This window comes from Ursus arctos, unplaced genomic scaffold (assembly GCF_023065955.2).
Source record: "Ursus arctos isolate Adak ecotype North America unplaced genomic scaffold, UrsArc2.0 scaffold_5, whole genome shotgun sequence".
NCBI lineage: Eukaryota > Metazoa > Chordata > Mammalia > Carnivora > Ursidae > Ursus > Ursus arctos.
This window is the reverse complement of record NW_026623067.1, coordinates 77,834,812-77,978,990: the sequence shown is the minus strand read 5'-3', so window position 1 is coordinate 77,978,990 and position 144,179 is coordinate 77,834,812. Positions and strand designations below refer to the sequence as shown.

General features: G+C 36.4%; 1 long non-coding RNA gene across 1 annotated transcript; it reads right to left on the bottom strand.

Moving 5' to 3' along the window:
* Positions 1–24,376: 24,376 nt before the first annotated feature.
* On the bottom strand, positions 24,377–143,465 carry LOC130542806 (uncharacterized). The gene is made up of 3 exons (XR_008957650.1): positions 143,302–143,465; positions 28,333–28,515; positions 24,377–24,623 (listed from the first exon to the last, which is right to left on the bottom strand). It is a non-coding gene; the product is annotated as an uncharacterized LOC130542806 (long non-coding RNA).
* Positions 143,466–144,179: the final 714 nt, after the last annotated feature.

Below are 144,179 nucleotides of genomic sequence, written 5' to 3'. Positions count from 1 at the left end.
CACCTAATGCAATACATCCTTTTAACAGAATAAAAATCCCAAATCATATGGTCATTTCAATACATGCAGAAAAACATTTGACAAAATCCATCACACTTTCTTGATAAAAATGCTTAACAAAATAGGACTAGAATGAAACTCCCTCAACCTGAAAAAAGGCAACTACAAAAAACAAATAATAAAATAAAAATCTATAGCTTACATTAAAATCAATAGCAAGACACTAAATGCTTTCCTCCCAAGGTATGACAAAGATAACCCTTTTGTCATTTCTATTCAACATTGTACTAGAGGATCTATACAGGGAAATTGGACGATGAAAGGAAATAAATGTTCTTCTTCCCCTGAGCGGCCTGAGGTGACCTCCGAAAATGGTTCGCTATTCACTTGACCCAGAAAATCCTACAAAATCATGCAAATCAAGAGGTTCAAATCTTCATGCTCACTTTAAGAATACGTGTAAAACTGCCCAGGCCATCAAGAGTATGCATATCCAAAAGCCACCACGTATAAGAAAATGTCACTTAAGGGTTTAGATGTAGATTCTCCGGTCATTGGGCATATGCAGGTGGAAAAAGCCCCCAAGTAGCAGCACAGAATTTACAGGGCTCATGGTCAGATTAACCCCTATGTGTGCTCTCCATGACACATCGAGATGATCCTTACTGAAAAAGAGCAGATTGTTCCTAAACCAGGAGGTTTCACAGAAGAAAAAGATATTCCAGAAGCAACTGAAGAAACAAAAACTTACGGCCCCAGTAAATTCTGCATAGAATAAATGCAAAAAAAAAAAAAGAGAGAGAGAGAGAGAGAGAGAGAAAGAGAGAGAGAGATAAAATTATCTGGATTAGAAGGAAGAAAAAATATCTCTATCTGTAGATGACATATTCTAGCATATAGAAAACTCCAAAGAGGAACGCCTGGGTAGTACAGTGGGTTAAGCATCTGACTTTTGGTTTCAGCTCAGGTCATGATTTCAGGGAAGTGAGATCAAGCTTCACATCTGGCTCCTGCGCTCAATATGGAGTATGCTTTATATTCTCCCTTCCTCTCTCCCTGTCCCTCCCACTCATGCTCTCTCTAAAATAAATAAATAAGTCTTAAAAAAAAAAAAAAAAAGCTCGGAAGAATGCACTAAAATACCTACTAAAATTAATGAATTAATTCAAGCAAGATTGTAGGATATAAGATCAATATGCAAAAATCAATTTCATTTCTATATCCTAGCTATAAACAACTCCAAAATGAAATGTAATCCCATTCATAATAGCATCAAAAAGAATAAAACTTAGGAATAAATTTAACAAAATAAGTATGTTTACCTGAGAACTACAAACTAAGCTGAAAAAATTAAAGAAGATCTAAATGAATGGAAAGAAATGCCATACTCATGAATTTAAAGAATTATTCTTGTAAAAAAAAAAAAAAGAAAATGACAATATTCTCCAAATTTATTTACAGATTCAATCCAATCTCTATCAAAATCCAAAATGGCTTTTATGTAAATTGACAAGCTGATACTAAAATTTATATGAAAATGTAAGAGACCCAGAATAATTTAAGCAATCTTGAAAAAGAATAAAGTTGGAGCACACATACTTCCTCATTTCAAAACTTTCTACAAAGTTACCATAATCAACACAGTGTGAAACATAAAGATAACCATATACATCAATGGATTACAATTGAGAATCCAGGAGGAAATCCTAACACTTACACTCCATTTTTGCCAAAGAGGACAGGCAATCCAATAGGGAAAGAATAGTCTTTTCATCAATGAATAGTGAGATAACTGGATATCCACTTTCAAAATTATGAATTTGGACCCCTGTTCACATTATACCCTAAAATTAACCCAAGACATATCATGGATTTAAAAATAAGAGGTAAAACTATAAAACTCTTCAGAGAAAACATAGGAGCAAATCATTGCAACCTGGGTTTGGGAAGGAGTTCCTAGATATGATATGAAAAGCACATGGGATTAAAGTTTGAAAGTTGGATTTCAACAAAATTAAAAACTTACATGCAAAGTAACCATCAAGAGAGTAAAGAGAGAAACCACAGACTGGGAAATAGTATTTTTGAGTTATGTATCTGATAGGTACTTGTATGCAAAATATATAAAGAACCCTTATTATTCATTAATAAAAAAATCCAATTTTAAAATGGGCAAAGTATGTGAATAGAGAGTTATCCAAAACTTTCTTGCCCTCTGGTTTCTGGTTAGGTTTATCCAATGGGAGATATAAATAAGAGAATAAAGGATGGGGGAAAAGAGAGGTTGGAATATTTGTCCCCCTGGCTACCTCCCTGTGGTATTTTGTGTTGAAAATACATTTCTCTAGCAATGGCACAGTTCTTGTTAGGTGACCCTTACCAAGGGTTACAGCTACAGACAGGTCCTGATAAGCATTTCCTCTACTTGTCACGTCAAGCTTCCTTCCCCAAAATGTTTCAGTATTCCTTGTTAGCCTTTCTTAACCTCGCTCACATCTGTGTAAATGATCCCTTCATAAGCCTCTTTTGAATCACTCCTTCTGAGGGGGCCATATGTTTTAGAGAAGCTGGGATTCATGTAGTCACTCCCCATTGAAGATTGCCATTTTTACCAAATAACTGCTAAGTAACAGGACACAAATTCACTGCTCCATAATCCCATGGACCTCTGTCCTTCCTTCCTGCCTTTAGAAAGCTTTTCTGAGCTAGGGAAAATCCTTTTCTGTTTAGGATTTTCCTCACAAGTCCTTCTCTTCTCTGTCTCAAGAACATACAACATAATTTCCTCAATGACTCAATTTTGAAAAGAAAATTGAGAAAAGAAACTTGTCTCATAGTTTCTTACATTTCCAAAACCTCCCTATGAGGTAAGAAAGCCCAGAGAATGATCCAATGTGTAGGAAGAGTAGGGAAAAAAGAAAGTTAACTTCAAAATTGCTTTAAAATGGCCCTGCCATAGTATCACCTATGTCAGCGTTTCTCCACCAGGGGCAAATTTTTCCTCCTGAAGAACATCTGGCAAAGTCTAAAGATATTTTGGGCTGTTACACAACAGGGGCACTCCTGTTATCTAGTGGATAGAGGACAGAGATGCTGTTAAACACCACATAATGCACAAAATGGTCCCTTGTCAATAAAGCATTAGCTGACCCAAAGGTTGATAATGCTGAGGTTGAGAAGTCTAATCTACCCTGATCTACATGGTTCTATGAGAAGGGGAGAGGTTGCAGCTGCTGCTGTGCTGACTGCTACACTTTATCTACTGGCTGAGCCAAATCCAAATTCCAGGCTGCCATTAAGAACCCTTTAATAAAGTGTGCCTCTCATTCATCTTGTCAGAATATGCCTAACCTGTGCTGCAGTTATATGGAACGCCTTTTTGTTTCTTCCACCCAGCCTCCTGCCTTGGACTGTTCCATTTTTGTTTGGTGGACTTGTAAGCTCTCCTCGCCATCTTCAGATGTCTAAACCAGGCCAATTTTCCATCACTATCTGTCCTCCCACTGTTTAGCATTTCCCTGTCACTGTCATAGGGACAAGATCTCTCTCCTAAAATGTGCTAGAATTTTAACTGGCAGTTATTATCACTTGCTTTTTATTATGGTCCTTTGGAAAATGTCTGCTCTCTAACACTACACTATATACTCCTTTATATGAATGCAATTCATCTTTACATAATAGTGATAATAACAAAAATTAATTCTTACTGAACACTTACTCTGGGCCAGATACCATGCTACATCCTTTTCATGGATTATTCCATTAAATATTTTACCTCCAAAGATAACATTCAGATAGTTAACTGTTACATCACAGGTACTGCTCAGCTCAATAAAGCGCCAGCTGCAATCAGTACCTCCGAACAATGATGTGCTAATGAACATCAGCCCAGCTGGTACAGTACCTTGTTTCTTCTCTATTACCTCACATACAATTGCAAGTCAACGAAAATTTATAGAATATGCTAATAAACCATTGCAGATATAACTAAACCTTAGCAGGAAATCATATCTATCTTTCTCAGCTCTGTTTTGCCAGAAATTAGACAAGTACTAAACATACAGAAGGTACATGCAAATATTTATAAAATAAACCCAAAAAATTATGCATTGCATATTTGCTCTGTGCCACATATCATATGTTTATTGTATTACTTCAGTCCATAAAATAATGTCACCAAGAAAAAATCACCACAATATTACAGTTGAAGGAACTAAATGCATAGGGATAAACCATCAGAGTTAATATGTTGTTAGAAAGAGATTCAGACTAGTTCTGTATAGCTACTTAGATGTATGTTGCTCATAAGAAACTCTACCAGGTGGCCAGTGGTGGCAAGCATTCACCCCAAGTAAAGCAGAGAAACAGGTGGAGACAATAGCATTCAGGTAGAAAGTTATTCAAGGAGAGTGTGAGGAAATGGTTCTAATTCTTTAACACTGAATTTGTCTTTTTCTTTTTGAAATAGCTAGTGAATAAAAGGTAATGGTGATTGTGGTCCCATGTTGTTTCTAGTGGTAATAAAAAGATTCATACATGAAGCTAAAGTAAGAAATTTAGTTCACACATATAACAGAACAAAATCCATAACTTTTAAACAGTTAGTGGGGGAAAAAAAAGTAACCATAAAAATGTTCACTCCAAAATCTTCTACAACTTTCTGTGGTGTTTTTGTGCTGACTAGGAAACCACCATGGACTAACACTGGTCAACTTCCACTGCCAGTGATTCCCTAACACATCACAAGTACACACTGGGACTACGGACTCAAATGGTTCCATGTTATTTCAACATTTTATCTGAGAATTTAAGAACATAGAACTTCAAAAGGTAAGTGAGCCCTCACATAACACAGCAATTGAGTTCAACTGTGGTTAGTTGTTCTAGTTGACTATTGCTATTAAGACCACAATATTCCTCTGTTTTGTTTTGTTTTTTCCACTTGATCCTTTTATAGATATTGTAGGATGGCTGCATTACATGAAATTATATCAAGCAAATACTTTTGGGTCATTAAATCAAAATCCAAGCTGCTTTGTTGGTGACCTTTGACCAACTCTGGCTTACTGCAGTTAGGCATACAGAAAGGGTAAAATTTTTGTTTAAGCTAAGTAGTTATGAGTGTTCAAGCTACACTCTTTGCTACTTGGACATCAAGCCCCAGCTCATTTCCTACTACAAATTGGGCAAATCCCCTTCCAAATTATTTTTTTATCTTTCCCGTAAGTCAAAAGTCCAATTGTGAATGGTATATATGCATGTTCCTAAGCATAGATAGATCCATTCTTAGCCTATCTGATTTCTAGTCTTTAGCTTTACTTTGGAAAATTCTTAACTTTATTTTTGAGAGTACATTCCCAAAGATCAACCTAAACTGTTGTTTTCAGAGTCAGTGGCACTGGACTGTCTGAATCTATTTCACAAAGAGAATGAAACTCCTTGATTCTACAAGTTGCCCATCTTTGGGAAGTTGTGCTGATTGTCCTGCTTTGGCTCTCTACACTTGTTCCTTTAGTTCACTGGTGTATTAGTTGGGTCTCTGAAGACACAAAACCAATAGGATACATAAAGATATATAGAGATAATACAGAGATAGAGAGAGGTAGACATGAAGAGAGATTCTTATAATTAGCTGCATGATAATGAAGGATGAGAAGGACAACCAACTGCTGTCTGCAAGCTGGAGACCCAGAAGAGCCAGTGGTACATCTCCAGCCCAAGTCTGGAAGCCTGAGAACAAGGCAAACTGATGGTCCAAGTTTCAGTCCAGATGTAGGACAAGACTGATGTCCCCAATCTGAAAACACAGGCAGAGAAAGAAAATTCTCCCTTACCCCAACTTCTGTTTTATTTAGGCCTCTAATGGACTACATGATGCTCACCCCAATCTGCTTTACTTAGTCTACTTATTTGAATGTTGATGTCATCCCAAAACACAGACACGCTCAGGACAATCTTTAAGCAAATTCTGAGCACCCCATGTCCCAATCAAGTTGACACATAAAAGTAACCATCAAATTACATAGTTCTTGCCTCTAAAATACAAGAAAATACAGGAGCTAGAGGAGCATTGACCCAGTCAGATTTGAGTGTTAGAGCTGAAGGCTAGAGACTGCATTCCTTGAGAAGGTTGTTCATATCTCACTGATCTTAATATCCATGACACAGCATAATTTCTGGCACACAGTAGGTACCCAGTAAATGTTGAATTAATGTCTCTGTGCTGTTTTAAGTTCAAGTGAGCATTTGATGATATTGTTTTATGTTAAGAAGGTAAGATAATCTACACTATCTTCTCTTACCTTTGTAGCTCCCAAAACCCAGCATTCATAGCAAATGGAGGACTTACTATATGAGATTCTATACAAAAAGAACTCAAATACCAGCAATCTCTCCAATCTTTTTCTTTTTTTTCTTGCAGCACCTGGTTAGCTATGTTCAGAGCAAAGGAAATTTCACATCGAGCCTTCAACAAGGCTCAGCTACACATGACCTCCTGCATTTCCTGCTTGCCAATTTGCTCGTTAGTTTAATAGAAAGTCAATATTACAGAATCATGTGGTTTTGTTTCCTTACTTTTCTCCTTTGGCATGAAAACTGCTCTCTCGTTAAGGATTCAGAGATGCAATAAGAATATTTCTAGCCAGTCGTTTCCTGAGGTCTTATCAAGAAAGAAAAGAAAATACAAATGAACACATAATTGGCATCAGGGCACAAATTCAAATCTATTTATCTGAAACTGCTTTTCCAATAATCTCTAGAGAATAATCATATTCACTGTGTTAATAAATGAACGCAGAAATGATCACTGAGTTTATCTTGGCTCCAGACTGGATTTCTTGGTCTGTCAGAGCCAAGTGAGTTATTTGCAGAATGCCTTCCACCAAAGCTTTCTCAAGCACCAAGGCTAAGGAGAAGACCCCATGGAATTGCACAAGATAGAGAAGCAATATAATTGGCCCAAACTGGACAAGTTAAATCTTACTAATGCTGCCCCCAGGAACTCTAAAGTAGCTGTTGATTTTTTTACAGCCCAGTGGGGAAGCCATGTGGTTAGTCTAGCCCACAAAGGGTTATATTATCAACTGCAGGGATATTAGCAAAATATACTGACTTGATATAAAAGCCATAAAATTTTGGTAGGAAATAATGTATCCTCTACATGGTCATATGTGTGTAGGACCTCATGCATACACACAAACACTCAACTCATAATTTTATAAATTACCATCATTTGGGGATAAGATTTCTTTTAACTGAAAAATGGATGCTATCCTGTAACATGAATGTTCATCCTTCATCTCCAAGTTTTCAAAACTATTGTATTAAAGAAATGTGAATATTTTCCCAGTTTAGTTCTTTTTCTGGTTGACCTCATATGGCTGTTTGGCTTAGAACACCTGATAAGACAATTAAGCAAAAGGCAGCCAAAACAAAGAACATAGAAGGAAATTTTAATGACTTGAATAAAAAGTAATCTTTCTGGCTCAGTGTTGCTAAGCTGCCCCAAATGCTTTCTCATAGGCTCAGCAGTCCATTGATTACCTAAGCACAAGCCTCAGCATCAGCCCCCAACGGGAAGCTCTGACACCACAATGGTAACAGAGAAGCTACTGTCAGTGAACTACATTACCATGTCAATTGCTCAGTAAAAATTGTGAAAATATTGTCTTGTCTATGGCCATCATAAAGAGTAACATTAAATTCAAGAAAAATGGAATTCAACATGATAAAAATAACAGACTACTATCGAGCTTAAAGAAATACCAAGTCGAAAAAATATGACTTCAGGCATCTCTTTTTTCATCTCTCTTTTCTCATTTAGGTCATTTTATCCACTCCCAGGGCTTTACATATCTCTATGCAGATAGTGCCCAAATTTAAATCTCAAGCCTAATCCCTTCCCCCCTGAGCTCCAGACTTCTTTATCACTCTGCTTTCTTAGAATCTTCACTTTTATATATAATGGGAATCCTAGAGTTTTAATATAGTCCAAACAGACAACTTAATTCCTCAGTTTTTTTAATACTGCTTCTCCCCAGTTTTCTCAATTTCAGTTATTTTACATCCACTGGAATGAGTAGGGAAAAACCCAGAAGTCATCCTTGATTCCTCTCTTTTATATGAAATCCAACAAGAAATCCTAAGAACTTCACCTTCAAACTAGATCTCAAAACTAATATTGCACCTTATCTATGCCTACTACCCTAGTCTGCTGAAACAGTATCTTTCTCCTAGACTCCTTTAATGTCCTTCTAACTAAAACCCATTTTCTGGGCACTTGGGTAGCTTACTCAGTTAAGCATCAGACTCTTGATTTCAGCTCAGGTTATGATCTCAGAGTCATGAGATCAAGCCCTGTGTTGGGCTCCATGCTGGGCATGGAGGCTACTTAAGATTCTCTCTCTGCCCATCCTCCCCCCCCAGCCCCCACTCACTCACTCTCAAAACACACACACACAGACACACACACAGACAGACACACACACACACATTTCCACGCTGCTCTTCACGGTGCAATGTTCACATAAAAATTATGATGATATTTTCCACAGGAAAGTAAGTTCCATGATCCTGTTCACTGAAAAATAATTATATCAACTGGCAAGTAACACTTGGTAGTAGTATAGGAACTCACCTCCATTACTGACCTAAAACAAATCGCTAAGCTGCTGAACTTAAAGATATACAAAGCAAGGGTTTAGTTCACTTAAAATTAACGTAATATGAAAAAGCACAAAGCACTTTTGTTTCCTACCTTCACCAGTCATCAGTGTCTGCATCTAGCATCATGATCTTTTTCTGCATGTGGCCTACTCTTCTGAACATCTCTTGCATGCCATTCTCCCATGGCCCACTAGCTGCTAAATGTTACCTGTGGAAGTCATACTAAACTGTGGTTAAGGACCTGAATGGACCCTGCTACAGCCAATGTATCTGGGAAGTGCAACTGTATCACTCACTTTGCTTGATCTGTATTCACCTCCCTCTGCTTCCTCTCAACTCTTCTCTATCTCTACCACTCCTCTACTGCAGAATTATGTAACCCAGGTATATAAGGAATGGGTCAATAATGAACATTTCTGACAGAATGGAATCATAAGGGTAAGTATTCAAATGGTTAAATGAAAATGTCTCAGTTATCTAAGTCTTGTGAAAGATGGCGTTGTCAGGGCCAATTGGAAGAACACTGAAAACACATAAGCAAATATGGAAAATATCTCTAGTCCACGGTTTTCAAATTTGAGTATGTTTCAGAATCACCTGGTGGCCTAAGACACAAATTGCTGTACACTATCCCAGAGTATTTAAGTCAAAAGATCTGCGTGGGGAGTGGGTGGAGGTTCCAAAATTTTGCATTTCTAACAAGTTCCCAAGTGACAGTGACGCTGATGCGGATTCTCATAAATGTCACTTAAGAACTCCTGTTCTAGTCTACGTGCCAAAGAGTAGCTGCAATGAAATGAATTGTCTTAAAGTTATTCTTGTCCATCAGAGACTCTCTATAGAGCTTAATCTGTGTCATCCTTGTAGCCCCACTGCACCACAGGAGACTCATGAAGCAACTGTGGACTCTGAAAAAAGTTAAGTTAAAAAGATGAGGTACCCTGGGGCGCCTGGGTGGCACAGCGGTTAAGCGTCTGCCTTCGGCTCAGGGCGTGATCCTGGCGTTATGGGATCGAGCCCCACATCAGGCTCCTCCGCTATGAGCCTGCTTCTTCCTCTCCCGCTCCCCCTGCTTGTGTTCCCTCTCTCGCTGGCTGTCTCTATCCTGTCGAATAAATAAATAAAATCTTTAAAAAAAAAAAAAAAAAAAAAAAAAAAAAAAAAAAAAAAAGATGAGGTACCCTGAAAAAAGGAGATCTTCTATGCTTGTCCCCAAAGGAAGCATATAAAATTTATAGGGCAACCTATTTCAGTCAACTTTAGCATTGGATAATTCATGGATCTTTATTCAACTGATCTGGGGTGAGTCTGGGTTTGTTTGTTTGTTTGTTTTTTTAATCTCTCCCTGGTGATTGGAATGCATATCCATGACCAAGAACCACTGTAGTCTGGTGTGGTCTGATTTCTAAGGGCCTCCATCCAAGGATATTTTGCCACTATTTTGAGATATTTTTTATAATCACAATTCAGTAGTGCTACTGCCATCTGGTAAATGCAGGCCAAGGATGCTGCTAAACACCCTACAATGTATGAGAGTTCCCCGCAACAAAGAGGTACCCATTCCAAAATACCAAAAGTGCCAAAGTTAAAAATTCCTGCCGTAATCATAGAATGTGAGGTCCCAACATTTCACTGAAAGGATATTCAGCAACACATAAGGCATCAGCAAACTGATAGAAGCAACCCTAGGTCTTTTGATTTATGTTGGGGAAAGAGAGAAGAAATTTGCATTAAGCCAAGTATAAGTTTGATAATTTAAAACAATCAACAATAAATTTATATATTTACATATAACCTTTCTTATATTCTGTCTGCCCCAAGAACTGAGTGTGCAATGTTATTAAAAATTTTTTAAATTAAAAATTTTCAATATTTCTCTTCATTCTTAGTTTTCTGCAATTTTTAGGCTTCATTTGTTTCATTTGATGAAACAACTGTAGTAGTTAAGGGGAATACATTACTGGTAACAAAACCTTATAGTATACTCTAGGGAAATTGGAAAAGCTTGACATAGTCTAAGAAGGTCAAAATGGTTTACAATCTATTTATGGCACACTGTTTGGGATTAAGAATGTCATTTCTCAATCATTTGGTTAAGTCAATGTGTAAAGACCTAATATGAAAAACAGAAGCCTCGTTTGAGCTTTACTGTATTGATGTTTGTCATTGATTCTTTCATCACTGTTTCTCATCAAGCTGTTCTTGCTAATTACTACTGGCACAAAAATCACATTCTACATTTTCTCTCAACATTGAATTCTTCCCCCAAGTGAATAACGAGGAAAGGGGATATTTAAGTAATAATGCATTTTATTACCTTCCTGCTTGTTTTTTTAAATAACATTGACACTAGAACCATTTTGCTATTCCTACTGTTTTTACATCAATAAAATTAAATTAAAAATAAAGTCAAGATATGTAATTTACTTAATCTAGGAGCTGATCTCAGACATGCAATAAGGGAACAATTGACATCATTTTCACTGAATTAGACTAGGAGAAAATGTTTTTTATGCAAACAAAATTGAATGTAGTAAACATGAGAATGACAAGCAGCATGTATCCTGAATACACAAACTCTCTGCTGCGTATTTGGAAAGAAAGAGCCTTGACAATATTGCCTAATCAGGTATTTCCAAAGAGTACACAGTTGAGGAACTGGGAGAAGAGACAAAAGCAAGAACTAGTACTTTCTGGGTAGGTAATATGCACAGAAAAATGTAAGGTACACTTGGCATATGAAATCTCATTTGAGAAAAAAAAATGGCATGGACACTGTCAACAACACAAAAAATAGGTCAAGGGAGATTAATTAGAAACTTCAACTCTCCCTCAGGGCTGACAGGTGATTGACAAGGCAACATATTTTATTTTCCTAAGATTTTTACAGTTTACGAATTCCAAATCCCATCCCATCTCATATCATAATTACCACATGAGCTAGCAAGAAAGACATTATTATTTCAATTAGAGAGATGGGGAGAATAAATCCCATTGGTATTGAGTGACAATGTCAGGATCAACCCACTAGTAAGTAGCATAAACTGGAGACAGAAGTATCTTCTCTCTACCATTTCATGCTACCTTTGCCAATACTGCTCTGGCCTGAATTAAGATTGCTACACTATGCTATACTATGTGGAAAGAGTTCTAAAATGATTACTTAAGTCTAGCTCTCACTAATCCTTTCAGGGCTAGAATCCAAGAGTAACCAGTTATCAAATATATTGCTCACTGAAAGAAGTGGGCAGGGATGAATCATATTTATTTGTGCTGGAGGGTGGCTCAACATGGGTTTATCTGATTTATAAAATCTTCTAACTCAGAGTGCCTGGGTGGCTCAGTAGGTTAAGTGTCTGACTCTTGATATCGGCTCAGGTCATGGGCTCAGGTCATGATCTCCAGGTCATGAGATCAAACCCCAAGCTGGGCTCCATGCTTAGCACAGAGTCTGTTTGGGATTCTCTCTCTCCCTCTTCCCCTCTGCCCCCCACTGATGCACTCTCTCCTCTCTCTCAAATAAATACAAATATTAAAAAACAAAAAGCAAAAAACTTCTACCTCATCCTCCGTCAAACCATTCTCATGTCTTCTTATGTCCCTACTGTTCCTCTCTTCTCAGGTCCTTGCTTTTTTCTCTTCTGTTCTCATTTGCCCTATTTTTCTTCTTTCAGTATTATGTGGTAAGGATGAGACTATGAATCAATATGATATTTTTATTTGGGGAGGTGAAACTTCACTAGCATGTGTCAAGAGTCATAAAATGGTAATATTCTTAGATGGTGAAATCTACTTCATATAATGTATCCTAAGGGAACAACTTTAACTGGATGTAAAAACAGACTCCACACCAGTTTTTGAGGCCCAAATGCAACAGGTGTCAACCATCCCCATCTTACAAAGAGAAGGGCTAGGGTACCCAAATGAGTATGGCAAATAGGGCATGGGAGAATTGGTTTTGTGACCCTTACCTACAAAATAGGGTTAGGAAGGCTGAGTGTGGAAAGGGAGGCTGGCCAAAAAATTTATCTGAAGCAGGTTGCCAAGGGGTTATGGCCTTTTCCCATGGTGAAGAGAAGGGTTAAGACATCCCCCTTTATCACCAGTCAAGTGGAAAGGCCTCAAAACAACCATTTGGAGAGCTTGGGCATGGGAGCACAGGTAGGGCAGACTGTTTTCTCCTAATGTGTGAAATTATATTTCTAAGGGGAGTGGTTGATAATGGAGAGGACAGATGGAACGTGTGGCAGGGAAGGAACAGAGGAGAAACCAACCAGCCTCTTTTTCTTGCCCTTAGCCAGAAGCCAGCTCCAAGTAAATTTGTAATTTCTTATTATTACACTATACTGGACACATTTATTACTGAGGGGAGTTTCTTATTTGTAATTATAAATGACTGGGGGACTTTTTGTTATCTGAGAGTGAGAGGATCATCTATCTATATAAGCTACCCTAGATTTCAACAGATAGTAACATAAATTTTCTTTACTATCCTCTCCTATGTTCTCTATATTTTCCACCTAAATGTTTGTTTTATAAGTAGAAGAGACAGAAAAAAATAAGAAAATGGTCTGTGTGTTAATATTAAACTGGAGAAAATATTTTAGTTGTGTATTCCACTTTTTCTTTTCTAGATTTAATACATTGCTTACATAAATATATAAAAAATATACTTATCAAAATTTGCTAATATACAATACCATATTATTAACTATAGTCACCTTGCTTTTCATTAGACCCTCAGAACTTTTTCTTCTTAGAACTGAAAGTTTAGGGGCGCCTGGGTGGCACAGCGGTTAAGCGTCTGCCTTCAGCTCAGGGCGTGATCCCGGCGATCTGGGATCGAGCCCCATATCAGGCTCTTCTGCTATGAGCCTGCTTCTTCCTCTCCCACTCCCCCTGCTTGTGTTCCCTCTCTCGCTGGCTGTCTCTATCTCTATCGAATAAATAAATAAAATCTTTAAAAAAAAAGAAAAAAAAAAGAACTGAAAGTTTATAGTGTTTGATCTACATCTCCTCATTACCCTCTCCCTGAGCTATTTGCAGAGTAGATCCTAAGCATTCTTAATACACACACTCTCTCTCATACACACACACACACACACACACACACACACACACACACACATTAACTCTGTGAAGTGATGGTTGTATTAATTATATTGATTTTGATAATCATTCCACAATGTATATGTATGTCAAATCATCATGTGTACACCTCTCAAATAGATACAACCATATTTGTCAGTTTGGAAATTTTATCTAACATCAACCCTCCTCCAAAAAAATTCTGCTGCTTATATTAAAATGGAAGCAACTGCAAAGCAAATTACTCTACCATACCAACTCTATGAGGTCAATGTAATCATACACATTTTATAGATGAGATAATTGCATTTCCATAACCCATGAGTGCCCAAAGTTAGATAGCCACTGAGTATCAAAGTTCCAAATCTTTTTTATGATGTGGGGTCTGTTTCAAGGATTCACATCTTAGGTGAACAGAACTAGCTGACTTGAAGGTCCTTTCTAAATTAGGCATATTGTCAGTCTTTCATCACATTAAAAAAAAAAAAAAAAAAAAAAAAAAGCAAACTTATTTCCGTAAAGGAGAGAAAGCATAGCAGAAAATAAAATGCTTACCTTGTTGTATTTATATGGTTTGCCTAATGCAATTAACCTAAACAATGAATAAAAATCTAAGTATCTACAGGACAGAATTTGCTGTGAAAATAAGTAACAATAAGGAATAGATTGAGAACTATGAAATCTAAAGATATGTTGTCTAAAAAGAAAGGACAGAGGAAATGAATGTCAATTTTGTGTTAGATGTGAAATTTATTTTTTTAAATATTTTATTTATTTATTTGAGAGAGAGAAAGTAGGAGAGAGCACGAGTGGGGGGAGGAGCAGACTCCTCACTGAGCAGGGAGCCCAGTGTGGGGCTGGATCCCAGGACCCTGATCAGGATCATGACCTGAGCTGAAGGCAGACACTTAACTGACTGAGCCACCCAGGTGCCCCTAAATGTGAAATTTAATTATGTACTGATAACAGTAGTATGCTAGTTCTCTCATTTGATGTAAACTATTTCCCAGCCATTAAAGGCACAGCTTTTTGCCAAATTTTCACTGAATAGGAGCTGCCAAAAAGAAATTGGAAATCATTTTCATTTCACACAACCAACTTGAGAACATGGAGCTAATTTGAAATCTCTAATATATTCACAATATCTCTAAAGACCACCCCAGGAGCAAATTTAGTTTGAATGCAAATCCTCTGCTTGCCAGGCCACTTAAATTGAATCCAAACAACATACTCTTTTTAACTGTAACCCCTTCATAGTTCTGGTGAGTTCAGAACATTATGGTTTTGGAGAAAGAATATATTGATGGGGAGAGAAATGCAGAATTTATCCCTAATCAGAAACCTGCAGATGAATCTTTCCTCCTCTTGAATAATGCAGCTGGCTTGAAGGGTTAGCACACTTCTCTGTAAGAAACAGCATTTTATTAGGAAGTTGCTACAATCTCAAAATAAAGTGAGATGACAGGACAGATGTGTTACATTTAGCATTTGGGTTCCAGAGAACACTTGCAATTTACAAAATGCTGCCTAAAATTACTGTATGTACTTACTCAACAAATATATACTACTGATAGCAGTATGGACAGAGTTTCTTACACATTTTTCTAACTTGGGACTTAAATCCTCGTTCCCATTAGGTCTTCTGTCTTTGGTCTATGTTGCTCACAGGCCTCCTTCTCAACCCATCTTAGGGTTCTCCTGTTCTTGGGGGCATGTTTTTTTCCATTCTCAGCTACGTAAGAACATTCTCCACCCTCTTAGATACACAAAAATATTGTGTCCTATTTATATCCATCAACCTAGATAACGATTACAAGACTATTTTTTAGCAATATATTTTATTGTGGCAAAAACATGTAACATAGAATTTGTCATTTAAACCATTTCTAAATATGTCTTTCAGTGGCATTAAGTACATTCATTGTTGTGCAGCCATCACCACCATCTACCTCCATAGCTTCTTCATCATCACAAATGAAACTTTGTGTCCATTAAGTATTAATTTTCCATTTCCTCCTGCTTCCAGTCCCTAGTAACCACTATTGCACCTTCTTTTTTTTAAGATTAATTTATTTGAGAGAGAGAGGAGAGATAATGTGAGCAGGGGGAGGGGCAGAGGGAGAATCTCGAACAGACTCCATGCTGAGTGTGGAGTCCAACATGGAGCTTGATCTCACGACCCTGAGATCATGACCTGAGCTGAAACCAAGAGTCAGACTCTTAACTGGCTGAGCCACCTAGGTGCCCCATCACTACTGCACTTTCTGTCTACGTTAAAGATAATTTTCATGCTACCTCATAGTAGTAGCAGATTACCTTAAGCTCTGCTTGACATCTATTGCCCAGGTATTCCACTGGATTTACCTGCCCAGATCACTTTCACCATTACAAATGTCCTGGTTTTGAGGATTAAATGATACAGTCCTCCTACTAGGGGACAATGGGTTCTGTTTGGCTAATGGATTCTACCTAGTTGGGCAAAGACACAGATCCCTTCTGGTCTCAAGTGTCCATAATTCTCGAGGGCTTCAATCTTCCCAAAGAAGATAGTGGTGAGAAGTATGTGAGAGACCAGGGCTCAGAAGCCCTCTTAGGTCAATTCTTTTCTTTTATACTTTTCTCCCACTCTCAGTTCATAGAGTCTTTATTTAATCTGAAAGCAGGGCACCTTGATTTTTTATTCATTCTTCAGAATAGAATGCTTAGCTGCTGATTCCTAGGCTTTTGAAATTCAAGTGTTTATCTCTGCCATGAACCACAAAATATCTATTTTGGAACTCAAAAGCCAAAAATTGACTCTTTTCTTCCTGAAGTACTACTCTTTCAAGAACACTGGTTCTGATAGTCTACCTACCCAAATGCAGAAATTATCATAAACAGGAAATACTAAGAAAAAAAAATGTAACCTGAACATCAAAATACTACCCCAACATATTTAAAATTTCATTCTTGTACCTTCTTTTTGAACAGAGTAAACCTGTGTGTGTTATTTATCTATTGTGTATGGACGTTTGGTTGCGGTCATTATCCACTGGGTGTTTTCTATGGTGAAGGAAGAAGTTTCTATCAGGAAAGAGACACCAGCAACTGCTGCTGACATGCTGTCAGGGTCATGCCAAGCTAGGGAACAATCTACAGGCAGTTTACCAGCTCTTATGAGAATACCAATGCAGGAAGCAAGGTTTGGAAGATCTAGGAACACTGCACATCAGAATCTAGATGCTCAGTCTAAGTTGGACAGAAGATAAATGCAGTTGCTAAATTAAAGTGAAAACACAGAGCCAAGAGAGTTGAGGATGTACAAAATAGGGTAAAGGGAGAATGAAAGATGGAATTTGAAAGGATGCAGTCAAATATAGTTGAAAGAGGGTGCTGGGTAAAGGATGATGTACTGAAAAAGAAGAAGGGGATGGGACAGAGTGCAGTTGACAAAAATTCTACCATTTACATTCATAAAATGGAAACTGATACATCTAGAACAATTGACGTTGGTAAGGCCATTGTGATTTCCAGTAGTGGTTTCTCCTGTAACTGTAAAATAATTTAGAAAAATTTTAAGTTTGGTGATTGCACCTGGTCATTTCTCAGATCCACTGGACCTTGACTCCTCACTACCGCACCCTCAAACACAGCTCCATTACAGTTCCTCATGATTGAAAAATAAATGTTATAAAACAGTAACTTATAAAAAAAAAAAAGAAAAGAAAAAAACAGCTTGAAGTTCATATTCCACTGAGTGTTTTAATTTGAGACTACATCACCTTACATTAAAGTGCTTGGCTTGCTATACCCATGTTTGTGCTCTCTGTTATGTTAAAAAGGAAGAATCTCCCAGAAATGCAAGTGAATCCATTAAATTAACATTTAGTTGTTATTCCATTCCATAAATCCAAAGGGCAGAAGCGTACATCTTGCATGAAAAATAACTGAGCTCTCTGAATGAAGACATCTCAGAAAATCATTAGAAGTATTATTGATAGACTGGACTTTCAATAAAAAAAAAAAAAGAGAGATCCAAAACCATATCTTGCTCAGTGATATTCTGTATCATTTGGATTTGTGCTAGTCTATTTTTTTTTTTAAAGCCTACAATACTGACTCTGTTCGCCGCTCAAAAAAACCTCAAATCTGCCTTTGAAAATGCTATATGCATTCTACCATGTAAAGTTTTTGGAATGGTCTTTTCTCCAACCATAGTATTTGTCTTCTGGTAAAAAATATTAACCAACTTAAACAAGTTTTATATCATGTTTGGTGCCTCTTTCCTGGAAAGGTCTCAGATCAGAGTTGACAGGGCAGATTTTAACAGCATGGAGGTATTTCTGTCTCATCCTCCCTCACTTCAATTTGAAGAACTAGGTGGACCTTAACTGACCTAGCCAAGTGCTTAAATTATAATTATGTCCCATACATTGGAAAGGCACATTTATAGAGGATGGCAAATATATTCTGAAGGCGGTAACTTCTACCCCCAGTTACACAAGTGATATAAATCGGAGAAAAAGTAACATAAAATCATAATTTATAATAAAAAACATTTAACACTGCTTCAGCCAAACAAAGCAAAAACCTTAATATTCTTTGCATTTCTAAGTCTGCAAAGTTTTATTTCTAGATAATTTTTATATTACTGTTCTCTTCTTCTATTTAAAAATGCTTAAAGAAAAAAATCTACTGGAAATGGCCAGAAAATTAGACCTTGATAGAAAGAGATAATTATGTCAATTTGTTGAAACAAACTTTTCACCTGATGAAGAGCACAATGACCTATGCCTTAGGAGACTGTCTCTTCTCTGAGGTGGGTGTGAGCTGGCAAACAGTCTGAGACTTCCCAGAAGGGAGCAGTGAACCTGACAGGCACTTGACCTGGAGCAGCACATACTGATCTAAATCATTATCATCATAGAAATGAGATTTGATGGTTGCGTGTCCAGGTTTCCTGAGCCATTCCTCTAGTTGTTGTTATAGGAAAAAATTATGTTAACAGCTTGCCAATATTCCGGAAGAGTGACCTATTGTATTTTTTAAGTTTTCATTTTAATTCCAGTTAGTTAACATATAGTATTATATTAGTTTCAGGAGTACCATATAGTGATTCAACAATTCTATACATCACCCAGTGCTCATCATGACAATGAACTATTGTATTTTAACTATCATTTCCATAATTTCATCCTTGGATTCCCTTAAAACTCTTGGGAGAATGCCAACCTGTCACACAGATTTATGAACAGTCAACTCATTAATTTTTTCTATCCTATTAAAAATGTAGAGCCTCTAATACTGGCCATTTTAATTTCTACTCTCACATAATTTATTTTATAATATGCCCATAATTATTCAGATTTTCCCATAAGTTATGAAATCTGAGATAATACCCACAAATATTTGTGGAAAATCTATCTCCAGTTGGTGAATGCTAGCTAAAAACCTATAACATCAGTCTACAGAGGCTCTGAGAAGAAACATGAGCTTTATGGCACCTGGTGAAACCTATCTACTCTCATGATGCCTGGTTAAATGCTGCAACATTGAGTATCCTAAGATCAAGGTGTAGGTGCCTGTGAGGGGATATTCTGAATGCCTGGCCCAAGGAGACAAACACGGTGTAATACAAGCATATTGCATTTAGTGCAGTGTGTGCCATGCCTCGTGGGAACAAATTCCTGCTCATCCACTTGCTGTGTAACTGGGCAAAGTATTTAATCTCATGCTAGTTCAACATCTTCATCTATCAATTTATCATTTATCAAAAAAAGATTTGCATAAATATTGCAAACCTCATAGGAGAGTTTTAAGGATTAAAGAGATGAATCATGTACAGTGCCTGGCCTGGTGACAATACCCAACATACATTTATAAATATTAACTGTCAATATTATTATTAAAGGAGACGTCAACCTGAGATTAACTGCAGCATGCCAGGTTATTAGTTTTCTAGTTTTCAGCTTGACCAAATCATAGTTTGCTATCAACACTGGGAAAACAAGTTTGAATGATCTGATAATCAAAGTACTAGGTAAATAATCATATTCATCTTTGTCATATTTATCCCTAAATAAGAAGGATTATGATTGTGACATGAAGGCTGGACCTCTGCATTTTGTTCTGAGGTTTATTTTCTTAACTGAGTCTGAACTCTAAAAACTAATGCTTATTTCATAAACAAATTAGAGACTTTTATTTTAAATGATATGACTAGGACAGCTAGAAAATAATCCTAAGCAAGAAAGAACTTTAAAATCTGAAAAACAATATTTAAATAGAGAACTGTCTGGGCACCTGGGTGGCTCAGATGATCTGCCTTCAGCTCAGGTCATGATTTCCAGGTCCTGGGATTGAGCCCCGCATCGGGGTCCTGGCTCAGCGGGGAGTTTGCTTCTCCTTCTCCCTCTGCCCCTCTCCCCTGCTCATGCTCTCTCTTTCTCTCTCTCTCTCTGTCTCAAATAAATAAATAAAATCTTTTAAAAAATAAGTAAATAAAAATAAATAGAGGACTAAGATGTATAGCAAACATTTCAAGCCTAGAACAAGATGGTACATAATTTGTGAAATCCAGTCATACTCACAAATGCAATATGTATTTCATTGAGTAACAGCTTCAATACTTCCTGTTTCTCCTCCCACCTCTTTAGCCATTCTACCTCAAGTCCTTCAATGTCTTCTCTGAACACCTCGACATTAAAACATTGTGTTTTCTAGAGTTTGGTCCATGATTGACTTTTATTTTTTTCTACCCAGTCATATTGGGAAATGTCATAGATGTCATAGTATTAAATACCATTCCTATACTTTGAATCATCAATTAAGGTCCAGATAATTTCTTACTTGTAGTATTGCAATATACTCCCAACTAGTCATGGCCACCTTCCTTTTCAATGCCAGTTCTGCCACCCGAATGACCTTACTTGTATGTAAATCGAATTCTATCACTTCATTTCTTATAAATGTTTCCAATGCTAGATATTCTAGTATTTGTGATTTTTTTTAAGTTTTAAAAAATTTGCAAACATATGCAAATGTAGAGGAAATAGTATAACAAATCTTCATGTGCCCATTACAGTTCTGTAATATAATCAACTTTTTGTTACATTTTCTATGGCCTTTTTTAAAAAATTTATTGATGAAGTATTCTTAAACAAATTCTTAGGAACTCCAATATGTATTTTGTAAAAAAATCAAAGAACATGTCCTCTTGTATTTGGGGTTGTTTAAAGTGAGTTTGTGAAATATATGTCCATGTGGATTGAATCAAGTTTGTCTAGTTGAAACTATGTGATGACTCAATTTAAAATTATAGAAGTCCTCTCATCTTTTCAAAAGAATCCAACATAAATTATAACTGTTCTCAAAATATGGCTTCTACCTAAATGCATGTCATCCCCTCCTATTACTCCTTCTTTATTTTATATCATGCCCCCAACTACTAAGCACCATGTTCTCTTTCACCCATGAAACTTCTCACAAAAACTTTCTCTACCTGAAATGCCCCTGGCTTTTCTTCCTCCCACTATTTCATTCTTCAATATCCATCTGGCAAATTCTTCCTAACTCTTCAAGGTATGCCTTTACTATAACACATCACACCATAATATTTAGTGAGAAGATACCAATCAAAACCAAATGCATTAAAACAATGAGATAGCACCATACACTTATTAGAATGTCTAAAAATCCAAAACAACACTAAATGCTGACAAGGATATGAAGCAATAGGAACTTTGATTCACTGTTGGTGGGAATCCAAAATGGTACAGTCACATTGGAAGACAGTTTGTCTATTTTTTACAAAACTAAACATACTCTTACCACACAATTGAGCAATCATCTAAGTGAGTTGAAAACTTAACATCCGCACTATAACCTGTACACGGATATTTACAACAGTTTATTCATAATTGTCAAAACTTGGAAACATCAGAGATACCTTTCAGTAGGTAAATGGATAAATTATGGTACGTACTACTTAACAATAAAAATAAATGAGCTGAGGTACCTGGGTGACTCAGTTGGTTAAGCTTCTGAGTTCTCAGGTCATGATCTCAGGGTCCTGGGATGGAGCCCTATATCGGGCTCCATGTTCAGCATGGAGTCTGCTTGTCCCTCTGCCCTTCCCCTGACTTGGGCATGAGCACATTCTCTCGCTCTCAAATAAATAAAATCTTTATTTTTTTTTTAAATGAGCTATCTCGAGTGCCTGGGTGGCTCAGTCAGTTAAGCTAAGCATCCAACTCCTTTTTTTTTTTTTTTAAAGATTTTATTTATTTATTCGACAGAGATAGAGACAGCCAGCGAGAGAGGGAACACAAGCAGGGGGAGCGGGAGAGGAAGAAGCAGGCTCATAGCGGAGGAGCCTGATGTGGGGCTCGATCCCATAACGCCGGGATCACGCCCTGAGACAAAGGCAGACCCTTAACCGCTGTGCCACCCAGGCGCCCCTAAGCATCCAACTCCTGATTTCAACTCATGTTGTGATCTCAGGGTTGTGAGATGAGCCCCATGTGGGGCTCCCAGCTCAGGAGGGAGTCTGCTTGAGATTCTGTCTTTCCCTCTCCTCCTCCCCCCTGCTTGCATGCTCTCTCTCAAAAACTAAATAAATAAAATGAAATAAAAATAAATAAATGAGCTATCAAGCCATGAAAAGACATAGAGGAATCTTAAATGTGTATTACTAAAAGAAGCCAATATGAAAGGGCTATTTACTGTACAATTCCAACTACACAACATTATGGAAAAGGCAAACTATGAAGAGTAAAATTATCAGTGGTTGCCAAGAGTTTAGAGGGAGAAAGGGATAAATAGGTGGTACACAGAGGATTTCTAAGACAGTAAAACTATTCTGTATGGTACTATAGTGGTAGATACATGCCATTATACAACTGTGAAAAACCATAGAAGGTACCATGCCAAGAGTGAACCCTAATGTAAATTGTGGACTTTGGATGATGACATGTCAATGTTGGCTCATGGACTGTAGTAAAGGTACTACTCTTATACCAGATGTTGATGGTGGAGGAGGCTACATATGTATGGGTGTAGGAAGTATATGGGAATTCTATTTTCCATTCAATTTTGCTGTGAACCTAAAACTTCTCTAAAAAAATAAAGCTTATCACTTTAAAAAAAAGTCAAAAAGGTCTCCACCTTGCTAGAACACATAAAATATATTTCATAATATTTCATTAACATTTCATAATATTCATATCAAAATACGTGGAATCTGTAACTAATGTGACTAGACAATGAACTTATGGAGATCAGGGACCATATCATTCTATTATCTTCGTTTCTTCAGGGCCTAGCCCATCCCCAGGTGCATGGATTATACTTAGTAGTTATTAGGCAAATATAAAATCCTAGTTCAGACAAACTCTTTAACATAAGCAAATTCCTCTGAAAATAGCTGTGTAAATAGAAACAAGTACTATTTGTTTGCAATTGATTTATCATATGTCTAGATTTTAATCATCTTATATAATCAAATACTTGAAACAGGGTACAAACTGTAGTAAAATTACAAGGGAGAATGATGGATTCAGTTTCCACATTGATGCTTTTTGCTCACTACCTTATGCATCAATGCATTCCTTGGAAACATGTTGGCCACCATGTAGACATAGTCCAAATACCCTACAGATATTATTACATACTTTAAAACTTTACCATTTTCTTGAAAGAGTAAGAGTGATTGCTGTTTTCTCAGAAAGAAACTGAGTCTTTGTGAGTGTAACCAACTTTTTCAAAGTTATTAATGTCCATGATAGGCTAACTTTCAAGCACTTCTCTTCATTCTCCTTTGATATTCTATTTTCGAAGCAATGTATCTTCACACATATAGCTGGCAAAATTGAAATGCAAAGTAATTAAGTGATTTATTCCAGGTCAGAGCAGAAGGATATGAGATTGTTATGTAAGCTTGGGGACTGACATGAGTGATTCTCTGTAAGCATCAACCATTGTGTAAGTTAGTAATTACAGACAAAATCACTTTCGTATTAACCATGGCATGGTTTCCAAATGAAACAGCAATAAGCAAATTTTTAAAAAAAAAGATTTATTTATTTTAGAGAGACAGAGAGAGAGAGAGAGAGCAACAGTGGGGGGAAGGGCAGAGAGAGAAAGAGGGAGCAAGACAATCTCAAGCAGACTCCCTGCTGAGTGTTGGGCTCCATCCCAGGACTCTGAGATCATAACCTGAGCAAAAATTAAGAGCCTGCCGCTTAATCAACTGAGCCACCCAGGTTCCCCAGCAAGCAACTTCTTAGTAAGAAAGATGTCTAATACCAATCAACAATTTCTGTCAAAAACTTTTTAAACTTACATTTTCCACTATAATGTATCATCTCCTATGTAAATGAATATTAATAGAAAGAAGAATTTCAAAAACCGATTCACATAGCCAAGGATAAATGGAATCAAGAAACAATAGGAAATGGAATACAGACATTTCCTTCCTCCCAAAATTATACTTAATTAAAACCAATAGGTTAGGCAACCTACAGAATGAGAAAAGATATTTTCAAAAGATGTATCTGATAAAGGGTTAGTATTCAAAATATATAAAGAACTTACAAAACTCAACACCAAAAACACAAATCATCCAATTAAAAAAGGGACCAAATATATCAATGGACATTCTCCAAGAAGACCTACAGATGGCCAACAGACATGAAAAGATGCTCATCATCACTTACTATCAGGGAAATGCAAATCATAACAATGAGATATCACTTCATACCTGTCAGAACAGCTAAAATCAACAGCACAAGAAACAAGTGTTGACGAGGATGTGGAGAAAAACAAACCCTCTCACGCTGTTGATGGGAATGCAAACTGGTGCAGCCATTGTGGAAAACAGTATGGAGGTTCTGCAAAGGGTTAAAAAGAGAACTACCTTATGATCCATCAATTACACTACTGGGTTCTTACCCTAAAAATACAAAAATACTAATTCAAAGGAATACATGTATTCCTACGTTTATAACATCATTATGTATAATAGGCAAATTAGGGAAACAGCCCAAGTGTCCATCAACTGATGAACGATAAAGAAGATGTGGTGTATTTTTAGATGGAGTATTATTCAGCCATGAAAAACAATGAAGTCTTGCCATTTGCAACAACACAGAGCTAGAGAATATAATGCTCAGTGAAATAAGTCAGAGAAAGACAAATACCATATGATTTCACATATACATGGAATTTAAGAAACAAAACAAATGAAAGGTAAAAAGAGAGAGAGAGAGACAAATCAACAGACAAACCCAACAGACTCTTAATTATAAAGAACAAACTGATGGTTACTAGAGGGGAGGTAGGTGGGGTGATGGGTTAAATAGGTGATGGGGATTAAGGAGTACACTTTCATGATGAGTACCAGCTGCTGTATGGAAGTGCTGAATCACTATATAATGTACCTGAAAACAATATAACATTGTATGTTAACTAACTGGAATTAAAATAAAAACTTAAAAAGATTAAAAAAAGGAAAAAAAAAACACAATAGGTTGACATCAGTTTTGGAGATTCTAAGTCCAAGATTCAAATACAGCTTGTTATTCCTATAACTAGTCTTCAATATAGCTCCACCCCACTTCTGTTTTCACTGTGCTAGACATCCTTATGCTTCTCCTACTATACATTCTAATTTCAACTCCTTCTACTGTATCTGTGGAATTCCTTTCAATTGTTACAGTCCTATCTTCTGAATGTTCTTTCTACCTTCTTTATTTCTCTAAAATTGTCTTCTATACCCATTCCTCCTCACAAATTCTTGACCTCTTCAAATCCACTTCAGCTACTCCTTACCGGAAATATACCAAGGATTATGTAATAATCAAGTTCTACTCAACATTTTCTCAAATACCCCCAACTCTAGACCATTTAGTTTCTTATCCCTTTCCTTGTCAGCACACCACACTGCTTTTAGTCTCATTAAATTTACAATCCCCCTTTCCCTTCCATTTCCCTACCTAGTACCCTAACTCTGGATCAATTTTATAAATAGCTCTCTATCTGTTCTTGTATCCAAGAGGCTCAACACCTATGGGGAAGATCATGCAACAGTGCAGATTGGTGCCACTACAAATTCACAGTTCGCAATCTTAGTAAGATTAATTTCCTCCTCTAATACCTTCAGTCATTATCCCAAACTGCTTCCATTCTCATTAAGCTCCACAATCAATCTTTGCTACACACATTTGCAAAAGACAATCCTGCATCCTATTAAAACCATCTGGTAAGATCTCCGTTAAGTTACCATTACTACCTATTATGTCCATAGTCACAGCCATTCCTATCAGCTTTCCCATAACCTCAAAGAGAAAGACCTTCTTCTTTTGCAAGGACAACCCTGTGTCTATGTCTTGAACTGTTCCCCTCTTGCCTTTTTATTCCTTTTGTCCCAAGATCCTAATCTCTGAATTCTCTGAATTCATTTCCTCATTGGCTCTTTCCCTTCAGCCTAAAAACATACTCAATTTACATACTCTCATTTTACAAGGAGCTGCTATTGACACTGTCTCTCTCCTTGCTAAATACCCAAACTTCACAGAGGGGTACACTGTATATGCTAAATACCCAAACTTCACAGAGGGGCACACTGTATTTGCTTACTTCACCTCCTCAGAGACCACTCAACATACAGTAATCTGGCTTCCTCCACTATCATTCTACTGAAATTGCTCTTGCGCAAGGCACCAAATGACCTCATTTAACCAAATAAACACTTAGCTTTTTTGGATCCCTTAGATGCCTTCAACTGTTCATCACACCTTCTTTCTCGAAACTCTCTTCAATGTTTTTTCTTTGATACTGTTCACTGGTGTTTTCTGATTCCTCTTTCCCACTCTCCCTTCCTCCCCCCTCTCTCCCTCTAAGTTAAAGTATTTGTTAGGAAATGAAATTGTACACAGAATTAAAATTTGTGTATCATTAAATAAAATTAATCTTTCAATATAGGAGCTTAGAGTATAGAAAAGCATAGGTTATCCTTGTAGGTTAGGGCAGCAGCCAAGTTCAGAACTAATATCCGTGATTTCTAACCAAAAAGTTATTTCATCTTAGTTCTACCTAGCTGAGTGGATAAAACTTAGAACAAGCTGCCAAGATAGGCATCTATGCAAATAACTTCAACATGAAGTTTTGTAAAGTCTAAACCATTACCCCACTATTCAACTGGGCCTCAGCTGCTGAATATATTTTAACTCCCTCATGAGACTTCTGCCCACATAGGCGAGCACCTATCAGAGTGATTCCCTGCCCCTCTCCTCTCCCTTCTTTGTTTCTACTGTCTGTATTTAAGGAGTACCTGGAATAAAAAGTTGCTATAAGACTCATTAGATACCCACAAGTTGTTGGCTCCCTTTTTACCCATGGTTCTATTTCTACCTGGCATTTTAGTAAAATGGCCAGCTCATACTTTTCTTTTTATAAGCTAGATTAAAAAAGAAAACTCCAACTGTTGAAAACAAAATGGAATAACAAGCAGAGGAATTGATGGAAGGGGGTGTTAGGCAATAAACTGCAAGTACACTCCAAGTACTCCACAATCAATTAATTTAGCAAGTGACTATTTTAAAATGCAAACACTCCCCAGAGTTGTAAAATATATCAATTATTTTTCATAGCACTTACAACTCTGAAATATCTTCTTTGTTAATTTGTTCCTGTTTCTCCTCACTGAAACTCAAGTTCCATGGATTCAGAAACTTCATTGGTCTTTTTGACAGCTGTACCCACAATACAGATACTCAATACACATTTTTTGAGTAACTGAATGAATTCTTAACTTCTATTTAGTATTTTAAGGAGTGAATTTTAACTTCTTATATAAAAGTCTTGGTATTAATCAAGAGGTGTGTGTATGTGTACTTGTATGTGCCACAAAATTTGTCTACTTCACAATATTCCCTAAGATCTTATTGGCACTTGTGCATAACCAAAAATCACCTTGGTTCCAAGGTCCTGGACTTTTAATGCTTGGAAGAGCAAGTAAACATATTAAAGGATAATACAGAATAATAATAAAAATGGAAACTCTGGACATACGCTAACATCTTGGTCCAGGACACTCAGTACATTTCCAATACCTACATGTCAAAGTCCAAAAAACAAGTGAAATTCACTTAGACGGTCTGTGTCTTAAAGTCTTAAATTGCTTGAAAATAACCTTTGGTTGGGAAGAATCTCAATTCAAAAGGGAATAAAGACTTAGTGTAAAATTTTGCACCTGGAGTTGGTTGTAAAGCCAAACATTGCAGGGCTTAAATCATGTGGTGATGCTGCAGCCAAGCAAATAGGAGTCCAAGAAATTAAATGACAATACTGTGTTGGATCTGGAAAGTGATAACTAATGTAACAGCTGTTTCTTCTTCAAGATTGTTAATACGAAGATAGAATGTTTACATTTTCTCATTTTAAATATTGACTTTTGTTCACCTCACTAGTCAGGCTTACCAGAGTCATTTGCTGTTAAATGTATTTTGCACCATTGTAAATATATCTACTTCAATAAATTATATGACTTTTGATTAACTCTCCCAGGTACCACAAAATGGAACTGTTTGAAAAGCTTACCAGCTTTGTCCACTCTCTTCTCATTAAATGTATGATATTACAACAGGAAGCAAACAGCACCAGCCCCCATAATGTCCTTCTGTTTTTAACATTCAGGATGACTGCACCATAGCGTTGGTGGTATAGTGGTGAGCATAGCTGCCTTCCAGAATGACTACACCATGTGTTTAAGTTCTCTTTTCACTGTGGCCAAAATAGAAAAGACATTTCTCAGGGATATTTTCAGGTACAAAAGTTAACAGATGTATTATTTAATGTAAGGTGAATAAAATACATTAAGATTATTAGTTACAAAATAAGAGTTTTTTCTCCTCTGTGATTTATTCATTTTAAAAACATACTCAAGAATAATAAAGAAAAAGCTGACAAATTTAGATTTTATTAAAAAGTTTAAGTAAATTACCTATAACTGTATATAATATTATTAGGATTTATTTAAGTATTCTGTGATTGCTATCTGATTATTTAGTGCTGCTTCTTCCTCCTTCTAAAAATGGAATCCATTTCCCTGGCCATAGAGTAAGCAACTGGCCCAGGCTTGGTAAAACCTTTATAATCACAGTGTCCCACCCTAGCAATTGGATAGGATCTGTCATGTGACCTAAGGCAGGCCAATTAGAGTCCTTCCCTAGGGTTATCTGGCAAAACTTCACATAAGACATTCTTCTCTACCAGAGGCTATAAGGCTATATCCCCAAAGATATCAGCAGTCTTATTCTTCACTACATGGAGAATCAAAACAAAACAAAACAAAACAAAAATGGCCTCAACCTAGAGACCAGTCAAGGTAAGTAAATGATAGTAAGTGTAAATGTTATCCAGGTCTTTCTTCCTCAACCTTGACCAAAGACCTACAGGTATCTGGCCATGCAGCTACTCCATTTGCCATCTGATAATTCTTCCTATTTGTCTTAACTGGTTGAATTGGATTTCAATCACTTTCCACAAAAGAAAACCTAACTAAAATATTGCCTCTTAAATAATTTCATTAAGAATGCATTACATCAAAGTTATTTTTTTTTCTTATAAAGAGTTATTTAGGGGGTGCCTAAGTGGCTTAGTGGTTAAACAACCAGTTCTTGATTTCAGCTCAGGTCCTGAGATGAGCCCTGAGTGGGACTCCATGCTCAAAGGGGCACCTGCTTGAGATTCTCTCTCCCTCTCCTTCTGCCTCTGTCCCTCCCCCACCATGTGCTCTAAATAGATAAATAAATAAGTCTTTAAAAAAAGTTATTTCATCTGTAAAGCATAGTCAAGGCAACAGCTTTAGAGAGAGACAAAATTGAAAACTTAGTTCTTCATTTACAATCTGTGTGACTAGACAAGTTACTTATGTTCCCTTGGCCCCTGTTTTCTCCTCCACAAAGTAGAGATCATGATAGCACAGACCTCAAAATTTCTGTGAGGTTAAAATTATATATATGTGTGTTCACAGCCCACAAAAGCTAAATTACTCTGTTTCCTAACTTACCGATGAAGATTCAGGGGTTCAGAAAGGTTCAGTAACTTATTTGACAAAAAAAAAAAAAAAAAAAAAAGAAAGAGAAAGAAAAGAGAAAATAAAAGAACGAAAGGGCAGTGTCAGAATTATAATCTAGTCCTATTTGTCTACAAAACCTCTATTCCTTCAGTAGGCTGCTACAGGGGATAATGAAGAGAGAGGAAGAAGAGGATATGAATAGATTTCTAGATGCTATGCCTAATTCAATCCTTTAGAATTTAGCCACATCTGGTACACATGTCTTATGAATTAAGGAACTTATACTGAAAAGCATCTCCCATTTGGGTAAAGGCTTTAAGTAAGATGAGTTTTATCCATAACACAAAAGTTTGAGCCACAGCCTCAAAAAAGCCAAGGACAAACAAATGCATGCAACTCATCCATGCTTAACTACTGGTGTAAACAGTCTGATTTCTATGCACATCTGCTTCGGCAGTGTATACAATACCTCTTCTTTATTTTAATATCTAAATGTGGTAACGTATAGTTCATTACATTATTGAAGACTTCGAAAGAACTCCCTAGCATGACTCCCTAAATGGAGAAAGTATGGCTGCAGCAGGACCTTACCCAACCTCACCCCCTAATCCTTTATCTTTTTGTGTGTGAATTTTAACACATAATGTTAAAAGTTAAAAATCATTTCCAAAAATCATTTATAAAGCTAAATGCTATTTGAATTGTTGAATTCAACTACATTTACTCTCTCAGCCCTCTCCTTGTCTTCTTCATTGTCTCCTACTGTACTTATCACAAGCCCAGATGTCATTCTACCTCACAGACACTCAGAAACTAGCTAGCTAGAGACATTCTCATCAGTTGCTTAATAAATCCATCAGGAAGACAGTGAAACAGAGATGTCCAAATTAGAACTGCCAGTTGATGAAGACAACATGGCTGCTGATCATCCCTTTACCACCAGCAAATTTACAGATTACTAAGGGGTCAAATTGCTGCCCTATTCTGATACCTATTGCTGCCCTATTCTGATACCAGAATGTGAAAAGTCCTTATTATGTTAATAATTTATAAAATACAACAATAAAGAGGGCTTTCAATATTTGGATTTCACATAGATCCTAGGATTAGAGTAGACAGATCTGGCAAAACGGTTTTAAGATACACAATATGGAAATTACCTACCGGCATTATAAGTGAGTGTTTTCCAGGTAAGGACCTCCTTTGATAAAACAGGGTCCAGTCCTTCAATAAAAGAGCCTGGGCACAACTTTCTAATGAGAAAGGATGGTTGCAAGTGTAGCTCAATCCAACACCCTCAAGTGCCCCACTCCTTCTGAGTTATCACTTTGATTAATATTGCTTTTATTACTGTTGGCTCCCAGCAAGATATTGCCCTACTTTTTATAAATGCAGTATTTCATTAGCTCCCACTATCCCAGCAAGCTAGGCTAGAATTGTCAAGGTGAACATTATGTAATACTAAGAAAAAAAACACACTAGGAAAATACAAAAAAAAAAAATTGTCACAGAATGTAAAATAAAACTTTTTCCTTGTTTGTCACAGTTTTAACCAAGGCTTCATAATTGAGGGTAACTTTCTGAAAAACTCTTAAAAGCTACCAGATACTCCCCAACTCTTCAACCAAAAATGCTATGAGGTGGGAGATCTAGTCCTTCCACTTTTATTTTCATCCAGGGGATTCTTTTAAAACAAAGTGCCATCCTTTTCTCCCTCAGCTTGCTACAGACTTGTTGCTTCTTACACCCATATATCCACCACATAGAAGGAGAGCCTTCAAGAAAAATACCATAGATGATGGACATTAGCTCAACTGTGACAATCTCAAGACTCAATATGGTGGCTCCTCCAGAGTAGTATAGGAAAAACTGTCATGTTTCCTCTGGGGTTAGGGGTATATTTGAATCAAGAGACCAGACCACATTTCTTTCAAGAATAATTCTGAATGCTGAAGAATACCTGAATTGTCCCGTGATTACAGAGCAGGGACAAAGGCCAACAGTAGAACAAGTCTCCTTGGTGTAATAAAGATGCACAAGTTTCCTAATGACAAAGTAGATGCCACAGGAATAACAAATTCAAGCCACTTTGAAGGTATCCCATCCAAGAAAGATATCTGCTAAATGAAGGTAGCCAGCAGTGGGAGACTGAGAAAAATTCACAGAATATCCCACTGAGAGCAGGTCACCTATGTTAGAGACTGTGCATTGGGGTGGTCTGTGCAGAGGCTCTGAAGAATGCACATCTGGGTCCACAGAAAACCTAGAGATTTAGTATCATCATCAGAGATGGGGTGAAGAAAAAAATCTTAATAGCTTAGTGACTTATTTTTGTACTTTTCTTCTAACTCCTCCCAGGGCTAAAACTTTAGAGAATCCAGGAACACACATTGAAGATGAAGAAGAAAGGAGAAGAAGGAGGAAGAAAAACAAAGAAGGAAGAAGAAGAAAGAAAAAAAGAGGAGGAGGAAGAGGAGGAAGAAGGAGAAAAAGGAGAAGGGGGAGGGGGAGTAGAAAGGAGAAGAGGAAAAGGAGGAGGGGGAGGAGGAGGGGAAGGAGTAGGAGTTGGGGAAAGGGGAAGAGGTGAGGAAAGGGAAGGAAGAGGGGGAGGAGAGGAAGGGGAAGGAGGGGGAGGAGAAGAAGAAAGAAGAGAAAAGAAGAAGACGACAGAAGAAGAAAGAAGGGAGAAGAGGAGGAGAAGGAAGGGGGAGAAAGAAGAGTAAAAACACAGTCCACACTTCTTTTTCCCACGGAAGGTTTCCAATTCATGGGTCAGGTTTATTGAGGATAACGGAAGATGTTTTGGGGTTTGAATGAGGGGACTAAAGTTTTCATTAAGATTGGAATGGACCTTTATTACTTTAAAAATGGCCTTCATTATCAGAATCAGATTGTCCTTATAGTTGAATGTGACTGAAAGTTTTGACATCTGTATGGATCACAGGCTTTCAAGGAAAGACAAACGGGGAATTTAAGAGAATATTTTTAAAGGTTGAGAGGCTAAAGAAAAGTGAATTCACTCAGTGCTTATATCCCATCTAACTCATCTTAATTAACTAATTATGCATATAAATGAACAAGCTTGCCTGTCCCTCTAGTACTTCATGTCATTTTTGTATAAACAAAATATGCAATATATTTAGAATACTTAAGTATTGTACATTGAGGCTAGCACTGAAAACTCATCAGACAAATTAATATTATTGACCTGGACCCAGAAAAACCTTCAGTTCAAGCTTCTTGTCTTATTGATGAAAGTTAAAATTTACTAATAAACCATATAAGGTTCTTCACTAACTAATCTCAGTTTTTTTCTCTTTTCTTACCTCCCCTCACTCACCTTGGATGCTGAGCCCTTAAAAGAATATATTCCCTCTGTCATTCACAACACAATGCCTTTTCACATCTCCGAATCTTTGTGTTCAGTCTTCTCTGTTCTTGAAAGTTCCTCTCCAGCCTGTTCTGCCTTTTCAGCCCCTCGTGACCAAGGATAAATGTTTCCTCCACTACAAGCCCTAACTAAATCCCATAGGCAGAACCACTTGTGATCTGGTTTGTCTCCTGCTGCACCTTGCTCAGATTGCTAGGAAGTATAACATTTACCCCACTGGCATTCAGCTAGTTACTTCAATGAAAGGTCTCCTAAGCCAAACCATGAGGAAAACAATTTGTCTCATTCACCTGAATCCCTAATTCACAGTTTCTGCACACACAGAAGACAAGCATTACACACTTATTCAATGTAGGAATGAATAAATGACCACAGACAAAATTACTACAGTAATAAAGCCCATGTTTTCCTTTACGCTGAGGATGCCTAGTGCTACCAGATGCATAACAAAGATACTGGTGTAAAACAAAAACAAACAAAAAACAACAAAATACTTGCAACCGGCCTACAGAATGACATGTTTTCTGACTCTTTCACTTTATGAACAAGAAAAATGAAGCCCACAGAAGTCTGGGAATAATCCAAGACCACTTAATAATGCAGTGTAAGTATCAACGCTGGAACCTAGTCCTTCTGATCACTAACTATAATCAGACTTTTTAGACTTCTCTACAGCTTCCCTCTAGATGGAAGCACATGAGAAAAGAAATTTTTGTCAATATTGTTAATGGATGAACCTCCAGTGTCTAGAAAGTACCTGACATACAGGCATCCAGTAAATATTTATTTCCTAGATGAATAAATGAATGCAAAAGTTGTATCTAGTAGATCTTGAAGCTAAGAATCCAAGTTTAAACAAATGGAGAGAAAGCAGAGGTAGCATTTCAATTCCAACTGCAAGGTGTTGAAGCCTCAGCTATGTTTAAAGATTAATTTCTTCTTTTCTTTTCAAGCAGTATTTTATTTCTTATTTTGGGGTGTATGTGTGTGCGTGTGTGTGTGTGTGTGTGTAATTTTGAGAGTAATTAACCCTAAGAAATTTGTATTTCAACAACTTAAGATGATCAAGAGGAGCTTATATTTAAACGGCAATGCTAGTAATTCATTACTTTGGAAATGGTTTTCTTAAGTATCACTGTAAAAAGTATAAGGGATGACTGACTGAAGAAAAAAAAAAGGAAGTACAAGTTTGCAAGCTTTCATTCTTAAGTATGGAATTAATGTTAACACTTAAATCCAAAATGTCTGTGGGCCTCTAGAGCGGGTCCTTGTGACAGCATCAGACCTGGAGCAACTGGCAACATTATGTGCTCTGGGCCTGAGCCACCTGCCCTGCCCTTTGGAGAAGCAGGAAATTATGAGAAATAGTCATGGGTTAGAAGAATTTGTGGAGGTGGCATCCTTGGAAGGATCTGATGACAGCACCAGCTGCCATAGCACTGTGATCTGGCATTTCCAGTGAGGACAAAACTGAAATCTGTCAGCCATGCCAGAAAGTGGGGGCGGCAAGAAAATAGGTACAATTCATGAAGTGAAAAATTTGGAAAGCATTAAATCAGGCTTTAAAGAGTAAGGAAGGGATATTTTTTAATACTACAAATAAATTATCTTCTTGACATGTGATCTGATGTCTATCAACTTTCAAAGGGAAAGCTGAGTGTCAGGTAAGCAGTGAACCTTCTCCAGGCATGTGCTAGAATAACGCATTGCTATTGTTTTTGTTTGATTTCTTTATATCCCAATTTATCTTGCAAGCCATGTACAGTATTCCTTCACTCAAAAGATGCACGTCCTGTTCACTTTAAACCAAAAAGACAGGGGGCAGTGAGAGGATGTCAGAGGACTTCTCACTTAGAAAACTATTATTAAATTCTTAATCTGCTTGTGGAACAAAGTCCCAGGACCATGTTTTCCCTGAATATATTTCAGTAGAGATAAAGTGGTTTCTGTGTTGCCTCCCTGCTGAATATCTCATGTCAAAATAGACAAATTTTTCCGTGTAGTAATTGCTGGTCTCAGTCCCCAGAGAATCCGAGGACAGAGCTAGCTTGGAGATTTAATAACCTATAATTATACACACCTCCAGCATAGTATCTGGGATCTCTCTGTTTACATAAAATGAAGTCTGTGTCTTCTCATTGTGATTCTGGGATTTATTAAACCCTTTTATGCTGTATTCATGAATAGTCTAGTCTCAATTTCACTTATGACAAACCTCCCCATATCTTCCACCAGTCAGATGTATATTATTATAGAATATATAGAGCGACGAGTTACACTTTGCACATTGCATCGTACCTTATTGTTTCTTTAACACTGTGAACTCTGAGTGCCCCCAAAATAAAAGTCTAAATAATCACGGTGTGGGTGGAACACAGGCAACAAACATGATAATTTGGTATAGGAGGAAGTGAAAGAAAACAGTTATATAAAGGGTGGGGAAATAGGAGGATTAGGATTGAGATGATTTAACCTATTGCAGTAAGATAGTAGAATTAATTTAGTGAGCAAGAGCAATTGCTTGAATTTTTCTCTTTTTTCTTCTGACATTCCTTGTTCCTATGAAGTAAGTGACAGGGGACAACATCTGGAAAGGAAGAGAGCTGGGTTATGGGTAATGTGGCAGCAGCCTACTGGCTGCCTTTCAGATATGTGCCGGATGAATGAGCGTTGCAGACTTGTCTGATATGACATTTGGATATTCACTTAACAGGATTACAAAGAGTACTCCAAAACGTACATTTTTGTAATTAGTTCTTTCAAATGAGTTTGCTTTATGTTGTTTCCCTGATTTCTAATCAACTGGAAGTGAATATTTCCATAGAGACTTCCTGATGTTGAGTAAAATGAAGCATAAAAATCTTCCAATCAAATAAGCATGTAACTCTTGGAGACTGACAAACTCATTTTTAAAGACAGATTGAATCTAATGATTTCTCTCTTAAACTGGCAGTTAAGGGTAACAACCAAAGTGAAAGAGCTTCTATTAAATATAATTACTTCTTACAGAACCTACAAGTCAAGTTAAAGTATGGATTCTATGCTTGGACTTGCCAAGACTTAAGTTTGTATTTATCTTTAGCTATCCTCCCAAAGCCTTTGTGATTTGGGTTATAAAACTTGAGTTTGGCATGTAAGAACCCTCAATATCTAGTCCCTACTCACCTTTCCAGATTTATTCCTTCATAACCTCGGGTCTTCCTAACCTCCTTTCTCATGCCTTTAAAAGTTTTGAGTTGCTTTTGGAAGATTTATATACATCTTCAGTGTGGCGATCCTAGGTCTTTATTTTACTGTTCTTAGGACTGTTCTATTAGTTCTGTGAATTCCGATCTTGGCATAGAGGAGAAGTCCTGTTTGGCACTATTTATAAATAAAGTCATTAGTTTTTAAAGGAAAAAGCATGTTATAAGTTTTGTTTTTGTTTGGGTATTTCTTTTCCATTACTTTTACCTATGTGAGCATTATTCACAGGACTGTAAGAAGGTAGTATCTTCCCATCTGGAGGAATACTCATGGGTATTCTAAAGATAACCTTTTTAATGGGATGAAATAAATCTCTGTAAAGAGTCTTAGTCCCATTTACTTCGATGTGGTATGCTTTTATCTTTAAACTACTGAAAAGATTACTTCATCTTTAAAACAGTATTTTCTAATTCAGGAGTACAATAAAAAATAAAGCATTGCCAGTGTGGAGGAATCATGCTGTATACCAAGGATGGAAAACACTAAACAATGTCAATGAATTCCCCCAAATGTCCAACAGCTATTTCCCATAACTAACTTGAAACAAGTTTGTCAACTAAATGAAGATTAATTGAACTTTACTACCTGCACCCAAATTACTTCACTTGGTTTAAGCCTCTAAGATCTTGGGTGTTCTAAAATCCTTCTGTATACAATAATAGACTAATTCTTCGCTGGAAAAAAAAAAAACTATCTGTGGTGGTCAGCTTTATAGAAAACCAATACAATCCAATTTACTGGCAATATTACACATAAATAATTTCTCAGTTTAAGCAAGCATGAGGATTAGATGGGCGTTTATCCAGGGATTCTAAGCATTGTTTAGTCCTTCTTCCAAGTTATTCAATGAAGAGAGAGAGAAAGCTTTGCTGTTCCACCTGGCTTTATCTTCTCTACTTTTAAATCAGCAAAATAAAATGCTTTTCAAAAATCTAACACTGTTACTGAAAATGGCCCCCATGGCCCTATAAATGCTCCACTGTTCATACTGAGATTGTTCCCTCATAGCTTAATCTCAGAAGAGCTATAATGACGCAACCTCAGATAAATAAATACTAGCACGACAATAAAAAGGCTGTGAAAAATTTTGAGAAACATCTCCTTAAGATAGCCACAGAGCAGAAGTGTTTCCAAGGTTTACACATTTGTAGAATCGATTTTTACTGGTTTTGATTTGGGGGTTACTTTGTGTTTGCTTTGATGCTATGTTTTATTTATCATTTTTGTTTTGTAGATTAGAAAATAAATAATTAGTTTCCAGGAAGTCTCTGTTAAGAATTGTATCAATCATTTCGGGGCTCCTGGGTGGCTCAGTTGGTTAAGCGTCTGCCTCTTGCTCAGGTCATGATTCCAGAATCCTGGGATCATGGACAGGTGTTAGATGCCCCCGTTCCGTAGGGAGCCTACTTCTCCCTCTCCTTCTCCCCTTCCCTCACCCATGCTTGCTCTTTCTCCCTCACATGCACTCTCTCTCTCAAAGATAAAATCTTTTAAAAAAAGAATCATATCAATCATTTCATTACACACATTTGTCCGGCATCAATTTGAACCCTCAATAGAGTCAACTATCCTGTTAAATTTCTAGGTTAGTTCACAAAGAGTTGAAAGAGGGAGGTCTCGAAGTTGCCATAATCTGAAATGGACATAATGAGATATTACTGGACATTTTATACATCATTAAGCCACAGTCTACTTCTAGGAAGTTGCTCATATAAGTAAGGAAGTTCTCCATTGCCATATGCAATAGAAAGGTAAATCCAGCACCACAATTATCTTCCCTTCCTACACAGAAACTCTTGTTTGCACATGTGTTTACTTTGGAAGGAAAGAGTAAGATTTAATGAATAGTCAAAATGCTTAGCTCTATTTCTGTAAAGAAGTAATGATCAACAGCACACATCATCTTCAAGCTGTCTGCCAAAAGCTGGAGGAATTTCAAAGAGGAGTGAAATATACAGGTTTGTTGGAGTTTTTTTAGTTGCCTGTACAAACCCATGCTCTCGTTTCCTTAAGTGATGGAGTTCAATTATTAAATGCAACTGAGGAGGCCCTAAGTCTTAGCAAAGAGCCTCAACAGTGGTACCATCAGACCTCATGGAGCTGCACTGAATGCTACTGAAACTCTAGAGAACTGGTGGAAACACTGATAGACCTCTCTGTTTTCATGGCCCAGCTTCTTCAAATGTTTTTGTGGGGTTTTTTTGTTTTTTTGGTTTTTTAGTGCCTTATGGCTTCTGCTTAGTCTCTTGGTTCTGACTCTTATTAATCTCCATCTTTTTATGGGATTCGTATTCTCAAAAATCATTTCTGAACAGTTCTGATTTGTTCAAACAGTCATTATTCATTTGTATCTTTGGAAAGGGAAAATTTTAAAAATATCTGCATTACATTTTGTGGTCTAAGTGGAACCACCAAATAGGAGACAATGTCACAGGAAAAGCAGGAATCTAAGGAGCTATGAAAAAAATTCTTTATTATAATTCTCCTCCATTATCACCAAACTGCTGATTCTTTCCTTATGTTCTGGTACATGAATCTGTCACTGTGTGACTTTGTTTAAGGCCCTTACTTTCAATCTGCTATTTATTTATTTGATCAAATTATGCTTTAAGAAAAAAACTCTGTCACAAAAAAATTTTTTTTTCCTCCAGATTCCACAATTGGTCAACTAACTATTGTACAAGATTCACCCCTCTCTAATTTGAACACCCAGTCTCTTGTCTCTTTCCATTTAGTATATTCTTTTCTGGTTACGACAAAGGCAAGGGTATGTTTTTACACACTGAATAGAATCTGAGTTCATACAGATTTTCCCCTTATCAGATAGAAACATGAACATAATTGTACTTTCTGGAGGCCAACATCAAGTATTGTCTTAATTGACATCAAGACAGTTCCTGGGTAGTAGTTTCAAATTCACTATACTTGAGCTATATTTTATTACAGGAAGGAGCATATCCTACTTTCTAAATCTCCCATTTATTCATTTTTTCAGGTCCTTATTACCATTATGCCTTCCTACTTTATTAGCATACTTTTCCATTCCAACATTTATTCTGCACCTGACACTTCTCCCCTTTCAGGAAAAAAAAAATACATCGTTTCCCACTTTATTCTTAAATTAGGGGAAATCTGTCATTTTTATTTCTTTTAAATCTGAAGCTTCCAGAAGAGAAAATTTCAGTTTACTTAATTGCTCTAGCAATACTTGGAAATTTACCATTTTTGTAAACTGCCTATATATTTATTTTATAACAGAACCTATAGGACAGAGAATCTTGCAGTATGCAATTTGCCATCAACATGTAATTCACCTATCTTCAATTTATCTACTATTCATGCTACAAATGGCATTTTCTCCCATTTTTTTAGCATAGTAATTTAATCATCAGTATAGGAAAAGTAGAAAATAAAAATGAAATAATAATTTTTGAAGACTACAGACCAATTGTTCTTGTAGAATACCTCTCTAGAATTTTTATAATACTTCCTCATAATTAGATTCAACTTTTGCATTTTTCTCAGGAATATCACCTAACTGATATGTGTCCTTCTGAGTGCAGCATATCTAGAGGTACATGAGTTCAATTTGTTTGATGTGACAGGTTTGATTCCCTAAAAAGCAAGTTCTGATATGGAGGCTAGTACGAAGTCATTTTATCAAGAAGCATTCTTGGGACCACCAGTGGAGGGAGGGAGGGAGGGAGGGAAGGAGGGAAGGAGGGAAGGAGGGAAGGAGGGAGGGAGGGAGGGAGGGAAGGAAGGAAGGAAGGAAGGAAGGAAGGAAGGAAGGAAGGAAGGAAGAAAGAAAGAAAGAAAGAAAGAAAGAAAGAAAGAAAGAAAGAAAGAAAGAAAGAAAGAAAGAAAGATGGATTCAGTACAGAGAGAAGTTAGGCTGTGATGCAAACTCAACAAAAGGCTCAGCCACCCTATGGGGCAATGTCAGACTATGACGGCACTTCAGAATTGTCCAGCACTGGAGCAAGAGGACCAGGTCTGTAGGCACCTGCCTCAACCAGTCATTGGATGAGGACCACACTAGGAAGGGGGTGTGCCTGTGTGTGAAATGACCTCCTCAGCCAATACAACTCCAGAGAGCTGACAGCTGGAGCTGCCTGACTTAAGTACTCTAGCTGTGGGAATGCATTCTTCAGTCCTGAAGAGAGATTTGCTGGCACACCACAGTACCCACTGCATCCCTTTAGTGGTAGTGGTAACTCTGATCACTATTTAGCTATAATATTTCTCCACTGTAAAGGTACCTTATTCCTCTTTGCAATTAATAAGTAATAATATGGGGGGGGAGGCTTTGGCATTATACGAATTTTGTGTACCCCCCCACACACACAAACTTTCACCAAATGATTTTAGGGTCCATCAAGGATTACTGCCTCAATCTGTCTCAAAGCTATGATAGACTAAAATGTGGTTTTCTACTTGATCATTGTTTTATATTAATTGGAATTCCACTATAAAGATCATTCCTTTCCTTTTCATTTTATTAATTCACTTAACCTTTATTAGTACTATATCAAACTATATTTTAATATAATGAGATATAATCCAATAATATCATTATTTATTTTGATACTAAAAGGATCCTATATTGGGCCAATGGGGTATTCATTAGTCTGGCTTTGTGTCCACTTGCAACAGTTAACTATTTTCCAAGAAGCTTTATATAGCCTCCACTACAAATAAAATACTTTTAACTCAGTATTTTCAAGAGATAACACGTGTCAATATAAGAATTCAAGCTAGATGAGACTTATTTGGAAAGAACCCATAAAATTATACTTAAGCCTCCTATTTTTCAGTATATAATTATAATTGAAAATTGTTTAACTAATATTCAGTTATGAGTATATTAAATAAAGAGAAAAAATAAAATTTCTAATTTGCATATCTTAATATTTTACATTTTTGTTATATCATATTAATTTCATTATGCATAATTTATACATTTTGTATATCTCATTAAAAAATTATAACTAAATTTAATCTTTAATTATTTTAAAAGTACCTGATGAGATGTCTTGAAAGTGACACTGATACAGATTTGAAGAACTTTAGGATTTTCTGTTGCAATTCCTTATGTCACTTAGGTATTTTAGATCTTACTTTATCAGTAAAATGGAAATGTTTCCAGTTAGGGTCAAACATAATACCAACATGAAAGTGTTTTGCATATTATAAACACACATAAGCTTGAGACCTTTGGAATGACTACAGATACCTTGAGGAATCATATTTATGGGGGAAAAATGCTATGGTACACTGAGATTTCTTTTGATATTAACTGTGGGTAGAAGAAGAATATGATAAGTTTCTCCTCTCAAGACTAGACTACACATGATAAATAAATCCAAGCATTCCAGCCTTATCTCTATTCCAAGTCTTATTTATCTTACCTATGTTGATGATGCAATTATTTATCAAGTTACTTTGACTAACTTTTATGATCTCTATCATTTGTTAATCCTGTGCTGAGTGCCATGAATACAAAGATAGATAAGGCAAGGATTCTGAACTCAAGGAATTTATCTAGAGGGGAAGACAGGAAACTACTACAATTTACCGCACAGAGCGTGGAGAATGCTATCAGGATGATTTGACTGTATAGAACAGGAAACTCAGATAACAGTGGCTTAATAAAATGAGCTTCATTTTCTTACATAACAAGGCATATAGAGGAAGTCAATTTAGGACTACTGGAGTAACACCACAATAACAAGACCAAGGTCAGATCTGTGTGACTGACTGGTTTTGGTCTTTTCATGGTTGGTGGTAATATGGTGGCTATAGTTCTAGTGATTGTATCCACATTTCAGACAGAAAGTAGGCAAAAAATTAAATTAAATTAAAATTAAAAAGCATGTGCCATCTGAATTTGTGTCCTTTTTAAGCTTTCTTAGAAGCCCCACCCAACAGTACTTTTATCTCATTGACCAGGTTTGTCACCTCTACTATGGTAACCCCACTGCATGGGAGGCAAGGAATTTAAGTCTTATCTGAACGTGCTTCTGTCACCATCAAAACTAGGATTCTGTTGTAAAGGGGAAAAAAATAACACAGGATAGGCAATTTGAAATGTGTTTCACAACAGAAACAAAAACTGTGCTAACCATGGAAGTATAAAAGAAGGGCATCTAAATCAACTCTGATAGTATAGTGTAGGTGTGGGTCTTAACTCCTCACCAAAAAGATCTAAAACACTTACTACCTTATCTAGAGTTCCTCACACCTATAGATAGCACTGCAATCCCACCATCCATTCCATTAACAGAGTCAGAAATCTAGGAATCATTGTTAATTCTCCCTGTCTCTCTCCTAAGAGCCATTTCATTATTCTACTTTTAAATATTATCAATGTGCCAATTTCTCCATTCCATAGCCATCATTTCCATCCCTGAACTCTAAACTTCGCACAGGAGCATCCTAATTTGCTTCCCACTTCCAGTCTTGCTCCTGACCAATCAATCCATCCTCTGCTCTCACAGTATCAGTAATGGTCTCCTTTTGAAATATAAACCAAACCAAACCGTTCTGTTATTTAAAATTCCTCCCAAGACTTCCCATTTTACTCAGAATAAAATGCAAATTCATACAAATATAGTAGTATGTAGTATAGTAGTATACAAATTGCCAAAGAGAGCAATTTTCCTATTTAGCAACTGTGAGTCCAAAAGTGAAGTCTCTAGCCTTTCTTATGTATGATAAAAAAGTTAACTTAACACTAATATTCTAACATCCTGTGAGGACAAAAGCAGTCTGGGTTGCTATTAATAAGTACTAGAAATTTGATATATATGTACAACTTTATATACAACAAAGGTACTGTTACTTCACAAAGTAAAGATTAGTGACAATAGGATATCAATTTTTTTTTTAAGTTCCACCTGTAGGTAATTCTGTCTCATAAAGCTTTTCATCCGGGCAGGCAGATGATAGGTTAGCTCTAGAACCATACCTAGTATTGTTGGTATATCTCAATCCCAAATGCGATACCGGATCTTCTTGTGCTCAGATACTCTTAATTACGCTCATCCCAAGGATACAAGGTGCCAAACAAATTAGTGAAATTTGAAGTTCTGAAGTGCAAATTAAATTTTCTTGATAAAGTTCATTCCTCATTACTACTCAGAAAATATATACAAATTCGTTTAATTATCATAGGACTAAAAGTTGATAAACTGTGCCTCCATTTCTTTTATGAAGAAATTAGAACATATTTTAGAGCCGCTAATTAGCTCTAAAAATTCATGAAAATAGCAAGTAAAAGAGAATTTACTTTATTTATCCATCCAAATATTTATGTAATTTTTGTACACCATACATAAAACAAAAATATTCATATACCTTTGTGTACTTTTTTTCCAACATACTTTACATGTATATTCCAATCTGTATAAAACACATTGTGCAAAAAAAAAAAAAATCCATATATATAAAATCTCTCAGGCTCCAAGAATAGTATATACACTGAGCCAGTAACTGTTTCTTTTCTGACTTGTAGTCTTGTCATCTGATAAAAACAGTAACTTGTATCTAAAATTCTTGCCATCCCTTAAGTTTCTATTTGCCATCACTGGAGATGTAATCAGCAAAACCATTCTTAACAAACATTTCTATCAAGGCCTGTCACTGCTCCAAAGGAGCCATTATAGTGAATAATTTTATGAGTAGGTTGGACCCTAAGAAGCCTAAAAGACCCATTATGGCCTATTGTGTCAAACAGACTTGCAAAAAAAGAGGTCCCAAATTTGACTTTCAAATACAGAGTGAAATCACCCCCAGGATCCATAATGTACATGTTAGGAGTCTCTCAATACACAAAGATGAGTCATTTATTCTAGTTTATCAACGACTCATCTTGTCCAAAAGTGCCTTAATCAGCACCAGGAACACTCCCTCATTGATTTAAGGCCACTGTTCCTCCAGCTTTTAAAAATGTAAAACTTTATGTTCAATCATTCGTCAAGAACTATTTTATTTGTGGCACCCTAAAGATGCTACCTGGTTTTATCTACTATGCCTAAAATTGCTCAAATTTTCTAGTACAATAAAAGCAGTCCATTGGCTCAAAAGAGCCATGCATTCTCTTGTGAGTACCCTCAATGAAACTTACCTTATCAAATTAACAAAATTGATGCCTTGGAAATCTTGAGAAGATTATATAAAAGAATATGATGAGAAGAACACAGAGGGTTTTTACTGATAAGGGCAATGTAGGAAATGCATCTCTTTTATCCATCCCTCATTGCTAAGTAGTGTAAGACTGATCCACCCCAGCTCCAGAGATGGACTCTGATGTATCTGAACTATTTGGGCCATTTTTTGAATCAGGTATGATAACATAACTAAGGCCTATGTCAACCAGAACATGGTATTCTAATGATAGAGTTAATAGTTTAGGAGTGGATATGTAACCAAAGGTTCAGGATGTTTATGTGATGGTTAGAGGAAGAAAATCTCTTTCCTCCCCTAGATCTATGCAAACACTGTTAGCCATGTATGCTATAGATGACAGCCTTGTTACAACACTGAGGTAAGCCAGCTTAAGGACAAGTTGAGTATGTAGAGAACGGCACTGAGAGACCAGAGATAAGGGACTGCCACCTCAATGACATCATCCACGTCATTAATATTTGGATCAAATCAACCCTAATGCTGGCATTCTCACAAGATTTTCTAGTTATCTAAGCAAATAAATACCTTATTGCTTGAGCCATGTATTAGAGCACCACATTTTTAATAAGCACCAGTCAATGGGATATCTAGACAGAGGCTTAAGAAACAGAACAAAATATAAACAAAATATGTGAAGAATAAATGAGAGCTAAAGAAGCTTTCACGATATCCTATTTTGTCCTAGGCCCTCCACAATGTTATACCTGAAACTTTGAAGATTTCTCAAAAAATATAGAGGTATAATATGGTTAGACCATAACTGTATGAACACCAAAGATGAACTATAAAGTAAGACAGTTTAATCTGTATTTTGAGGCACCATTCTGCCTAATGGCAGAAAACTTAACCAGATAAAGTCAGCCATTTCAATTATCTACTCAAGTCAATTCAAGTTTTTTCTTCCCATTCCCTCTAAAGAGGTGCCAAATTCCTGGAAAGCTTACATGGTATTGATGGAGGGCACTGGATTCCTGGTCATCACTTGTCCATGTTGACAACCATTGCATGAACACTACCCTATCTGTCCTCAAAGTGGCCATACCTCCCAAATGGCATACAGGTCTCAGATCATTTGTTTAAGTTACTCTGTATGCTCTACTCATGAGACCCATTTGATTAGTTCACTCTCTCTCAGCCACATCTAAGTACCTCTGAGTATCACGAAAATTCATAGGTGCTCTCCTCTACCACCCTAAGGACCCTGGAAAATCAAAGGTGATAGTGCAGTTTACACATCTAAGCCTAAAATACCAGTCCCCTCTCCCCCTTTTAAAATCTCTAGTGCTACAACAAGGTAGTATAGGAAATCTTTCCTTGGCTCTGCTCAAGAAATGAGAACAAATGTCCTCTATTCTCAGATGCCCAGAGTTTCCTGAGGTAGTCTCATAATTAACTTGAAACAGAGAAAGAGTAGAGTTTTCTTGAAGAGACTCCAATGCCAAACTCTCTTGAGTTCCCATTGACTCTCATATCAGCCAAAAGGTTTTATCACTGGCAGATGAGGTAGACAGAATAATGGCTCCCCAAAGATGTTCACATCCTAGTCCCAGAACCTATTAACATGCTACCTTACACAGCAAAAGGAAATTTAGAATGTGATTAAGTTAAGGATCATGAGAGATTATCCAGAGTTACTGGGTGGGCCAATGTCATCACAAGGGTCCTTATGAGAGAAAGACACAAAGTCAGAGAGAGATTTGAAGAGATTATGTTGCTGCCTTCAAAGATAGAAAAAGGGGCCATAGAAAAAGGGGATAGGCCGGTGATGGGTAGTAAGGAGGGCACATATTGCATGGTGCACTGGGTGTTATAAACAACTAATGAATCATCAAGCCTTGCATCGAAAACCGGGGATGTACTGTATGGTGACTAACATAATATAATAAAAAATCATTATAAAAAAAAAAGAAGAAGAAGAAAAAGGGGCCATAAACCAAGGAATCAGTCAGCTTCTAGACACTTTAAAGGTCAAGGGAACAGATTCTCTACCACAGAATCCAGATAAAATGCAGCCCTGATGACCCATTTCGAACTTCTGACTCCTGGGATTGTAAAATAATAAGTTTGTTTTTGTTTTAAGCCACCACGTTTGTGCTAATTTGTTAAAGCAGCTATAACAGGGCAATGAGACTTCAAGGTTCTTCCAAAACCTAATTTATGTCTGAAATTGATGTCTCTGACTGTGCTGTGAAAGCAGATCCTTGTATGACAAAGGCTACTAAGGCCTTCAATCTAGTAGCCAAAGGGGGTAAGTCTCAGAGACTAATGCAATGTGGCAGTAGGGAAAAAGGAGAGTGCAGATTAGTTAATATTCCACAATAGCATTCCATCACAATGGGTAACTTAGTGAATAAAATCGTACAAGATAGGTAGCAGTGATAGAAATTGTATTATGTTTGTTATAAATCACAGCTGTGTTGCCATATCATTTACTACTTATTTATTATAAACCCACTTACTAGAAGAACAAGAAATGGGGTACTAGGTATTTCTGGATATTGAGCAGCTTACAATTGGTAAAATTATATAGGGTTATAAGATTTAAATAACAACCATTGAAAACAAGACTCAAACTTTCATGTAAACACTTTCTGTATTTACATTTTGATTTTCACAGATAATATGTATCCATAAATAAATGTGGTATTTGTGATTTCAAATATTCAATTACTAGTTGGTTTAATGTGGAATCATGGCTTCCAAAAACAAGAGATGTGTAGTTCATGTATTTCTAATCAGCATCAGTTGATCCTAAAAGTCAGTTCCTCATCCAAAGTAACATTTCACTTTAAGGTATTGGGAAGATGCCTTATCCTAGGAAGTTGTTACTTAAAGCTATGGTCCAAAATTGGTCTTAGCATTTTTTTGCATCTGTCTCCTGAGGCAAGGGCAACAAAAGCAAAAATAAACTATTAGTATTATATCAAACTAAAAAGCTTTAGCACAGCAAAGGAAACCGTCAATAAGACAAAAAGACAACCTACTGAATGGGAAAAGATATTTGCAAATGATCTATCTGATAAGGAGTTAGTATCCAAACTATATAAGGAACTCCTACAATTCAACACCAAAAACAAAACAAAAATCCAATTGAAAAATGGTCAAAACACCTGAATAGACATTTCTCCAAAGAAGATATGTAGATGTCCAACAGACACATGAAAAGATTCTCATTGCTAATCATCAGGGAAATGCAAACCAAAGCCACAATAAGATTATCACCTTACAACTGTTAGAATGGCTATTATCAAAAAGACAAGAAATAACAAATGTTGGCAATAATCTGGAGTAAAGGGAAACGTCATATACTGCAGGTGGGAATGTAAACTGGTGCAGCAGTATGGAGGGTCCTCAAAATATTAAAAATAAAAATAACATACAACCCAGTAATTTCATGTCTAAGTATTTACTTGAAGAAGGTGAAATCACTAATTTGAAAAGATATATTCACCCCTATGTTTATTGCAGCATTGTTTATAATAGCCAAGATATTGTAAGTGTCCACTGATACATGAATGGGTAAAGAAGATGTATACATACATACGTATACAATGGAATATTACTCAATCATAAAAAAGAATGAGATCTTGCCATTTATGACAAAATGCTTAGAGGATATTATGCTAAGTGAAGTTAGACTGAGAAAGGCAAATACTATATGATGTCACTAATACATGCAATCTAAAAAAACAAAACAAATGAATAAACAAGACAGAAATGACTCATAAACAAACTGGTAGTTGCCTCAGAGGAGATAGGTGGAAGGAGAAGCAAAATAGCTGACGGGAATTAAGAGATAAAAACATACAGTCATAAAATAAGTCACAGGGGTGAAAAGTAGAGCATAGGGAACATAGTCAATAATATTGTAATAACTTTATGTGGTGACAGATGGTTACTACACGTATCATGGTATAATGAGCATGGCATAATGTATATCAACAACAAATCAGTATGGTATACACCTGAAATTAATACAATATAGTATGCCAAACATATTTCAATTATTTTTTTTAATTTAGTAACAAAATAAAACAATAAAAGCTATGGGTCAAGTATTTCTGCATCAAAGCAACCTAAGACAATGGTTTTAAAAGCAAAAAGCTGGTTACTATTGAACGAAGATCTGTTCACCCTGAAACCCAGGAATGTGCATTTTAACAAGTTTTATGAGTGATTCTTAATAGATCCTTGAAAACTCAGGCCAAAACCACAAAGGGACTAATTTGCCCCTGCTTCAAAGGATAACACAGTGTTTTCCTCTGATATTAGAAGGTAAATTTGAATGACTACCCTAATCTGATCAAATTTATGGGTCTTAAAAGCACTAGTACCTTCCTGATGGGTTGAACTGTTGAACATCTAGATTAATCTCTGGAAGTCTGTGACCTGCATTTATTACTTGATTAAATTACAAATGGGTTTCCTATTCCAGAGTTTGTAAATAAGATAAATCTAAGCTAGGATTTCGTGGTCTGCTTTATATTGTTTTGTATTTTCAAATATAAAATGTCCACATCTCTCAATCTGTCCAATTATACAGGTAGCCTTTGCAGTGCTATTCCTAGCACCACCGCAATGTGGTTGGTCTTTCCTTTTCATTGAATGATGCACCCTGGCTCTGAGCAAAGGTTTGGCTTTGCTTACAGTCAACTTGGGCACAGGCTCCTTGTGATGCAAGTCCTTCCAACACTGTAATCACTAGTGAAACTGTGGAAAGTTTCAAGGTCTCAATCATTCTTAAGAAATGAAGCTCAGCTGTTCATCCTTCCATTAACACAAGCAGTGGGCAAAACTCATCAATACCTGAAAATGTCAGACCTAGCAAATTATCCCTTGAGGTGGAGATTTCACAGCTTGTCAGGACTTTATATGCCACACTTTTGTAGGGATGAACAATTATGAGTGAAATTATTTAAACAATATCTCATTCTGCCACACCTTGCACATTTAGGCATGGCAAGCCATAGAGAATCTTTCCATATTCGTACTTTTGTTATTTTACATTTCTTATTTGTAATTTTCCATCTTGCAAAATATCTTTCCTTGATTAACTATGGATTAAATTCTTTACTATATATACATATAAGGGAAGAAAAATCACTGAACCACTCAGCATCATTCACTCAATAAGGTAAAGGGTTGGTGGTGGTGGTTTGGGTTTTTTTGTTTGTCTCTGCCAATACCTCTTCTAGAAATTTTATCTCAAAATTTTTTAAATTCAAAAGGTAAAAATTGTGTTCAACTTGACACTGCTCAGGTTTGTCCTCTGCCCCTATCTCTCCTCTGTGGACACTTCTTCCCTAGGAGGTATTACTCATATACATTCCTTCACAGCTTAGGCTCACAAACATTTCTACATGAATAATTCCATGAGATGTCTTTAGTTTCTGTTCTCCAAGCTGCAATCCTACATTTTTCACTCTCTATTCTACCCTTCAGTGTAGCTAAGCTAATGTCCCCCCAAACACAGTAAGTCTAAACCTTTACTAATATCTCCTTAACCACCGAAATAGTCACTATTTTCAGGTAAAAGTCTAGACTAACACCACCCAATAGAAATATGGGAACCACAAATACAAGTCACATACATGAGTAAAGTATGTAATTTTAAATATTCTACTAGCCACATTAAGGAGAAACAAGTAAATTTTTATAGTGTATAATATATAGATAACATGTTTTCCTTAACTGCATCTAAAATATTATCATTTTAACATGTCATTAAAAAAAATTATTAATGAGCTATTTTACATGCTTTTTCATATTAAGTCTTAAAAATCTGATGTGTATTTTATACTTATGGCTTATTTTAATGTGACTACGAGATACCATATTCAACAGCTCAGTTGTAGAGTCACTTATCTAATTAAAGGTTACTCTCCCTGAAGGCTCATTCCAGCCAATCTCTTTCCAGTCTTACAGTACCTTATACTTCTCTTCAAGCATTCAACACTCCACTCTTCCCTTAATACTTCTACTCTTCCCCCTTTTTGTCCTTGTTGGTGCCATCCTCTCTACACAGAATTCCTCTTTTCTGCCTTTCAAAGTCCTACCCACATTTCCAGAACACGTGCAAAAAAAAAAATTATAAGTAACCATGAATGATTCATATTCTTATAAAGTCAGTATCCCTTCAAGTTTCTATTTTCCTCTATGTTTCTCTAGTGCTGTCACTTTTACCTGTCCCTTCTACCTTGGTAACTCGAAGTTTCTTTAAAATGACAGCTCTGATGATGACGTGATACTCCATGTAAAAAACCTGAAAGACTCACCAAAAAATCGCTACAATACATGAATCCAGCAAACCTGCAGGATATAAAATCAATGTGCACAAATCTGTTGCATTTCTATACACCAATAATGATGCAGTAGGAAATCAAGGAATTGATCCCATTTGCGATTGCCACCAAAAACAATAAGATACCTAGGAATAAACCTAACTAAAGAAGTAAAAGATCTGTACTCTGAAAACTATAGAACATTTATGAAAGAAACTGAAGACGACACAAAGAAATGGAAAAGCATTCCATGCTGATGGATTGCAAGAGTAACCACTGTTAAAATGCCTATACTACCCAAAGCAATCCACACATGTAATTCATTCCTTATCAAAATTCCACCAGTATTTTTCACAGAGCTAGAACAAACAATCCTAAAATTTTTATGGAACCACAAAAGGCCCTGAATAGCCAAAGCAATTCTGAAAAAGCAAGCAAGCAAACAAACAAACAAACAAAACTGGAGGTATCACCATGCCAAATTTCAGGCCATATTACAAAGCTGTAGTCATCAAGACAATATGGTAATGGCACAAAAACAGACACATAGATCAATGGAACAGAAGATAGAACCCAGAAATGGACCCACAACTCTATGGTCAACTAATCTTTGACAAAGCAGGAAAGAATATCCAATGGAAAAAAGTCTCTTCAACAAATGGTGTTGAGGAAACCAGTCAGCAACATGCAAAAGAATGAAAGTGGACCACTTTCCTACACCATACACAATATAGACTCAAAATGGATGAAAGACCTAAATGTGAGACAGGAAACCATCAAAATCCTAGAGGAAAATATAGGCAGCAACCTCTTTGACCCTGGCTGCAGCAACTTCTTACTAGACACTTCACTAGAGGCAAGAGAAACACAAGCAAAAATGAACTACTGGTACTTCATCAAGATAAAAAGCTCCTGCACAGTGAAGGAAACAATCAACAGAACTAAAAGGCAACCTATGGAATGGGAGAAGATGTTTGCAAATGACATATCTGATAAAAGGTTACTATCCAAAACCTATAAAGAACTTATCAAATTCAACACCCAAAATAACAATCCAGTTAAGAAATGGGCAAGAGACATGAATAGACATCTCTCCCAAGAAGACATACAGATGGCTTACAGATACGTGAAAAGATGCTCAACATTACCTTTCATCAGGGAAATACAAATCAAAACCATGATGAGATACCAGCTCACACCTGTCAGAATGGCTAACATTAACAACACAAGAAACAACAGGTGTTGGCGAGGATGCAGAGAAAGGGGAACCCTATTGCACTGTTGGTGGGAATGAAAACTGGCGCAGCCACTCTGAAGAACAGTATGGAGATTCCTCAAAAAGCTAAAAATAGAGCTACCCTATGATCCAGCAATTGCACTATTAGGTATTTGCCCAAAAGATATAAAAATACATATTTGAAGATATAAACACACCCCAATATTTATAGCCACATTGCCAACAACAGTCAAATTATGAAGAGAGCCCAAATGTCAACTGACTGATGAACGTATTAAGAAGAGGTGGTATGTATGTATACATATATATGTGTGTGTGTGTGTATAATAATGTATATATATATATATATATATATATATATATACACACACACATATATATACACACATATACACAGATATATAGATATATAGATATATACAGTGGAATATTACTCAGCCATCAAAAAATGAAATCTTGCCATTTGCAGCACATGGATGGAGGTAGAGTGTATTTTACTAAATGAAATAAGTCAATCAGAGAAAGACAAATACCTTACAATCTCACTCATATGTGGAATTTAAGAAAGAAAACAGACGTAGATATGGGAGAGGGGAGAAGAAAAAAAGGAGAGAGGGAAACAAACCATATGGGAATCTTAACAATAGAGAACAACTGGGTTGATGAAGGGAGGAGGGTAGGGGGTGGGCTTGATGGGTGATGGGTATTAAAGAGGGCACCTGTGATGAACAATGGGTGTGGTATGTAAATGATAAATCACTATACTGTACTCCAGAAACCAATATTTCACTGTATGTTCATTAAAATTTAAATTAAAAATAAATTATATACAGATAAATAAAATGACAGCTCTGCTCAAGCATGAGGTCAGTCTGGGCCTTGTTTATGCTTTAGTGGTAAAACATAGAAGTAAACTCAGCTGCTGCCACAAGACAATACTAAAATATAATTCAGGTATAAAATGCCCTATTATCATTAGAAAGCAGCAATCTATAGCATAAGCATCTGCTGACTCCCTGACAGTACATTTGCTGGCCATTGAATCATTTAATCATCAATTCAATCACTTATTCTTTTAGCAATTATTGAATTCTTGCTCTCTGATGTTATTGAGACATTCACATTTGCTATGACTCACTCATACCAAACTTCTTAAAATGTTCTTTAAAAAGTCTCTATCCAATGTCCACAATAGCCAAACTCTGGAAGGAGCTGAGATGTCCTTCAACAGATGAATGGATGTAGATGTGGTTCATATTACTCAGCCATCAGAAAGGATGGATACCTACCATTTGTACTGACACAGATGGGACTGGAGGGGATTATGCCAAATGAAATAAATCAAGCAGAGAAGGACAATTATCATATGGTTTCATTCATATGTGAAACATAAGGAATAGCACAGAGGACCACAGGGGAAGGGAAGGAAAACTGAATGGGAAGGAATCAGAGAGGGAGACAAACAATGAGCGACTCTGGACTGTGGGAAACAAACTGAGGGTTAGAGAAGAGAGGAGGGTGGGGGGACGGGATATCTGGGTGATGGTATTAAGGAGGGCATGTGTTGTGATGAGCACTGGGTGTTATACTCAACTAATGAATCATTGAACACTACATCAAAAACTAATGATGTACTATATGTTGGCTAACTAAATATAATAATAAAAAAAGTCTACCCAAGAAAAATTAAAACTTAATTTTAAAAACTTTTTTTCCAAACTGGACAGCAACATGCAAAAGAATGAAACTGAACAACTTTCTTACACCACGTACAAAATTAAGTTCAAGATGGATTAAATACCTAAATGCGAGACCTGAAACCATAAAAATCCTAGAGGAGAACACAGGCAGCAACTTCCTTGACATTGGCCATAGCAACTTCTTTCTCAATGTCTCCTGAGGCAAAGAGCAAAAATAAAACAAAAAACAAAAGCAAAAATAAACTATTGGAATGCACTAAAATAAAAAGCTTCTGCACAGAGAAGGAAACAATCAATAAAACTAAAAGGCAACCTACTGAACGGAAGAAGATATCTGCAAATGACATATCCAATAAAGAGTATCCAAAATATATAAAGAACTTAAAAGCTCAGCACCCAAAACACAAATAATCCAATTAAAAAGAGGGCAGAAGATATCAACAGACCATTCTTCAAAGAAGACACACAGATGGCCAACAGACACATGAAAAGATGCTTATCATCACTTTCCATCAGGGAAATGCAAATCAAAACTACAATGAGATTATCACCTCATGCCTATCAGAATAGCTAAAATCAACAACACAAGAAACAACAGGTGTTGGCCAGGATGTGGAAAAAGGGGAACCCTCTTGCACTGTTGGTGGCAATGCAAACTGGTGCAGCCATGGCAGAAAGTAGTATGGAGGTTCCTCAAAAAGTTAAAAATAGAACTACTGTGTAATCTAGCAATCACACTGCTAGGTATTTACCTAAAGGACACAAAAACACTGATTCAAAGGGATACACGCACCGCAATGTTTATAGCGGCACTACTTACAACAGCCAAAATATGGAAGCACTCCAAGTGTCCATTGATTGATGGATGGATAAAGAAGATGTGGTATATTTTTACAATGGAATATTATTCAGTCATAAAAAGAATGAAATCTTGCCATTTGCAACAATGTGGATGGAGTTAGAGTATAATGCTAATCGACGTAAATTAGAGAAAGCTAAGTACCATGTGATTTCACTACTATGTGGAGTTTAAGAAACAAACAAGCGAAGGGAAGAAAATGAGATAGAGACATAGCAGGAAACAGACCTAACTATAGAGAACAAACTGAGGGTTACCAGAGGGGAGGTAGATGGGGCAATAGGTTAAGTAGGTGTTAGAGATTAAGGAGTACATTTATCATGGTGAGCACAGAGTGATGCATGGAGCTATTGAATCACTATATTGTACACCTGAAACTAATATAATACTGTATGTTAAAGAATTAAAATAAAAACTTAAAACAAAAAAAGGCATTTTTCCAAAGATTAAGAGAACATGCTTATTTTGAAACAATTGAAACATAATTCTGTTTGAAGAAAAAAAATAGAGGAAATCGGCATCTTAAAACAATTGAGTTTCATTAAATAGGCACATCCTCTTTTAGAGAATCAGCCAGACTTAGGTATGTGACTTGATATATACAATAAGCCTTTTCCTACTAAAGTATCACAAACATACTCTGTCCATGCCACAGTATAAAATGTTGTTTCTTTTCCTTATAGGTTTAAATTCTAGTTAAGTTTTATCTATGTATACTAATGGAATGCAATACCAAAATAAAACAATATACTTAGTGTCTTGTCATGAGGAAATAGGTAGCTACTATATATCATTGAATAAAAAGGAAAAACAAACAAAAAAACAGGTTAGAGAACAACTTATTTAGCATGGTTTCACTCATGCAAAATTAATTATATAGCAGGTACAAATTTCAAAGTCAAAAACTCAAATTAGGCAAACAGCATTTTTTTTAAAATTTCTAACCTCATTTTCAAAGCCTCATTGCCTCTTAATAGTGGAAAATGCAAATTTACCAACTGATGTTAAACTTGAGAACTTTTAATTTAAAATTATTTTGGCTAATACATATTCAATTACCTCAGCATTCTAAAATGCAAATATTCCTCCTTCCCCTCTCCCACCCACCACTCCATCTTTACCTTCCTTTCTTACCATAGGTGATATAAGCTTTTCGAGAATTCTGTCATCCTGATCTTAGAGGGAGTTGTCTGGACCATGTGTATGGGCATGTGTCCAGGATGGATTCTACTGACGTGTACAGACCGCATCAGTTTCCCCATTCCACAAATTCTCCTGCCTCATCACCCTCTCCCATCTAGGCACCTTGTCCATATAGTTCACTCTGCTCTCTCCTCATTCTTACGATGAAACCTGTCTAGGACCATCTATGGGATACCTGCCATTTCCACAGCTCTCTCAGGGACAAATGATACTCTGGGATTACTTCTTACCAAGGGTGAAGAGTAAAGGGCTCTTGAGGTAACTTTCAAGCCCACTGACAAGATACTTCATGTCGTCATTGCTACTACTTATCAGGCTGAATGCAGAGATTCCACTAGTTTTATGAAGGGAAGCTAGATAATGATTTCTCTGCTATGGGATCTCCCTTCACTCCTGTCACCCTGAACATCTTCCCCGTAGTATTCAGCTGTGAGTGGATAGGTTGCTGGGTCTCTGCTCTGGAAATCAGCATCATATGAATTTTCTGCTTCTTCCTATAGCTATTGCCTTTATCTCCTACAGAACAGAATAGAGTTTATAGATTATCAGAGTTTTTTCTAAATTGTTGGGCTTATTTCTTCACGTTCAATATCCAACTTCTTTACCCTAAAAAAAAATATTTTCCTGGGGTGCCTGGGTGGCTCAGTCATTAAGCATCTGCCTTTGGCTCAGGGTGTGATCCTGGGGTCCTGGGATCGGGCCCAGCATCCTGCCCCGCTGGGAGCCTGCTTCTTCCTCTCCCACTCCCCCTGCTTGTGTTCCCTCTCTCACTGGCTGTCTCTCTGTGTCAAATAAATAAATAAAATCTTTAAAAAATATATTTTCCTCTCAAAAATTCCATATTTTGTTAATAAAAAAGCATCTTATCTTACTAAAGCCAGCCAGTTTGGTTTCTCCCTCTCTTTCTTTCCCTCTCTCTCTCTCTCTCTCTCTCTCTCACACACACACACACACACACACACGCCTTGCTGTATATATACATAAGAAATTGTCCATAAGGAATACAAAATGCTTTTCTTGGGTACCACTGAGAGGTTGGGAATTTAGGTGATTTTTTTCATTTTTTTAAAACATTTTATTTATTTATTTGACAGAGCAAGAGAACAGAAGCAGGAGTAGCAGCAGAGGGAGAGGGAGAAGCAGACTCCCCACTGAGTAGGGCGCCTGATGTGGGGCTCCATCCCAGGACCCAGGGTTCATGACCTGAGCCGAAGGCAGATGCTTAACTGACTAAGCCACCCAGGTGTCCTGATTTTTCCATTTCTTATGTTTCTTTTTTTCTATAGTCTAATTTTTTTTTTTACAGTGAGTGCATTTATTTTATATATTTTTCTTTCACAAAATTTTCTCTTTCAAATAGGCAGATAGCCTGGGTGTTAAGGATGAGAAGATAGCCTTTAAGTAACACTCAGAACTCTTCTACGAAGACAGCATGTCAAGATGTGTGATGCCACCAATTCAAGTATTAATTTAAGTAGTCTCAAAAATAACATCTTTTTTCTATCTGCTTCCTATACACCAAAGAACAATTTATCTAGTTCTTCTCCTACATCATCTAAAAATTCTGTATGCTACTGAGATTTGAAATCTCACTCAACTAAAACCTCATCCACAGGATCTTTATGGATTTCCAATTCATATTATTGAATTCCAGGAAGTCACAGAACACAGGGGTTACAGGCCAAAAAACCAAAAACAACACGAAACAAAACAGCCATAGATGTAGGTGTTAATGCTATCCGTGCTGATTATAGTAGTTGTGTGTCCTTGGTCAAGGTACTTAGCTTTTAAGTCAGGCTCCTTATTTATATGATATAGAGTAAATACTAGCACATTATCCAAATGATTATGAAAATCAGTGCATAAAATAAATGCAAAACACTATGTAGAAAATAGAAGTTTTTCAATAAAAGTTAGCTATTAGGATGAGAACTCAAAATCCTACAACCACCTGGTCCTACCAACTTTCCTCTGAGTATTATTATTTTGCTACCTTTTACCAGGATGTGATCTTTCCTAACAATAGCAATGGTATTTTTGTCCTCTATCTCTGCAGGAAGCCCCTGAAATAAGTAATTAATATTGTCTGGTCAGGCAGACCAAGCTCAGCTCTGTAACTGACCAGTGGTATGAATTTGAGCAAATTACTTGGCATACTTGAAATTTACAAGCAGAATGGGAATATTGTCCCCTGTATTCAAAGGTTGTTATACCAGAAATAATCTATAAATAATGCTTAGTACAATACTAACATATAGAAAATCTGTGACAGTTAACAATATGAAATGTTGATCTCTCTTAATTCTCTGACCTTAACATTTTTCTTTCTAAATTACCTAGCTATTACAATAAAGAAAAATCCTTTTGCACTTTTTTAATCATATAAGGGAAATATATTTTCCATCTAAAAACTGACGGACAAGTAGTATGGGATAAAACAAAAGTCTAAAAACCAATGAAATATGAGACACTAAGTAATTGATTTAAATCACTACTCACTGAAAATCACACTGATTGCTTTTAAAAATATTCAGATAAGGGACGCCTGGGTGGCTTAGTCAGTTAAGCATCTGCCTTCAGCTCAGGTCATGGTCCAAGGGTCCTGGGACTGAGTGGCAAGTTTCACTCCCTGCTCAGCAGGGAGTCTGCTTCTCCCTTTCCCTCTGCCCCTCCCCCCTGCTTGTGCTCTCGCACTCACGCTCGCTCTCAAATGAATAAATAAAATGTAAAAAAAATATTCAAATGAAATGTTTTATGTTAAGTACTTAATCGCATTTTCCTTGGGTTTTAAGATAGCATTAAATAGAATGCTGTGCATTATTTCCATCTCAAACAATAATAAAGAAGACTGTCAACTTTCTACAGCATGATGAGATTATCCCAAAGCAGCAAAGAATGTACAGGATTGTTTTTCACCTTTTCTGGATGAACATTATCATGTAAAATCGACATAACAATGAAACAGTTGTGTTTTTAAGATCACTAAGTAAATCATTATTTCAACCAATGCTCAATGTGCTCTATGAATATACTTTAGGTAGACTGGCAGCCTCCGAGAGCAGCTTAAAACAACCAGCCAATTCAATCCTTTTTTAAGGCAGCTATATATTTTCTCTAATACAATGTGACTGTTTCAACCTTTTAATTTAAACCCAATCTTGGCTTTAATGAAGGATTATCCTGGCAGGAAACCAAACTGCATTTTTAGGGTGTGTTTTAATGCATCTATTCTCTGTCCTCAATCAGAAATTTAGTAGTTGTGGCAAGAAAAAGAGTATGTATTCCATTTTTATATTTTTCTCCTTTGATTCTTATGATTACTGGAAAATCTTGGTTAAAATGTTCAACATTGGAAATTATTATCATCTAATTTACTTATAGGGAAGGTAAAAAAATTTAATGATTTAGATTATATTTATATTTTCCACTAAAAATACGTATCTAAAATAGAGGTTGGCAATTCTATAATCCTGCAAATGCCAGATAGTTAATAATTTGGCTTGGTGAACTGTAAGTATTCTGTCCCATCTACTCAGCTCTGCCACAGCCATGTGAAAGCAGCTATAGACAATACATAAATGAATGGGCTTGCCTGTGCTCCAGTCAAATTTTATTAACAAAAAATGGGTGACCAGGCTTGGGGTATAGTTTGTAGACCTGTGATGTAAAAGATGTATCATAATCAAAACATAAAAAATACAATGCACTGTACAGAATACACACTGTGTGGAGTTCAAGATTTAATCATACTAAGCAATCAGTAACTTCTAAGCATATTCTGTATCCAAGATTCAATGTGAGATGCTATGAGGGTACAACAGTAATGTAAGAAAAAATTCTTATCCTCAGGAAGCCCATGATTTTCCTGTGAAGCCAAGAGTTGAGCAGAATAAACTAACAGCATTACTAGACATTATGCGATGAAGGGTTAGATGGATAGGCTTAAAATAAGCTCAGGTCTTGCAGGACTCCATACTACCAGGGATACACATTTATTTAATACATTTCAACTAAATAAATTAAAAGTGAATAATGCTATTATTCCTAGAAAAAGTGACACTTTATCAGTTAACTTGATGTGTAGAATTACCTATTATACACACACATGCACACACACACAGACTCTTAATATTTTACAATAGAAATTTTTAAAAATCTATAGGCATTCTATGGACCCAACATGAAACCATACAAAATTGAATTTAAAAATGTATTTTAAGGGGTGCCTGGGTGGTTAGTCAGTTAAGCATCTGCCTTTGGCTCGGGTCATGACCCTAGGGTCCTGGGATCGAGCCCCACGTCAGGCTCCCTGCTCCATAGGAAGCCTGCTTCTCTTTCTTCCAATTCCCCTGCTTGTGTGCTCTTTCTCTCTCTTTCTCTCTCTGTCAAATAAATAAATAAAATCTTTTTAAAAAAGTATTTTAAGGTTGTTGGAAAAGGATTTTTCCATGTTTTTAACATTTACACTTAGAAAATTCCTATCAAAGGAAAAGTTCTGAACTCTTTGAGGCCAGCATTACCTTGATCCTAAAACCAAAGACCCCACCAAAAAGAAGAATTACAGACCAATGTGTCCCAGTGAACATGGATGCAAAAATTCTCACAAAATCCTAACCAACAGGATCCAACAGTACATTAAAAGGATTAGTCACCACAACCAAGTGGGATTTATTCCTGGCTGCAAGGGTGGTTCAACATCTACAAATCAATCAGCATGGTACACTACATTAATAAAAGAAAGGACAAGAACTATATGATCCTCTCAATAGATGCAGAAAAAGCACTTGACAAAGTACAGAACCCTTTCTTGATTAAAACTCTTCACAGTGTAGGATAGAGGGAACATACCTCAATATCATAAAAGCCATAAATAAAAAGCCCACAGCAAATATCATTCTTAATGGGGAAAAACTAAAAGCTTTTCCCCTAAGGTCAGGAACACAACTGGGATGTCCACTCTCACCACTGTTGTTCAACATAGTACTAGAAGTCCTAGCCTCAGCAATCAAACAACAAAAACAAAAGGCGTATGAATCGGCAAAGAAGTCAAACTCTCACTCTTTGTACATGATATGATACTCTATGTGGAAAACCCAAAGGACTCCACCCCAAAATTGCTAGAACTCATACAGGAATTCAGCAGAGTGGAAGGATATAAAATCAGTGCACAGAAATCAGTTGCATTTCTATACACTAACAACGAAAAAGGAAGAGAAATTAAGGAGTCGATCCCATTTACAATTGCACTCAAAACCATAAGATAACTAGGAATAAACTTAACCAAAGAGGCAAAGATCTGTACTCTGAAAACTATAGAACGCTCACAAAAGGAATTGAAGAAGACACAGAGAAATAGAAAAATGTTCCATGCTCATGGATTGGAAGAACCAATATTGATAAAATATCTATGCTAACTAGATAATCTATACATTCAATGTAATCCCTATCAAAATATCATCAACTTTTTCACAGAGCTGGAACAAACAATCCTAAAATTTGTATGGAACCAGAAAAGACCCCAAATAGCCAAAAGAATGTTGAAAAAGAAAACCAAAAGTGATATCATCACGATTCCAGTTTGTTTTTTTTTTTAAGATTTTATTTATTTAATTGACAGAGAGAGACAGCGAGAGAGAGAACACAAGCAAGGAAAGCGGGGAAGGGAGAAGCAGGCTCCCTACTGAGCAGGGAGCCCAACATGGGGCTCAATCTCAGGACCCCAGGACCATGACCCGAGCCAAAGGCAGATGCTTAAAGAAGGAGCCACCCAGGCACCCCATCACAATTCTAGACTTTAAGCTCTATTACAAAGCTGTAATCATCAAGACAGTATGGTACTGGCACAAAAACAGACACATAGATCAATGGAACAGAATCAAGAACCCAGAAAGGGTCCCTCAACTGTATGGTCAACTAATCTTCTACAAAGCAGGAAAGAATATCCAATGGAAAAAAGTACCTTCAACAAATTGTGTTGGGAAAATTGGACAGCCACATGCAAAAGAAAGAAACTGAACCATTTCCTTACACCATACACAAAAATAGACTCAAAATGGATGAAAGACCTAAATGTGTAACAAGAATCCATCAAAACCCTAGAAGAGAATATAGGCAGCAAACTCTGTGACCTCGGCTGCAGCAAGTTCTTGCTAGACACATCACCAAAGGCAAGGGAAACACAAGCAAAAATGACTATTGGGACTTCATCAAGATAAAAAGCTTTTGCACAGCAAAAGAAACAATTGACAAAACCAAAAGACAATGTACAGAATAGGAGAAGATTTTTGCAAAAGTTTTATCAGATAAAGGGTTAGTATACAAAATCTATAAAGAACTTATCAAACTCAATACCAAAAAAATAATCCAGTCAAGAAATGGGCACAAGACATGAACAGACATTTCTCCAAAGAAGACATACAAATGGCCAACAGACACATGAAACATGCTCCTCATCACTCCTCATCAGAGAAATACAAATCAAAACCACAATGAGATACCACCTCACACCAGTCAGAATGGCTAAAATTAACAAGTCAGGAAATGACAGATGTTGGGGAGGATGCAGAAAAAGGAGAACCCTCTTACACTGTTGATGGGAGTGCAGCCACTCTGGAAAACTATATTGAGGTTCCTCAAAAAGTTGAAAATAGAGCTACCCTATGACCCAGCAACTGCCCTACTGGATATTTATCCAAAGGATACAAACATAGTGATCCGAAGGGGCACCTGCACCCAAATGTTTATAGCAGCAATGTCCACAATAGCCAAACTATGGAAAGAGCCCAGATATCCATCGACAGATGAATGGATAAAGTAGGCATGGTGTCTATTTATAATGGAATACTATAAAGCCATGAAAAAGAATGAACTCTTGCAGTTTGCAGTGATGTGGATGGAACTAGAGGGTACTACGCTAAGCGGAATAAGTCAGTCAAAGAAAGAAAATACCGTATGATTTTACTCATATGTGGAATTTAAGAAACAAAACAGATGAGCACAGGGGAAGGGAGGGAAAAATACAACAAGACAAAGTCAGAGAGGGAGACAAACCATAAGAGACTCTTAATCATAGGAAACAAAATGAGGGTTGCTGGAGAGGAAGTGGGTGGGAGGATAGGATTAACTGGGTGATGGACATTAAGGAGGGCACGTGATGTAATAAACACTGGGTGTTATATAAGACCGATGAATCACTGAACTCTACCTCTGAAACTAATAATACACTCTGTTAATTGAATTTAAATAAATTAAAAGAAAAAAAAGAAAATTCCTATCAGCGTCTCAGAAATGTATGCAAATTAGCTAGTGTTCAGAGGCCTAAACCCAGGAGGAAAAAAAACAAATAAAAGTCAGCCTCTCTCTGAAAAATAAATCTTTAGAAAAAGGGGGGGGGCACCTGGGTGACTCAGTCAGTTGAGCACCTGACTCTTGATTTTGGCCCAGGTAATGATCTCAGGGTCCTGAGATAGAGCCCCACATCATGATTCACTCTTAGTGGGAGGGGGGATCTGCTTGAGATTCTCTCTCTCCTTCTTCCTCTGTCCCTCCCCCAGCTCATGCTCTCTTTCTTTCTCTAAAAAAATAAATAAATCTTTTTAAAAAAGTCAGCCAGTACGAATTAGTAAGATCTGAAAGAAGAAGAGAAAAACTTTAAAAAAGAAAAAAGAAGAAATCTGAGGATATATTCATTCAGCCTGCCATCAGATTTATTGTTAATTAGCAAGGAAAGTTTTAGTTAGATACTTTGGAGTTTTTAAGCCTCTCCAATAATGTCCAAAGTTATATGGGTTTTTAAATTCTTGACTTTGATAAAAATCACTGCAATTATGAAAAACATTTAAATCTACATCTCAGGAAAGTAAGACTGCCAAGGATTTTTGACCAGGACCTGTCAAATCCTTGCTCTGAAGCACAAGGTTAGTATGATACACCAAAACAGGAAAATCCTTATAGTATTCTGTTCTCTGTTTTCAGCTCTGAAACTTCTAAATTGTTATATAGTGCTTATTATATGCATAATCTGTCCTATCTCCTATAAAAAGGCTTTTGAACTTGCTTTCCTAAAATAAAATTTGGACTTAAATAGAGAGCTGTATAATAGGTTTAAAAAGGGTTCTTTTAGGGGCGCCTGGGTGGCACAGCGGTTGAGCGTCTGCCTTCGGCTCAGGGCGTGATCCCAGCATTATGGGATCGAGCCCCACATCAGGCTCTTTCGCTATGAGCCTGCTTCTTCCTCTCCCGCTCCCCCTGCTTGTGTTTCCTCTCTCGCTGGCTGTCTCTATCTCTGTCGAATAAATAAATAAAATCTTAAAAAAAAAAAAGGGGGTACTTTTAAAGCAGCTGAGCAGTGAATAAATAATCACCTGAGGGTAACTGGTGAAAACTGGATTTGATGTCAAACTGCCTTTTGACATTTGCCCAATACTGACTGGTATGCCACTACTCATTCACCCACTGGCTCACAACAGCCTCTGAATGGTCTTGCCAAAATACTTGCTTACTTAGATTCGGATGCTTTACCAGGATTTTCTTTTCATCCTCCCTATTCAGTGCCCCCCTAGAGAACAGACTCAATTGTCCCTGATTCCATTATACAACACATGCCACAACAGATTTAGCTTTTTTGTGTGTATTTTAAAGGGTTCAAGCAAAGATACAAAGCCATCAGTTCTTAACAACAGAAGAAGAGTTAAATTCATCAGTTTCTCATCAGTGTGCCAAGTGTTCTGTTGCTATGTTGTACTTTCTTAAATTCTATGAAATATGGTAGCTACCCTTGGGTTAGCTGTTTGAGCTGACTGACCCCAACTGACACAATATTGACACCATAGAGATCATGGTGTGTTTCAACAATGTGAGCTTTTCAAAGTTACTTTTTTCTAAAATAGAAAATTTGATTCTGACTGGTGACTATTTTCAATATCTTTTGTTTTTCCAAATATTGAAATAATCCCCAAAATAGCTCCAATACTCACCAAATATAGCTTTTCTTTCATATACCCTTGAAATTGTAACTAATTTAAAGGAGAAGAAACATCTTGGCTTCATAATTTGTGTTTCTAGAACGCAAGTGTTTATGAAAAGTAGTTATTCTTCCATGGAGTATCACAGTAGCAAAGCGAGGTTTTGTGTGCTTCTGTGATAATACAGACATTTCCCTATATTTTACATTTCTAAGCTTCTTTTCTTATGCTCCAAACCTACCATCTTCACTCTTGATTTTTATGTATTTATTATTTTTTTAGGTACAGTAATAGAGAACAAAGACAGAAAAATAGACATTGCTTCTTGAACAAGTTAGTAAGATTTAAGAAAAAAATTACAACTTACAAATTTTTATAAACAAGTTCTAAAATAAGTCTTACTTTTCAATGTCTTACCAGTGGCAATGTGATATAGAGGAAGAAAGAAGGCTATGGAAGCAGAGACTGAAATTTGAAAAGTAGGTTTTCTCATTAGTAACCATAACCTTTGGCAAGTGTTTTTTTAACCTTGATTTACTCATTGGCAAATTTGGTATAATAATACCCTACCTGACAGGGTTCTTGTGGAGATAAGTATTTTGGACAAGTGCTTGGCACTTAATAGTTTGGACAAGTGCTAGGCACATAATTGCCACTGATACTATAAGCAACATCCAAAAAATAAAACTTGTAATAGCTGCGCTCTGGCCCCCGTCACCTTAGCTGGGTAGAGACATCTCTAAAGTAACCCCCTCTAAGTTTCTGAGGGTAAAGTGCAAGTGACTCATGAAAGCAAAATGGCCTGCTTGCTTTTCCCAAACTCTTCTAAACCATCCTCCAAAATCTACTAGTGAGACTCTTGACTTAATTGAACTATAAATTTCTTTTTAAAATCATGAAAGTCCAACTTGAATGATATACACCTCCTGGTTCCAGCTAGGAGACAAGCCAAGATAACAACATCATAGCCAGCTGTGTATATCTAAACTCCAAAAAAATTTCAGTTATATATTTTCATATTGACAATATTAGTCTCCAAATAAGTTATTTGTTCTAATTCTTCTGCAGAAAAATTAGTACAGTTCTAGCATGAGGAGCTTTGTTATTAATTTGTACAACATTCTATCAAATCTCAGCATAAAAGTAATTTCTTTTTTAACACCTAAGTTAAACTTTGATATGCACACTTAGAAACCTCTTTATGTAGATATGTGTTCTGACCTGGTATATTAACTAGGCTGCATTTTTAGACTAAAAAAAAAATTACTGTCACTCTGCAAGACAAGGCTCTCAGTCTCCTTTATTACTAATCACAGACGGTAATACTTCACTCTCAAAACCCTGGCCTAGAAAGAAGGAAGACTGAGCTATCTATTGCCTGAGATTAGTACAAAGATGCTTGCAAGGAGGATCACCATGGGAAGCCTATTGAGAACTCAAAGCCTTGTAAGTGGGCAGTTACTTCCTCATTTGGAAGGCATTACCTTAACAAGTGTTATCTCTTTTTTTTTCTTTTCAAAATTGATTATGCCTGACAATGAGAATATAAATAAAAAGTAGGGACACAACTTCACTGTCAAAAATGTAAACACACTGAACCTGGGAGATGCAAATGTTAGGTACATACAGTAATGTAAATTAAGGGGTGTCTTGCAAGCTAATAAATACAAAATGCAGAATTTAAAGTTAGGACACTAATCCTACCAGGGAAACTAAAGCAAATGTGTATTGCATATTGGACTTCTATGTAGTAAATAATAAGCTAAATATGCCATCAAAATAAAACGTTATAATATAGGGCACAACTGATTGGGTTCAAAGTCTGTGTCTCCTATTATTTTAATATGAAAACAACAATTAAGATTTATTTAATGCTTACTATCTATGCTGGAGATGACTCACATAGTCTAATGAGTGCCAGCTGTGCACATCTCCTTTCAACTGAGCATCCAGTGGTATCATATTGAGGGCGTTTGCACCACGGTGGGAGTATTTACCCCACAGAAATTGTCAAACACTGTAAATCAGAACTTCTGTTTTGGAGAGCCTATTGTCAACCATTTACCAGCACACCATTGCCTACTACCTACCAGGAGCTGTTCTAAGCACTTTACATTAACTCTCAAAACAATCTTATGAGACAGGTACTATTAATTATCCCTTATTTACAATGACAAAACAATGCACACAGAGATCAAGAGGTTTTCCCAAACAACCTACAAATAACAGTCATGATCCAAATGGATGTAACCTCTTTTGGCCTGCACTCTTAATCACTCCTCTCTGCTACCCTATTTTTCTATATCAAGTCCAATTGAATGTTTTTATACTCTAAGAGATTTAGGCATTATCCGTGTACTAATGAACTAGAATGCTCACCCACCAGTATTTTTGTTTTATTATAATAAAAATGTTGATCATAAAAATACATATTTATCTTCCCATGTGTTATTCTGTTAGACTTATTTCCTTAAGCCCTTTTTTAATACAAAAGCCCATTAAATGTAAAAGCAGAATAGATATTTTACATGTTGACCTCTACTCAGTTCCAAATCAAAAAATGAATGAACAATTTACGTGCTAATGAACTGCACGTAGAGCCAGAAGAACAAAGTAGCATCTTTGAAGGAAACTTCAAGCATCCTCCAGTAAAAGGCAGACACTGTCAGAAAACCACTTTCTACATGTGCATAGGATGAGCATTTGTTTTCCTGCCAAAGGTAGTAGTATCCACTCTTGAGTACTGATGGTTTCTAGCCAATAATTTTAATAGTCATTCTAATTCTGGAATTTTCCTTCGGACATCTATTTCATCTGCAACATCTCAGAAGAATCAAGGTCAGTGTTCACAAGGCAGGTCATTAAGCAGCACCTCTGCATTATCATATTTTTTCAGAATCTCCATGAAAAGTCATCGTCAAGGTTGGCTCCCATTAATGTTGCACAGCCAATTCATATTAGAATATCTGCATAAAGGATGTGAGGGGAGTTGGGGAACCAGGATATAGACAATTTGGGTTTTGAAGGCTTATTAAAAAATCGTGACAAATGCTGATCTCATACCTAAATTCTGAACTATAGATTTCTCTATTTAAAATAAGAAGAAAATGAAAATATTCCATTCAGTTAGAAACTAAACAAAACCTTAAAATCATATCATGTTTGATCCTTTTAAGAAAAAAACAACGAGGTTCTTCAAGAAAGGAATAAAATAAATGGCTGAGATTAATATCTACCTCCTTTTGGAAACAAGCACTCAGTTCCCTCACTACTTGTACTCTTAATTTGGTGTATTCAAAACGGCTCTTGGAGCCCTCCAAATTGTACTGACATAATGCAAATTGTGTAGTTTCTGCCCAGTAGGCTTTCTGACTAATAATAGTTATGGAACGAATACTCGCACAATAGGGAGCCACTGTGTGTTCAGGTCCTACCAAACAAAGTATGTCATAGTATGTTATGTCCTCAAATTTGGATGTTCTTGAAGCAAAGGACACAGAACTTTGCACCTGATGAAGGACGTGATAATACTAAAAGGAATGGAACAGATACAATGGGCAAACCTAGAAGAGACGTGATTTAGAGAACCTTCTGTGACCTGGAAACAATGTTATATCATAAGGCACCTGGAGGACCCTGGAGGAGGACAGAAAAAGGATGTAGAAGCACACTGACCTTTCAAGAGGAGTTTTTCTTCTTTCTCAATTTTACTGGGTGATGGAATCCAAATTAAGTAGGTTCCAATAAGGTCAAGAATAAGCTTTGTATAAGCAGGTACTCTTTATAAGTGTTTTCCATCTTTTGTCTGTGAACTGTTATTATCAGAATCACTTATTTAAAACACAGACTCCTGTGCCACCTCAACCAGTTGTGTTTCATTATTTTGAAAGTACTGAAGTTAGGCTGAAATAAAGTAGAAAGCACGGTAAAGACATAGCAATGAAAAAAAGACTAAAATAAAATTTGACAAGTAACAGGAAATCACAGAATGTTCTAAACTCGGCGGTGATATGAGGAGAATGTGAAATTTAAATCCTTTCAACATATGAAGAAATCTTGTCAAAATTTTGGCAGTGGTATATAAGTCCTAGGACTAAGGAAGTGAAGGTAGGGAGATGGGGTATGAATGGCTGAAATCGAGGTATAGGTTTTGGAAAAAGAGAGGTGTCAGTATATATTAGCATTGTAATGGAAGCAGAAATATTAAAAATAGAAAGAAAAGAAAAAAATTATAATGCCTCAAAATCCAAAGCAGTAAGAAACCTAATATTGTATTTGTTTTACAACATGCTTCTTTTCAAGAATATGAAAACATGTTCAATCTTGTTAGTATTTGGACATCTACTTTTGGAATAAGCATGTTTGCTCTCTTTGTTAATTCAATCAAGAATTCAACTAGAGAAAGAATATTGTCAAAATATCTATACTACCCAATGCAATGTACAGTTTTAACACAATCCGTTTCAAAATACCAACGGCATTTTTCAAACAGCTAGAATAAATAATACTGAAGTTGTATGGAACCACAAAAGACCCTGAATATCCAAAGCAATCTTGAGAAAGAAGAACAAAGCTGGAGCTGTCACAATTCCAGATTCCAAGATATACTACAAAGCTGTAGTAATCAAAACAGTAGGTACTGGCACAAAAATAGACACATAGATCAATGGAACAAAACAGAAAACCCAGAAATAAACTCTCACTTATATGGTCAATTAATCTGTGACAAATAGGCAAGAATAAACAGTGGGGAAAAGACAGTCTCTTCAATAAATGGTGCTGGGAAAATTGGACGGCTACATGCAAAAGAATGAAACTGGGCCACTCTCTTACACCATACACAAAAATAAACTCCAAATGGGTTAAAGAACTAAATATGAGACCTAAAACCATAACACTCCTAGAAGAAAACGTAGGCAGTAATTTCTTTGACATTTGCCATAAAACATTTTTCTATATATGTCTCCTAAGGCAAGGGAAACAAAAGCAAAAATAAATTATCGGAACTACACCAAAATAAAAGGCTTTTGCACAGTGAAGGAAACCACCAACAAAAAAATAGGCAACCTACTGAATAGAAGGTATTTAGAAGAAATAGATATCTGTAAGTGATATATCTGATAAGGGGTTCATATCTAAAATATATAAAGAACTTATACAACTCAACATCAAAAACCCCACAAATAATTCAATTAAAAATGGGCAGAGGACCTGAAAAGACATTATTCCAAAGAAGATATACAGACAGCCAACAGACATATCAAAAGATGCTCGACGTTACTCATCTTCAGGAAAATGGAAATCAAAACCAACATGACAGAGAAAGGGGAACCCTCTTACACTGTTGGTGGGAATGCAAGCTGGTATAGCCACTCTGGAAAACAGTATGGAGATTCCTCAAGATGTTAAAAATAGAGCTACCCTATGCCCCAGCAATTGCACTACTAGGTATTTACCCTAAATATACAGACCTAGTGAAAAGAAGGGGCACGTGCACCCCAATGTTCATAGCAGCAATGTCTATATTAGCCAGCTGTGAAAGGAGCCAAGATGTCCTTCAACAGATGGATGGATAAAGAAAATGTGGTTCATATATATAATGGAATATTACTCAGCCATCAGAAAGGATGAATACCCACCATTTGCACTGACATGGATGGAACTGGAGGGGATTAAGCCAAGTGAAATAAGTCAAGCAAAGAAAGACAATTATCATATGGTTTCACCCACATGTGGAACAGAAGGAATAGCACGGAGGACCACAGGGGAAGGGAAGGAAAACTGAATGTGAAGAAATCAGAGAGGGAGACAAACCATGAGAGACTCTGGACTCTGGGAACCAAACTGAGGGTTACAGAAGGGAGGGGGTATAGGGATGGGGTAACTGGGTGATGGGTATTAAGGAGGGCACGTGTTGGGATGAGCCCTGGGTGTTATACTCAACTAATGAATTGTTGAACACTACATCAAAAACTAATAATGTACTATATGCTAGCTAATTGAACATAATAGAAAAATTTAAAAAAAACACCATCACATATCATCTTAAGCCTGTCAAAATGACTAAAATAAATAAGACAAGAAATAGCAAGTGTTCGTGAGGATATGGAGGGGAAAAAAACCCTCGTACACTATTGGTGGGAATGTAAACTGGTATAGCCACTGTGGAAAACAGCATGGAGTTTCCTCAAAAAAATTAAAAAATAGAAATACTATATGATCCCTTAATTCCACTAGTAGGTATTTACCCAAAGAATTTAAAAAGCTATATGCAACCTTATGTTTATTGCAGCACTATTTACAATAGGCAAGATATTGAAACAACCCAAGTGTCCAATAATAAATGAGTAGATATGGAAGATGTGGTATGTGTATGTGTGTGTGTGTGTGTGTGTATATACATATACATATATATATACATATATATATATATATATATATATATATATATATATAAAATGAAATATTAGTCATAAAAAAGAATGAGATCTTGGGGGTATCTGTGTGGATCACTCCATTAAGCATCCAACTCTTGATTTCATCTCAGGTCGATCTCAGGGTTGTGAGACTGAGCCTTGCATTGGGCTCTGTGCTGGGCATGGAGCCTGCTTGAGATTCTCTCTCTTCCTTTCCCTCTGCCCTATTTCCCTTCTCCTTAAAAAAAAAAAAAAAAAAAAAAAAAAAAAAGAAGAGAGAGAGATCTTTCCATTTATGACATCATGGGCAGACTTAGAGAGTATTATGCTAAGTGAAGTAAGTCAAACAGAGAAAGACAAATTTCGTATCATTTCACTTATATGAGGAATGTAAAAAAACGAACAAACAAAATAAAAACAGACTCATAAATCGAACAAACTGGGGGTTGCTAGAGGGGATTTGAGTGGAGGGATGGGCAAGATAGGTGAAGGGATTAGGAAGCACAAACTTCCAGTTATAAAATAAGTCATGGGAATGAAAAGTACAACATAGGAAATACAGTTAATAATACTGTAATAATTTTGCATAGTGACATATGGTAACTACACTTAAGGTGGTAAGCATTGTGTAATGTATATAAACATCGAATCACTATGATATACACCTGAAATTAATAAAATATTGTTTGACAATTATACTTCAATTAAAAAAAAAGAATTACCATAAACAAAATACATTTGTTCTACCCCTCCTTCTCTCTTTCACTCTTTCTCTCTCTTTCGACAAGAAACCATTTGAAGATGTTCTAAAATTCTTGATAACCGTGGGTTCCATGTCAAGTTAGGTAAACTGAAGTAGGTCATCTGTGACACTACAGAGTATTAATTTTCATTACAAACGGGACAGGGGAATTCAGTGTAGAATTTTGGTGAAAAATAAATACAAGGCAAGAATGATTCACATTTCCCAGTTCTTTATGCCTTTTTCAGTAATTTCTAACTCCCATCCAAAGTTAACAATTCTGGTTTCATTAAATAAATTCATAGGTAGGAAATTGAAGGCAATATGAATGAGAATTTATATTCACTATGTTTACATTTATTGGGGCTTTGATTATAAATTCAGTATATTATTTTCAAAATTTATTATAAATCATAGAAATTTGAAGTGTGAGACTTAAGGATGATCTGTTTAGATCTCCTAATTTTAAAAGTAAAAAAAAAAAAATATGTGACTCTAATCTACGAACTGCATAGAAGGGGAGTTAGAACTAGGACCTAAGTTTTCTTCTTGATCTTTGGTCTGGTATTCTATAGAGACCGTTTTGTAGGAAAGAAAACAGAGAGATCTGGTTCTCCAGTTAATTCACTTTTTGTCATTAAGTCAGTCATCTAAGCTTTCAAGTTCTCTGTTTTTTCATCTGTAAAATGGGGACTAAGTTGGGTGATCTAAAAGTGGCACTACAAAGCTAATAATCTATACTTTTCACTTTTGCCTATGTGGACATAACCAAGATGAGATTAAGATTTAACTATTCTGGAGTCATCATGGGAATATGCCTGCTCTCAACATTTTTAATTTAGAAAAGGAGAAATGGGAATATTAGGAATGTTCTCATCAGAAACTGGATGCTATAGTACTAGCACAAGTATATGAAATTACCTCAAAGAATCTGGACTTCAAGGCATTTTTTAAAAAATCTTTTAGGGATAAAGAGTAACAGTAGCTATTTAAAATTTACAAAAATTATAATTTTTCTGCTATCTTCAAGAGTAACAAATTGGAATTTACCTTAGAAGAAGATTTTTCCTTTCGGTGTGATGAAGAGCATCCCAGTGCTATTAGTTTTACAAATATAGAGTAAATACCCTCTTCTGGAATGGAGAGTTTCTAAAGAATGTGGATTCAAAGGATGAAAGTACTGTCCACGAAATTTCAAAAATTTCTCACTGGGCAGAGGCAAAGTCCTTAAGATTATGTATCATAAGGTAACTGTTCCTTTCTCAAATATATATATATATATTTAGGCTGCTGTCTATTTGTTTATGTTCTTTAAGAGTTGTAGGCAGCACAACCAATCCATATCATATGGCACTTAGCCGGGGCCACCAACACTGCCTTACAGACTGGAGTAGAAGAGCAAATCCAGATGGATTTCTCTCTCTCTTCCTCTCCATTCCCCTTTTTCTTTCTCTTTCTTCCCCCTCCTTCTCTCTCTGTCCCTCTCTATTTTTAACAGAAAAATCCAAATGGGATAATCTGGGATAGGAAATTAAGTAATAAGGCAATAATGATAGATGGAAATAGGCTGATAATACTGATGCTTTTCATTTTCTTCATATTGTTCTATAGTTTAATTTTTCTACAACAAACAATAGCAATTATAAAAATATTTTTAAAGAAAACATTAAAAAAAAATGTTACCTGACAGGAACCTCGCTTAATTCTGCAATATAGAGCAAATAAGAGAGGTCTTTCTAATAAATTAGCAAAGAGTAATAATGTTTGGAGTGGGGGAGAGTAGTTTTGCTAAGAACAATGATACTATTTAATAGTTCCGTAATTGCTATAATTTTGTTCTCTTTGACACCCTCAGAACTTTTAACTCTCCTGAAAGCCTCTATGAGATTTCTAACTAGCTCAACACTTTCTATAACATATAAAATTGTTAATCTTCATGAAGTAATTTAGCATCTGTAAAAATTAACCCAGTATCCAACAATATAAAAATACCCAGTGCTAAGTCCAATTTCTAAAAATAACTCTAGAGAAACCTTGCCAAGAGCAGGCTGCTTTATGCTACGTTACTACTCTAGGGATGGCGATTATATAGCAAACACCTCAGACCTTGTTTGGAGATAGTCTGTCCCCCATGCTGTCTTCAATTTCTCCATAGAAATATTTCAATCAATGACCACTTTACTAAGAAATCTAGATATGTCTATGGAAGAGATACTGGTTTCCACTCTGGTCAGAAATAAACACCAGTTTATAACTCTCAAAACCATTCACTGCCACTAAAGGTTGATATATAGTAAAAAGTATGTATCTAAATCTCATTTATCACAAAATAGATAGGAAAAAGTGTTTTACCTATTCTAGTTGAATTGAACATATTGGCCTAATGCCTGGACTATGCCACACTGGAGAAACTTCAAATGCATTTGCAGATATAGATGGTAATTACTCACTGGAGTACAAGTTTCTAACTGTTCTCATCACAATGATTCTGCCCTCTTCAGTGTTATCTTCCAGATGTATACTCCATGTCTTTCTGGGTAGATTGCACATAGTAGGTCTTCAATAAACATGTGGTAGATTGAACTCGATTCAGTATTAGAATTGGAAAGTCATTTGACATACGATTCATTAAAAAACAGCAACAAAAACAACAGAAACCTTTAACAAACACAGACACTTGCTTGGGTTCTGCTATATGGAGCTGCTCAAAGCCAGTTTCTTCACTCTTTTCCTTAAGGCACTACAGAGTAATCGCCTTTTCATCTGTGTTCATCCCAATTAGGACATAAGCTCCCTAAGGATGAAGAACACGTGTGTCATTGCAACCCCTGTATGTTGCTCCCCTGTGCCTTCTCCCACTTAATGCTTCATTCCTTCTTCTGTTCATTCATTTATTAATTCATTTATCCTTCTATCCAACCATTCCATAAATCTATGAAGCCTGTAAATATTTGAAGACAGTTTGCACATTTCCTCTCAGTCTTCTCTTCATCCAACTAAATATTCTCATTATCTTTTTTTTATCATTCTTCATGTAACATGTATTTTTCTAGCCAATACAAACTAGAAGGATACTAGGACGCAGCCAGAATACGAAAGTAGGAAGAACTATTTCCTCTCTTGTTCTAAGCCCAAGCTTCAGTTGTAATATAGGCACTCATTCAAAATAAACAAAAAATTGAGCCTGTTTTGGAATGGTATCATAAATTCAAAAATATATATAATATCTAATAATCTAATATGGGAATTACAGTAAAAACAAATCACAGAGTTACTGAAAAGTGCACTGGAGGGAGAATATATACGCTATGCCATGTGAGGCAATCTTTTGGCTAGAAGTACTATTTTACTTTTCTAAACTTTAAAAACTTATCAGCATTGTCCCTGAGGTACGGGTCCCATTCTACAAAAAGAGGTGGCCCCCTTCTTTGACCTACTCCCCTTCAGGCCCAACCACATCCTCCCTTCTTCAGGACCCAGACTTTCTAATGTTTGAGGCTCTCCTCCAGCCCCTCTTAGCAGGAGGGGTAATGGGGGGCGGTGAGGGGGAGGTGGCATTTAATACCTCACTTTTCTCCTCTTTCTCTTATCACCTTTCCCACTCTGCTTTAGACTTGTTGATGGTCAACTGCTGTCATATCCAGTGATTGTATTGGTTTCTGTTCCTTTTTGACTGCCCAAGGGAAGTTATTGTATTATATTGGTTTCTATTCCTTTCACTATCTTCTTTTGGGGGGGGTAGATGGACAGAAATTGTGGGGGGAAGGTAAGAGTTACACTAATAAAGAGGAAACCACCAAGCCGAAAAAAAAAAATTATCAGCGTTAAAACTCCAAAGACAAGGGTCACCTGGCTGGTTCAGTGGGTAGAACATAAGACTCTTAATCTCGGGGTCATGAGTTTGAGCCCCATGTTAGGCATAGAGATTACTTAAAAAAAAAAAAAGCCTCCAAAGACCACAGACTGTTTTCTGGAAATAAAAATGACATCAGCAAAGGCAGTACATCTAAGCTCATACTTAGTATCTTAGTGTGACATAATGATCATCCCTAAAATGCACAACAGAATACTAACTGATAATCAGTCGTGATCTCTTAACTCCTCAGCACATCATTAGCCTGGCACTTTTCAACTGATAGCTCACTGCATTTAAAAAGTAATATGAGGACAAACACTGCAGCTATGTCCTTAAGAGTATTTCATGGTCCACATCATGGGGAAGAATCAGGGGAAGGGAGTCTACCACCCACACCTGGTAAGGGAATGATGGTTTTCAAAATGCTGACCCTGCGTTGTGAGGACTGGAGCCACCAGCCCCACATCATGTTGAATGCTTATTTTTGGATATCAGCAGTGACCTTCATTATTGTACAGCTTTTCCTCTCGTTAGTCAATTAGTACTCACACCACCTATCTTGGATTTGTAGAAATAATCCCTCAAACATTAGGCAGGCTTCCAGCTGAATCTCTAATGTGAGTGGTTTGGCTCAAAGTCAACGAAAGGTGATTTTATGTTATACAACGAGCTCATGTCAAGTTATTTCAGTGGCACTTCACTAAAACATACGGACTTTGTGATTCATTTTTTAAAAGCTCTGTGGCTGACATGCCCTCACTTGAACAAAGTTTCTTTCCAGATCATGGGGCCTTTTCACTTCATATCTGAAGTTGCATCTTTCTTCTTTGGTCTACATTACCTGGGGGACCAATTGCAAGCAAAACGGAATTCATTTTAGCAAACCTTGTGACTTCTCTGAATCCACAGAGCCTTCCAGAAATCGAGGCTTTGTGCCAGCTCATTATTATCCTAAGCATGTGGATCCTCCACTGAGCAATTAGTATATAAAGAGTTTTATTATCTTAGGAAAAAAAGGAATGCAATAAAATGCTCCATGGAAAGGAAGAGCATGAAAATCAGAACTTCGTAGTATTTTAAGCTAGCCAATGCAGATACATAAAAATATAGTCATGGAGTTGAACCAGAAATAAGCCTGGAAACTTTTTTTTTTTTTACCTCTCTGTTCTCTTCTTGCATTCAGCTGCATTATTCACAGCCATTTGCTTTACCCTTGCAGATACAGGGTTATGCTTTTTGCTTAGGAGCTATTGTCCAGGCTTAATCTGATAGAAGTCACTAAAGCTTTTTTCTGTTGTATCATTCAGCACTGAGCTGAATTCTATATATGGCATTTTGAAGTCAGGGAAGCTATCGAGACAGAAAGCAAATGAAACTTTTAAGAGACATAGGTCAATTGAACAAAAATACAACTATCAGCTCAAAGAAATATTTAGGTCTAAATTTAAGATGACATCTTTCTTGATTTTATGTTTAATTATAAACATACATTCCTAATAAAAATTCCCCCATCAGTCTTTATTTAATTACCTTTGGTCTTTATCTTTATAACTGCTAGACAAATCCACCTTTAGGTAAACTCTGTATTGTTCAAAAGTTGCTTTTTGCATGTTAGTTGTACTATCCTATGTAAATTTTAACAAGCTTGAGGGCGGGGACAATATCAAACTAGCCCCTGATTTTCCTATATACACACATGCACAAGCTCATACACAGATATAAATACATATATCATCCACATTGATAATGCTTGAACCCACATCCTTAAAAATATTTATTTATAGATAAGAGCAGATCACATGGTAGTTCTCTGTACCTCAAACTGTTCTAAAACTGGTTAAAGAACTCTGATTAGGGAGGGAATATATAATGTTATGTAAAATGCAAGTGGTTAAAACTAGGAAGCCTATTTGGACGACTCTAATGAGGCAGGGGACTGACTCACTTTATCATTGCTGTGGATTATTTTCTGGAAACTGCCAAAAAAAATCACTCTAAGAATTAAAAGGGATAAGGAATACAAAAGCATGAGGAGAACTGATAAATGTCTTTGAACATATGTGTAAAAACTGACGTGGATTAGCCCCTCAACTGCAAATTCACCTTCAAAAACCAGGTCATTTACCGTCAGGTTTCTGAGAGAGGGTGATCTTGCATCTCTACCCTTTCCACACATCTCCTGAGCATCTGTGTTTGATGCCTCCGGGTCCCCTTCCTATGAGAGCTCCCTCTCTCTTTCCTCGCCACCTCAAATTTATTTTTTCAGCCTCTCCACTCCAACATTCAGTCAAACTCCAAAAACTCACCCATGACTCACAAAGCAAAAGCTATCAACTAAAAAAAATTAAAAAGCCAGTCTGTCACAAATATGTGTCCACCAATATTTCTTGGGTATATCTACCCTGGATGAGATCTAGCATTAATCCATTCTTAAGCAAACTGTCCCCTCTGCTCTGCACTCTCATTATAACTACTTAGCTGTCCTGACTCGAAATCTCAGAAATGCTTATCTGGCTTCTTTGACAGAGTCAAATCCCTATTTTACATTTCCCAGTAGTCCATGTGTATCTCCTTTGTAACACAACACTGTTTAAATTTACAATTATTTATGTAATCGTGCTTCAGATCCACTGCATTCACTAGAAAACAATGTGCACAAAGGCAAGGACATTGCCCCATGTTTTCTCATTACAGTATCCCAAAATCTAGCACACAGCCCGGAACATAGAAGGTACTCAATATTACTTGGCTAAATGAATGACTGAATGAATAAATGGGTCTGTCCGTGGTTATGGGTTTATACAATCTATGTCCATAAATGTTTCCAAAGACTCAGTGTTAACCAAGTTATTTTAAAATATTACCTGAATACAAACTTAAACAAAAAGTAGTACTCTCCAATAGATGTGCTTTCACAGCCATGGAATCAAAGTGGCTGAAGATTTGAATTTATTCACTCCTAAGGTGGCTGGTTATACCTTGAAATATATCTGAAATGGTTCCAATTTTTGTCCTGGCATAATTTTTCAGAACACACCTTTCACTTTCAAAATTGTTTCAATTTTACCAACAAATTAAATGGTCACCTTACTTGTCATAAAGGGAATTCTTGGAACTCTCTGTGAAATACGTGCTATCCCATAAGAGAGATCTGTTCCAAGGTTCCAATTTTAGATGTTTGTTTTCTCTCTAGATGTATATAGAAACTGTAATAAACAGTCATCTACTAAAATATAAAAATACTAGATTTTTTGAGAAATATTGTTGAGCTTAGAGAATTATCAGGTAAGATAAATATCAAATACAGGACATTCTATCTTATTTAAATTCCGATATATGTTATTTCATTATGTGAAGTTTCCCAATTCCAGTTTCACAGGCCAAACTCTTGTCTTTTTATCCCACCATTATATTCCGTTTTTCTTTACATTTTAGCAGCTGGCGTGTTTCCTACCAGGGCTGGCCCCAATTCAATATTCAGTTAAGTTGCTTAGGGCAGAGATGTAAATGACCTGCTGGGCCGTTAAGTCCAAACCTCACAAGAGTATTCTAAGAATAATGAACACTTTGCAAAGAACTTTAATAATGTGCTTTCTTTGGCAGAACCTGGATATAATTCCAATAGAGTATTCAATCATTTAAATAATAGATAAAATAAGAAACTTTATTTAATGTACAGTAAATAATTCTCTAAAAATGAATACGTTAATAAAGGCACAGTCAATTCCTTTTTATAATAACCCCCCCCACAAATATCATTTCGAATAAATCAGATGCACCCTCTTTATGCCAGAAGATGTAGAGGATGAGGTATTAATCATCTTAACTTTTCTACTTTTAAACTTGCATGTTAAACAGAAAAAACAATGAGAATATGATTGAAAAATCAGGGGAAAAAAAAGAAAAAGAAAAACACAGGTGCAAATATATTCTTGCTTCCTTTTTCAATTCCTAATGAGAGTCACTCATTACAAATCCTGTCTGAAGAATTCTTTTAAAGTTGTTGCTAATAAAAACACATACCAACAGAACAAATTATTCATAAATAATTGGAATGCATTATTTAAAAGCAACAAAACACCTGCCTCCATTATTTTAGGGTGTTTTACTAAAATATCAGTGTAAATATTCATAGTCCTAAATGGGCATGTTTGTGGTGGATCTGATCACTGTTAAAGAGGGATCTTGAAACAGTGAAGACTTGTGAAACCCCAAATACTTCCACATTAGACTTCTACAGTATAAGAATATGATAATAGCCTTCACTGGGCCCTCATGGAACTTATAGTACAGTACAGAGAGGAGAGAGGTATTAAACTATCCCACCAATGTATGTATAAACGTGAAATGAGATAAAAACTGGCCTAGACAAGGGGGCAGGAAGTAAAGTAAATGAAGTCTGATCAGTCCGATCTGGAGGATCATGAGGAGATAATTAAGCACATAGCTGGGGGTGAGAAGGGGTTGGCAGAAATCACATTCCAGTTGGAGGAAAAGCATGTGCAAAGATCCCGTGACAGGAGTCAGCATTATACACTCACAAAACAAACATGAGGCTGGAATACAGAGAGTGAAGGGAAATATGGTAGACTTGGGGCGGCGGGGGGGGGGGGGGGGGAATGTCAAAAGATGTGAAGAATGTGGGCTTTCCCCCCAAATGGGAAAGAAGTTAATATCCAGGAGCTGCCATTGTTACTGGGATATGGGAAGGTGTTTTCCTAGAAGGCCCAGTAAACTTCAGTCCTTGCAGAATAGCTGGCCATTTAATCACAACTTAGACAATTATTTCTATGAAGAAATGAGAAATTACAACCAATTTTGTTGCCACTTATTTATTTTTGAAACATTACTCACTACAGCCATGTAGGAGTACAGAATTAGGGTAACTTCTCTCTACTTAAAAATCAGAATGTTTCCACATTGTCGCTCTGCCACTTCCCTGCTGCATGACCTAATTCATCTGTGTTAGTTTTCCCAGATTTCAAATGAAGAAATATTATGTATCCCATAGAATTAATACACTTTAGATATGTAAAATTCTTATAAGAGTGCTAGACCCTAAAACATGTAATAAACATTAGTCATTGCTACAGCAGGGCCATGCACCCATCCATCCCCCAAGTGCTGTCACAGTGAGTGGCAAATAGCTCATGGCTGTGCCTCTCCCGAAAACTGCCTTCAGGGGACAGGAGCCAGCCTGTTCAGAAATGTTACATCCTACAGCCAATTTTGACTGATACAGGTTGCAAAAGCCTGTCCTCCGCCCCCGCAAAGTGTGACAACTCCATGGTGTCAGTTATGCCCCAGAGCTCCCTGCAGGATCAGGCTGAGACTTTATCTTTACCTGGCAACTTCCCCTGTCCTATCCTGCATCCCTCACCTGACTTCCAGTTTTCTTCAGAGGCTACTCTCTATAAATTATCCTTCTCAGGCTCTGCTTCTTAAGAACTCCACCCCAGACAATTATTATAATAATTACTGTGTTGACCTACTCTTTCTCTGAGACTTCACATTCTTTTTTTCCTAACCCAAGAGCTCAGCTCAGTTGACTTCCAAAAAAATAGGTCTTTGTTATCTAATGGTTTCACACTTAGTGTCCAGTTAGTGCCTTTTACAGGTTTCTGTTGATTGTATATTTATTGGCTTATTTCTTTGACAGTAAGCCACCCCAGCCTGTGCACTTCAGAAGAGCAAAAGTTGTATGTTATTCAGCTTTTACCCCACAGGACACAGCACAGGGTATCACATTAATAAGAACTAAGAAATTTAATTTGATCTGCTTGTTGATAAAGTGTGAAGTTGTACAATATGCAGATTATTACATTATTGTCGGAAGTGAATCTCCCATGCAAAGAAATGACCTCTTCCAAGTTGCTGGCTGTTCACTTACACACTAATGCTGCCTTTCAGGATCTTCTGCCTCATTCCTATACATCTTTATAAGAGACTTTAAAAGCCTTGATGTTGTCTCATGATGAGAAATGAATCAGTCAAGAAACTAACCACTGAAAACCCTTTGGGCATGAAGAAAATAATTTCAGAATGAAAAACTCTCCACAGACCGTCATTGTATCCTCCAAATTTAGCTTAAAAACAGTATTATCTACAATATACTCACAACACAATACATTTGACACTACTGCCCAATGGAGACAAAAATATTCAGGGAGTAATTTTGAAATAGACAATTGGCACCTCATTATTTCACAATGTAGGCTCAACAAAGATTAACGGAGAATTCTAAATAAGGAGATATTTGCAAATGAAACAGCTCCCTGATGGAATACTGTATCTGATGAAATGACTGGAGGAGAAGCCTAAACTCAGAAAATTCAGCCAGCTCCTGGGTGACTGGGAATGGACTGCATATGCATGGCCTTATTTACATATAGCACTTACCCAGCTGCAAATGCAAAATGTGAATCTATAATACTCATCTACTATATCCACATGTGTGTGCAAATAGCATATCTGATGTAATAAAAGAGATTCTGATTCCTTCACTGTCATAATCAACAAATTTATATTCATGCCTCTCCTTTTTATTCATCCCAAATACCAGTTATTAGGAGGCTCTAGGCAGGACTTTTAACATCCTAAGTCTTGCTTTTCTCTGTAAAATGGGGATAAAACTCATTTAGTCATTAAGTCTAAATATTCTGCAGCTCAGCAATAAATGAAGAGAAAAATATGTTAAATTGAGCACTTTTTCCCTTTAAACTTGGTAAAAATGAACAGCACCTTCAAAGCCAAAGAGAACAGGCTGGCAATAATGCATGTTGAAAGCTGAATTGACCAAATAATTTCAACTGGAATGTCTGATCCACAAAGCAGGTATTTAAAAAAAAAAAAAAAAACAACACTTTCCTCTCTTTGAGAAATAGCAAAATCCTGGGCACATGTTACAGTCTTTTTTTCAACAAATAGGGAAAAGTGGCCCATCCATGAACATTCTTAATTTTACTATTTACACATACACATGTATTGACAGCAAACTAGATGATATATATGTTCTTCTCTGAGAGAGAAGTTCACAGGACAAATTTTTGTAAACAATAACCCACTTACTCCTTGCTAAATATGTCTTAATGAAACAGCGAAAAACACATTTTTTCCTCCTAATTAAGGGCCACATGCTGCCTCCACAGTCATCACAGGTTTCATTAGTAACCAGTGAAATTTTGGTATCAATAACATTACGTAAAGACTATATCCATACATTTAAATATTTTTATATATGTGTGTGTAGTTGTATGTGTTCCACATGTTTGCATCTTTTAGGAGTTGTTGCAATTAAATTCTTTGACTGCAATCTGATTTGCAGAAATTTGTGTCAGCACTTAGATTGTGAAATTTTTCTTTTTTTCTGACAGGTACAGGGTAGGTGGGGACAGGGTAAGATGTGTTAGGCAGTATTGAGCTCAAGTAAAACAATGAGACATGTCTTATTTTTGAAACATGGTTTAGTATCTTATCCATAGACAATCTACCTTGAGAAACTCAGTGTGATGTTGAAGTATTTACAAATAATTTACACAGGATCTCTAATGTCTTTTCTCCATCGATAGCCCTCCCATTCCCTAAGAAAGAAGATAAGCAAAGATTTTTAAAAACATGTATCGATCATATATTCCAAACCTGGCATTGACTGTTTTACTTTATCGATTTCATATCATACTTAGGATATAAAAGATAAGATGAAGAATGCAAGTCACCATCTCTAATGATCATCAGACTTGTTTTCCTGGTAAGTGAGAGCCAAGCAAAAGAGCCTAACATGTTTTAAATAGTTTGTTGAAAATTTTAGGCCACTGTCTTAAGTATAATCTAATGCACAAGTTTTAATTCAAGAGATTCAGAAACCTTCTGAATATTCTAGAAATTCTGAATATTCTATAGATATTTACTACTTTTTAGAGCACAAATAGAATTATAGACGTAACTATTTTCATGTTAGACTATAAGTTTCTAAAAAGAAGGAACTGTATCTTATTCAGCTTTCTATTTTTAAAAGTACTTATCACTATAGTGTTCTTTCTTTTTCATTAATTAAATGAAAGCTGTATGTGCTAAGAACTGAATAAATGTTTATTGAAGTAGAAAATATTTTTGTGGCAGACAGGCCCGAGAATGACCTCTAGTGATTCCCACCTACTGGTGCAATCCCCTTAATGTCAAGTGGGACCTGTGACTTGCTTCTAATCAATAGACTATGCAAAGGTGATGGTTACTCCCATAATTGGGTTAAATTTTATAAGACTCTAATTTTAGTAACTGGAGAGACAGACTCTTTTTTGCTGGCTTGATGACATAAGTAACTATACTGGAGAAATCCAAGTAGCAAGAAACTACAGGCAATCTCTAGGACCTAGGCAGACTCCAGCCAATGACAGCAAAATACCAGCCTCTTTCATATATGGTTACTAGGAACCACCCAAACACGCCTTTTAAGAATTAAAACAAACAAACAAACAACAACAACAAGAAAAAAAACAGCTTATGATTTAACAAAATGTCTTGTATAGTTAAATTATTCTTGACCCTTCTTAAGAAATAAAGTCATGTGTCATAGAATTTTTAGAGCGTAGTCTCCAGAGGTTGCAAACACATGCTCACAGGGCCAGACAAGGAATATAAATGAGCAAAGCAAGTCAACTGCAGCAAAACATAGCAGTGCAAGGGCTGCATAAATGGCAACTATCATTACGCCTCAGTGTTTGGAATCCAGGAAGGGGCAGCAAAATGTGGCAAGCTGAAGAGCACAGGCCACACCTAACTGGCTCAGTAGGTTTTTGCCTATGAATAAATTATTGGTTCTAGTGTTGCTAGATATTGAGAGTTTTTTCAAAAGAAACCAAAACCATGAATTATTAGGGGGAAAAAATCTGATCTCTAAACATTGAAAAACTATTTTAAGTTTTTAAGGCCTGCCTTGGTAACAACGTGCTGTTCAAATAAAACATGCACTCTAGTTTGACCCAAGCTTTCATCTAGAGCTGAGGAAATAAAGATCCAGTATGGATAGATTACCGGTGCAAGACCTTGCAATAAGGAAATAGAAGACTTTGTTATTATCACACCAGCTCATGCACCTAGAAACTACTATATGAAATTAGAGATTAAGGATTCATATGCAATCCTTTTTGAGTAAAAATTATTAATTTGTATCAATTGGTTAAAACAAGGTACGGCTATTTTTATAGTGGAAATGATATGCTTATGAGGTTAAAGAACTTTTTTCCTTTAGTTATTCAAAAGACAAAAACAAAGTAAATGCAAATTTCATTCAGTCTAACCATGACAAATCACTATTTACCAGTCATGTGCAACGCTAACATTGTTTTAAATATTCATACACTTCAGAGTGAGGTTGTCAGCTTTCTTTTTGTCTAAATCACACTGCCTTCCACTAACAGTGAGTGAATGTCAAATCCTAGCTGCAGCTTCCTGGAAATAGCCAATTAAGGAATACACAGTAAAGGTATTCCTCCCTAGAGTTCGCAAGATGTAATAGGGCAAAAGCATCCCATCTCTGTGCACAGAGCCACTCACCCTTTCATTGAGCTCCACCTTTGATTTATGAGCTGGCAGCATATGGCTCAGATTTCAGAAGGTCTGATCATTTCAGTGATAATTGCTTAGGTGTGAAAGTGTGGATGATCAATAACATTATTGTGTCCTGGGTAGTCAATGGGTATACACATTCATATGATTTATAATTCAGGCAAACTAACCAACATACCCAAAATGCCGAATGTGGAAGATTCAAAAAGGTAAGAAATGTATCAGTAGCCACTTTTCCTTCTCAGGGAAATTCAGTGCATTTTTAGATGTGTATTATATAGCTGTGTTTATTTAGTAGAATATTAGTAAGTTTGAAAATGCATTTGAGTCATTATTTACATCAGTTGAGGAAGTAGTAATATATTCAGTATAAAACAGTGACGAAAAAAGCATTTGGATTTGGCTTTGGGTACATTACAGAATTTTTCACTGATCGCATTTAACTCTGCTAAACCGTTATTGTAGGGATGAATCACTAAATAGCTCTCGAGAGAAATGGGAGACACTGGGAAAGCAGCCAAACATATCTTCATTTCATTGGTTGAACAACTCCCATTAATTAAGAAAAGACTGGGGGCTATTGGTGTGTCCTTTGAAGAAACTCTCCTTTTCTTCCTTCCTTCCTTCCTTCTTTTTTTTTCTTTTTTTAAGATTTTATTTATTTATTTGACAGAGAGAGAGAGCGAGAGAGGGAACGCAAGCAAGGGGAATGTGAGAGGGAGAAGCAGGCTCCCAGTGGAAGAGCCTGATGTGGGGCTCGATCCCAGCACCCTGGGATCATGACCTGAGCTGAAGTCAGAGGCCCAATGGCTGAGCCACCCAGGCGCCCCAGAAGAAACTTTCCTTTTCATTCAAATTTCTAGTTCCTAGCAGGGCAGTCATCCTGTGCAAAAAAGGAAGGAAAGAAGGAAGGAAGGAAGGAAGGAAGGAAGGAAGGAAGGAAGGAAGGAAGGAAGGGAGGGAGGGAGGGAGGGAGGGAGGGAGGGAGGGAGGGAGGGAGGAAGGAAGGAAGGAAGGAAGGAAGGAAGGAAGGAAGGGAGGAAGGGAGGAAGGAAGGAAAAGGGAGAGAGAGGAAGAAAGAAAAAAAGAAAAAATTATTTGTTGATAATAAAAATATTTATTTAAAGTAATGTGTATCCAAGTCTCAAACAAAAACTAGTAGAGAAAGCCTTATTTTAAAAAGCAATGAATAAATAACTGTCATACTTTTTAAAGCTCCTGTTCCTGCTGGCAAAGGTGAAACAATTTTAATTCTGCTAATTAGGTTTCTGTTTTAATACTGATAATCTCCAAATCTTAAAAGATAATCTTGTATCATTACTTCCCAATGCAGTAACTTTTAATACATCATTTACTGACTTTTTGCAGCATTAAAGTATGAAAAAACTAACGTCCTAGCAAGACTATTCTGGTTCATAATTAGGTAGAGGTGATCAATCCATCCTATTTCTCCTTGGGTGGTAACATGTCAAAACTAAGAAGAAAATATGTTCCACTAGTTTCATGCTTTTCTTTGGAGAATGTCTTTCACCTCATTGCTAAGGACTCTGCTATTCTAGACATCAGTGAATTAGGATTCTGCAGAGGCAGGAGAATGTTGAAACCAAAGAATACAACTGAAGATACTGCCTGGCAAGTCAACTGCAACTATTATTTTCTTCCTCGGTCTCTCTTAGTTTGAACCCCAAGCATATCATTCTAGGAAATGTTTTAAGAATTCCCTTATCTACTAAATATTGCATTTAGTTATAGACTTCCATGGTCTCTAGAACTTCCTGACTTCTTACTCTCTCACTTGAGTTTCAGCTTCACTCATGTCTCTGCCCATGTTTTAGTTTGTACTGCAACTATTCTACCTATAGGAGTAACTTGCCTTAGCCTCATTTTTCAGCCACTTGGTGATCATAACCCAAATTATCTTTCTACTATAATCTCACTTCATTTCTATATACTCTTAGACATGATATAGTGGAAAGCACTGACCACCAGGAACAAACAACCTAATTTCCAATTCTTTTTTTCAATGCATGGCTTGGGACACATCTAGAAAAAGAGAGTTGAATTAAGTGAACCCTGAGCCCTGAGTATCTGCCCTACTTGACGCTATCACAGCGGTTAGCTTCATGGCTCTCAGAGCTGATGTTTAGTCAGTCTGCACCACTGTGGACACACCAGCTATTTATTTATTTTTTTTTTCTTTTTAAGATTTTATTTATTTATTTGACAGAGAGACATAGCCAGCGAGAGAGGGAACACAAGCAGGGGGAGTGGGAGAGGAAGAAGTAGGCTCCTGGCGGAGCAGGGAGCCCGATGCAGGGCTCGATCCCAGGAACCTGGGATCACGCCCTGGGCCGAAGGCAGACGCTTAACGACTGAGCCACCCAGGTGCCCCACACCAGCTATTTAAACCAGTTTCTGTTGTCATCACTCACTGCTCTATCACAATAATCTATTCATCCAACAAATATTTTCTGAATTGCTAGCTGGAGCAAGGTAGCTGCTAGGCTTGAATCTTTATTGAATAAAATACATATTCTAAGTCAGAGTCTGGCTCTGCTAGCAACTTCATGTGTGACTTTAGCCCAGCCATTTAACATATCCAGGTTTCAAATCTGGGACAAAGTCCTTTTTGTTCAATTGATCTATAAGTCATCAATGATTATAACTGAACTCAGTGAAATTCTCTTTTTAAAGTTACAAGTAAAGGAAGTCATATTTTTATAAAAGCAATAGTAGTTAGTTTTAAATTATAAATAAAGATGAGTTAAGTCAGTTTCATAAGGAAAAGCATACAGCCATTTACTCTCTGAATAAATGTATAATTATCTGTATAATTTCATTTTCCAGTTTCTATCCATATTTATATATTCAGTTGTGATTATAATTTTAGTTTTGAGAAGAGATCTTGATTTGACAGAGCAAAATATAAAATGTGATCTTGGAAATAAATAATTCCATTGAACACTGCCAACCACAATTCCACTCTTTCTTCAAACACCAGTCAGGCAGGTTCTATCTCCTCAGCAAACAGATGAGCATGTGCTCTGTGCCAGGGTCTGTGAGCTACGTCTGTGGCACACCAAAATGTGTCAAAAATTATCCCCACCTCCTAGTAGTTTAAAATGCAGGAGTGTGACAGGCACAAAACCCTAGCTGGTCTATAAATGGACATGGCTTGTTGAGTCCCTCTATTAGTGGCATTGCAAGGGGCAGCCACTGTGCGGTTTCACAGAAAAGGGCTGCCAAAGGAAATGGGAAGTAAATGTCCTTGACTTTTTTTAAATATCAAAAGCTAATCTATACATATACCATAAAATATACATATATTATCACATATATATAATATAGATTATTTTTATTAAAAAACAAAAGTTGATATATAATATACATAATATACATGTAATAACCACGTATATGTATATTTATGGGCATATGCATAGAAGGTGAGTGAGAGTGAAAGGAGGATCCATTCTTGTCATTAGATTAAAACACTTAATATATAACAAGTGCTTCGAACAATGTCCAGCATATAGTTAGGACAGTAAAAGGATGAGCCATTAGGTTGTGGGAACAATCTAATGCTGAGAAAGGTCAGTGAGTTGGTGAAAGTAACAAGTTATTACTGAAGTGCTTCAGACTGCCAAGACTTGACCACCCCACTCCTTTCCCCTGGCACATCTGCCTAGCAGAACCTCAGCGGATGGGCTTAGTTCTCTAGAATACACGGTGGACACAGAACCCAGTTAGGTCAAAGTGCCTCACCTGCTTTGCTATCTTGGTGGTCCCTCAAATGGCCAGTAACACTGGCCACGCTGAATCCCTTGTCTAGATTTTTGTCAAATCTCACTTCCCTATTCTTCCCAACAGTGCAAAATTAATTTTTTTATGCAAAAAGAAAAAAGACCATCTATAGGGAGAAATGCCATTGTCTGACAAGAAATAATTAATGTCTTTGAACAAGTTAGGTAAGAACCTGAGAATAAATTAACAAAGGATTTGTAGTACTTTAATATACTTTAACTTCAAGAATTATCTGTAATTTTGTTTTTAACATCTATTCTGTGGAATAAATTGAGATTTATGCATAATATTTTTCCTGCAAAAATTTTCTTGGAATTGTAACAGTATACAGTTTCTGACTTGTATCTTTTAAAAGCCAGTTGCAGACAGGATTTTGCTCTCATTTTGCAAAAGGTGAGTACTTGCTCAATTAAATGGTATATATTCTTTGCAATCTCCAATAAATTCCTTTATGACTTTCTTGAGAAAGTGAAGTATTAGGTGTTAGAAAATAAAACCCCCAGGGTGCCTGGGTGGCTCAGTCAGTTAAGCGGATGCCTTAGGCTCAGGTCATGACTTCAGGCCCCTGGGATAGAGCCCCAGCCCCACGTTGGGCTCTCACTGGGCTCTCTGCTCAGCAGGGAGCCTGCTTCTCCCTCTTCCTCTGCCTGCTGCTCTGCCTACTTGTGTGTACTCCCTCTCTCTCTCTGTTAAATAAACAAGATCTTAAAAAAAATAAGAATAAACAAAACTCCCTTATTTTATTCTTTTAAAAAAAAACCATCAATACAGGGAGTTAATAACCTTGTTTTAAAAAAAAACCTTTTTCAAAGAAAATTATACTTTCAAAATCTTGAATCTGATGACAGAACAAAAAGTTAGTCTTTCTTAACTTACAAGGAAAGACAGAGGGAGAGGTATTTTCATGTTATAGAGAACAAAAACCTCAGGAATACTGCCGTCCATGGCACAAATCTCAAAACCTTTCACACAACAATTACGCGAAGTACACCTGAATATGCTGTGCTATGAAAATGCTGAATTAAAAATCTGTGGAGTGTCCCCACTATACTGCAGATGAAGGCTGCTGCTGCTTTTCTAATGAAGTATCTTTCATCAGAAAGCTTTCAGCCAAAAGTAATAGTCCTTTCTCTGACTGCAGATGTTCAGCAATAGGCATTATCTGAGTCAGTAGAGAAGATGTTCACCAGATTTTAGGAGCTAAGTATTACAAGAAAAACCTGCCAGTCCTGCAGTCACAATTTCAATTCAGTCTTGACCCTTAAGCGGGAAATACACTTGTGGCATCTTGGTTCTCCTCTGGCTTCTTTCTCAGCTTTGGACTGCTTTTGCATTACCATCTCCACTGCTATTTCCATTCACCAGTTAGCTTCTAGGGCAGAAGAAACCTTAACACTAACAGCTCCTTCATGCTTAATCTGTTTTCAGTTGCTCTATCACACAGTCATAACCTTCATTCTGTGTTGTTCATCTATGGATTTTATTAAGTCATTTTTATTAGCAATTAATTTGATAAGCCTACTAGTGTTTGCAGCCATGTAACTAACCCATGCAGGATTTGCAGAGGGAAAAACGGAGACAAAGGAAGATCAATGCCCTCAAAGAATGGAAAAGAGATGCAGGATTACACCCTTGAATTAGGAGATTGCTGACTGCGCCAGAACAGAGCCACCAGTAAAGAGAAAGGTTGTGGTGAGACCCTGTCAGAAGTACTGCTTTGAAAGGATTACTCAAGAGATTAGTTCAGAAATGAGAATATCAAAAGTGACCTGAATAAACCAGCAGTGCTCCATGGCAAGCTGAGCAACCAAGAAAAAGCCAGAAAAGCCAAGTCCTACTTTAAAACTTTACAGGTACTTCTCAGTTCCTCCCTCCACCCACTAAAACATGGCCCCAGTCCCCAAAGAAAAGCAATGACCCTTTATAATGCGTTAATTACTCATCAAAACACAGGCTTGTGACTTTGCGCTGAATGCCTCTCAGTTTGTGAAAATCTGGGGAGCAGGCCTGAGGTTTTTTCACCAAATGTAAGAAGGCAATGTTTTTCTGAATTTCCCTCCCAGCTTTGCTGAATTTGCAAAAGTCTCTCACCCTCTGTTTCTCCATCTGCACATCAGGGAAATTGCAGCAGCCACCAACCGAATTCATGGGGATATATGAGTTTTTAATGAGACAATATTTATATAGTGCTTTGAGCTTCTAGGGAAACTCTGCTATATAAATACTAACTATTCTCAGGGTACTATTAGCACAGTCTATTGGGAAAAAAATGAGGGCTTTTATTAAGAATACCTAACAAGAAAAATGGTTCTTCAGCAAAAAAGAAAAAAAAGCTATTGGGGGTAAGACTCTTACAAACATTAATCTATCGTCTTTCTCAAATTTCTGTTTAAGTATGCATGACAAGAGTGGGGAGTAGGTAAGAACAGATGCAACTCAGGAAAAACTAGCTAGACCCAGGAGTACATTTACATCTGGGAGCCAGCTTTAGATCTGACCTTTCGGCAAAGAAAGAGACACTTGATGCCTCTTACTTAGATTTTAAATCTAAGTTGGTAAATAAACAAACACAATTGAAGAAACATCTGCCAGTAGAGTGCTTTTACTTCTGAATTAAATCATTTTCTTTAGGAGCCATGTTCCACGTTGAAAGCAAAACCTGGAGAGTGCGATGAGGAAGAAGATAAAGGGAGACAGGAAGGCCACGTGCTGTAGATAGAAAACTACAAGTTGGTGGCTACAGGATTACCATTCACTCTATACTTCATAGTTAACCAAGATGTCAATTACATTTATTCCATAATACAATCTTTCAAGTCCCTATTATATTATCCCTTGTATTACTCTGCTAGGGCTACCATAACAAAGTATCACAGGCAGGGTGGCTTAAACAATGGAAACTTATTTTCTCGACAATTCTAGAGGCTAGTAGTCAACTATCAAGTTGTCAGCAAAGTTGATATATTCTGAGGACTTTTTCCTTGTAGGTGGCTATCCTCTCTTTTGCCTTTCACAGGGTCTTTTCTTTGTGTGTCCCTGTGTTCTAATCGCTTCTTTTTATAAGGTCATCAATCATACTGGATTAAGGCTACCTTAATATCCTCATTTAACTTGAATTATGTCTTTAAAGGCCCTATCTTCAAATACAGTCACACTCTGAGGTATTAGTGGTTAGGACCTCAATATATAAAATTAGGGCTTGGGAGGGCACAGTTCAGTACATAACATCCATTTTACAATGGAGAAAATGAACATAAAGAGATTAAATGATTTTTTAAGGGCTTTAGACCTTTTTTTTTTTTAAAGCTTTTATTTATTTATTTGACAGAGAGAGACAGCCAGCGAGAAAGGGAACACAAGCAGGGGGAGTGGGAGAGGAAGAAGCAAGCTCCCAGTGGAGAAGCCTGATGTGGGGCTCGATCCCAGAACGCTAGGATCACGCCCTGAGCCGAAGGCAGACGCTTAACGACTGCGACACCCAGGCGCCCCTTTAGACCCTTTAAATCAATTATGTGGTGGCATTGGTCTTGAGTCCTCAATTCTGACTCCTTAGTCCTGACTCGTGTGGGATGGAAGGGCTACAAGGGTCTCAGTGTAGGAGAGGAGCCATACTCAGAAGTCAGAAATGGTTCTGCATGTCTTCAGGAGACAAAATAATTCAGCTGAAGTCAATCATAAAAAAGTACACCATTTTAAAGAAAAAGGTATAGTTACATATTAGTTCTTGTCATTCACAAGTATCCCTAAATAGGCTGGTTAGTCATAGGCTTATAAAAATAATTTGGAGAAAAAAAGAGTAACTTTGTGGGGATGGTAGGGAGGGAAACAGATTGGTTGGAGATGGTAGGGGCAGGTTTTCATTACTCTTACTTTATCATACAACACCTAGAATTGAGAGTTACTTCTTAAAATATTTTTTTCCAACTCCATGCCATTTGATAGTTCTACCATATTCCCATGTGTTATTAAAAATTTTTACCCCAGAAAGAAGAGTAGATAGTTCCATCTGTTTCTTCCACCACCCCAACATAAGGCTTATGAAGGTACCTGTTGGGAGGGTCTGAATATCTGGATATAGTGTACCAGACAAATGTTTCAGAAAATACAACAGAGATGTCCAAAGGAGTCTAGGTGGCAGGTTTAACAGCAATTAGTTGGATCACATTTTCGCAAAACTTATTCTTTACTCCTTTGGCAAGATGACCCTCCACTTCTCCTTTAAAAAAAAAAAAAAAAAAAAAGTTCTCCTTGTGAGCATTTACATTTAGTCTCTATCATTTTTCTTGGAAAATGATTTTTCTTTCTATCATTTTCTTTCTCATTTTATCTTGGAAGATCTTGAGAAAAGGGACAGGCCCACCCTCTAGACCAGAAAGACAAAACAGGCATCATTGGGCCAGTCTCTACTCTTGACCCAACTACTAACCAAGTCACTGAGCCTTGCTTTTTCATCTGTAGCTTGCAAATAATAGCAACTGCAGGGCCAGCTTCATGGGTGTTCAATAACACAGGGACCCACTCGTAAAAGGGCCCCATGTTTGGCTTAATGCTCTGCTGATATGGTCTTGAAATTCATTATTTTTTAAAAAGATTCATTTATGTATTTATTTGAGAGAGAGAGCACGCACAAGCAGGGGAGGGGCAGAGGGAGAGCCCCTCTGAGCAAGGCTCAATCCCGGGACACTGGGATCATGACCTGAGCCAAAGGCAAACTCTTATCCAACAGCCTCCCAGGTACCCCTCATTATCATTTTTTTTTTAACAAGTAGGCTCACATTTTCATTTTATACTGGGTCTCACAAGTTCTGTAGCTAGTCCTACATATCTGCTCTACCTACCTCACAAAGCCTAAAAAACTGTTTTGTCAGCTATTGAGCTTTAAATGTATAGGCTAAGTCAAAATTCACTTCAATACAAGAATGAAATGAAATGAGGAAGTACCTCCAAATGAGAATGACTGGGAAATGAAGCCTGATCAGAAGTCAGGAGACTTGGCAGGGCTCTGGGCCTCTCACTGTCTAGGTGGCTTGGGCAAAGCATTTATCTCTTCATACCCCAGGTACCCCAGCTGAATATCAATGATTTTTTGGTTCTCTTCTCTGGTGACATTAGTGTCATCTGGGAAGATTTCTTTCTTTCTTTCTCTTTCTTTCTTTCCTTTTCTTTCTTTCCTTTTCTTTCTTTCCTTTTCTTTCTTTCCTTTTTTCTTTCTTTCTTTCTTTCTTTCTTTCTTTCTTTCTATATACCAGTTCTTGGGTCTTACCCTCAAAACCTCTGATTTAATTGTTCTGGGGTGGAGTATGGGTGCACTTTGGGCATTAGCATTTTTTAAAGTCCTTAGACCAGTAAGAATGTGGAACAGCTAGAAGCTGGGTATAGATTGGTATAACTACTTGGAAAATGAGTGGTTTGTATACACTAAACTGAATACACACATATACCATGATCCAGCAATTCCATTTTGGATATATGCCCAACAAAATATTTACATAGTTTCACCAAAATATTCGTAGCAATATTTATGGCAGTAAGTACTATTTGCAACAGCCAAAACCTGCAATCACCCCAATGTCCATCAATACTAGAAGAGGTAAATAAATGGTGGCGTATTCATAAATGAAGGATTTGGCAACAATGAGAATGACTTTATTACTGCTACTTGCAGACTCTCATAAACCTAGTACTGAACAGGAAAAAGAAAAACAGACACAAAAGAGCATAATACACTATTATTTATATCATGGTTATAAATTTCAAAAATAAGAAAAAATATTTTACAATATTCAACATCAGGACAGGGGTTACTTCTGTAGGAAGGTAATGACTAGGAAGAACACGGAGGCTTCTAATAGCTATGAATGTTCTGTTTCTTAATTTGGTAATGGTTATATGGGTATATTCACCTTGTGAAACTTAATTGAGCTCAACACTCATAGTTTGTACATGTTATACTTCAATAATAAGTTAATATTAAAAATGCCTACATAATTTTAAAATGCAGCCAAGATTGAGAATCCCAAGACTAGACATCTATGATGTCCCTACGACACTGAACATTTTTGTTATACTTTTCTCAGACCTTTCAAGATGGAGTAACAGTAGTAATGCCCTTCATGTTCCCTTGATACCTGTTCTTTTCCCTCTATTCTCTCAGGTTCACCTTCTACACAAAAAGATCCCTCTATGTGCTGGAACTACAAGTTTTTTAATCTGAAAGTCCAAAGGTCAGTGATTCAGTCATGCACAAACTATTTGATCATAGAAACAAGTATTTCTTTATATCCAAGTGTTCACTCACTCATTTGTTCATTCTACATTCCATAGATAATCAATGAAGAGATGGAAGGCCATCTTGATGCAATAACCTGGTACCACTAGATGCACTGGGCTTATGCAAGCACACCATCCTGAAGACAGCAGAGTATGCTCTGTTTCCTTCAGCTACCCTGGAGATTGCCTTTCTCCTCAGCCCTCAAAGCAACAGATGAAACACAGTCTACTTCCTCTCTCCTGGTAAAGAACATGTTGGAGAAATCTATTCTAAAAACCAACAAAACACCTAATAGTACTCAGGGATGAACTTATCAACAAAGACCAATAGTGCTGCTTTCATGTTCCACAGCTCTGAGCACCCAGTCTAAATGTGCAAGTCAGGTAACAGTTGCATGGCTGGCATCAGACCCTTTCAGCTTTTTGCTCCTTAGAAAACAGAATCCGAGAGATTTGCATGAATAAGATCAGAAACACAAAGCCTCCACTTGCTGGATGGCACTCAGAACTGCAGGGTACTCAGCTGAACTGCCTTTCATACCCTCCAGGGGACACAATTCTATAGCTGACCTGAGATCAAAAAACCCAGGGACAACTTGAGCAAACACATTCATGACCACAATGAAAGTTGTATGTATTTTACTCAGAAGAAAGAATGCTAATAAAAGCATATCTACTGTGGCACAATGATAGTAGGTTTAAGGTAATTATCTTGTGGATTCAAAGGCATAGAAATAAGAAATGAGGCTTGTGGCTGATTACATTTTACACTTTACTCTGGTAGCAGAAGTGGCATTTACAGTTTAAAGAAAAGAGAATTGCCTTGAAGGCAATTGTGTTCAGAGTCTGTTTAGAGTCCAGTGCTCCTCAAGAGGAAAGGAGTATCACTTTTATATACTCAAGATGCTAAGGTTGAACTAAAAGCAGTAAGGGGTGTGATAAAAATCTTTAAAAATACCATCTTTTAAATCAACCAGGTTGAAGTCCCAAAACATAAGATTTCTTGGAGAAATTGTCTAAAGTTTATGTAAACTTTGCATAACTTCTGCTTGCCAAACTTCCAATTTAACAACTTTTTCAACCAATAAAATGAAATTATCTCCTAAATTTTTAAAATTTGTAATAAAAGTGCACACACATTAAAGGAAAATTCTTTCTTTCTTCCTTTCTGTCTCTCAATATATATATATATACACACATTCCAAAGCAAAGAAACTATAATATTGCTCATTTTTAAATTTACAATTATAAACTTAAAATTGCAGTCGACCAAAATTAATACAGATATTAATTTACAATGGAGATCAGTGTTGGGGAAAGTCTACTCCACTCATTTAAAATTAATTTTTATGTCCAGATTTTTTTTAAAAGATCTTATTCATTTATTTATTTGGGAGAGTGATGAGAGCAGGGGGAGGGGCAGAGGGACAGTGACAAGCGGACTCTGCACTGAGCCCCACACGGGCTCAATCTTACACATGTCCAGATTTAATAGTATCAGTGGATCACATCACTCTTCATTAACAAATATTCACTGAATATCTACTATTTCTAACACCCTATCCTTAATGTTATAGGAGATAGATGTCTAAGCAAGGCCCTTACCTTCGAAGTTCTAACGGTTAATTTCAAAAGAATAATGTAGTATGTGCAGTGAATGTTTTAACAGTTCTGACTTAGAGTGACTCTAAAATTAGACAGAGACAGATCTCTCAACTAGACTTTAAAGACTGATCAACTCAGATAATTGGAGTGTCTTCCAGAGAAAGGGAACAATATAAACAAACTCATAAAACAATGTTCTTCAAAATGGGTCCATTAGCTACATGCATCACAACTCCTTTAAGAAATGAAACTATTAGTCATATCCCTACTTCACATTTTGGATTGAGTAGCCATTTTAAACTCAAGAATATACTTTTTTTTAATTTTAATTTTAGTGTGGTTAACATACTGTGTTATATTTTCAGGTGTACAATATCGTGATTCAACAATTACATACATCACCCAGTGCTTATCACAAGTGCCCTCCTTAATCCCCATCTCCTATTTCACCCATTCCTCCCCTCCGCATGTTTACACAGCATGCCAAGCAATCACTAGCATCAAGAATAGAATACAAATATTCAAATTAAAGACTAATACAGAGCAAAGTAGATGAGGTCTGGGGAAGTGGCTTGAGATGGTTGATTGGAAAAAGGGTATGGACTTTTTGTAAAAAAGGGAAACAAATCCTTTGAGCAGAGGAATAAGGAGGTCAAAGTAGTGTTCACCGATTCAGCAATGGTGAGAAGGACAGATTGGAGTGGGCAGAGAGAGAAGCAGAGGGAAAATTGAGATGGCTACTGCAGTTGTCACATGAGGGAATATGTTCAGATGGGGATGGAAGGTGAGGGAACAGAGGGAAATAAATGGATACTGAGAAAATCAAAAACAGATTGCGATATTCACAACATGAAATAGAAAAGCCCCATGCCACTCTATCACCATGTTTAGAGCAAGACATGGGCTAGGCTGTGACTGTTTCCCCTCATTTGACTAACATTACCTTTCTTTAAATGTTATTTCTTTAACAATGTTAATTCTACCACCACGTAATTCCCCCTTTCAGATAAAAATTGAGAATCCCAATTACTGAATTTCCTTTTTTTAAAAAATTGAGACATTATTGACATATAACACTATATAAGTTTAAGGTGTGCAGCTTACCAGTTTGACACATTTATGTATTACAGTATGATTACCATCATGGGAGTAGATAAGACAAAATTATGGAACATAATAGAGGTGTTATTTGTGACGACACCAGTTAGATCTAGTCTCTTAACAAACTGAAGTTTATAAAATGGTACTGTTGAGTAATTCACTATGCTATGTTTTAGATTTTCAGAACTTATTCATCTATTAGTTGCAAGTTTGTACCCTTAAACAACACCTCCATAACTCTTCCACCCCCCAGCCCCTAGCAACCATCCTTCTACTCTGTTTCCATGAGTTCAGCTATTTTTAGATTCCACGTAAGTGAAGTCCTACATTATTTGTCTTTCTATGTCTCACTTAATGTAATGCCCTCTTCCTGATAGCATTCCATTGAGACCAAGACTGTACTTCCCTAAATTCCCTCCTTGGAGTCATCCAAAACAAGCCCCAACCCAATAAAAAGCCCATCCAACACCCCTCACTGAAATGCTTCTGAAGTTTTTCTACAGTGTCCTTTGCTATAGCAAGCTAAATAAACCTAATTTTGACAATAGGTATATTCCACAGTGGACTTCAATACATAGGATATCAAGAAAGACAAATCAACACTTAATGGTTAATTGAAGAAAGAAGATACAAAATAACTTTAATGTATGAAGACTGAGTAAATGTAATAGTACCTTGAAAGAAAAAGACTTCAGAAGTATGAGCTAATTTTAGGCTTGATAAACTTGAAGGGACAGCATCATCTTCAAGAGAAAATTGTAAGCAGACAACACTTTCATGGGCTACCAGCAGGGGAGGAGATATCAAGGCGAGATAGAGATAAAGCACCCTTGCACAAAGGTGTGCTTTACCTCCACCTTTAACCTGACAAAATACCCTCCTCCTTTTCCAGCCCTGTACAGCATTCAAAGATTCTTAAGGCATCCTCAGTGGTTCCTGACTAAGCACTTTTTTGTACAGCACGAATGGGGAGATCAACAAGTCATTACCTAGGTTATGTTATTTGGCCTTAAAAAGGAAGGAAATCCTGCCATTTGTGACAACACAGATGAACCTGGAGAACATTCTGGTAACTGAAATAAGCCAGACACAGATAAACAAATACTGTATGATCTCATTTATGTGTAGAATCTTAAAAAAAAAAAACAAAAAACAGAACTCACAGTAGTGAGAATGGTGGTTACCAGGGGCTTGTGGTAGGGTAATTGGGAGATTTTTGCTGAAAAGATACAACATTTTGGTTATAAGTTCTGAAAATCTAATGTACAGATGGTGACTATAGTAAATAATAATGTAGTATGTAGTTGAAATTTTTTAAGAGTAGATCTCAAATGTTCTTAATACACACACGAACATATTATAATTATATGAGGTGACAGATATATTAATTTGCTTAATTGTAGTTATCATTTCACAATATATACACATTTCAAAATTTCACATTGAAGACCTTAAATATATATGCTTGTCAGTTATAGCTCAATAAAGCTGGGGGGAAAGAAAGTCAATGAAAGCAATGACCTAGTCTGTCTATTCTGTTGTGTTCTCAGCACCAGGTCTAGCACATTATTTAAGCACTCAATACATACGTGTTCAATGACTAAAGAGGAACAATAGAATCCAAGGGTGCTCGTCCATAGGATATTAAGAATCCCAGTTTTACCACTTCATATCCCAGGAAACACACTTAAATTCTCTGACCTCCATTTTTCAACAGGGAAGTGGTTAAAACAACACATACCTCATAGGATTGTGGTGAGAATTACATAAGCCCATTTATGAAAATTCCTTGGCACAGTGCATAAGACATGGTTGGTGATTAACAAATGGTAAAATGGGGCATCTCAGTGGTTCAGTCCATTAAGAGTCCAACTGTTGATTTCAGCTCAGGTCATGATCTCAAGGTTGTGAGGTAAAGCCCTACATAGGGCTCCACACTTAGCATGGAGCCTGCTTAGGATTCTCTCTCTCTCTCTCTCTCTCTCTGCCCCTCCTTGTAGCTCAAGCATGCATGCATGCTCTCTCTAACTCTCTAAAATAAGTAAGTAAATAAATAAATGCAAAAAAAAAAAAAAAAACCCACAGCAACAAAAAGATACCACTTTATATCTATCAGGATGGCTTCTATAAAAAATAATGAGTGTTGGCAAAGATGTGGAGAAACTGGAACCCTCGTGCATTGCTAGTGGGAATGTAAAATGCTGAAGCCACTAATGAAAACAGTATGGTAGTATTAAAATTAAAAATACAATTACCATATGATCCGGCAATTCCACTTTTTTTTATATACACAAAAGAATTGAAATCAGAGTCTCAAAGAGATATATGAATGCCCATGTTCATAGAAGTATTATTCCCAATAGCCAAAAGGTAGAAGCAACCTAAATATCAGTGGATGAATGGATAAAGAAAAAGTAGTATATACATGCAGTAGAATATTATTTAGCTTTAAAAAGAAAGGAAATCCTGGTGGATGAATCTTGATGACATTATGCTAAGTAAAATAAACCAATCACAAAAAGACACATAGTATATAATTCCATTTATGTGAGCTATCTAGCATAGTCAAATGCTTAGAGACAGAAAGTAGAATGGTGATTTCCAGGGACTAGAGGGAGGGAAAATAAAGAACAAGTTGTTTAATGGATATAGGGTTTCAGTTTATCAAGACAAAAAGAGTTCTGGAGATTGGTTACACAACGTCAATATATTTAACACTACCGAACTGTGTATTTAAAAATGGTTAAGATGGTCAATTTTATATTAGGTACATTTTACCACAATTAAAAAAAATAAAAACAGTAATAACACATGACAAGGGAGAAGGATTGTGTCCACCAGAGGTCACCCTCACTCAGAACTGGGCCAGTGTCCATAACTGCCCAATAGTCAGTCTTTTCAGAGCAGTGACCTGCAACTACGGCTTTGTAGGCTCTATGAAGAGAGTGACCAGGTAACAAGTGAGGCACCTAAGTAACTTTTGGAAAAGATGTTGACCTCAGAATCATTTCCCAGAGAAAAGGAACACCTGGTTTAAGAGTCCAAAACAGGAAGAACAGGGAGCCGACAATCTCAAAGTAATTAGAAAGATGGGCAGGTGTCATGGAAAGAGTATGATGCAAGAAAAGGTAAACTTCAGGAGAAAGAGTTTGAAGGTAGAGAGTTTCAAAGTAAGATAAATGATCAGGAAAGTAAGCCACACTTTTACGAGTGAAAGAGCAGTTTATTAAAAGGCCAGAAGGTAAGATATCTCTGAAAGGGAATAGCAGCTAGGTTCTGTATTCTGGCCTAGGCCATCAGGCTCCATTCTTCTTAGTTGCTATGGAAAACATGCACCTACCTGCTAGTTTCTCACACATATGGACACACGGGGGGAAAAAAATCAAGTCTGGTGACTAGATGGTCAATGCTGGACTTGGAAAGAACATTTTCAGTATGTTGGTGGTATTCAAAGTTACATTCATTAATGAGATCAGTGAGAGTGAAATGAAAAATAGAGGGAACAGATAGTGATCATACTTTTAAGAAAGTTGTTTTGAAAGAAAAGAGAAATAAGGGATTAGTCTTAGAGGTCAGCAGGGACAATCATGAAAGAGCTGTGTTTTCTTTCCTTCCGTGTTAGGAAACTTAAGCCACAGAACCTGTGAATATGTTACACTATATGGCAAAAGAGATTCTCCTGATGTGAAAAAGGTCAAGGAGCTTGAGATGGGATGATTACCTGGGTAGACCCCATCTAATCACATGAATCCTTATAAATGGAGAACTTTCCCAGGCTGGTTCAGAGATGCTGTCTTGTGGGGTTTGAAGCTAGAGGAAAGAGGCCATGAACCAAGAAAGGCAGGTAAGTAATCACTAGACTGAAAAGACAAGGAAACAGAATCTATTCTAAGGGCTCCAGAAGAAATCAATCCTGCTAACATCATGATTTTACCCGAGTGAGGTCTGTGTTGAACATCTGACCTCAAAAACTAAGATAATAAATTTGAATGGTTTTAAACCAGTACATTTATGGTAAATTGTTACCACAGAAATAAGAAATGAGACACTTCTTCACAAGTAAGCTTTATCAAAATTTCACTGATAAACTGTAGCAGGGTATAAAATCATGTGACATGGTAGGGCATTAACTACAGCATTATGTCAAGGTTAATAAATATACCTGAAATATATCCAAGGGCTAGACATCTACCAGTTGTTCTAGTCCTGAAAATACATACTTTCTATTCCTACGTATCTTGAGAATGGAAATTTATTCATCTTAAATAACTAAAAGTAATACGCGAAAGAAAAATAAAAGCATCTTTGAACTAAGGAAACTTTGCTTCTCAATCAGGGTGCATTTGCCATTTACTAAACACTTAACTACTGAGTGCCTTCCCTGTGTCCTGCTCTATAGTAGGCTGTGGTGATAGAAGACAAGACGCTTTCTAAGGGCTTGCATGGTTATAGTCTAGTGGTATACTATAACAATAGTGAAATAAGCACATAAAAATATGTCACATGATGCTAAGTGCCTAGAAGAAAAATAAAATGGAATTCAGGCACGTAGGGTGACTAAGGGGACACTAATACATAAAGGGTGGTCAGAAAAGTCTTTCTGAACATGTGACCTCAAAGGTGCTACCTGAATAAAGTAAAAGAAGAAGTATATGCATATTTAGGGACAGGTGTTCCAGGTAGAACAGTAAGTGCAAAGGCCCCAGGATAATTGTAGCAAAATGAGAACAGGAAAAGCAGGAAATGAGCTCAGAAAGGAATGAATGGGGAGGTAGATGACATGGGAACTTATAGGTCATTTTTAAGACTTTACCTTTTACCCTGACTGAGACGTGAAGCCATTAGAAATAAGGTTTTGAACAAAACCATGACATGATTCAAGTTAAATATTAAAAGAACCACTTTCAGTGCTATGTAGAAACTAAGTGGGGAGGGTTGGGGGGCACACATACAAGAATCCAGTTAGAATGCAGGTATTGGTGACTTGGACTACAACGACTTCTTAGAGGTGGTGGTTGTGTTCTGAAGCTGACAGGGTTTGCTGATTGGTTGTGGATTATGAAGGAGATAAAGCAGTTAACCATGACTTCAAGATGTGGGACTTAAACACCTGGAAAACAAAATTGCCCATCTGCTGATATCCTCACAAAATAAGTTCAGTCCACTACCATTTGGCACTAGGGAAACATTCCAAATCACCTTGCCAAACTCTAGATTACTACCCACACTTTCCTGCTGCCCTCCCTAATGGCTTTGCCTTTGTGGTCCACTCCAGACTTTCCATTATCTGTGCCCCACAGCCTCCACAGATGAGGTCAAGCCCTCTTAGTATTGCCTTCCTTTGGTGTGAAGACTGGAAAAGGAGAAGCAACGTATTTTTCTCTGCTCCTTGAAAAGCCCTTTCAAAGTATTTTCTACTAATTAAAGAAATAAATTTCTGGCTGCTCCTGATGGTGATAAGCCTCTGAAAAACTCAGATCCTAAAGATGTATAGGGTGTATCTAGTTCCTTTGTTAAAAACATGGTGACACTTTTCTACAACATTCTCAGCTTTGAGGCTTTAATCAAAATTTGGAGGCAATAAGTATCCTCTCCTGGATTATGCTGAATATATATGATATCATGTAACAAATAAAATAGCTAGAAGTTTAATTTTTTATTATTTTGATTTAAATAAGTTAAATTCAAAAAGTGACTTATCCCCAATGTAAAAATGGAAAAGTAAAAATAGACTATTTACAAAAGAAATACCAATATATAAATATGCAGTAACTACATGAAAAAAATCCCATTATTAATATGAAAGGAATGCAAAGAGATAGTGTCTACCTATTAAATTGGATATGATCAAAAGGATCATCCCATTACTTTCATATACAACATCAGACTGGACTAAGTTCTACTAATCAGTATGAACTCACAGATTCTAGAAATGTACTTTTATAAAAAGGAATAACAAAATATCCCTAGGGATTTTTCTTAGAGTATTATATATAAATGTAAACATTTGGAATAAACATTTGGAATCCATATGAAAGGCCAATAGAGGACTGGTTAAATTAATTATAGAATGCCCATACAATGGAATATTATATATTTATTGAAATAATATGTATATACATATATACATATATATGGATCAAAAATATTCATACTGTATTGCTAATAAAAATCATATTGCAAAATAATCATCTGTAATCACACACATGGTGTATATAAGTAGATTATAAAACTAGTATAAATGTATACATGCATATACTACCAAAAGCATTAGTAGCTTTTGTTGACTTTATGCTCTAAATTTTTCTATTAAGTGTAAATTTTGTTGATAGAAACAACATCAATAAAAGTTACACAGATGTTGTCAGAAAATTTATATTGACTTAAGAAAATGTAGAATAATGATGGGAAAACAAGGGGAATACAAAATTACCTACACAGGATGACTGCAAATAAGTAGAAAATTTTGAATAGAAAAAGGCTATAATACATTGAAATATTCATAATAATCATCTCTTGGTAATTCTTCCTTTTACAGTTTGTATATTTCCTACATCAAGCATACACTATCTCTTTCATTAAAAAGTTAGTGTGTTTATCTCTGACTTATTTCACCTTATGATTTCACTTATATGTGGAATCAAAAGAAAAAAACCCCGAAAAACAAAAAACAAATAAACAAAAAGCATAAACAGACCCACAAATAAAGAGAACAAAGTGTTGGTTGCCTGAAGGGAGGAGGGATAGGCAAATGGGTGAAGGGAAGTGGGAGGTGTGGGCTTCTAGTTAGGGAATGAGTCAGCCTAGGGGATCAAAGGCACAGTACAGGGAATATATTCAAAGGTATTAATAGGGTTGCATGGTGACAGATGGCAGCTACACTTGAGGTAAACATAGCATTATGTACAAAGATGTTGAATCACTATGTTATACACTTGAAACTAAGGTAACATTGTGTGTCAACTACACTTCAATTTTTAAAAAGTTATTTTAAGGCTTTATGTTGTTACTATTGTTCTACTTGTCTCCTTAGCTGTATTCATTTGTGAACTTAAAGCTGAGAAGATAACTGATGTTTACTGTTTGTTCCTTTTGTTTGTTTGTTTTCCTCCCCCACTGCTATAATTATGAAAAAGCTTGCAACTAATTGATTTCCCACTTCATCTCTGCCTTTCTACCAAACCATGTTTGGTAGAAATTCAGCCCTTATTGTTAACGTGTTTCTAACTCTTCTATTATGACGTAGCATGTTTGTTTGGGACTAGGATTCATTATTTTGAAATACGAACATTAATCACAACAGAAAATTATTCAGGTGGAAGTAGCAAAATCTGTGCTTTTATAATGCAATGTCTAATACTGATGTCTACAAAAAGATTTCTGTGTGGAAAGGATATCATCTGACAAAAGAGACAAAGATGAGGTCTCTGACATACCAAGGAAAAAAACCAGGAGCCATGATTATTAAGACTTAGCAGGAGGGAGATATAGCTCTGAGTCACCAAACTAGATTAGGTCCTCGAGGAAATCTGTAAAATTAAGTCTATAAAAGCTGGCCCAGCTGGTTAATTAGCACACTGTACAGATTATGTTTTATAGTTTGATTTTTAAATTCAAAACTACAACCTAATAAGTCAAGCCAATTACAGTATCGAGGACTTGATGACTTCTTCCTTCTTATATGAGCTCACCACCAATCACTAAACTTGCATTTATACACAGTAAGGGCCATTTTTGTTATAGTGCCTGATTTCTCAAACCTCCGTGTTAAAGCCTCATCAGTGGACAAGGAAACACTTCCAGAACTGCTAACCCACAGAACACTATGCTCAGACCCCAACTAGTGCCAACTGGAGGAAATGATTCATTTATTAAGGCTGTAATTACAGCTACGAAACAGCTGGTTATGGGTTTTTTCTCCAGGCCTGAGCTACTTTCCAACATCTGTTGTTAGTGTGTGTAGAGAATGCACTGACATATTCTTAAGTATCCTCTCCTAGACAGGAAAAAAAAATGTATTTCAGAGGGCTTAGGGTGATCAGTTTAGGCAATGAACAATAAATAGATCAAATGTTGGGGGGCCAAGAGGATCAATATGAGAACTTGAACAGGATCAAATACTGGAGATCTTGTGACATCTTTCACTTAACACCAAAAACCCCCGTCAAGCACATCATACCAAACTGGGCTCCATTGCTCCTCAGTTCTAAGCTCCTGCTGCTGCTATTGCTGTTCTCCAATTGCTTGGGCTCCCCACTGCCACCTCATTACAGAGCCTGTGTGTTTGGCTTTATATAATCCATATGCATTTCTCTCTCTCTCTCTCTCTCTCTCTCACACACACACACACACACACACACACACACGCATGCAGATAAACTTTGCATTTTTTCCTGAAAGTGCTCTGCATTTTTCCCAGTTTCTTTTCTCCACTGTTTCATTAGCTCAAAATGCCTGTTACCTTTGCCCTGCCACCTCCTTCTGTCAAAATCTTATTTATCCTTACTTCCCATCCAAACAAGCCTTTTTCATGAACACTATCCTCCTCCTTTCCAATTGGATGTTGTAGCAAGATGAATCCGTGTAATGAACTGGTCAACAAAGATTGTTGCATCCCCTTTGCCTAAATTCAATTGTTCTAGCACTTCTTACCGGCAACACATTAGGCAAATTACTTATCGCCTCTTTGTCAGTTTTCTTATCAATAAAATAGGAAAATAAATTGATCTTCTGTGAGAATAACATGACATAATCCTTACACATTCCCTAAAACAGTGATTGGCAGGTACTGAGTGCTCAAGAAGCTTTTTATTAGTTTCTGCAGCACAAACTTCTCTCTACCCAAAACTGTTATCTGTGGAGAGAATATTTGAAGACTGAGATCACAAAGAAAAACTAATCACATCTTTTCTGATGATCTCCTCCAAATAGAATAGAGAGATTCAACATTCCATTCAAGTGCTACGTCATCTCAACTATAAATATTCATCCTCATGTTCATGAAACAAAATGATTATTTGGTTCACTCTGGGTGATTCAGAATGCATGTAAGTCCTTTTACTGTTTGGTCATTCTGTGTCAATTCTGTAGTTAGATGTTCTCTCATTGCCATAAAGCTTCCCCTCACATTTCCAGGGTATAACCTTTAAGAAGATATTTAATATATACAAAATCCCAACTTCTGACAATAATCACATGGTAGGAGGTACAATGATAGGAATGAATTAGATTTAGTTAACATTATTAGGACAATTAGCAGTAATTACCAGTGTCAAACAAATGGAAGGATCTTATTGCTGCTTAAGGAGATAGGTCATGAGAATGATTCAGAATGAATTTTAAGGACTGGATTTTAATCTAAATAAATTACTTTGAGGATGCTAAGCAAGGGCCAGAATTTTGATACTTCCATTAGAGACTGTTTCATGAGAAGAGCATAGTTTAGAGTTTTGTTCTTTGGAGGCTTGAATTATGTCAAACGGTGAATTACCTCATCTTTCAGGATCAATAAACCACTTCAAGCTTTAGAACCAGGTTCCTCTTTCAAGCCTTGACCATAATGAGATGACACAGCAAATTGCCTAAGGAAGAAGGTAACGCTAAGAAAAGCAAAGTCATACCAACTGAATGTCAATACCATTAGCATTTGTTAGGAACAAAACGAGGCACTTTATGACTTTGCTTTGTAGATGCATCCAGTAAGTAAATTCTTATATATTCTGACCTTTCAAGTGTTCGACTCTTGGGAATAAATGAATTAAAGAAAAAGTATAAAGGGCAGAGATTTGTCAGAATATGATATTATTTATATACTATGAAAAAGATACTTTCTACCAAGTTCTAATAAATGTTTGCTAAATTTCTAGATTTCATGCCTGTGCTTGTTTCTAAAAATTACATGCTTTGTTTTACCCCTGTAATAGAGTAGGAATAAAAGCTCAATTGCTATTTTATTTTTTAGTTGAAGTTAGGGTCAGTACAGAGATAAAGAATTTGCAAATTGGCTTTCCGTAATAGAAAAGCGCCTATTTGAGAATGTGCATCTACAATAATATGATGAGGCTCTCCAATACCTAGTAATAATTTTTCTTTACAGATTTGAGCAATTAAACAATTGAAAAATAGCTGGTCTTTTTAAAGTCTTAAGACTACCCTTACTAGTGGGACCAAACAGATGGAACTGAAATATTTCCTCTGTCTGACTCCTTGAAGTTTATGAATATCCTTCACCTAGGAGACTATGGTGCCCAACCAGGCAGAATAGCTGGAAAGGCAATACTGGTCTGTGAATGGGACTTTGTCCTTTTTGCATGAACTGTACACATCAGTGAGGATCGAAATGAGATTTGGGTAGTGTAAGTGAGGGGGACAGGGATGCACTCGAAAATTACATCATATTTTACAGCCACTAAATCTAAACGGATTCATCTTGAAACTTGAAAGTTAATTTCAATACCCACTCTCCCTTCCCAGTCAATTCCTGTCCATTCTACCCTCTAAATAGATCATGATTCCATCCCTTCCTTTCTGTTCTTCTCTGGGGACAGAATTTGGCACTGCAGCAATCTTAATTTATTTCTGTCCAGGTAAAGGAGATGAAAGCTTTTGACGATGGGTGGTTATGTTGACATTTGTAAGTTAGGACACAAACCGTCACTCATAGGCATGAATTATGTAACATCCAATGCCTGTAGAGGAAAGGCATTAAATTCTAACAGCCCATTTTTAGAAATTTTAGGTTATTGTGCTGAACTGGCTTAGTAAATTAACCTCCAGAGTACTGAGGGGTTATATATTGGGAAAGATGAAGACAGGGTTGCTGTAGGGGGTGTGGGACTGGGGGTGGGGGGAGGTAAGAACAGAGAGGATCATACTTCATCACATGTCCCTAACACGCAACAAGAGTTTTACAAAAGATGTAACTTTAAGGTAAACAGTAGGGAAAGCCCTTGGAAACAGACATGTGAAGAGCAGCACTATTCTGTTTTGAGAGTCTACTTTATAAAGATGTTCCTTGTACCTTCCAGACTGCAGACCAGCTCTACACGTGGCCGTAAGGAGGCTCCTCCTCACCCACTGCAGCTTTCTGAGGACCCCTAAGCACCTGGTATCCTCACAGCACAGTATGGTCCAAGTTCAAGGAGATCTTACAAGTGACAGGTTTCTCAAGACTTCGGTACACCAGAATCTTCAGAATCGAAATACAAATGCCTAGTCCCCGCTCCAGAAGATTCTGAATTACACTTCTGGTTCTTGAACATCCATGGGTGAGAACCTTGGTTCCAAGTATGACCACACAGATGAAGTAATAACTGCAACCTCTAATTCAGTACTTGTTCTACATGAAGTACTTCACTCAGTGTTTGCATATGTAGTCTCATTTACTATTTCATCCTCACAGTACCAACATGAGTAAGTGCTGCTGGTGCTGTTTTAGCCATAAGGAATCTGAAACGCAGAGTGACTTATGACAGAGCCAGAATTCAACCTACCTCCTGTTTATTCCAAATCCAAGCCCTTTTCATCTATCACAACAGAACATTTCCTCTTTGAGATTCTGTCATAGTTTTAACTCTTATACAGATACTTACTCTATGAGCTTGAATGACTGGGGAGTTAGAGGGTGGATCAGCATGCCTTAGTTCCTTTAGACTCTTACTGGAAAACAGATGCTTCTCTTTTTAACAACCCCTCAAGACAGGGCTAGAATAAAGTTAAATGAGCTAACAACATAACAGATTTTTTTCATCTGTAGATTGCTAACTCACACTTATTTTAGGAAATACCAACATTTTAAATGGCTTCCACATCCTTCCCAGTCATTGGTAAGTAAACAGATTTCTTGGACTCATCATGTGCCCTGGGGCCCACTTGGGGATCCTCATCTCCCCATTCTTGCCACATCTTCTGGATCTGTTTTTAGGCCCTCCAAGTCCCAAATTACAAGTACATCAGGATTTTCTGTGTATTTCCTACTTTGTCCTGATGCCAGCAGTCAATTTCAGCTGACTTGACTGATCAGGACACACTAACACTACTCTTTTCATCTTTTTTTCACCATTTATTTCCCTCAGGATAGAAAACTAGGTCCATTATTACTGGAATCAAAGAGTAAAATCACTTCGGCTGAACTCCATTAGAAATCTTAGAGCTCCCCTGTGGTGCCCACCCTCCCCTTCAAAAAAAAAAAAAAAAGGACTCAGAAATTCCACATTAGTACCTATGTACCAATTTTTAAATGACATTTCTAATTAAAAGTGAGAAAACAGCAGTATACCTAACAGCAACATTAAAATTATTCATTATTACATTTTAAAGTAAAGTTTACAAATCAGCAACTTGTGTCCCAGATAATAATCAGTGGCCCATCTTTGTCTTGCCATAGAAATCTGACACAGAAGCAATTTGATTCCTATAGTATGATTATTGCCAGATCTGACTATCTCTTCACTCTCCCCCCAGGCAGAGATTTATTACCCGACTACCAACATAGCACAATAGGAGCCCAGGACTGAGGAGCACAAAGTCTACCCAAGTCCTCAGGGCCAGGATTCACATAGACAGCACAAGGTATACTTAAAAATGGAAAACCATATTAAAGTTATGGCCGATTTTCCTCTAAATTATTATCTGAGAATGATTCCATAGGAAAGAGGTTTGCATTTTAACTTTCATGACAAGGAAGGTTGTTGCTCATTTTGTGACCTGAAATAATGATCATGTGGTTTCTTCAAGGCACCTGTCTATAATATAATGAGAAAGATGAGAGAGGCCAATAGAGAAAAGAGAGTGACAGCATCTCTTCTTATCACAGGCAACTGGCATGTCATGTGACTAATCTTCCCTTGTTTAGAGACAGATAAGGTGTGGGAATGCCCCATTAACCATGAAATGGAATTGCTCTGAGTGTGAAATGAAGATAAACTGAGGATTCTGCAATCCTATTGGTAAATGAGGACCATTTGCACGACCTAACATCTTTTATGATGTAACCATAGTGGATGGTCATTCACCAGATTTTAAAGCACTATAATTACCTGGATTAATTTGTCTGAGAAGAGATTATGCTGCCCAGTTGGCAATAAAGAATTTAGAGACAGCCCTTTTTAATACACCACGTTTTGTCATATAAATTGGTGTTTTCATGACATTTCATTTCAAGTTTTAGTTAATTAGCCAAGTATAAGTGGAAGGAATCAGGATCTCATATAATTTTTTAAATAACATGAATCACAAGGAAGTAAATTGGCTGTATAACCAGGCCTCTTCCCTAAAAGCCAGTCACTTTAAAACAATGGTAAGGGGCACCTGCATGGCACAGTCAGTTGGAAGTCCAACTTTTGGTTTCAGCTCAGGCCATGGCCTCAGGGTTGTGAGATTGAGCCCCACATTGGGCTCGACTTTCTCTCCCTCTCTCACTGCTCCTCTGCCCCTCCACCCTGTGCTCACATGTTCTCTCTCTCTAATAAATAATTTTTTTAAAAAATAAAGCAATGATAAAAATTTTCTTCCTTGGTGGAGTAAAAAAGCTTGCAGTTAGTTTATTTGAGATAGCAAGAACCACATATGGTAACCTAAACCGTAAAAATCAGAAAGCCCATACATTTTTTTTCCTCAAAGGTATCTAGCTCTAAGAAAATAAAATTTTGAAAATAGCAATTTTGGTTTTTAACTTTGTAGAAAATAACTTTTTTTTTTAACATTAATACATTACCTACAGAGATGAAGCTTTTGCAGGTCCGCTTAATAACTACTGTTCTTTTCTTAATGACACAGAATTTCTCATCGTTCTTCTGATTTTGAACTTATTTTGTTTCAGGTGACAGATCTGACCTATCTAATATTTCTATTTAAGTTTCCAAGTTTCATTTCTTATAGTACTTATGGTCTATAAAAGCCACCACAAATTAGTCAACACAAACATGGCTCTTAGGGGAAACATAGGGTTATAATATCTATAAGCCTCTGGTCTCATCATGTTTGCCAACATCTCATCTTTAAGTAGAAACACACAGAAAACAAGAAATTAATACAGATATTAATTAACATAACCCTGTTTTATGTGTGTTTCTGTTTAAAACAACTTAATATATATTGTTGATTCATTAACATTCAACTCACAGTAACTCATGTCTGGACAAAGCTTACCTAACACATGTATTTTCTTCCTAAGACCTATCACAGCCTTCTTGTGCTTAAGAGCATTGGAATACATTTCAGCACCCTACACAATTTCAGCAAAATAAAAATAAAAATAAAAAACAATGCAGTAAGTAACACTACATAGATCCCCCCAAAAGACACTTATTTACACTAAGAGCTAAAACAAGAAGGCAGAACAGAGCCTCGTTCAAACTCTGCTGAGAACATGAACATCATCAGGGACTTTTTTTTTTTTTTTTTTTTTTTTGTGGCTCTGCACATGTCTATGAAAGACTACAGAAGTACCAAAAATACCAAGTATTAATTTGTGGGTTACAAATAAACTTGCAAATACAGATCTGAATAATGGCACTTGACTATATAGAATAAATGTGCACATCATTTCATTGGAATCTGAGGAAAATTGAAATATAGAATTGAGAAGACATTACAAATTTAAGAGTATTAGTTGGACTATCACTTCCACTATACTCAAGGATCACAACTGTGTTTTGTTTTAGGCATTAATAAAAGTTAAAACTGATTCAATTATATGAAATAAGGAAACTATTATATAGAAATGAAATGCTTAGTTTATCACTTATTCATTTGCTTCAGTAACTGATTTTACAGTTAGAGAATTCTGGGGCCCATTTTTCTCACAGCCCATTTGCCTAACCCTACTATGTCTGCCCACCACATTCACTGTCTACCAATGTTTGGTTCTTCTCTACTCTTAGGCACATGGAAGGATTACACATCACACAGATACTGTGGCATGGCCATACGAGCTTCTTTGGCCCATGGAATTTGAGTAGAGATAGTGACCATAGGAATTTTCCATGTGAAAGCATTCGACAGTGCCTAAATAGGCCACTGTTCCTTTTGCCACCGTGACCCAAAACTTTCTGAACAGTCAAGTTCCACCAGTTTCAGTCACAGAGAGGATGGTCTAAGATAGAACTTCCTACTGCACTCTCATTATTGGCATACAACAGGCATTTGGCAGGAATTAAAGAATAAAACTTTTGTTGTTTGAAGCTATTGTTAACTGCAGTAAAATCTAGCTTTTCATAACTGATAAAAACACCCAAAATAAGATTCTCTTTGGTCCTTTTGGAAATAGTGATGATATTCATTGAATAATGATTTTGAGGAAATCATTGTACATGTTTGTCTTTAAAATAGGTCATATGCTCAATTACTAAAATGAATGTTTGTATTAAATTCTCATGTTCCAGCCATTATTCTAAACACTTTACATTTATTATCCCACTTAATATTAGCAATGATACAATGAATATTTCAATTTTATGCATGAGGGAACTGAGAATCAGATCATTTAACTCAGATGCCCAGGTCATACACACAGTTAAATGGTAGTGCTGGGATAAGAAATGCCATCTGTCTGAGGTCAACCCCTTACCTTTAAAGGCTATGAAGCTTCCGGAGAGGTTTGTTGTTTTTAACAATGCATATACTTGCACCTCTGTAAATAAAAAGACTTCATTTCAAAAATAACTAAGTAGGGGCGCCTGGGTGGGTCAGTCAGTTAAGTTTCTGTCTTCAGCTCCAGTCATGATCCCAGGGTCCTGGTATGCAGCCCTGCTCTGGGCTGCCTGCTCAGTGAGGAATCTGATTCTTACTTTCTCTCTGCCTTTCTCCCCCACTCATCCTAGCGCTAGTGTGCTCTCCCTCTATGTCAAATAAACGAATAACTAAATAAAATCTTAAAAAAAAATACTACTTCCGAAAAGAGACAGAGAACTAATTACAATTGGAAGCCACTGCAGTGGTAAGAAAGAGGCAAAGCTGATCTGAAGCATCTTAAAGGGGTTTTACCAAAAAGGGCAACCTAAAGAAATGATGGGACTTCAACAGAAAGTCTGAATGAACATAGATCACAAGGAATTAGAGGCTAACTTGGGAGTCGTAAATGGCACTCTGTTAACAGAGACTAAATACCACAGATGAGAAATTTGCATTAATGTGGAATAAAAATCTCATTTCACCGAAGAAGCCACTAAGAAAGCATCAGAAGAATGCCTTTAAACACATATCATGGCCAATGGAAACTCAATGTCAGAATTAATAGTCAAGTGAGACCTTCCCTCTCTCCCTGCAGTCCTTTACTCCTCCCAACTCTGAGTTGTATTCATAATGGTCAGAAGCCATAGCATTTAAGCAGACAGGTGGGAGAAGGAGCTATATAGCCCATTTTAAAACTAAAACTTCCATGTCCCAGGAACCACTTGATACCCCATTCCAGATATATTGGGATGATTGGTCACCTTAGAGAACACCTGAGAGAAGAGAAAAGAAACCAAATATGCTCCTGTTTCTTAAAGTTCTTTCCGTCAGTTTACATAAGCTTGGAGAGAAGAGAGGCTTTAAATTTGAATGCATCAGATGTTATCATCTCCACAATTATAAGACCATCTACCTACCTACCTACCTATCTATATAACATATATAACATTTATGACTAAACAGATTTTATTCTTTTCCCAAAAAGTAACCAGTAATATTATAGCATTTAGACAAGTTATTAACTCAAGAAAACAAAGAGAAAATATCCTATGAAGTATATTTGTAGGGATAACTTTAAGGAAAAATAAAATTACTGAGAGTATTCTATGACTTATGTTCTTTCAATGTACCAGCTGCAGAAAGTTAATTCTTTACATTTTAAATTTAATGCACTTGGAATTGATATTTATATACCATGTGAAATAAAATAATTTTTCTATTATGTGTGTCCATTTGTTGAATTATTCTTTCCCCATATGATGATTTCATTTTTGTTGTTTAACAACCTTCCACGTATATGGAAGTCTGTTAATTCAGTGAATATTCTATAGTACTAATTTCATCCTAACATAATTTCTATAGTGTTGTGACATTATCATCTTCTAAGGTAAGTCTACCCCTTGTTCTTCAAAATTGACTATTTGGGGTTTTTTTCTTCTAAATAGGTTTTAACATCTATTTGTTTTACACAAAAACACCTTTGGTATTTTGACGGACATTTCAATAAAAATAACATTAAATGGGGGATAATGAACATCTTTAGGATGATAAACAGTGTATCTCTAACATATTTCAGAAAAGATTATCTTCTCTGAGTTTCACACACCTTTGATTTAGATCTGGGTATATTATAATTTTAGTCACTAATTTAAATAATGTATTTTAATATATATACACATTTTTTAAGATTTTATTTCTAATTAATCTCTACACCCAACATGGGGCTCAAACTCACAACCCCGAGATCAAGAGTCAAAAGCTCTACCAACTAGGGGCGCCTGGGTGGCACAGCGGTTAAGCGTCTGCCTTCGGCTCAGGGCGTGATCCCGGCGATCTGGGATCGAGCCCCACATCAGGCTCTTCTGCTATGAGCCTGCTTCTTCCTCTCCCACTCCCCCTGCTTGTGTTCCCTCTCTCGCTGGCTGTCTCTATCTCTGTCAAATAAATAAAATCTAAAAAAAAAAAAAAAAAAAAAAAAAAAAAAAAGCTCTACCAACTGAACCAGGCTATTTTATTATGTTTTTAAATATTTGCTACTGGTTTCAGAAATTTTTTAAATATTAATCCTAAAACAGCACTCTGATGGAGATTTTAATATTTGGTAATTTAATATTTGGTGGATTCTCTTGAGTTTCCTTTGTAAGCATATTTTCCCCATGTTTCTATTGTGATAATCCCATACTTCTTATATCTTTTTCTTGTCTTCATGAGCTGACAGGACCTCCAAAAATGAATGGAAGCAGTGATAGCAGGCACAACAGCTTCATTCTGCTTTAAAAAGAATGATTCTATCATTTCATTGTTAATTATGTGTTTTGGTGTAGTTTTGATAGATAACCTTGATAATCTTTATCACGTTAAGTTTTCCTTCTATTGTAGTATACTATTAAGATTTGTTGTTGTCTGATATATTTTTAAGCATCAATAAGTGTTAAATTTTATTAAGTGCTTCTATGAAGATGACCACATTTAAAGATGCTTTAACCCTCTTCCATTTCTTGGATACACCTAAATTGGTCTTAATGTATTTATGTATATATGTATGTATCTTACTAGATTTTGTCAGCTTAACTTTTTTTCATGATTTTTCATCCATCTTCATGATATCCCCTGTATTTTTAATTTTAAATCCCTTTATCTGATTTTGGTATCAAATTATATTAGCCTGATCAAATGATTCCAGGAATAGTCCCTTGTTTCATTGGTTTGTATAATATTACAATTGTCTCTGAACAATTGGTAGAGACAATTGCTTTTAGGCAATTGTTATCTTTAAAAATAATCTGGTGGTTAAAAAAAAATCTGGTGGTTAGTAACTTTTTCTTGGTACATTTACATTCACTGATTAAATTTCTTGAACGATTATAGGATGATTTCAATCTTTTATTTTCTCTTTAGTCAGTTTGACATGCACTATTTTGCTAGACAATGTCCATTTTGCAAAAATGTTCAACAAATCGTTTCCCCTTTTTTCCACTGAAGATACATATTTAAGACTCCTAACTTGTAAAAATATATAATCTGCTTTCATGTTATGTTATATTTTATGTTATCTGGAGTTATCTCTGGTGATAGAAGTCGATCTTCCCTGATGCATGTTCAATTAAAATCATCTTGACATCCATTCTTAAAAACCTAAATATGCTAGTCTACATTTCTTACATGCCTAACAGCCTTATTAAAAGTAACAAATTAATAATTTTACATATTCCATTTTTTGGTACTAATTGTTACATTATAAAATACAGACAGAATAGTGCATAAATCATGCGTATGGCTCAGTGAACTTCTCATAATGAACACATATATATAGCCAGTACCTGCATCAAGATAGAGTGTTACCAGTACCCAAGAGGAACCCCACGTGCTCTTTCCTATCACTAAACTCCCAAATGGAAACCACTACTATACTGACTTTCCACACCACATATTACTTTGTTTTTGAACTTTATACAATATGTATTCATCACACTATACATATTCATTTTTATCTAGCTTCTTTTATTCAACATTATGTTTGTGAGATTTAACCATGTTGTCATGGGTAGGAATAGTTTATTCATTTTAATTACATGAATACTGAGGAGATACAGAATATATCACTGGGAAGAGTTCATCTTTTTCCTTTACTTCCCTTATCTGCCTAAAAGCAGAGCCTCCTTCAAGAACTGAACTGTCATAAATCCCCTCCCTGAAAGTCACAGTCAGGGAAGATCGACTTCTAAATAACTCCAGATAAGAAATCACCCAAGTAGACATTGTCACAAAACTATTATATAACCCATCTATTCTTTAAAAAGCTTATTTATCTTTCTTAAAAGGCTTTTGTTTTCTTATAAGCACTACTTCTCCCCCTCCACTTCCACAATTAAAATAATATATAAGCCCCCAATATAACCACCTCTTTCACTCACATTTTTCTGTGAACTCCCAGTGATATATGTAAATAAAAATCCGTCTTTCTCTTGCTAATCTGTCTTATGTCAGTTTAATTCACAGACCTCCAAACACTGAACCTAAAAGGGTAAGAAACATTTTTCCTTCCTGACAATACCATAGCACAATTTATTTATTCATTATATTTAAATGAATAAAGCTGCTCTGAATGTTCTGTCTTCTCACATATCTAGGTATGCATTTTTGTTGACTATATCCTAGAAATATAATTCTGGATCAGAGAATATATACTTAATGTTCAGGGTCAGGTAATATAGCCATACTGTGTTCCATAGTAATCATGCTAATAATGCATACCACCATTAAATCAGTCATGTAAAAATTCTACCTGTTTCATAGCCTCACCATTATCAATCTTTTTTAATTTTAACTGTTCTGGTGAGTGTATGCTGACATCTCATTGTGGGTTTAACTTACATATTCCTGTTGTTACAAAACACATTTCTATGTTCCCATTGGATATTTGGGCATTATTTGGGGGGGGGGAAATCAAGACTCTTGCCCATTTTATTATCAGTTTTTCTATCACTTATTTTTTAACTTGTTTTGTTTCATGAGACTCTTTTATATTCTGGATATAAACACTTTGTTATTTATTTCATAAAATATTTTCTCTTCTATATTGTCCTGCCTTTTTAATCTCTTAATGATGTCTTCTGATAAACAGAAGTTCCTACTCCTTATGTTTAATATGTCCTTCCTTTCTCACATGATTAGTAGTATACGTATAGGTATGTTTGATTAAAAAAAAAGTTACATAAAAGGATAGCAGAGGGATTTTTCAGTTATCTGCCTATTTTCAAAGGCATATGCCATTTGCTTCCTTTTCTAAGAACATAAAATCAATTTTTCTGGAGACCAAGTATCAATATATAGATCATAGGTCACCTGCTTTCTCTTTTTTTTATGTGCCATGGCTAAAAAATTATGTTCAGAATTTTTTTTTAAAGATTTTATTTATTTTAGGGAGAGAGCGAGGAAGAGAGAAACAGAACTAGTGGGAGGGGCAAAGGGAGAGAGAGAGAAAAACTCTCAAGCAAACTCCACACTGAGCATGGAGCCCTATGTAGGGTTCGATCCCAGGACCCTGAGGTCATGACCTGAGCTGAAACCAAGAATTGAAGGTTTAACCCACTGTGCCACCTGGGTGTCCCCAGAATTTGTGGGGTTTTTTGCATTTTAAAACTATCCTTTCTATGCTTCCTGTCTTCCCTATCTTTTAACCTCAAATTTTGACTCTCTGCCAGCCTTAAGTTAGAAAAATCACCACCAAACACATTATATTGCAATTTCTTTCTTCTAGTAGACATAACTTTAACTGGTTACCATCTTGCCATAGATGTTTGGTAGAATCCATGGAGCTCAATGCAGGATTTGAACTCATCACCATGAGATCAAGACCCTGAGCTGAGATCCAAAGTCAGACAGTTAGCTGACTGAGACACCCAGCCGTCTCCAGATTTTTTTTTTTAATGTATCTAAGTAGGTTCTAGTTGTGGTTCTATCATAACTAGAAAGAAGGTCCCTGGATCAGATTCTTCTGTGTCTCCTAAGATTCTCCTGTATCACTTGTCTTGGCCACATGTTTTACTCTAGGCATTGCCAAGGCAACAAACTCTGCATGACCTCCACACAGCTCCCAACCTCACAGGAACACAAAGTTACTAGTCTGTACCACAGGACTCTGGCTTCCTGCCCCAGGGTTTCTCTATTGCTGGTGAAGTATACAGCCTGGCAGTACAAAAAGACTGACATCCCTCAGATGAACTTTTAACCATTTAGAGGTAAAAGCCAAAGGAAAATTTCATCTCTTCTACACCTGGGCAGATTGTTTTGAGAAACATTTGTTCATATGTTCTCTCAGAATGTGGTCCTGCAAAATCAAACCATCAGTTTAACTTGATACCAAGAGATGACTATCTGGATGACCCAGTCCCTCCTTCTCTGATCTTCTCCCACATTTGACTTCTCTTGGGGAGATTGAACTCCCCAATAAATTATTATCACATAAACATTTGCCTCAGGCTTTGTGCTTTCTGGGAAAGTTGGAGAAACACTTAATCACTCTACAACTCAGATTCTTACGTTAAACACAGCCATTGAAATACATGATCTCAGTTTCCTTTTCCTTCTAAGATTCAATAATTATTTCTTTTGGGGAAAAAAAAAAAACAACCTTGTAATTCTACCCTTGTTTGTGATATGCCCAGCTGGCACTGAAAAACCGCTGAAATGAAAAACCATGGAAAAGAAAAATATCACCTTTAGGGGCTAGTGGTAATAATTCCATGATGAAGTGGTTCAAATTGGCAATGTTTGTGACCAATTAATCTCTTTAATTACCTATACTTCTCAAACACAATCCCTCTGATGTCAACTAGTTTGTTCTCTGAAGAATTTTAAAAAAATGATTATTTTGATGTATGAGGACCAGTCATGCTATCTCAACTTTTCATTACCAGATTTTTTTTTTTTTTTTAAGAAGCATCTCCAGGGACACCTGGCTGGCTCAGTTCGTGGAGCATGTGACTCTTGATCTCAGGGTTTTTAAGAGTTCGAGCCCCAAGTTGGGCATAGAGATTACTTTTAAAAAAAAATGGGGCACCTGGGTGGCACAGTCAGTTAAGCATCCAACTCTTCCTTTGGCTCAGGTCATGATCTCAGTGTCATGAGATTGAGCCCCATGTGGGCTCCATGCTCAGCATGGAGTCTGCTTAAGATTCCCTCTCCCACTCCCTGCCCCTCCTGCTTGTGCTCTCTCTCAAATAAATAAATAAATCTTAAAAAAAAAAAAAGCATCTGCATTTTAAAACTATCCCTTCTATGCTTCCTGTCTTCCCTATCTTTTAACCTCAAATTTTGACTCTCTGCCAGCCTTAAGTTAAAAAAATCACCGCCAAACACATTATATTGCAATTTCTTTCTTCTAGTAGACATAACTTTAACTGGTTACCATCTTGCCATAGAAATGAGTAACTGCCTTAGTATTTTAATTAGCACTCTCTACATTCTCAGTGTGGTTCCTGGGACAGCAACCAGGATCACTTGGGGGTACTTAATATTCTCCTACACTTGTCCACATCTACCAGATCAGCATTTTGGTGTTGGGGCTTAAATATACTCATTTAACACATCCACAAGTGAGTACTTTTGAGGAAGTTCAGAACCCAATACCCCCAAATATGGCACCTTAGCAAATTGAGTAATATAAACTGAAGTAATTTGAGAAAAAGGCAGGTTCAGGAAGGACTCTTTGACCTTTTCCAGAAGGAGGTCAGAAGATCCTCATGTGAAAGATGTCCTCCTTATAATCAAAGGAAAGGAATATCCATATCTCCAAGACAAAGGGACAGAAAGAAGAATGTGAATGATCTTGCTAAGTTTCTCCCAGTTTACTACACTCACCTCATACTCTTTCCCCTGTCATATTTCTCCACAACGGTCCACTGTTCTTCAAATTTAGCACTGAAATATTCAGATTTAACTATTCATGTATTTACAAAGGTTCCCACGTCATATAAAACTTACAGTAAATACATTTTTATGCTTTTACCTGTTCATCTATCTTTGTCAACTTAATTTTCAGACCCAGTCAGGCACACTAGTAAGATCAAGGAAAACTTTTTACCTCCCTTATATTCTTATAAAGTTTGAGGGGTATCAGTTTATTGAAACCTTCCGCCCAGCACACAGGCTTTTATCATCTTCCATCAGGTGTAAGTAAAAAAATGGGTTTCTCTTATCAGATAAACATCTTCCTAAATTGGTATTTTGGACATGGTATGAAAAGGTATTTGTTTGACTGACAACAGTTACAGTGGATCCCCAAAAGGCTTGGAACCTTGCATCAAAAGAAACTAAGTGCAGGGCATTTCTGGATTCACTTCAGAGGATTTTTTCTAAACCAAAAGAAAATCACAATGCATTGTATTGTAAAGTAGATGCACTGTGCTGGAAGAATTAGTATTTTCAGAGAAAACAGGTCTTCTGTTAGTCATATTAATTTATAAACTGGTTCCCTAAGATTTTTCTTACAAAATAAACTTTTGCTGTCCTGTCACATGTTTTCTATTTAAAATTTAATTAAATCACAAAGATTTCTAATCATATAAAGAGAGAGAAGCACATACACACAAAATATAAAATGATAGAAGAAAATTTCAAAGGTCATTTTTTTCCCTGATTAAAACTCATAATAAAATTACAACAGCTATGTTTTTCATCAAGGAAGTATTTAAGCAGCTAATTTTTATATAAATATATTCCATGCTAGTTCAATAAATTAGAAAAAGGAGCATAATCTTGTTAAGATGCAATTCAGAGGGAACAGTGGGTGGATAACTACTAACATGTGAAAGCAATGAATGAATGTACTGAATAAATAAATGCTATAAATTACTCAGAGCCAACCAACAGAATTTACATGATCTTTTTTCCTAATTAGGTGAGATCTAAAAATATTTTTTAACATGCTATGCAAATTTCCTTTTGCACATGCCAGTGGCAGTTGAGTTCCACAGCAGGTTGAGAATAAGGGCCAAGATCACACACCTATCAGGAACCTGTGACAAGGTCCTGTCATTATGCCAGCACTTAATGTTCTCAGCAGCTTGTTAGGGGCTCCTTCAGAAACACTGCATAAAGGATCACGGGTTCTTATCAAGCATTCAAGGACAAGTATGATGGCAGATTTGGTTTTTTTCTCCTGATTTTATTATACTGACCCCGCCCTGAAACCTACTTATTTCAATTTTCATGAGTTATAAAATACTTAATTGTGCCATAAAAAAAGTCTTGCAAACTTGAAGTTGCTGCTCTTTCTGCTTTGGTTTGTATTTGCCACCAGCATTAAGGGCAAAGGGAGCTCTGTGTCTCTCATTTCTCAGCTGAAAGCCTTGTCCTGAGAACTTGGCCTAACAAAGGTAGTTACATAATTTGATCTTTCATATGTAACATCAGGGCCTTATTAAGTTGAGTCTAAATGGATAAAATTACAACTGAGGAAAGGAAGCAGTGCTCATTGTAAAAGGAAACATCTCTAGAGATATTCTGGGTTTCACCCTTTTTCATGCTCAATTCTTTAATGACTGCTTATCACTCTCAGGTAGGAAGCACTGGTCCTGCTTTATTAAATGACAGCTGATGTTGGAGTATTAGCGTGACACTAAGGAAGGAAACCAATGTACAGTACAGTGATTTTTTAAAAACAGTTTTGTTTAGAATTTTCTGGATGCTTATTTTATAAGACACATGGATGAGAGGAAAAAAGGATTAAAAGGGGGAATTTTCTCACTTTGGGAAAATAAACTGAGCAAATTAATTGCTGCCAGTCAGAAATTTTTTATTAAGTTATCTTGATATCATGGACAAAAGTAATTCTTAGGCAAACTATGAGAAATGGAAAAATAAATAGAAATTTTTCAGCAAGGAGCTTGAAAATCTAACAGATGCTGCTTCACAGATGCTGTTGCTAGGTAATCAGAGTAATTTGGAGCTTCTTTCAGATGAACCTGCCTATAAAGGCAGATTTTGCTTTGTCTTGTTTCCTTTATCATCTTAAAAAAGATTAGCAGAGCTAATATGTATAGTAGCTAAAAGCCAATGACATCATTTAAAGTGACTATCAATTCCATAAAATCTTGATGCTTTATGAGGGGCCCATAGAAAGGAATAGCAGGGGCGCCTGGGTGGCACAGCGGTTAAGCGTCTGCCTTCAGCTCAGGGCGTGATCCCAGTGTTATGGGATCGAGCCCCACATCAGGCTCTTCCGCTATGAGCCTGCTTCTTCCTCTTCCACTCCCCCCGCCTGTGTTCCCTCTCTCGCCGGCTGTCTCTATCTCTGTCAAATAAATAAATAAAATCTTTAAAAAAAAAAAAAAGAAAGAAAGAAAGGAATAGCAAACTTAAAGTAAATAGCAATAAAAGTAACTAAGATTTGGGCTATGTTAAAAATGTTTTACTGTGATATCTCTTACCAGATGCTTGATTGAGTTTAATACATGATGTTAAAAGAAATCCATCTATGGGGGCGCCTGGGTGGCTCTGTCATTAAGCATCTGCCTTCAGTTCAGGGCGTGATCCCAGAGCCCTGGGATCAAGCCCCACATCAGGCTCCCTGCTCTCCTGTGAGCCTGTTTCTTCCTCTCCCACTCCCCCTGCTGTGTTCCCTCTCTCACTGGCTGTCTCTGTCTCTGTCAAATAAATAAATAAAATCTTAAAAAAAAAAAAAAAAAAGAAATCTATGTGTAATGCATCTTATTCTTCTAAATACTGCTAAATTGATTTCCCTTTTTTCTTTCAGAAAAAAATGTAATTTATACATAAACTGAAATGGAAAAAATATCTTTATAACAAAATACAATTGCTTATATTCTATGGTTGTCCTTTATTCCCACATTACTGTCTGAAGCTATATTGGAAATGCCTGTTCTGGAGAGTTCAAGAGCCTGCCTACACTTTCCCATTAAACTAATTCATTCATTCAAAAACAAAATTGACTCAGCACCTATCTACATGCCAGGACAGTGCTAGCCATTGAAGGTAACAGTGTGAATAAGGCAGACACAATCCCTGACTTCAGGGAGGTTACAGTTATCAGGGAAGATAGGCATCATTTAAATAAACACATTATTAGGACAATTCTCCAAGATGGTGTGACTCTTGTCCATGCCTGCCACATAGTCAACACTGGAATCTCTACTTAGAAGTCTCCCTGGAGCCACAGAACTAACAAGTACCCTTCCAAATGGAAGAGATGTAACATGAAAACCTAACTTTCAGGTATATAAGGTGCTTGCCAATTCCCACATGTAATGACCATTTCTTCATAAAGGTTGTCAGGTTGGACTGAAATTCTCTAGAAAAGTCTTATTCAGCTGGGGAGGGGAAAATGGGGAGTTGCTATGTAGCATGCAATTCTATTCTGATACACTGTGGGTATCTAATTTTAGCTGTGCAGGATGAATAGGTTCCAGATATTTGTTATGCAATACTGTGCCTACAGTTAACAATACTGAATTACACACTTAAAAATTTCCTGGAAGGGGAGATGTCATTGTAAATGTTCTTACCACAATAAAAATGAAAAGACATTAAACGGAATTAATGGATAAAAGAATGAAGAAAATAAAACCTACTTTGAAAAAAGAAAAGATTAACCAGCATCACTAGTCTCACCTCACTTCTTCCACTTCCTGTGCTAGAAACTAGAGGTGAAGTTGAGGGCAGACCAGTAGACAACTAAATCTGAATATCTTCTCCTTTTCTTAGTCAAAGCTACTTTTTTTATTCCCATTGAACAACTTCCTCATTCTATTGTAAAAGTTTTCAACCTTTTATCTAGCAGTCAAACCAAACAACTACACAGAATGCCTGTGTTTCAGGATCTCACCTGAGTGTTTAATTATCCTGGTAGGTCTAGCAAAGATAAGTCAGAGTGGCTAGTCCAGGACACACCATCCATAGCTGTACAAGGTATTCTAAATTTCCTTCCTGGATCAAGATCGGTAACCAGAAAGTTATAAGCTATATCCAGACAGCTATAGCTCACAATGGTAGTTTAAAAATTCTTTCTTTCAATTATGGTTTAATGTTATGTCTTCATTTTTTTTAATCAAATGTTGCTCTCAGAAGTAACCATCCGAATAATGAACATTATGATTTCTACAAAGTCATTGTTGGAAAACACTGTCCATTGTACTGACTGGTGTTTTCAGTACAAGGTCACATACAAATACACACTGAGGAATGTACTGTTCCCAAGAGAAGTACTAGTCATGCTGCTCTTGGCTTTCCTAAAGTCTCAGACACAGCACTAAAACTGACTAAAGCACAAGGTCCACCATGAGGAACCACCATTCCCTAGGCCTCAACAGTTAAAAGATGAGGAAATACAATAGGACAGAGTTTGGCTCATGCTCAGAGGCTACTTCTCTCTGCTTTTTTATTCTTCTTTAATAACACATCAACTATTCTTTGAGGTGTTCAGAAACACAGAGGGCAGAGATCTTTGTCCAAGGTTCATCTGGTATTGCTAAAACACATGAAAAGTGTTTGATAAACAAGTAATTGTACCCATTGGGAGTATCCATTAAGGTACTCAGGACTTAATCCTTCAGAATTAAGACTGAATGGATATCAACCACCCTTCACTTATAAATAGCCTGGAGGCTTGTCACCATGATCTCTACCAGTGCAGAGTGGGGAACCTCAAAGGGGTGTATGAGAATGCTGAAATGGTAGCACCACAGGTATTTGCCCACAGACTGGTTTATTTCCCTGTTTTTGAAAGAGGTTCTCTTAAAATTGACAAAAAAGCTTTCCTCAATATATGGAGAAGGAGCAAGTGGAACATGAAGAGGAGAAAAGCAGCAGCAGCATAGACAGAAGATAGGAAGGAAGAAATCTCCAAGTAAATTGAAAAGATTAGAATTTAGAAGCTCTAAATCACATATAGAACAATGTAGTCATTGTAATTACAAAACTAGAGTACAATTTTTTTAAGTTAAATCCAAGAAAAATACATACTTGAGTAAAACAATGGTACTATTAGAAAATAGAGGTGTCAGAATGACAAGATACTTGGGAATTTTTTTCCTCTTAAAATACAAGTGTTAATATATCTTAGTTTTTATTCAATTCAGAGTCATTTAGATACTAAGCAAATTAGTAATACACAGTATATCAATTTAGGATCAGATTTTGCTGAGTGACAGAAAATCCAAAATATAAACATGGTAAGCAAGATGGGAAATTTATTTTTGTCTCATCAAAATTTAAGAAGTGCAGAGCTAGATAAGCAGGTCCAAAATCATAGGGAACTTCAGGCTCTTTCTGTACTGTTGCTTCTATCTTGTGGTCCAGGATGATTGACCTACTTTAGTCATCATGTCCCTATTTCACTCAGTAACAGAAAAGGGACAGAGAGAAGGGTACCCTATCCCATTAAGATACTTTCTACCAGATTCTTATTTCCCATTGGCCAAACTTTAGTTAAATGGACCCACCAAGTTATGAGGGAGTTTAGCCATCTGTCTTCAGGGTGGCCATGTGGCCAGGTAACACTGAGGGTGGGATAGCTCTATTTCATGGAGAGAAGAAGAGAACAGATGGGGCACAGTCTTTGCCACAAAGGAATTATTTTTAACTGCAGAAAGCAGTGTAAATACATCAAAGCAAAAATTATCTACAAGGGAATGTAGGATTGGACAAATAAAAATAAAAACCTTTTCAAAAGATCACATTCATAATAATTTACCTCTTAGATGAGACATTCCAACATCTTAGTAACTTAGGAGCAGCTGAGAAGAGGAGAGGGAGCTGGAAATGAGCAGAGATCTACTGCCCAAGTCTCACTAGGGAGGGTGTGAATGTCTTTATTCAGCCAGCAGAGAACTTGCCCTGAAAAGAAAAACTGGTGGGGTCTGCAGCAGAACTAATGGATGTGGCAAAATCATGCCTCATTCAGGTGATCATTGCTGTGAGGAGGTCCAATTTAGTAGCTGGAGCACAGTAGTAACTAGTAGAACATAATGGTAGAGACACTTGAAAGCCAAAATGGTAGTAGAAATCCATTCAAAGGACTAGGCTTCACAGAATCCGAATCCTATCCTTAGAAAAGTGCGATGATGACTGGATGGGGAACCAGAGAAAATTTTATCCAGGGAAACTGGGCATACTACAGAAAGTGCTGGTTAAATACACCTAATTAGTCATTAGTACCAGGGGGAAAAAAGGTCACTTGGAGTCTATCTACCATCCTACCATCAGCCTTGATTTCTTCTTTCCTCAATTGTTAATGGTCTAATTCTGCAAGATAGCATTTGAGAAGCCTTAATAACACTTTCATCACCTTTATGAAACCTTATCTCTTTTCTAAGACTTGCCATTTTGCTGGGCAATTAATTTGCCTTATGTTCATATCATATTGATACAGAGCAAGAATTGATGGCCTGGTGCTAGCTAGTGCTAGGTATTAGCTAGTGTTTTATAGAGAGAGATGGTTAAGTTTTCAAGTGCTTGGTTTATTAGGTATTACTTTGGTAAAGGGTCATCAATCTAGTATTATGGCTGCAGCACTGTAGAGAATAAATAACTGGATAACTTAGATAGGAGTAGAATACCACATTACATAAAGACCAAGGCCGAGTCTCCCGCCTATAGCTAACCCAGGAGGTAGAAAGCTTCCATATTTCTTTGGCATTGAAGTAAACTATCACTGTCTTAAATAACCATAAACCCACCAACTTAAAGCAATAATCATTTATTGCCTCACAGTTTCCTTAGGTGCGGGGTCTGGGCCCAAGTGCCTCTACTGGGTTCTCTGTTTAGGGTCTCACAAGGCCTAAGTCAAGGATTTGGCCAGCATTGGCTTTTATCTGGAAGCTTTGGGGTAGAAAAAGCTTCCAGATTTATTCAGGTTGTTGGCAGAATTCAATTCCATGCAATTTTATGACAGATATCCACGCTTCCTTGTTAGCATGTACTCTTGAGACTTGTTCTTAGCTTCTAAAATCGCCTCATTCTTCAACCTGTGTCCCCCTCCATCTTCAAAGCCAGCAGCAGTATGTGGGGTCCTTCCTATACTTCGAATCTCTCTGCCTTCCTCTTCTATTTCTAATGAACATGGAATTTAAAACATTTTAAAGGATCTTAGATCCAGATGGATAATCCAGAATTCATTTCCTTATTTTAAGGTCAGCTGATTCATAACCACTATTTTATCTTCAAAGCCCCTTTTGTCATGTAACATAATAAAACTACAGGAGTAACACTATGGGGTGAAAAAAATAATGGGAACCAAAATTCTGATTACTACAGAGACCTAGGGTTTGGGATGAGAACCTCAGGAATACATCAGCTGTGGCTTGGCTTCCAAAACCCAGTGAATGGTGGTGTTGAATCAAGAGTCCCTCAAAACTGAAACACTACCTGGAAAAATACAAGAAACATGGATTGATATCAATGGACACCATGTAAGATTAGAAAAGCAGAAGAAAGTAAAAAATTATCTATATCACATTCATGCTGACTTACTATCAACTAAATTAGGTTCTCGGACAGAAAATTGGACAATTTTTGATTCCCAATATAACTGCATAGTCAAGTAATAACAAATTAAGAAATGCAAATTCATACTTGTTACATTTGCTTTTAGCTTGAAAATATTGTCATCCGCTTTTTTGTTTTTCATTTCATTTTTTTCCACTCTTGCTCAGTGTTTTTACAGAAGTTTTATCATAACCATTTTACTAATGCCTATTATAAGTAGATTCTTTAAGATTTACTCATTTCAATAAAAGTGAATGATTAAGTTGTTTTCAATTTTCCTCAAGTAAATTAATGCTAAAATAAACATCTTCCTGGTGATGGTTTTCCCATATTTTATATTTATTCCTCAACAAGGGTACTCACAGAGAGACTAATGGATAAAGTATCTGGATGTTTTTGTTCTTGTCCCCTACTATGAATGAGAACCCTAGTTTCACTGTGTCCTTAACAGTGCAGAGTCTCTTTTATTACTTATTTTTTCCTTATTTGAGGTATAATTTGTACACCTTGATTTTTATTTGACTATTAGTGAATCGCATACTTCCCCACTGGTTTATTTACTAGGTGTCTGAAATACCAGATCAGGCCCTTTGCATATTGAGTAATGAGATCTTGTATCTCAGCCTCAAGCACTATCACCAATTTCTCAGTGAAGCAGACCTACTACTGGTCTAACTGGCCAACCTCTCCTCAACACTCTCTTTGGTTACATTGTTTTATTTCTTTCATTCCACTTATCTCTGTATGAAATTACATTGATCGTTTAAGAATTTTTATCCGTGCCCCCTCCCACAACCACAATTTCACCTCCATGAGAAGATATTAACTGTCCTATCTCCTAGACAGGTAATAGTGCCTGCCAAATTATAAATATTCAGGAACTATTTTTGTTAAATGAGTAAAATTTGTCATCTATATAATTTTTTTGAGAAAAATTTACTTGTAATTAATGATGTTCTTTCATTTATGCTATACACATCTCCCCAGAAGCTTTTGTTTCCTTGAATTCTTTCTGATACTACTACTCACCTATATCAGTTCTGGGGGACTTTATAAAAAGGTAACATACTGCTAAGATCTGAATGTTTGTGTCCTCACGAGTGAGAGTAATGCTCTTTATAAAAGGAATCCCAGAGAGTGCCTTACATGAACCGGGAAGCAGGTCTTTACCAGACAGTGAATATGTTGGCACTTAAATCTTAGACTTTCCAGCCTCCAGAACTGTGAGAAATAAATTTCTGTTTTTATAAAACCATCCAGTTTATGGTATTTTGTTATAGTGGGCCAAATGGACTAAAACCAGTGAAGATGGGGGAGAGTATTTTCAATGAGTCAAATAAAGCTTTTATAAATATATCTTTAGGTTTTGAGTGTGTGAATGATCTATGATCAAACTGGCTCATTTTTTGACTAGATGTTTTCATATGTCTAAAAGCAATTACTATTGATAAAAAGTTTTATTTTTATTTGGATAATAGTAATTGTTCAATTGGGACTAGATCACAGCCTAATTTTAAGTATATCCCTACATTAAAGTTCTCCAAGGGCTACAGCTATTTTGTGAAATTTTTAGATGGCTTTACCATTGAGTCATTTGAAATGTGTTTTTTATTTTTTTCTTGTAGGACTCCTTCTCATCGGACCTAAAGTATTCCATGTTTATTTGAATAAAATAAATGCAGTGTTTCATAGTTTTGATTCAATCTTAGATTTCTACCCAGTGTAAAAACATTATATATAAATCAATTTACTATGCATTATTTATTATGATAAAATGCTTTGGCACCATAGTTATTATAACTCTAATATACCCTGATATTTTTCAGAGTTATGAAATGAAAACATGTAATGCCCAAAATATACATTTCAATGTCAGTTTGACAAATGACAAATTACAGGATGTCAATGATTTTCCTCTCCCTCAATTCTCTGTGTGTACATACACACACACACACACACACACACACACACACACAGAGTTACACATAGTTACCCACGTATACCATGTCTAGATATTCCTGGACTTAGAAAGGATACTTGCTGGCTCCCTTAACAAAATGAAATCCACTACCACATAAAGAGGGGTAGCTAGAGTTTCTAGTTCAAGCTGTTGTCTGCTCAGATTACTTATTCCAACCTCAAAAGATATGCGTTTAATTTCATTCAGAAGGTACAGACATCCTTATATATAATAACAAGTGGGATATATTCAGGGAAGAATCTTGCCAGGCACTTCAAGCTAAAGATAATTAAAGCCAATTATACAATCAGTATATCTAATTGGCTGTATTTATTTCCCTTGTTATTCCTAGACCTTTGGTGAACTCCTACTTAAATGTTCCAGCTATTCTGCCTACATTAAGACTCTCCCACTGTAGCAAACAATGGGACTCACCAGCATCCATTCTGCTGACTCAAAGATGAGCAGTCTTAAATCAATTTGGGCCAATGGCATGCATGAACAGAGTTTCCCAGAACATTTGGGAAAGAGATGCTATTCTTTCTCTCACTGGACACTAATGAGGAAGCATCTAGACTCAATGTCCACTGGTAGCCATCTTGCAAACCAAAAGGTGGAGTACCCATCCTAATAGGAAGTTGACCCCAAGGGTGACAGAATAAAGAAAAAAGCTTAATCTGGATACTTGAAATGACTTATTTTAACTACTAGTCACATCAAATGTAGAGCTTTCCCAATTTCTGGACTCTCCATTATATGGAGAAAGAAAAAAAAATGTCCCTATTTTTAACCACTTTGAGTTGCAGTTTTTACTTACTTTCAACCTCAAACATATGAATGATATACAAACCACAGAGGATAGAAGGAGCAGCAATGGTTTTCTTATAGGCTATGCAAAGATCTAGTGCTGTCTCCCCTCAACCGCCTAAGTCACAGCGTAAACAATGATATCCAAAGTTTGACATGGACATAGAACAAATCCTGAATCAGTCAAGACAAAATAATTTTTTGCAGAGTGTAATTTCATTGGATTCTGTTTTTTAGCCTGTAAGTTCAACAACTTTAATTTTTAAATGAGGGTATATTTGGTATTTAAAGAAAATAATGTTTGATATTATAAGCACATGTTCAGCTCTAATGGTGCCAAGTGAGTTAGAGATCCCCAGGGGCAAAAAGCTACCTTCATTCAACAGGGCCAGGCTGCCGAGTCATTCATTTGCTCCTAGCTAAAACATCAAAGGGTAAGCAACAGAGAAAGATTTTTAATCACATGTACATGCGCATGCGTGTGTGTCTGTGTGTGTGTTTTAGTATCATTGCACAGATGGAGAGAGAGGGTGGGAAACAGGAAACCAAACTGTCTCTGGTGTTCAAATACTGTTGTTCTTTCTCTTACTTAGGGAACCATCAATGCTGAGAAGCAAATATTCGACTCAGAAACACAGTGACCCTTCACAAGTAGCTGGAATGAACACAAAGAAAAAAGATTCCAAAACACTTTTTTTGGCCCTTGATGCCAAAAAAAAGTTTAGGTAAAGTTCAAATTTATAACCTCACTCAATAACTTCCTTAAAAAAAATAGTGTGATGAATATGTACCTTAAAGTAGAACTGATGGTAACAATTTTGAATGTTTCAACTATTTTTATGGTTCCACTTGTAGGAATGTTGATTGCACCTGAAATCAAACTAAAAAACCAGCTTCTAATTGGGAGTATATTTTCAACATGGTTCAATAGGTCTTAGAGGTCCAGGCAAATAGCTTGATATTCTTTTTGTTGGGCTAATAGAGTCTTATTTAAATGGGGACTTTACTGAAAAAAATAAAGCCTACCAAATAAAGTTGTAAGTAAGAATTCAAAATACTGCTTACAATGACTCCTTTTCATTCGGACCACACATACTCCTTTTGCTTCTTTTGATGCAGCTTTATTCATGTATGTCACTTAGGATAGGCAAGAGAAAGCAAGAAGAACAATACTGGTGTCTAGGGTCAGCCGGGGGGGGGGGGGCTCATCAAGCCTGACTGCATTTATAACTTAATCCTAATCCCCAGTATCAACAACTCCATCTTCAGCTTGCTCCTGATGTCAATCCTTTTTTTCATCTATGTATGTTAGGGAGAATATTGTCTACAACTAGTTTTAGAGACTATAATATGAAATGTTATGTTTTTCTATCAAGTAATTAGCAAAAAAATAAGAATAACCAAATAATATAGACAAACACATTGACAAAAGTGTGAAGGGAGATCACAAAACTGGAAAGAAAACCTGTGAATGCTGTTTCCACTTTGGCAGAGCCCGAAAGAGAGAAAGAAAGAAAGAAAATGCTGCTGTTCTGAGAAGTCATTGGCTTCCCTCTAATCCCCAAGATTTAGTTAAAATAAGCTCACACCATAGTAAACAGCGAGACCCCACTACATGCAGTTTTAAGAGTCTGATCTTATCTTAGTTCATGCATTTACCATTCTTTGCCTACATACTATCACAAAGTTTCCTTATTGGTCTAGCCGTCTCCCATTTTCCAAGCCCATACACTATAACACTCAGAAAATCCATCTAAAATGCTTATTACTCACTTACTTTAAAAAATGAAATGACTTATCACTGCCAAAACAAGCCCAAGCCCTTTACAGGCAGCAACATGTTCTTTAACACCTTCCCTTCCCTAACTTCTCTAGCTTCATTTCCTACCACTCCTTCATTGTACTTAATATTTCGTAAATTCCCAACTAACTGCAGGTCTCCACATGTTTGATCAACTTTCATGCCTCTTAACATTGCTGGCCATGCCCACCCAATACTTGGCCCTAATTCTTCCTGGACAACTACTCTTGGATACTTCTATAGATGCTTCAAAACCCATTAAATGTGTCATCACTTCTCTGATATGCTCTTTAGCAAATCCTGGAAAATATAAGCATCTCTCAGAAAACTGAAACAACTAATATTTATGACCTTTATAACCTATAAAACTGTACATGCTAAACACTAGGTCACATATAGCATTTACATGTTAAACATAAAAGTCCTATTTCAACATAAAAAAAAATCTATTATCATTAGGCTATCATTAGAGTTAATTATATACACCAGTAAGATGACTGAAATAAAGCTATTAATTTTTATGGTGTTTACTGTATCTTATCCAATTCATCATAATATCAAGATGCTTGCTTGAATCCTAACACATTGTGTACAGTGATAAACCTACTTCCTATCAGAGTAAAAATATCAGATTTTTGAGAAGATCTTCAAGATCATCTCCTGTGATCCCTTCTTTCACTGAGGTCCAAAAGGTGATACAAAATACCCAAGATAGGATGGTTAATCAAACACAAAGCCAGCAGTGGATTTTTTATTTTGCAAAGCCTATTATGTCTCACTCATCTGGGGTCTGAGATACACTCGAACATAGAACCCTTCTCCAAATGCCATCTGAGACCATATTATCTAGCTCCTTATTCCTCACCTTTTCTTAAATCCTCCTAGCTTCGTTTCAGTTAGCAAAGTCTAGCTTACAACTTTGTCTTAAGTGAGTGCAATAGTACTTACTACAAGTGTTGCAGCATATATAAAAATGTATAAAGATTTTCTCCGGTATATTCTCTATGTTTCTTTTTGATGAAGGATTAACTATCTTCACAGGATTTTGGCAACTTCATAGTTATCTTAAACTCAAGGCTCATCTGTTACAAAGAACTAGAATCATACATAAGAGTTTTGAGAAATTAATGCACTGAGTTTTTCTTTTTTCTGGCAGTGTGCATGTGGGGTGTGGTTTTGTGTGTAGGTTTAATCTTTGAAGTAGAAGTACTTAAAATTCACAATTTTTAAGGTGTAGAATGGGATACTTCTTCTGACCTCCAGTCTACTCAGCTCCCATTCTCAGAAGCAACTACATATTTAAGATTTCATCTGGGGATATTCTTCCAGAGATCTTATACATATTTACACACGCTATACATAAACACACATTTTCATTATCATAGTGTTTATATACTACAGAGATGCACAGTATTCCATACACTATGGCAATACCAGAACTTAAAGCAGTCCGTAACTTATGAACAATTACGTTGTTTATAGTCTTTCATTATCCCAATGAATAAACTTGTCTAATTTCATACCATGTATATATGAGTATGTCTATAAGATAATTTTTCAGACACTGAATAACTAAGTTCAAGCATATAAGCACTAGTAATTTTGATAATGCCAAACTTCCCTCTATGGGAGTCACACAGTCTTATATTATCATGCCAGTAATTGAAAATGTTTGGTTCTTCACATGCCCTTAACAACATATTTTGTTATCAAACTTCCATGAGTTTGCCTATTTTATACATGAACATAGGTTAATTTAGTCTTAGATGGACTTTATCTTTATTAGGAATTAAGTTGAATAATTTTTTTTTCAGATTTTTAAAGAAATTTTTTTTCTATGAACTATCAATGCATACCCTTTGCCCATTTTGCTGTCGAGTGGTTGTTTTCTTATTTTTATTTCTGCTGAGTTGATGATGTTAAAGAAATTAATACTCTTTCTGCTGGTATAACTTGCAAATGATTTCTTATTTTTGTTGTGTGTATTTTGAATTTGCAGTTTCTGCCAGACAAAAATTTTTATTTGTATATGATAGAATTTATCAGTATTTTAATTTTGTTTTCTGAATTTTGTATTTTTACAGAAGTTTTTCCTAGACCAAATATACTTACTCCATGGTTTCTTCAGTATTTTTATGGTGTCATATTTTAATGTAAATATTTGATCCCTTTATAATTTATTCTGATGTAAGGTATGGGACCATTTTTTTTCCCCAGGTGGCCACTGACCCATCCCAACATACTACTTTTCCACACTGATGTGACTGTTCTTGTGGGAGATGTAAGAATGGAAATAGGTATTATTTCCAGTATTTGCAAATCTGTGGACTAATGTAACTTGCAAGGATTTGTCTTTTCCAGTTCTCTCATGCTAGAAAATCAACTGAGAGACTACTTAATAGAAATGCAGGGAAAATGCTGTTTATGTGGGTATACTGTCCATTAGATCTATACAGCCATATTCAGGTCTACATCCAGTGTTGGGAGCACTAGTGTATTTTATAGCTATAAAAACAAGGAAATAAACAAACTAAACCAAAAAACATCCCACAACATCAGTTTTGTGTTAGTATTGTCACTTAAATTTTGCTTTATTCTCAAAGGCATGGTCTAAATATTTACTTAAACATAAACTTAAAAAAAAGGTAAACTGTCCAATTATCATCTTTGTTTAGAACCTGTAACTGCCAAAACCACCATAATAGTGAATTATAAAACTAATCTCGAAGCAATAAGTCTTTCGGAAAGCATAAGACTTATATTATGCTGAAACAAAACTGACAAAAAAAAATTCAATGTTTGTGAACAACTATAACTAAAATAACTGTTGAAAGGTTAATGGAATAACAATGAAAAGTGCTTTTTGATGAGAAGACATTTCCATTCCCTGCAATAAATAAGGGTAAAAATAATGTTTAAGCTATGCAAGTTAGCCATTTTGACAGCAAGTGAGGGAATGCTAAATGCTTTCTGTTTTTAGAATCTTTCAATATGGAATTCACAAACCCAAAATCATGGAGCTGGAAATGCTTTTGCAGAATTTTTTACCCCTTTGAATCATTTCAAGATTCAGGAAGCATGATATGGCAACCAGGGATAGACATGTGTAATTAGCAAAGAGTAGTCTAACATCATAATGAATAAAATGGCAAAGAACAGAAATTTTAGAAGTTAATAGAATTTTAGAAGTTACTGCTAAAGTAAGCTCTGTTTAAGAAGATGTGTGTATCGTCATATTATTCATGGGCCCTTGGTATGCTGCCATTTGAAATCATTAAGTATTTTTTCTTTTAACTAAAGAGAAAGAATAAGGCAGAATTTCTGTAACTGATTTCTGACTACAGAGATCACTTTGCAAATTGACTTCTAGCAGAAACACAAATTTATCTATTCCTGAAACAACAGTTTAAGTGAAGACAACTAGCTTTCCTCTTCCGATGGCTACTTCATGTTCATAGAATCAGAGGAACTAGGAAGGTGATTTTTCATCTTGCGGCATTTCAGATTAAACAAGTAATTTGGTAACTTTGAGCTGTTGATTCTCTGATGGACTCAAATGCATCTTGAATCTGTACAACATTGCTTTCTAAAACAGTAAAAATATATTTATCAGGACCATCTGAAGCTTGCACTTAAGGTTTACATACAAGAAAAGAACATCTGTAGGAGGTGGAGAAAAACACTCTCCAGAGAGTAAGTCTGTGACTGACAGCAGAGCACTACCTAAACACAGAAAATATTTAGCTTTTTTGTAAGGCTTTAAGAGAGCTCAGATGTATATGAGTTTGCACTTCTGTGTGTAGAAGTAATGAAGCATGGCTTTATCTTGTTTGGTATTCTTCCTTTAAAAAAAGATTAGTCAGCCAGGAAATAGCAGATGCTGTTTTCTAAATTAATAGTATACTATCAATATTTTATTTGATATTTGAATATCTTCATTTGGCAACCCTAAGTAAAATATCTGGCATATAATAAGCTCTTAGGTTTTCAAAATTCAAGAAAATACATTACTATAAGATTTAATTTTATGGATTTTATATATTTTCAACCCATTTTAAATATGGTCCTCATAAGTGCCAGGTTTTTTAAAGAAAGTCTTAATGGCTTAAATATGGTATAATCACATACTTCCAGTCACTGAAGAGAAGCAAAAAATTAAAATTCTCTAGAATTTTACTTATAATCTGATCTTTTCAGACGATCATAAATCAAGACACTAACATTCTTAAGATTGTGAAGCCTATACATAGTAGCAATCATGCAATAACATGACTAAATAAAGAGCCATATAAAAAGAAATGCATCAGGTGTAATTTATCTGCCACTTAATTTGCCTTTTGGATGCTGGAAGCTTGGATGGAGATTACCGAAGAAAAAAGGCAGTCAGAGGAAAGAAAGTTTGGCAAAATAGGGGACTCAGCCACACTGATTTTCAGATGAAGAAACAGACCTAGTGCTAGAATAAGTCACCAGTACATTGGCCAAAAAACTTCTTCAACAGAAACAAAGCACGATAGTAAAGAAAAATGACAAAGCAGTAACTGTTCAGGAAAGGAGACCAGTTAGACAGCGAGCCCCTCCTCTTGGACTCATGCTAGCTGGCATGGATAGTTTTTTCTTATTATACGTCTATGTATATGACATACATATGGGCCAGCTGAAAGTCTGTGACCAAGATATGGTATGCTAAGTGGAGGCAGCAAGAAGAATTGTTCGGGAAAGGTCCATGAACACATCTAAAAATCAGGTGATATGAAAGTGCTTGGGCCTCTTCAGTATCACTAGGTAACCCTTCTGGGAAGCAGATGGAATTCACAGTCTGCAACTATTTTCCATTGAGCTTAAGCTGCATAACCATGTGTGTCCCTTTCCTCAAAGTAAAATATACACAGTTAAGAGAAAATGAAACCCCTAAAAAAAATCCTTTGATCAGAGTCTCATTGCTGGGAGATTGTAACAACTTGCTTTCTATGTTTCCATGAGATAATAATACCCTGCCACTTAGGCTCCAACTGAGGCAAGAAGATAATGATTTCATGTCACATGAAACCAGACTCATTGAGCTTCATGATGTCACCACAGCTCTACCGATTCAGAAATTCTAAAAAAGTGGTTCTAACATGGTACCCCCAAAAGCATTTGCCTCAAGGCTTTGCAGTGGGCCATAGGAAAACCTTTTATCTACGTATAAAATCAAATGAACCATGCAAGAGCCTTGCAAGGAATTTCACTTTGACAGAGTTGAAAACGTCATGCACAATATCCAAATGGTGCTTAACATTGCTTTGGATTGGGAATACAACAAAATTAGACCTACACTAGAGAACAAAGAAATTCTTAATTTTGGAAGGCTCTAAATCAATAGTTCTCCACTGTGGAAGCCACTGGAAAGAAGTTCAAAGTTCACGCAATGATGATCCCTCTCCCCTTGTTTGCCTTCCTTTTCATGTTCTCTTTCAGAGCCACAATCCAAAAGCATTATGATAAGGGAGGAAGAAAACATCCAGGAAAAAAAAAAAAAGTCATTTTTAAAATCCTGGTCAGCGAGCAAGTACAGATTTACAACATGGATTTCAATTGTGAGGAATACTACTTAGTATATATTCTTTGAGCAGGGATTCAAATTCCCTCCCAACATTTAAAAGCATGTCATGTTTTCAGTTGGTGAGCAGTGCGGGGGGGGGGGGTGTTAATGATTACTGAATAATGGACGCAGACATGTATCCTCCCCATCTGCATCTTCTCTCCAGACCACAGGCTAAAAGGTGGTCTTCCCAGCCCAAGACTCAGCCTTCCTCAGCTGATCTGATATTTTGTTCTTCCTTTTTTCCTTTCCTAATCTTTTCAAGATTGCTACTGGCTTTCTTAATAAATTAGAATTATTTCCAAATCTCTTCATTCCTTAAAAAACAAACAAAAAATCCCTTGTTACTGTGTGTCATTGTAACTCCTTAATTTTTTTCTCTCCTTTCCTTCACTTGTAAGTCTCCTGAAAAATCTACCCTCCATCTGCTCTTTTGTGTCTCTTCTTTATTGTTCAAACTATCATAATTAGGCTTCTATCCCTAAAACCCTGTTTAAGAATACAACAAATATCTTCCTACTGTCAGTACCAACAAACTCATTGACTCACCTTCTTATTCGACCCCTCTGCCACATTTAATACTATCTCCCACTTATTTTTCATAAATTTCTGTTCTAATATTATCTTCTCCTAAAAGCTCCTACCAGTGACTCCTTACAGGTTGAGTTTATAAAATACCTACTACAAAATACAAGAGAGACTAAAAATACAAATTTCATCTCAGTCAGACCCTCAACCTGTAGTCATGCTAAGGAATGGACAGGTCAAAATCTGGCAAAAGACCCATATATGCCAAGCCATTTCATACCTGTGCCTAGAATACTCTTTCTCACTTGTCAGCTGTAGAGGTTTGGATGGTAAATACATGACCTCCCTTATTCCCCTGTCTGAATTGGGAAATCATTTGAGAGACAGATACAATAGCCAGGCAGGTGAACAAATACATTTATTCCTGATGATGTTCATTCTAGACAAGCAGTTTAGGTCAACAGCAATGGCAGGCTTGCTTCCCTTATGTTAGTTGTATTACTGGTACAGTAGAGTCATCTCAGCCCACACTTTCTGAAAAATCATCCGACCTACTACACCTCCATCATAGGAGAGAACTATTTATAGCTCCTGGCACACTGTGTATTCAGTTATTTATTTAATATTTTAATTTTAAATGGTCTACCATTCCCTTTATGATAGAGTACACAGATTAAAGATGCCATTTTCTTCAAAGGCTTGATAAATTTCCTTTATGTCTTCAATAAGTCCTTCAGTTATACCAAATTTGTAGATTCTGATTGCTCTTATGGAAATTAAATTCTGCTAATGGAGCATTTAACAAGAGAATACAACTTTAAAACAAAATTCCAGTGAGATGCGTCTATCATTCAAAGTTGTAATGGCAACAAGATGGCACCGTCAAATTAGTATAACTCAAGGAGAGTTTATTTACAAAAGGACTTTTTACTAAGGGAACTGGGGATAAACCGAGAGCCACCAGCAGCCAAGTTGTTAACCACCTCTGGGCCTAAATGGATGACTAGAAGGGAGAGAGGTTTCCGGGACCAGGTAGGAGAGTCACATAGAACATTTGGACAATGTTCTCCAATTGTTCCAAATTTGGAACACATTTGGAGAAAAGCAGTAACCTCCAGATGCATGACACAGCAAGCATTAAGGGACCTCCAAGAAGAAGTCAAGGGAATAAATACCCCAACCTCACTCTTAGCCCTCACTTTGGTCTCCTGCCACCCCATGAATGAAATCCAGCTAAAAGTCAGAAAGCTAAAAACCTTGTTGATATGTTCCCTTCAGATCAACCTTCTAGAGCAGTGAGTAAGATGAAGGGTGAAAGTACATCTAGCAGAGCAAAAAGACACTCAACATCGCACCATGTAAAAAATTCCCAAGAAAAATTATAAAAACAACAGTTAACTCTGTTCTTCTATAAAAAATATCGTAACAAATAAGTAATTCATAACTCATCCAACTTAATGCCACCCATTTTCAACTATTTCTTGAGCATTTAATGTGTAAAAGAAAAAAAATTCAGTGATAGAAAAACGAATGAGATGGGATCCCTCCTTCCAAGTAACTTACTAACAGAAAACCAATGTGGTACAATATAGCAAATGTTGTAACAAATTAATGGATAAACCATTCCATCCCCAAATTTTTAAAATCCACTTGAATTTATTATGTTATTTGCCTAAACTAATTCATATACTTCCAATTTATAGCACCCACTCCTGTACAACCAGATACTTGGACTTACTTCTGAAAAATTTTGGTCATATTTAAACAATATACAATATTTCATAAGTAACAAAACTAATTACCAGTCAACAACTGGCAAAACTAGAGAAAAAAAGGCCAGGCCAAAAAAAAAAAAAAAATCACTAACTTAATTTACTAGTATGAAGATACAAAGAAACATTAACATCTGTTTTATATTTCCATAAACATCACATATACATAAAATAAAGATAAAATTTACACAAACATTTTAATGTCTGTTAGCTTATAAACATAAAACAGCAACAAAATAAAAATTAATCATTAAAAAATGTTTAGTGTATTCATGTACATATTCCATTATATCTAGTAATAAAATATTTATCAAAAAATGTAAATGAAACAGAACATTAAATAAAGCTCTCCATGAAGACATAAAGCACATTGTTAGAGTACTTTATATGTTAAAATAATATAGTCAATAATCTGTTCCATTTTCTCAAAATGCAATTAATTTAAGGAGGCCACTGTCTGGTTCTCAGAAATAGCTGTAAGTTATATCCAGTCCTGGTAATGTGAAGGAGGATGCCTTAATGTAAGTATTTCTGTTTCAACTTTGCTTTCAGAAAAAAGTATTAAAGCAAATGAAATAGAATTCTGGTGACAAAAATGAGTTATAACAGTAAGTTTAAACTACAGAGGATCAAGAAAAGTTATCTGGACAGAGAAATATGAACAAAATTCTCAATATTGCTATTGATCTCCTGTCTTTCACAAGCCCTTAAGCTAAGTGCTTTAAGGATTCTAAGATCAGAATGATGAAGGGCAGACATTCATAGGACCTTAAGTTCTGTATTAATTTTATAAATTGCTAATTCAGAGTATACTCTCCCTCAAAAAATATGTTAGTATGTGTTACTCTAGTAATATTGTGGTGCTTGACCTTTCTATAACCAACAGCTTTCACCATAGCAACCCACCTCAGATCCTTGCTGTCCTCTTGAATGAAACTAACTCCTGAGAATTAGACGTACTTGAGAGGAAATGTGGGGCAAACATTTTTAGAATAATTTATATATTGTTTATGCTGATATTTGAAATCTCTATGCCTTTGGACATTAAAATTCTTTCAAAAAAGTACGTAACGGCCATAGTTACAATAACCTAATAAATGACTTGTCAAGTAACAATGCTTATTGAAGATTTAGGATGGTGAAGTAGAGAGGGGTCCATTAGTATTCCATCTTGAATAATAGAAATTTTGATTCAGAAATTGAAGATATTATGCATAAAGAGTCATAGAAAATGATTAAAGATTTGTAATGTGTGCATGCATGTTTGTATGTACACATACATACAGGTATAAGGTAATAATAATATGAACAAGAACTCAGTCATTTAATAATCATTTAATGGAACCCCCTTTTCATACTACACATTATGCTAGATAGGTACTAGCAAACTGAACAGTAAATACAACAGACAAGGTTCTTCATTTCTTGGAGCTTTCAGTACAGTAGGGAATACTGACAAATAAAAAATAATTACATCAACATCACCTGCTTGGTGCTATGATGTGATATGTTTAGGTCCCATAGCAGCAGCAGTTGGGAGAGTCACCAAAACTGGACTTGGGATACCCAAGTACAACTTCTTCGGGAAGTGCAGTGGCGGTCATCACTAAAGCTCACATAAGAATTAGGTAAAAAGCAATGAAGGATGGTTTTTGAGGCTGAGGAAACAGAACATGCCAAGATCCTAGGATATAAAAACATGGTATTTGCTTGGATTTCAAAGCATTTTTGCCTGACTAGAGCTTTGGCTTTGGAGATGGTAGTGGTAAAAATGAAAGTGGAAGGAAATGCAGGTAAGCAGGGCCACGTCTGATCGGCCTTAGGTCTCTTTAGGCTTCGTGTATTTTAAGGAAAGGAGAGTGGAGAAAGCTTGCAACAGAGATAGTGGTAAGATATGTGAGAAAGCCATGCACTCTGGAGCTCCATCACCTCACCTGTGAGCAGACAGTGGGAGTTTGAGTCAATGATGTCTAGGAACATTATCCGCTCTGACACTGAATCCATGAACCAGTAAGATCTGGCAATAAAACCAATCTGTGAGGCAAAGAAATATCCCTTTATAAGGACAAGAATCTGATTATTCAATGAGTTCTTCACAGATATGTCAAGTCAAATTTTCAAACATAGCAATCAACATCATTTATTCACATGAGGTCCTCCTTCTAAACAAATCCACCAAGAACAGAAATCCAAGCGGAGGTCTCTTAGCCCCATAAAAATTAAAATACACTTGAACAAACACAAGCTCCAAGCAATCACTTCAGCCTTAGCCATGGCGGTAAGGAAATAAAGAGCTTAGATGACTGCATTTTTATCATTGTTTTCATAGCATTGCCTTTTATTACTTCCAGGGTTAAACTCAATACTAAGACTTTCAACAAATGGTTGAGGGAATGGCTTTAACTTGAGAAAAAAAAAAAAATCAGGTGAGGTGTGAAATTATATTGGCAAATTTAATCCCTTTGCTGTTGCATGGTTTGGGTATTTACTAAGCATACAGAATAAATGGATAAAATGGCTTTTATGGCAAATGCACTCAGATACCATGTGGCAAATATGTTTCTGTTACAATGGTAGAGGCCCCAAAACTCCACGTGGAAAAACTGCTGGTTTGAAAATCAGGAAATATTAGCTCTAGTTGTATTTCTGAAACACGCCAGATGTGTGACATTGGACAAGTCACTTGGTCTGAGGATTAGTTTCTTCAGCTATAAAAGAATGAAAATACATATAGCACTGGTATCAACTTCTTCACAGCTATGTTAATGAGGTTCCCTTAGGAACATAGATGCTAAAGCAGTCTGTAAAGCTG